Here is a 144,179-nt window from a genome sequence, read left to right as displayed (position 1 = left end):
AAGTCGACAACTCTATATCGAGCTGCAGCATCGACAGCATGTCCTGGGCTCAAAATTTGACAGTGGGCTCAAATCAGACTGCTGGCACTTGAGTGAAACGCAGTGCTGATATGCTATCTCATTTTCGCACACACGAAATGTTAGCTGCGAAAACATGGTTGCCTGCCGATGGGGTGGTCAAACAGATCGAGCAAGGGTATGTAATCATGCTATCTCATTCTTACGTAGGAGTGAAGAGAGCATCCTTCAACTAGTTCGCCGGCAATTAGAATTTCCATTGAAAAAAGCGTTAGCTGTTACTCGGACCGAAACGTCAGAAAAAACGGTTACACAGCAATCATATGCATTTGACGTTCGCTTCTCACCCCTGAGATCGAGCGAGAGTTATTTTTTGCTGGAGCAGCCAGAGCTGCCACAAATACAGATATTTGTGCATACATAAATTTGGGACCCATCAATTATTTCAGTTGCTGTGATTTCTGGCTCTACTAATGTTCCTGAATTTTAAAGTAGTCCATAAACTATTTAAGTTATTTAAACGATTAGATCGAGAAAATTAAATACTCCGGAGAAAAGGGTAGGGTCAAAAATTTATGCATGCACAAATATCTGTATTTATGGCAGCTCTGGGAGCAGCATAGGTTTGATTAGAGTGACTATATACAGAGTGGCGACAATTTCAAAATTGGAATGATAATTATCTGTCAGTGTCATTCCAATCGAGCAGACGACCTATCCAACGCGTATGCAGGAAAGAGAAAGAAAAACCTTGGAAAAACCGCATTGCATACATTTGGGATGACTTGTCGCCACTCTGTATATAGTGTAGGGTAGCCCGCGCTACCCCACGGATTTCTTCAATGATAAAAAGAAAAAGACCTTTGGGTTAAACTTAAGCTAGTCGACCAGACGGGTCGACCGGCAACTTACGACTCATTTATTAAAACCATTTTTCCCCTATCGTGCAGCCCTAACTTCTACTTAACATACAGGAAATGTACATGCAGTGGTCCGCTATTGACAAACAAAAACACTTGCGCTGCCTATATTGCGAAAAGAATAATAATAGACGCGACCGTGGGCGCTTTTGGTAACTTTAAGCAAAACTGACAAACTAGGTCAATGTTATAAGTGAACGACTACCGCGGTTAATATCTTCCGGGACTTAAGTCCGGGCAGGGGTGTTACATCTCCCCCCCCCCCCTTACAGAGCTGCGAGACATCTCAGAAGGAGATTGCGAGCAGCAGCAGGCGCAGGCAAAATAGGGAGCCACCGCGACGACATATGTCTTTGCTATTGATAATTTTTGGCAATATTTACATTCGCTTAGTTATCTTTTTCTTCTTTATTTCTTTAACATTCTGTTCTTTTGTATCTTGCGGCATGTATATTCTTTACGTGAATCCGACATAATGAATTCGTAATGATTACATATTAATTAACTGGCTGTTTGTTACCTTCTTCTATATACTTTTCATTATCTATTCGCATTATCGAATCTTTTTCATTAGCCTTTTGTTACCTTTTTCTATATACTTTTCATTATATACGTATTATCGAACCCTTTTCACTAGGTTTCTGTTGATTATAACCTTTTTCATTAAGTTTTCATTGATTATTTCATTCTTCGAGCATCTGTAATAAATATTTTTCTGTATTAAAATGTTACATATAATGTATTCGTTCTCACGAGCAAAAGTGCTGCCCTTATGGCCATGTAAGCACAAAAATGAGTAATTCCAATTAATTTTCTCTTCTTATAATTTTTCGTTATACACAAATTTGTCACACAATTTCGTTGTTTTTTTTTTCGCACCAAACTCATCGTTTTCATCGTCCGGTCCAGGTCACCTCGTCTGTAGCTTCCATAAGTTTTCTCGAACATCTCAACATCTCACAGACGATTTTGGGGGAATGGTGGGAGTTTTGAGCGTGTCGGACCAGCGCATATTCTTCCATGTCATCTAGGCGTCTCTAGTATCATCGTCTCGTAGTAACTCGGTTGTCGTCCATTCGTTTTCCCGCGGCTTATTGGCTGCGCGTCTATGCTTCCTCGTTCATGATTGTTATTCAGTACAGTACTTCATCACGGCCCCTGGGCTTCCCAGTAAACCATTTGGTTTGTATATCTCGATTGCAACTGAGATATACGAAATCATATCTGAACAAAAAGGTTATATTTCACGCCATATAAGTACATATATGTACCAAAGTGGAGGCGATATACGTGCGAAAATTTTGACAACTATTTGTAATTCTATTTTGCGTAGTTTTTATAACATGCAACTAAATACTCCTGAATATATGATTAAGATATAATCAAATATTGCAATTGTCTATACTGCTTTATAATTCACAGTCATGAATTGTATATGAAGACACGCACGACTGCAAAACAACTTATTGTTCACTTCGAGTTGACATACTCTAATCATTATACAATTCCAATGTGAAATTGACACGAAAACGATTTAATGTGAACTTTCTACTACGATTTTGTGTTATCTGGGTTACCGCACGATTGGCTAGCGGTCTTTGATCCGTCCAGTGGATGATTGGATCATGTTGTAGTTCTAAAACGAATCCGACTGGTCATATGTAGCGCGACCAGTGGGATCGCAATCCTCACTATCTCAAATTGGGATGATTTTGTAGTAATGCGCAGTCGTCTATATTTACTTTCGACGACGTTGCGCTCTCGTCTTAGTTTTCTGATTTGTGGCGCTGTCATTTATGATTGCTGCACCTTTGTTGGTCACTTCTTCAAGCTCTTCACATTGACTATTCGGCGTCGTGCTCTTGGATTAATATACCTTCCGCTAATAGGTAAATAGTTAATTAGGGACGTCCTTCTCAATAAACGTTGTGTTTTGTTGCTAAATTGGCCTCCACTTGCTGTATCCTTGGGTTGTCGTCTACCGGTATCACCAGTCCTTGACGCTCGCTACTCCCCACTCCCGCTACCTCGTCTAGGCTCTTCTAGCATTGAGCCCCGTTGGTGTCTTGCGCGACACATCGCCTATCGTTAGCTCTCGTGGTCGCGGTGATTGTATATATGTATTAACACTTCTTAATTACTAACCGGCAATCTCTCACCCTTTTTTTTCTAAGAATTCTGTGCCCTTCGCGAGTTACTTTACAATTTCTTTTGACGAGTGTAATTTCCAAGTAAAAATATTCAATCAGAAAAAGGATAATTTATGACAACTGCTTTTTCGCTAACGTTCTCTTTATATCAATACCCGTTTTGTTCGTAGTTTTTCCAAATAAGTTTCCTTTTTGATCATCCTCGGTTGAAATTACCTTCTTGATTATAACTGTAATCGCACTTTGCAAAAATAATCTCATTGACTTAAATTTTTCTTCTTGCTTGTTATATTTCATTACATGCTTGTTATATTTGTCATTTCTTTGTTATTATTCTTCCCTACTTTAGCGACTTTCAGTAGTTCGCGGTTTAAATTTTTTTGTCTCTAGTCAAATATATTTCCTTTTAATATGACTTCTGTGGTTATTTCGCGCACGGTTTTTCTTCTTTAATCTATTAGTCGCGTATTTTTCATTTCATATGTGCCGCTCCGATCGTCTGTACTTTTCTTCCCAAAATATTCGTCGCGTATTTTGTTTTCCTTTTCCAACTTCCCCACTTTAGTTATGCAGTATTTGCATCTCTCTTAGTTTCGATGTGTTTCACACATAGATTTTTTTCATGTGTACAGTAAATGAACTTTATATGCCAAACAGTTACCATTCATGTGTTTATAAAATTTACCTTTAAAATTTGCACATACTATTCATATTCATATAATTTTCATGTGTACTTCTGGGCGGATTGTGTTTATATGTGGCACATAATAATCATAAGGATTTTCATATGGAAATCTTCCATTAGTTATGTGCGGATTATTTTGAGTGTAGGTGTGTAAAAAAAACAATTTTTTATAAAATAAGTAAAATGGACTCACCATATGATCCTTCCGTTTACTCCGGCCATCATGCCAGATATCACTGCTCACCAAAATCGCTCTTAGGGGAATTTACACCGTATTGTTTTGATTAGTTTTGATTGTTCTGAATAAAACTTAGGTTAACTAGATTTTTAACAACTTAATCGTACAGAGGATGAAACTTGATCACGTTTGATGACTTCTTTTGGCGACCATAAGTGCATTAAGCTCGTTCACATAATTCACAAAAACACTCAAATCAGTCGAAGAAAAAAAATCAGGCAAGTGCAACGTTCGTTCACTCGCTTCGGGGAAGAGAGCTCTCCTCTACTCGGAGACCACTGATAAAGATATAGTTTTGTTTACATTTCGCACAATTTTGCTCTCCTTCTTTGACGTAAACGAAAGAAAGAGCACGGTAGTATTGCAAGAGAAAAGTGTCAGATTTGATGTATGCAGAGTTGTCAAAAAGATTGTTCGCATATTACGAACACAATTTATAGCGGCCATTATTATAGCGCGTAAAAAGCTGGATACGTTTTACACACGTACTGCTTTTAGCCCCCCGTACACTTTTTCGCGCTTACTGCAAACTCTTTTATTATTCGAATTTCTCAATCCCCCCAATCTCAGCACAACATTAAGAAAAATTTTCACCGCTTTTTAATCGTAGCCGATGGTCGAATTTTGCAGCAAATTGCACTTTACTTGACAAGTTACACTTTCTTCGATTTTTTATTTACTTTTCTTCTTATTACGAACAATGACGTAAATGCAGGCTACTAAACACAAACTGCGGCACAGGCTTCAGCTTAATTAGCTTTGAAAACACAGATTTTCCCTTCTGGTAATAATGATATTCAACTTTGGCGCACAATTCAGGTATTTCTCTGAACGAAAAACTTTTTTTTTTCTTTTAACTTATTCAATACGGTCACTCGCGACCCGAGCGGTTAAACCACGATGTAGGGTAGCCCGCGCTACCCCACGGATTTCTTCAATGATAAAAAGAAAAAGACCTTTGGGTTAAACTTAAGCTAGTCGACCAGACGGGTCGACCGGCAACTTACGACTCATTTATTAAAACCATTTTTCCCCTATCGTGCAGCCCTAACTTCTACTTAACATACAGGAAATGTACATGCAGTGGTCCGCTATTGACAAACAAAAACACTTGCGCTGCCTATATTGCGAAAAGAATAATAATAGACGCGACCGTGGGCGCTTTTGGTAACTTTAAGCAAAACTGACAAACTAGGTCAATGTTATAAGTGAACGACTACCGCGGTTAATATCTTCCGGGACTTAAGTCCGGGCAGGGGTGTTACAATAGTCACTCTAGGTTTGATGTTTGGCTTATTCGCCCTTTTCTAATGTTGGTCGACATATTTTATATCCAGCTTTTTACGAGCCATAATGGCGGACGTGTTCGTAATATTTGAACAGCACTTTTGACATTTCCCTAATAAGGTTTTGCACGGGCGAGCATAACCTCACTTCTTTGACGTCTATCAGTGGTTTGTTTACATGGACTTAGAACATGGGTTAACATGATGAAACTGAATATTGCTTAAAGGCCTTAACGGCGGTCAGAAAAGCACAAAAACTGCCATTCCGAGTAGTTTGGAGGGCGATACTGCTGGATAATAGGCTTTTAAAACATTTAACTTCAATTTATGCATATCGCGTTCGTCTAACAAATAGTAAACAAACCACGAGTGGATGTCAAATGGGTGAATTGCATTCATTCCGGTTCATTCGTGACGTCACCTTGCAAAACCTTATACATCTTCTTTTTTCTTTCTGTACATAGTGATGTCCGATTTTCTCAGTTAATCGATTAACGAGTAATCGAATAGTTTTTTATCAATTGTTATTCGACACGATTAATCGTCTGTGATTAATCGGGTAATCGACGAAACTTCGATTACTCGTTGTGTATACTGCCGCTACTCGCATGACAGTCCCATTAATATAGGAAACTCCATAGAAAATGGGACTGTTATGTGAGTAGCGGCAGTATAGGTGGTGGATAAAGCGTAGTAAAAATCGAACACCGTTGCATTGTAACTCTCTTGCTGTTGATAGATTTGGGATTGCTGACGGCAGATGGTTTCCAGTATTTTTAGATAAAAATTCATTGAAATCCTGGTTTTTATTTGTAAAATTATTTTCAATGAAAATAATTTTTTATCTGTATGTTGGATAACTCATCCAACAAAGCTGGTGCGACCAACTTGGGGGTGTATTATTTGGAACTCTAAATCAACAAAGTCCGTTGTGGGAGAATTTCACTGACCTACTTATGTCTTGTATTACGTGCGCTATTGCTTCATTGGATAGCAACAGCTTATAAGTATCGTTCAAGCTTGAAAATGGTATCCTCGCTTTAGTTATTACTGACCTGTCCTGTAAAAACAAGTTGTATCTGTAAACTGAGAAGCAGTTTAGTATGCGGTAGTTGTCGAAATGAATTTTCAAAAAAGCTTTGGCTCAAATCAAATACAGCAATGATGCGCTTGCTTAAGGATTTGTTAATTGGACGGTTCGTTAGCCGAAAAATCAACTATGGGCTATCTCCAACCAAAAAGCAAAACACATCCACATGTACGCGTACCCGTGTGACTATGAGAATGAAAAATAAGTTATTTCAAATAATAGCATAACCGGAAACCAGCGGGACCAACCAACAGAACTAATATTTTAAAAATGATTCACGATGAAAAATGTAAAAAGAGATATTTGAACCTTTTCGTTCTCATGCGAAATGCCACGCATGCGAATTCGATTAGTCTCTGTTTGCCTTGCCAAAGAGAGTTTTAAGTTTATACGCACTTCACTTAAGGGCCAAACCACCCCATCGGCAGGCAACCATGTTTTCGCTGCCAACATCTCGTGTGTACGAAAATGAGATAGCATGTCAGCACTGCGTTTCACTCAACTGCGAACAGTCTGATTTGGGCCCGCTGTCAAATTTTGAGCCCAGGACATGCTGTCGCTGACGTTCACTGCATCTCGTTATAGAGAAGGGGGGGTTAAACAGAATGCTGCGTCAGCCAATCCGCCTGCGTTATTCTGACAGTTTTGCAATGGGTTTACTGTCAAATTGACACTGACGGGTGCGTTGATGCAGCATTCTGTTTGGTCCTTTACACGGAATCTCTATGCCGAGTTGTCAAGACCGTCAAAAGTTGCTTGAAAACGGTGAAAACACAAACAGAAATATTTCTTTCTCTTTTTTTCTCGCACATAAAAGATATCATGGATAAACCTTTGCACGGTGCCTAACCTCAACTCTGGTTTGACGTTTTTGTGTGTTTTGTTTTGATTCCCTTTGTAACCTAATTTTATTGCTAGTGGGTTTATTACTTGCAATTGGTACCACTTGTTTGAGGAAACCGGCAATACCCGACTTTTCCGAAGCAGGAAAATGATAACAGTTCTGTACAACATACGAAGGTAAGGTGCTGCCACTTGGATAAGTTTAGTCTATGAATGAAGCAAAAGCAAGATAGGAATTTCTTGAAGAGTGCGAGAAACAGAAAGATCTTAAAGCATTCTTCTCTCACACTCACAAGCATGCACAAAAATCTGAAGATCTGACATCGCTGATGGCCAGTTCCATGAGGGTAAAAGAGAACGTGTATAGCTTCGAAGTCGCGACAAGTTTAATTTAAGCTTTCCGTTAAAATAACCATGTGGGCTTCACATCATTTTGAGTTCAGCAAGCATAAACCTCAAAAAGCAGTATTCGTGTCAGTAATCGATGCGACTGTAATCGATTAGTTCGATTATGTGTTAGGCGTTATTCGATTAGAAATTATTCGATTATTCCATGCTGTAATCGATTACTCGATTAATCGAGCGATTACCGGACATCACTAACTGTACATTCCTTTAGTTTTACCGTGAACACGCGGAAAGAAAACGTGCGATGTATCCAGCTTTTTACGCGCTATAATGGCGGACGCTATAAATTGTGTTCGTAATATGTGAACAATCTTTTTGACAACTCTGCATACATCAAAACTGGGCACTCTTCTCCTGTACGGCAGTGTTGCTCTTTCTTTCGTTTACGCAAAAGAAGGAAGGCAATAGTTTTGTTTACATTTCGCACAGTTTTGCTTTCCTTCTTTGACGTAAACGAAAGAAAGAGAACGGTAGTGTTGCAAGAGAAGAGTGCCAGATTTGATGTATGCAGAGTTGTCAAAAAGTTTGTTCGCATATTACGAACACAATTTATAGCGACCACCATTATAGCGCGTAAAAAGCTGGATTGGGGAAATGTCTAAAATGCTGTTCAAATATTACGAGCACGCCCGCCATTATGGCTCGTAAAAAGCTGGATACACTTGCAAGCAATTTTTTTTTGGCTATTTAGAAAATATATCCAGCTTTTTACGCGCTATAATGGTGGTCGCTATAAATTGTGTTCGTAATATGCGAACAAACTTTTTGACAACTCTGCATACATCAAATCTGGCACTCTTCTCTTGCAACACTACCGTTCTCTTTCTTTCGTTTACGTCAAAGAAGGAAAGCAAAACTGTGCGAAATGTAAACAAAACTATTGCCTTCCTTCTTTTGCGTAAACGAAAGAAAGAGCAACACTGCCGTACAGGAGAAGAGTGCCCAGTTTTGATGTATCCAGCTTTTTACGCGCTATCCAGGTTTTTACGCGCTATAATAATAGCCGCTATAAATTGTGTTCGTAATATGCGAACAATCTTTTTGACAACTCTGCATACATCAAATCTGGCTCTTTTCTCTTGCAGCACTTCCGTGCTCTTTCTTTCGTTTACGTCAAAGAAGGAGAGCAAAAATGTGCGAAATGTAAACAAAACTATTGCTCTCCTTTTTTTGCGTAAACGAAAGAAAGAGCAACACTGCCGTACATGAGAAGAGTGCCCAGTTTTGATGGATGCAGAGTTGTCAAAAAGATTGTTCGAATATTACGAACACAATTTATAGCGTCCGCCATTATAGCGCGTAAAAAGCTGGATAATGGCGGACGCTATAAATTGTGTTCGTAATATGCGAACAATCTTTTTGACAACTCTGCATACATCAAAACTAGGCACTCTTCTCCTGTACGACAGTGTTGCTCTTTCTTTCGTTTACGCAAAATAAGGAGAGCAATAGTTTTGTTTACATTTCGCACATTTTTGCTTTCCTTATTTGGCGTAAACGAAAGAAAGAGCACGGTAGTGTTGCAAGAGAAAAGTGCCAGATTTGATGTATGCAGAGTTGTCAAAAAGATTGTTCGCATATTACGAACACAATTTATAGCGTCCACCATTATAGCGCGTAAAAAGCTGGATGCAGAGTTGTCAAAAAGATTGTTCACATATTACGAACACAATTTATAGCGTCCGCCATTATAGCGCGTAAAAAGCTGGATTAGCTGGAGGAAGTTTTGCAAATAATCTTCCATGAGAAGGAAAACCATTATGAAAATCCAGAAAAAATATTAGCGAATTTGTTCATTCCGGATTGGAGCCGGATGAACTTTTTGTGTTCATTTGTTCCTATCTGGCAGATAAAATTCATCCAGTTCCAACCCGGATTGAATAAACAAATTCTCTATATGTTCTACACGCTCAACCTCGGCTACTCAAAATTGAGTAAAAAACTACTCAGTTTCGGAAAAACCGTGGGTACGCAAAAATGAGTAAAGGTGCTGTCACTCAAAAATGAGTAGGCATACATTTTCTCCAAAATGAGTAGTTTTTGCTCAGTTTTATTTACTTGGATAAATGGGTGGAAACTACTCATTTTTGAGTAACCGGGCATTTTGTCAAAACAGAGTAGTTTCTACTCAGTTTAATTAACTAGAATAATGGGTGGAAACTACTCATTTTATTGAAGGAAATGGTTAGAAAATACTCATTTCGAATATGTTATTTCAATTAAAATATCTAATTTAGTATGATGTATTATTATGAATATTTATTTGTAATTAACCTTCGTAATGCATCGGAAAAAGTTTCACATTATTTGAACTTAAGTTTTGAGTTTGCCCTCATTCTACCGTTTTCAATCCGAATTTCGTTTTCTTTATCTCGTTTCAAAGATATGACCCAAAACTGGCACCTAAAGTAAGTTGAGGAATATTTTGTTGACTAATGGCCACTTCAGCGTCGGTTTCGGAACATCCGGTAACTGTTTCGGGTGACATTTTTGACGTAGGACTACGTCTTTGTTTACATATACTGGGTAGCAATTTGTGAAAACGAAAATAGAAGTGTAACGTTTTAATGAATCTTTCAAATGATATTGTCAATTGCAAGGAAAATTGTCCAATCAATCAGTGCGCAATCGCTCATAAAAGTGCTATTTTAGCTTAAATCGTTTCAGTCTCTTAGGCGCACTTATTGCTTGGAAGATAACGAAAAAGTGCGCCGAAGACACCGAAACGATTTAAGCTAAAATAGCACTTTTATGAGCGATATCGCACTTTGGATGGTACAATTTTCCTTGCAATTGACAATAATAACTACTAAACTACTGAATGAAACCGAACCGGGATTTCTGTCTATCTGTCTGTCTGTTCGTATGTTCCTTATATACTCGGAAACTACTAAGCCGTTCGGCGTGAAAATTTGCATTTAGGGGTTCTCGGGGCCAAGAAAGGTTCTTATGATAATTAGAGAACCGTATCTCTCCTAATACGGGGTGCTCTCATACAAATGAAACACAAATTTTTGCATAACTAGAGAACTTATCAAGCAAATGGATCCAACTATGACATGTGCGGGGTTTTGGAGGCAAGAAATTTTTCTATGGTGAATTGAGACCCCTCATCTTTTTAAGAGGGGGCTCCCATACTAATAAAATACAAATTTCCTCTTAACACAGACATAACTCTTATAAGAAAAATCAACAAAAATTATCGTACCTAACATTTAGCCTGAACACTAGCACCATCTATGATCGACATTCCCAAATATCAAATAGCAACATGGGTATCCATCGAAGTAGCAAGTATTTTTTATGGGGAATTCCACTTTCGTCAAAAAGCACCAATTTGACCAAAACGGAGACATTCCCAATTAACCTAAATTTGAAATGACGTTTTAATCGGTACGAAGAATGGAAAACGAGTGTTATGTCTGTTTGTCTGTGCTCTTAACTTGAGGACTAATCAAGCAAATGGAAACAAATTTGTCCTGTGGGGGGTTTAGGAGGCAATACTTTTTGACGTAGGACTACGTCTTTGTTTACTATACTGGTAGCACTGGTAGTCAGATGCTATACATTAGTTGAATAAGCTACTTGTAAACAAAAATGTTTCTCGTGACGTGATTTTGCGGCTGCCGTGCGGGAATGGGATAAGCAATTGCAACAAAATATGTTGGAATGATAGCGTAAACCGAAGATATCAGATGGCTCTGCAACATGTAGGCTGACTGACTTTTCCCTGAGAGGGCCAGGCTAAAATACTCAGCAGGTTGCTATAGGCATTTCCTTGCAGCATGAAGGATTTCGTCACTTCACAACTTAACTTATCAATTTAATAATTTTTGCAACAAGTATGAGTATGAGTTGCTATTAAAAAATGTGATGTGATTTCATTATTTTTTCGTGCATGAAAATCTTACGTAAGAAATGATTAAACTCCCTCCCCCCATCATGCCTGGAAACAAGCAGTTGTTTTACGATTCATTAATAAATTAATAAATTAAATAACTTATGTAGCCTAAAATCATCCCAAACTCGGGAACCGTATATTATACGACTCCAAAATGTTTCTATTGTACATCAGTCTCATTTCATCATTTGTTCCGGGATCGACGCTGAAGTCGCCATTAGTCAACATCAACAAAGTATTCCCCAACTTACTTTAGGCGCCAGTTTTGGGTCATATATTTTAAACGAGGCAAAGAAAACAAAATTCGGATTGAAAATGGATGAATGAGAGCCAGCTCAAAACTTGAGTCGTTTTCACCCCAATGAATAATGCTCATGAACATGAGGACCACCTACCGGTAGTGTCGTATAAACATGGAGAAACGCTGGCAATGGCTATAGATTGGATAAATTCCAAGATTTGTGAGAAGGAGAAGCTACCAGAGGACTGGATGGAAGGAATGGTTTGTTCCATCTACAAAAAGGGCGATCGGTTCGACTGCTGCTGACCCTAGAAATGAGCGCAAATTCCGCCAATGATCAATTCCAAACAATTCCGGGGCAAAATTTGTGGCATTAACCAAGGTCAGGCTGCAATAGGCCAAGGATACAACATCTTATTCTGCTCCCTGAAAATAGAAAGACGTACCAACTACTAAAGATGTGTAAGAATAAAAAAACAAAAGTAGTAAAGTAGTTGCTTAATAAACCAATACATACATAAAGAAATTATGAGAGTGCATTCATTGCAAAGCTTGGTTAATAAATAATGCATATAAATTATTATTGATATTCGTGTGCAATAATTGATGTATTCGAAATTGATGCAAGATTACAGAGGTGGGCACAGCTAATCAGCTAACCGCGAACTAGCTAGCGCATAGTGCGTTCGTCAGGTTTCAAATGGGTTAGTAGTTTTGTTAGCTTGGTATAATAGGTTTTTATAATCTTATGAACGCATAAGGTAAATGGTAAAAGATGGTAAATGGTTGGATAAAGCGCAAAACAGATCCCATAGTTGTGCTTAGCCTCCTATCCCTACGTCCACGTGATACCAGCCGAAATTCGAGCTACCTCAGCGGAGATCCGGTAACCAACCCCGGTAGAAACAGAGGTCGTATACCAACAGGGAAGGAGGCACAGTGTTGTCTCGACACTTTAAGATGGCAACCCCATCACGAGACTTGGTAGCGTAGGGCTTAGTACCGTCTAGTAGTGTCTAAATCTAAAAAACTAAGAGTCAAGAAAATTGTACTCAGAACATTCGGCATAGACAAAGGCGACGAAATAAGGACATGCAATGGAATCTTGGTACTGCAACTGCAACTGGAACTGCAGATCGCTAAATTTCGTTCGGTGGCGACAGAGTGCTACTCGATCAGTTAGAACCCCGAAATTTTAGCATCGTGGCACTGCAGGACTGTCGCAAAGGCGAAAAGGTATGCAGGGTCCGTGGCGGCAACGTGCAATTTTACCAGAGCGTCGCAGCGACCAACGAGCTGGGAACGGGCTTCGTAGTGATGGGCAAAATGGAGGATCATAAACATGTATTGTCCACACGAAGGTAGACCCGACGACGAGAAGGAAGCGCTCTATGCGCACCTCTAGGCAACGTACGAGAGCTGCTCACGGGACATCAAGATCGTCATCGGGGATATGAACGCCCAGGTCGGCAAGGAAGCAATGTTTAGACACAGAGAATAGACATTCAAGCAAAAGATCCCCACTAGGATAAAACTTATGTCAAATTAGTTGAGAAACTATAGAGATTTTGTCGCTAAAGACGCATAAAATTCTACAATAAACTCACAACAACTAGCTTCTGGCGCTATTGTCACGCTTATATACTAGCGCCTGAGGAGCCAAAGGTTATCAGTGTGCAAATCAAAAGAGTCATTTAGTTGGGAAACTATAGTCTCTGTGCTATAGTGGTGGTGACGCTAGCACACGCTATGTCCGAAGGTACTTATTATTTAATTTACATACACTTCAGATTTCTCTTCACAGGATTCACAATCCCCCTTGCAGTGACATGCAGTGAAAAATGAGTATTTTCGAAAATCTGAGAAAAATGGAGAAGCGTCACTGCAAGGGGGATTGATCAATCCGTACAAAACTTTGAGAAAATGAATGTGGGGTCGAAATGAGCAATTATCCCAAATTTGGTTGAAATCGGAGGTGGTGGAATACAACGGATATGATCACTAGAGAGGGGGTGACCCCTAAATGACCTTAAAAATTGAATTTTGCAAAAAACCTGAGATAAAATATTTTAAGACCTTCATTGAATTAATTGTTTTGACTAATACTAACATCCTGTGAAGAGAAATCTGTGGTGCATGCCGGTTAAATAATAAGTACCTTCGGACATAGCGTGTAGCATATTAGGTGTTTTAATTTGAAATTTTGTCCGAGAATTCCCGAAAAATTTGAAAGAGTCTAAAATTACTCGAGTTCGATTAGTTGTTGAGTTACGCAAAAATTTCTGTTTTATTTGTATGAGAGTCCTTATCTCCCTACCACAGGGGTAAGGGGTCTCAAACTATCATAAAAAAATCCTGCCTCCAAAACCCCCCAAATGCCAAATTTGGTTCCATTTGCATGATTAGTTCTTGAGTTTTGAGGAAATTTGTATTTCATTTATATAGGAGCCCCACCCCTCCTCAAGTTGGGAGGGGTCCCAATTCACCATAGGAAAAATTCTTGCCTCCAAAAACCTTCACATGCCAAATTTGGTTCCATTTGCTTGATTAGCTCTCGAGTTATGAGCAAATTTGTATTTCATTTGTATGGAAGCCCCCCCCTCTTAAAGGGGAGAGAGGTCATAATTCCCCTTCTAAAGAGGAGAGGGGTCTCAATTCACCATAGAAAATATTCTTGTCTCCAAAAACACCCACATGTCAAATTTTGTTCCATTTGCTTGATTAGTTCTCGAGTTATGCAGAAATTTGTGTTTCATTTGTCTGGGAGCAGATACCCCTCTTAATGGGGGGAGGGATCTCTAACCATCATAAGAATCTTCCCCGGCCCCAAAAACCCCTATGTGCAAATTTTCACGTCGATCGATTCAGTAGTTTTCGATTCTATAAGGAACATACGGCCAGACAGACAGAAATCTATTTTTATAGGTATAGATTTGTATGGGAGCCCCCCCCCTCTTAGTGGGGTAAGAGATCTCTAACTATCATAAGAACCTTCCCTGGCACCAAAAACCTTTACATGCAAATTTTCACTCCGATCGGTTCAGTAGTTTCCGATTCTATAAGGAACATACGGGCAGACAGAAACCCATTTTTATAGGTATAGACTAGCTGACCCGACAAACTTCGTATTGCCACAAATTAACCTGTGTTGTACATAAATCATGAATCCCGGATGATCTTTGTCACAATCTCGAGTTTTGCAAGCCCCCCAGTGGGCGGGGCTTCCGCCGGCGGGTCACCGGCAACACTCGCGACTGTCTCGTCCTGAATGATCTAGTGTTACTATAGATATCGACTATAGAGTCTCGAATTTCTCGAGTTCGATTAGTTTTTGAGTTTCGCAAAATTTCTGTTTTATTTGTATGAGAGTCCATATCCCCCTACCACAGGGGTAAGAGGTCTCTAACTATCGTAAAATGAATTCAAGACTCCAAAATCTCCCACTTGCCAAATTTGGTTCCATTTGCTTGATTAGTTCTCAAGTTATAAGGAAATTTGAATTTCATTTGTATGGGAGCTCCCCTCTTAAAAGGGGAAGGGGTCGTATTTCACCATAGAAAAAATTTCTGCCATCTAAAACTCCCACATGCAAAAACTCCCACATCTAAAACTCCCAAATTTGGTTCCATTTGATTGATTAGTTCTCGAGATAAGAGGAAATTTGCATTTCATTTGTATGGAAGCCCACCCTCTTAAAGGGGAGATGGGCCATAACTCGCTTTCTAAAGAAGAGAGGGGCCTCAATTCACCATAGAAAAAAATCTTGCGTCCAAAACCACTTACATGTCAAATTTGGTTCCATTTGCTTGATTAGTTCTCGAATTATGAGGAAATTTGAATTTCATTTGTATAGGAGCCCCCCCTCCTAAAGTGAGGAGGGGTCCCAGTTCATCAGAGAAAAAAATTTTGTCTCCAAAAACACCCATGTGTCAAATTTGGTTCCATTTGCTTGATTAGTTCTCGAGTTATGAGGAAATTTGTATTTCGTTTGTATAGGAGCCCCCCCCCCCTCTTAAAGTGGGGAGGGGTCCTTATTTACCATAGAAAATATTCTTGCCCTCGAAAACTTTCACATGCCAAATTTTGTTCCATTTGCTTGATTAGTTCTTCAGTTATGAGGAAATTTGTATTTCATGTGTATAGGATCCCCCCCTCCTAAAACGGGGAGGGGTCCCAATTCATCATAGAACAAATTTTTGTCTCCAAAAACACCCACATGCCAAATTTGGTTCCATTTGCTTAATTACTTCTCGAGTTATGAGGAAAATTGTGTTCCTTTGGTACAGGAGCCCTCCCTCTTAAAGTGGGGAGAGATCCTAATTTACTATAGAAAATATTCTTGCCCTCGAAAACCTTCACATGCCAAATTTGGTTCCATTTGCTTGATTAGTTCTCGAGTTATGAGGAAATTTGTATGGAAGCCCCCCCTTTTAAAGAGGAGAGGAGTTATAATTCCCCTTATAAAGAGGGGAGGGGTCTCAATTTACCATAGAATAAATTCTAGTCACCGAAAACACCCACATGCCAAATTTTGTTCTATTTGCTTGATTAGTTGTCGAGTTATGCAGAAATTTGTGTTTCATTTGTATGGGAGCCCCCCCTCTTAGGGGGGGGAGGGGTTTCTAACTATCACTAAAACCTTTCCTGGCCCCAAAAAACCTCTACATGCATATTTTCATGCCGATTGGCTCAGTAGTTTTCGATTCTATAAGGAACATACGGACAGACAGACAGACAGACAGACAGAAATCCTTCTTTATAGGTATAGATTACCAACAAATGCATATTTTATTTTTATCGTAGAAGCCACTCAAAAACAAAGCGCAGCCTTCAGGGTTTAATTGGCTTTGTAAGCGAATATCGTTTGCCAGACACCCAAATAAGTAAAACTGTTTTTAGTAATCATTATAAAATAGATACGATAATAAGAAAACCGCTTAAATAAACAAGAGATAATTTGACAAAACAGATCTTAAAACATTTAAATCAATCAAAAACTGAATTCCTTTCCATCTGGTTCCTCTCTGACGTCACTGTTCTGGGGCAAATTAAGCAGTGTCGTTTGGCCGACTGGCATATAGCCAACACCTCGCGATATCCTCTGCAGCCTCAATTCTTCGCATTTCTACAAAACCGTCATCGCCAATTTAGCCAAAAAAATTCGCTGCTTCAGCATTCCCCTCCGCCGATACGACAGCGGCTTTCTTCTTCTGTTCGGCCTTCTCGATTATGAAACGATCTTGTCAGCTTCCCGTTAGGCAACTTGTTACATTTATATCGCTTGGGTAAATTCATTGCCGAAAGTCAAATGAGTAACGGAAATGTGAATTGGCCAGGCTGAAGCCGACTTGCGTGTGTCGAGACGCACAATTTATTGGCTACGAGTAGCGCAGGATTAAGTACAATGGAGAGGAATTCTTGATGCGGCAAGAGCCACCGCGGCTCTCGGCTGGTAAAGAAAGAAGAAAGTTCTGGAAGCCTCCGATAAATTAAATATTTTCAAAATAATAACAAAAATAAGCATGAGATGGAAAAAATGATAAAACTGACCATTGGCGGTCGCGATGCGAGTAAATATAATTGATATAAATAGATAGTTGCATTATTTCCAAAAAAATCCTATACTTATTTAACTAAAGTTTATTTAGTGGAAGCTAATTGGAAGCGTTAACCCATTTAAAACCTAGTGAACACACTATTCGTTAGCTAATTCGCGGTTAGCTGATTAGCGGTGCACACCTCTGCAAAATTAAATTAGTAAAACATAAAAAGTCAAATTTAAAACTATACAATTTACGATTCTGCGTTTAGCACGCAGAACATCGTAGTTATGTGAAATAATTAAGTTCAAAACAATCTCACCGGCACTTACAATATGTTCTCTTGTCCGTTTCATCAGCAGCAGCACATCTATGAATTTGCTGCAGTCCAAAGCAGGTCAAGGTCATCTCCAACAGTAATTAAACAGTCAGCTCTAACCGCTCCAACTCGCGATTTGCACCGAACATCCACCAGCAGTATTTAAAAAGTTTGATGACTCGTGCATCTTGCGTTCACTTTTGTTCACAAAAATAAACCAGTAACTATTTTAAAAAACTTAAAGAAAAACAAACGAGAGCGAACAAGCGTTAAATCAACAACAAATTTTCGCGAAAAAATCTGATTGCGGCAACACTCAATTTTGAGTAGTTTTTGCACAGTGACAATATGCAATTCTACTCATTTTTTGACAGCCCCATACAACGATTAAAAAATGAGTAGTTTCAACTCAGTCACTGAGTAGCCCTGGCTAAGCGTGTACGTTCGGTTTGACGTTCTTTTTGACGTAGGACTAGGTCTTACGGCAAGGTTTGGCTAGAAATGATGTCATTCCAAAAAATCTTTCTCGAAAAGTGGTCAGGTTTTAAACGTTAATTGCTTATAGCGAATTTGTTTATCGAATCCGGGTTGGAACTGGATGAATTTTATCTGTTAGATAGGCGCAAATGAACACGAAAAATTCATCCAGTTCCAACTCGGATTGAATAAACAAATTCGCGGTTTGCCGATCAATTTTTAATATTTTTGTATCAATCGATCGGAAAATCTTCTACTCGTTGGCACAAATGAAAAACTCTTAATTCGTAAGTGTACACTATTTAAAAATTGAAAATAATGAAGCATTGTCCAACTAGAAAGCCTTGCATCCTGATTTGTTGGAGAAGAAGTCATGAAAGTTTCAACGGGTTTTTTTGCAAAAATTTGTCAAAACCTCCCCGTCCCAACAAGTTGAAGATTCTTTACGACGTTTAAACATATACCAATTTGATATCTGTGCTTGGGAAGTACGCCAAACTACAAAACCACCTCTCTTCTTCAACCGATTTTGTCGTTTGAACAGTTAACCTAGTCCCATTTGATGTTCTGGAAGTAAACCGTTTTATTAAAGTGTACAACCAGCCCTTTTCTTCAACCGATTTTAACTTTTAGCATTGAATACAATTTGATATCCTAAATATGAAATGTCATAGAAAAGTTGCAAGAATGTAAGCGGTTATCCTTCCCGTTTACCAGATTGCCTCCATTCGAAACTTGTGCCAGAATTTGTTCGAAACTGGTGTCTTGCACGGAAATAGAGCTGAAGGGATATTTGTGCATGTGAGCAATCCGCAGCAATTCTTAAAATGACAAAAATCAGTTATCCGAGAATAGTTTTTGAGCGTATAATTTGCTGCTTAGTGTTAGTTAGTTGTTTGCAATTCTTTACACAATACCGTTGGATTTGTTTTAAGTATGCAGATCGCTGCAAAGTAGTGTCGAAATGAACTTGTCAGATGCAGATGATGTTAGCTAATAGATATTGTAACTAGCTGTCCACATGTTAGTTGTAAGACAATTATACTCATAATTATACTCAAACTCATTAAGTAAGCTAAATTGATCAACTGCACCAGTTTCCAGCCAGTTACTCGTTCGTTCCCGTAGGCACAGCCCACCATACTTTTTTTTAAATATTTTCATACTGTTTTTACTTGCTTATTGGTCTATGACCGCCGGTCTGGATGAACAAAGGGATGAAATCAGAGATCATCATTGCCGACGGTTATCCGCCATGGCTTTCTCCTGTTACCAGAACAAGCTCTTGTCAACAGCCCGGATGTCGCTGGCTGTCTCTTCTTCGTTGTATTTGCGGGTTACAGTCGAGTGCTTTTCTTTAGATCTCGCTTACTCCTCTCTACAAGGTGTGTCCCAGTCCCAGCTTGGTCTGCTCTAATCGCTTCGATTTTGCTCTTTTGATTAGTGCACCTCAATGGTAACACATATTTTTTAAAACAATGTTCAACTAAAGCATATTTAGTTTCATAACAAAAATTCGGGGAAAAGCTTTCAGTTTTGAAGATAGAGTACATGTAATTTGAATTGCCTAAAAATGCAGCCAAAAAAGTGCATAAATAAAAAAATCTGCAATACTCATTTCAGGAAGATTGTAGATTACATTCAGCTTTACAAATGTTTCATACGTGACTTTTAAAAAGAAATGAATAGTCATTAACTTTTTGTCGGAAAAGCAATCCTGTTTTGAAGAGAAAAAAATTATGAACATCAGGTATTTAGAAAAAATATTTAAGTAAAAATTTATAGAAAAAACTTGTTTAGGTTTTTACTAGGAATCGGTGGTACTGATTTTTCCATTGAAATTGTGACTTTTTCAAGCTTATTTTGCAAAAAACCTGTAAATACCTAATGGAGAAAAATATAAATCAGTTTTGGATTCATCATCTCGAAAAACATATAGAATTCATGTAAAATATCTAATGCATCTGAAAAAAAAACGTTTTTTTAAAGACCTGTGTTGTTAAAAGCGGTAATGGTAACAAGCTTTGAAAAATCATTCTTCACTCTATTTTGTAAAATTAAATATTAGGATGTATTTTGCTGTTGCTTTACAATTAATTAATATAATGAAATGCACGGTCAATGTCTTCGGTACTGCTTTTTAAACTTATCAAAATGATAATCGTCGGTCGCCTTCTTGGGAGCTTTCTCGTCATTCGAGTGGTGTCCCCGTTCCTCCGGGTATCGTCGCTTTTGCTGTACCGGTTGGTCTATCTTGAATCGATTGTGCTGCATAAAGTTGACGGCCATGTTGGACGGAACAAAATGCGACGGTAGGTCCTTCTTGCGTTGCTGCTCCTGCAGATACCTCAGCTTGGCATCTTCGGTTGCTTCGATATTTTTGATCTTCGCTTCAATGCCGAGATCAACCTCCGGAATACCGCTGAGCATTTGATTGGAAAGCATTTCCTCCGACCGTTGGGAAGATGTTTGACTGAGATGGGCCGGCAACGATAGGAGTGCTGCTTCTTCCGGACTTAGGTATTTACCAGATGAATCAGGTTCTATTTCTCCATTCGACTCCTTTGCAAGTCCTTTCTTTTTGCTCAACTGATCTTCGATGTATCTGAGGGTGATATAATGAAATGTCAACACAACATGGACATAAAAATGATCACTCTTACTTCATCATTTCTTCATCTTCATCTCGCTTGTTGGTTTCGGCAGAAAACTGGGTTCCTATACCTGTATCGTATGGATCTTCCACCGTCTTAATTTTGCCAGCTTTTAGTGCTTGCATATTAACCATTCCTCCAGATTTAACATTAAATGGGTCTTTCTATAAAATCAACAAAGATAGATGTATTGAGACTTCAAGAAATAACGGCAATAAGCTTACGTTAGTCACTTCTTCCTCTATGGTTATTTTCTTTCCCGCAGCTAGGGTAAGGATATTGACTCCATTTGGTTTACTACGTAATTTTTGCTTCTCTTTAGTTTCTTCCAATTTAGATCTAAAAGTATCCATTACAATATAGTAATTACTAATGCATTTTATAAATTTTATTTTAACTTACAGAATTGCTTCATTTATGTCCGCTTCGTCATCTGATTCCTCTGATGTTTTACGTTGTCGGAGATTTTTCCGCGCTTTTGGTTTGAATTCCACTTTTACCTGAGCTTGCTCTTGATCTGACATTTTCAAATGTATGTTTACTTGATCTAATTTCAAGTGAAATTAGTTTATTTTTATATAATACTTGAATTTGTAACGTAATCGTATAATCAAGAAATCAACACGAACACTTTATGTAAAAACATAACACAGCATAAAACAAACATAGAATCAGTGCTGGCATCAGCTAAAAATCCTCATTGAGCGTCACCTACAAAAGCCTAGCGTAATTTGCTTTACACTGAGACAAATTGTCTGATTTCGAATTTATTTATTAATCTAACATAGCCCGATTCGTAAACAGGATATTCGTTTGACCTGCGTTTGACAACATTTGCTTAACAAACATTATATTTCGATATATAAAATTTTGAAGTAAATATTTCTAAACTGCTAACAAATATGTATAAGTTTTTGGTGATTTGGGTGATTTTAATTAAATTTAGTAACCATTTTCTTTCGGTGGGCCCGCCCAGTTAGCCCCGGGGTACGATGCTGGTCTAATAAGCCAGTCGTCGTAGGTTCGAATCTCAATTAGGCGGTGCCGCTATTGAGTCAATAGCATCTTTACACTAGCCCCGCAATTCTCCTGTACTCTAATAACCGGCTGCGAAGTCTGTCATAAAGAAGGGTCAAGTTCTGCGAATGATGTTTATCCACCTTTTTACGAGCCATAATATTTGACATTTTCTTAATACATCGCACGTTTTGTTTCCGCGGTTTCCGCAATGTTCACGGTGAAACCAAAGTAACTTACGGAAAGAAAACGTGCGATGTATTGCTAAAATGTCATATATTATGGCTCGTAAAAAACTGGATATCCACGGCTTTGCTTTTTCTCTCGGTGTAAGGTGTAGCTCTCTGTCCGTTCGATTTTTAGTGTCTGATTCGATATCTGTCAGTGGTTGTTTTGTTGTTTCTGGAAGCATCGCGAATTTTTATGTTGATGTATATGATTGTGCCTGTGCGTGCTGTCATGACAGCAACTTGAATAGTGTCGTGTGAAGAACGAGGTTTTATAACAAAACGGCATTGAGTTGTTTGGTGCCCAGTAAACTACACTATTTTATCAGGAATTTTCTTTGCCATATAAATAGTAAGTTTTACAAATGCCTGTCGAGGAAGGAAAATTTGATCCTGTGCTGTTTTCACTGGCAGAACAACACCCCGGTGGTGTCCCAGATGTAAGTTTTTATCGATCGGCTATGTCGTGAACTAACCTTACATCGAATATTTTCAAAAATTCAACTTATCATTCTCTGTTTCCGGTGACTCAGCTGCTAGCTACGGTAGCCGGTTTTCTGAATAGAAAAACGGATTTTTTCGTTGGTGGTGAGGAAGGTGAATGGGAGAAGCTTGTGCTGAAAATATTCCGTAAGGAAGCAGACCTAGCAAAGGAAGTTGCACGCAAGAAGCGTGAGGAACGTGAGGCATCTGAACGCAGAAGAGCAGAAGCCCGGAAGAAGAAAGAGGAGGAGGAGAAACTGAAACAACAGGAAGAGAACCCAACGGCGGCCATCACGGAACTTACGGATGCCGAAGCGGAAAAAATGATGAATGATATGAAGCAGGAAAAAGAAGCTAAGCCCGAAGGGTAGGTAGATGGTGTGCTCTTTGTTACAGTATCGTTACTATGGTAATTTTAATGGATTTTGCAGGTTGAAGGACGAAACCGTGTCAGAGTCAGAAAAGTCCGAGGCGAAGGATGATGACGAAGAGCCCGAAGATAAGGGCAAAATCAAACCTAATCCAGGCAATGGCTGTGATTTGGAACATTATAAGTGGACTCAAACATTACAGGAAATTGAACTTAAGGTACCATTTGACGTGAAATTCACAATGAAGGCCAAGGATGTCGTAGTAAACATGCAACGAAAATCGTTGAAAGTTGGTCTGAAGGGACATCCACCCGTTATAGATGGAGAGCTATTTGCTGAGATAAAAGTTGAGGAATCATTGTGGCATTTGGATAAAAATACCGTCGTTGTAACGTTGGATAAAGTTAACCAGATGGGTTGGTGGGAAAAACTTGTCTTATCGGATGCTCCCATAAATACTCGTAAGATAAATCCCGAATCGTCTAAGTTGTCCGATTTGGATGATTCTACACGGGGAATGGTAGAAAAAATGATGTTCGATCAGCGACAAAAGGAACGGGGACTGCCGACTAGCGACGAGCAGAAAAAGCAGGATATGTTGAAAAAGTAAGCTTTTTTTTGTCGATGATGTGCTATCTGGTTAAACGAAACTGTTTTTTAGGTTTATGGAGCAGCATCCGGAAATGGATTTTTCGAAATGCAAGTTTAACTAGGCAACTTGTTTGCACCTACCATAGACATATAGATATATGAAGTTCTCCTCGATTACGCTAATTATTTTAGTTTACGTTCAAGTGCTTCTCCAATAATTTACGAATTGTAAAATTTTGGGTAGCTATCACGACATATAGGTTCGAAAAATATATTACGATTATCCAAATTCGGGCGATATCACTTCAGATCAACGCTACTGGTCACAGTGATGAGTCCATACAGGAAAAAAAATCCAAATTCGTCTTATGACCGTGTAACATTTTACATATAAACATATAAACTTTCGTTTAAGTAAACCATACCGTTTTGCGAGTTTACAAATTATACAATTGGGAAAATTTTCGTCAGAAACCACGATTTTCGAAGACTGTTTACTTCGCTTCGGTTTAAGATCATGCGCCTGTGGAACTTGTACGGTATGATTTTAAGCTCATTTTTCAATATGCATTGGATTGGATTGGAATATTTACAATTCTTTAGCTACTTCGTCGTGGATTTTCCTCAAGTAGATTATTTGCTTCTCGAACGTTCTCAATTTAGTCTTTTTAATCAACCGCCAAACGGTTCAGTTTAATTTCTCATTCTATCCGAATATCCAATCGGTTGTGGACTCAGAAGTATCGTGGCATAGCAACGTATCAAACTGCTTCAATTTTTAACGCAGAACTACGTTTTTATTTTCTATATTGGGATGTATTTTAAAAGTACGAAAAATCAATATGTAGCGAAAAGTGGTTATGTTTTGCACGCTTAAAACTCAACAATTTTTCAATCGATTTTTTCATGATGCAAATAATCTTTCAGAAATTATATCAGAATCTAAGAATTGATCGATATAGCAAATATAACAGAAATTTTTAATATCACTATAATTTAAATACGCGCAAAATTCAATCACTGTCAACGGGATGTAACGGGATGTAAGCATAATTTTGTTTTGCAGGCTCGCGACGGTCGGTTTATATACTTATGAATTCAACTACTTTGACATTGGAAAAAAGTGACAAGGCTTGCCCGTCCATTACGTAAAGATGTATTCGTTTCGATTAAACCTAGACCAAGTTGATGTCCTGAAACTTAACAATTTGTGAAAGTTTAAAATTTTATAATTTGAACATTGAAGCTAAACCAAATAGATGTCCTGAACGTAAGATGAGCTCTTAGAAAAGAGCAACAATCTCTTTCCCTCAACCGACTATATCGATAATTCTAAGAATATACTCGAAACTTAAGTCTTGTATGGAAGGAGGCATTTGATGTGATATAACAATTCTCAGAACGAAGAATCAAAGATTCGCTCAAAGATCTGCGTCAGTTATTTGCTTGCAATTCTTTACATACTTTTAGCTGTATTGCTATTATGTAAAAAAATTTTCAGACATAAGCCCAGAGCTTGGTACCAGAGCTTGGTTCAGACGGGATATCGTCAAATGAATCAAAATTGAGTCAAAGTGATCGAACCATCCCTGCTTTGCGTTGAAGTGAGACAGTTGGTGCGGCATCTAGTGAAGATCGTGAGCCTCTTTTTATTCCTTGCTGGGTACATTTTCCACTGCGTGATCTCGCAGCTGCACCGATAACCCTAAGCATAAGTACTGAATTTGAATGGGCTTCAAATGGTGAGTTGACAACCTGGAAGGAGCGTCAAACACAGCTCTGGTCCTCACAAGTTCCCGCCTCACGCCTCCACGAGTCATATGATACCAAATGCGGCGTAGTCTGGGCAATGCTGTCAATCTGACAATAGCGAAGTGAGGAGGTGCGACGCGAATACTGGCGCGGTAAGCATAGCATGGCGGTAGAGAAAATGCTTCTTCAAACACGAGCGTCTGTTTACCAAGGAGGTGCGGCTCAAACAGCGTCTGTTCTCCATGTTAGGGGCGGCTGATTATTATACTCGTCTTCATGCCAGCAGGGACTCTATACAATGCTGTGCACGATGGTCCTTCGGCGAGACGGGGTTAGGGGCAGGCCCAACAAGCCGCCCTGGAAAACAAAAGTTACCAACAACGAAGAAGAAAATAGGGATCGGAACAATCGGCGTCGACCTACGCGACGAAATAAGGACTACGATTGGAAACTCGGGACATGGAATTGCAAATCGCTCGGCTTCCCGGGTTGCGATAGGATAATATATGATGAACTACATCCCCGAAGTTTCGAAGTCGTAGCACTGCAGGAACTTTGCTGGACAGGACAGAAGGTATGGAGAAGCGGGTATCGAGCGGCTACTTTTTACCAGAGCTGTGACACCATCAACGAGCTGGGAACCGGTTTTATAGTACTGGGAAAGATACGCCAGCGTGTGATTGGTTGGCAGCCGATCAACGCAAGGATGTGCAAGTTGAGGATTAAGGGCCGTTTCTTCAATTACAGTATCATCAATGTGCACTGCCCACACAAAGGGAGACCCGATGACGAGAAGGAGGCGTTCTTCGCGCAGCTGGAACAGATGTATGATGGCTGTCCGCGACGGGATGTGAAAATCGTCATCGGTGACATGAACGCGCAGGTAGGACGGGAAGCTATATATAGACCGGTAATCGGGCCAAAACGCCTGCATGCCGCAACGAACGACAGCGGCCAACGATGCGTAAATTTTGCAGCTTCCCGCGGTATGGTAGTCCGAAGTACCTTCTCGGTCTTCCGGAGGAAAAAGCGCCAACAGGAAGATCGAGATCGCGAGGCGATGGAAGAACTGTACCGTGCTAACACTAAACGGAAGTTCTACGAACAGTTAAACCGTTCGCGCAAAGGCTATGTGCCACAGGCCGATATGTGTCGGGACTCAGGCGGTAATCTTCTCACGAACGAACGTGAGGTGATCGACAGGTGGAAGCAGTGTTATGGCGAGCACCTTAACAGCGATGTAGCTGTACATGAAGGTGACGATATGGCAACAGATCTTGGAGCACGTGCAGAAGACGACAGAATACCAGCTTCCGACCTCCAGGAGGTAGCAGAAGAGATCGGTCGGCTGAAGAACAATAAAGCGGCTGTGGCTGATCAGCTACCTGGCGAGCTGCTGAAATACGGTGGGAACGCACTGGCTAGAGCGCTGCATTGGGTCATTCTCAAGATTTGGGTGGATGAGCTACTACCGGAGGAGTGGACGGCATCGTGTGTCCGATCTACAAAAAGGGCGACAAGTTGGATTGTTGTAATTACCGCGCAATCACACTGTTGAACGCCGCCTACAAGGTACTCTTCCAACTTTTATGTCGTCGATTATCACCATTTGTAAAGGAGTTCGTGGGGCAATATCAAGCGGGATTCATGGGTGCCCGTGCCACCACGGACCAGATTTTCGCGCTTCGGCAAGTCTTGCAGAAATGTCGTGAATACAACGTGCCCACGTATAATTTATTCATCGACTTCAAATCGGCGTACAACACGATCGATCGAGATCAGCTATGGCAGATTATGCACTACTACGATTTCTGAATAAACTAACGCGATTGGTCAAGGCGACGATGGATCGAGTAATGTGTGTTGTTCGAGTATCAGGGGCAGTTTCGAGTCCCTTTGGATCTCGAAGAGGGTTACGGCAAGGTGATGGGCTTTCTTGTTTGCTGCTCAACATCGCTTTGGAGGGTGTGATAAGAAGAGCGGGTATAGACACGAGTGGCACGATATTCACGAAGTCCGTCCAGCTTCTTGATTTCGCTGACGACGTTGACATCATTACACGTACCTTTGAGGATGGCAGAAACGTACATCGGATTGAAAGCTGAAGCCAAACGGATTGGACTTGTCATTAATGCATCGAAAACAAAATACATGAAAGGAAGAGGTTCTAGAGACGTGAATGCTGACCTCCCTCCCCGGATTCATTTAGACGGTGATGAAATCGAGGTGGTAGAAGAGTTCGTGTATCTGGGCTCACTGGTTACCGCAGACAACGACACCAGCACAGGAATACAAAGACGCATTATGGCAGGAAATCGTGCTTACTTTGGACTCCGTAGGACGCTGCGATAGAACAAAATTCGCCACCGCACGAAGTTAACAATCTACAAGACGCTGATTAGACCGGTAGTCCTTTACGGCCATGAGACATGGACTATGCTCGTGGAGGACCAACGCGCCCTTAGTGTTTTTGAACGGAAGGTGTTGCGCACCATCTACGGCGGAGTGCAGATGGAAGACGGAACGTGGAGGAGGCGAATGCACCACGAATTGCATCAGCTGCTTAGGGAACCACCCATCGCTCACACCGCAAAAATTCTTCTTCGACTTCGACTTCGTTCGAATTCTTCGACGACTTCTTCGTACAGCAGAGGAAACCACTGCCTGAAGCTGATTAAGTAAGTAAGTAAGTTCTGTCCGAGAATCGTAAGCCTGTCGGATGTAAGTGGGTTCATAAAAAGAAGGTGTCACTGGAAAGTTTGCCCGGTACAAAGCAAGGTCGCCAAGGGCTTCTCACAGAAATACGGGACCAATTTTGATATAATCTTCGGTTATGTAACCTGTCAAGTCACGTTTCGGGTGCTATTGACCATCGCTGCAGAACCTAATCTGGTGAGGCACATGGACATAAATACGGCGTACTTGTACGGTAGCTTGAATGGAGAAATTTACATAAAGCGGCCTCCAGAGAACGAAACCAGCAGAGTTGCGTATGCAAAAGCGAAGGTATGCTGTCTCGAGCGCAGTTTGTAGTATGAACTGAAGCAAGAACAAAACGATCGACGACGTCTTCAGGCAAGCTGGATTTCATCAACTAGCTGCAGGTGCATGTCTGTACCTTCAGACTAGGAATAGGCAGAGTATGTTCCTTCTTATCTACGTGCTGGATTTACGGCTACGACGATGTGCTGATCATGTGTAGTGTGCGAGGATGAATTTCAAGAGCTCATTAACCTAACAGGGGGTTATGCTTCAAGTTGACTGTGTTGAGCAACATCCTGCTGTTTCTTGGGATTTAACTAACTAAATCCACTAATGAATACCGCTTGAATATACAGGCATACATAATTAAACTTGCTATTTAGTTTGATCTTACGGATGCACAGTGGATCCTCTCCATACAAAAGCTGGACAAAAATAAAAAAGTTGTCCAAAGATGCTGAAAATGCCACCTAAGGGTAATTTTGGGTCGCTGAATTTGATTTTTGCATCTAAAATGCTCTAAAATTATCATATGAACGTCTATGGTTGATTAAAAAAATATTAATACTGTAAATCATATACTTTATTTTTCTGCAAATACCTTTTATGTATTCTTAGTGTTTTGCAACAAACTGAACTACTAAAATTAAAATAAATTGGGCAAGCTCATGTTTCCAATACATAACTGTGTTTCAATTTGAAGTATTATTTCATATTCACGTATGTTTTGAAACAGATCAAAACTGTTTTTTTGGCTATAGTGTTTCTTGCTAATTTTTGAAATTTTGAAGCAATTTGAGAGATATTGATGGATAACAAGAGTAATGACCTAATATGGAAGCGACATATGAATCAGAGAAAGATTTCGTTCGATTTCAGATATTTAAGATGATAAAGAAATAATAAAGAATCAGGCATAGCACAATCATTTTGATTCAATTCACATTCATTTGACCGTACCGTCTCAATCAAGCAGAATCTGAAAAAGCTATGTATGTGGCATTTGTAGAGCTAGTTATTATCTTCAAATTGGCTAAATAAAGCTAGGCTGTATCTTTAGTATTTAAGGTACCATATGGTTGCTACCCCGTTGGTAACCAAATGAGCGTTCACTTAACTACTAACGGGGCAGCGGCATTGTAGCACAGTGAATACAAAAGATACAACCCTGCTTTATTCAGCAAAATTGTAGATAATAACTAGCTCTACACATGCGACATACACAACTTTTTCAAATTTTGCTTAATTGGGACGGTACTGTCAAATGATATGAATTGAGTCAAAGTGATCGTGCCAACCCTGTTCAGAATTCATCAAATTTGTGACCTTGGCGCAGAACGGCGCAAGATGCCGCTATGTTTTTTGAAAACTAGACAAAATTGAAACACGAGCGGTCAATGCACTAGTATGCACTCCTAAGTAGATGGCGTCCTACAGACCGAAACACTGTTTAAAAATCAAATAATAACGTGTATTTCATATTGTAACTTTTATAACAATAATGTTTTGTGAAATCTAAAAATTCCATTGGATTCCCAAGAAAATTTCCTATCAAAACACACCTTTGCATGAACTGGTGTTCAATATTTTAAACTAACTAAAACGAATTGAATATCACAGGGTGTAAAGTTTTCGCATTGCGAATTTCAACAAATTTCACTGACTTTGGTATCTTCAAAAAATTCTACAAGCTTTAGTTTTTACTCGATTTACTTAAAAATTTGGCATATATATATTCAATGATAGTACATTTAAGAAAAAATATGAAAACAATAAAAATCGCAAATCGATTTTGGCATTTTTGTCCGACCCGGCCCCTCTGTGGGATGGCAAGGGGTTCAGCATTCCGATAGATCCTGGATATTAGTAAAAGGAGGAGAATCCGTTGTTGCCGTGCAAAAAAACTTGCCTTCTTAACAGGCAAAGCTTTGGCTTTGTTGGATTTAGGACTTCGACGAGCTATGTTTGGTGGTCTATGATTTATGTGTGAAAAATCACTTTGAAGATTGCAAAACTGACGAAATTTAATATTGCCTTTCAAATATCTGAACAGGATGTCGGGTGCAGTCGATTCTGGTCATTGGCGTTCGATTTGAGAACATTCACCAGTCACCACAATAAAAACGTTGTTTCACGGGGAGTGTGGCATACAGTAGGATCTAGTTTGTTTTTGTAAAATTCTTTCAAGCATTCAAACACAAGCGACGATTCGTTTTGTATTTTATTGTTTCACATTTGGTGACATAATTTAAATAAGTTAACAAATATCACAGAAAAAAATGTGTACAGTAGCGTATGGTTTTGAGGAAGATATGATTTTTGTTTTGCTTAGAAAAGTTACAGATATGTTTGTATTTCAAATGCTAAACAGAATGACTTTGTAGTGGTTGGGCAAGTTCTTCAAATACAATCTATTTTTTTTTTTGGTTTCTCATGTATCATACGATTGAACTTGCAGTCAGCCGACCAGACTTTTCTGGTTTTATTTCATTATTTTAGGCAGCATAAAAGTGAGCGATGATTTTGTACGCATTGCATACCGTTTTTTTTTGTTTTCAAGCTTACTCCTTCCAATGGTAGTTATTGGTTATCACTAGTAAGTAATATTACGTAAAAAAAATTATGCTGATTTCAATATGGCTACAAAGGCGATGTTGATTGTTATTCGATTGGGACAGGGTGGTTCCGTGCTCCGAATCCGATGATGCATACTGTGCATATCGTCCTTCCAGTTTCATCTGGGCATCTCTCTGGCACGCACTGGAATGAGACAAAAAAAATTAGTGGGAATTTAAAAAAAAGTTCTTTTTAATTCATAAGATTTGTTGAGTTTTCATGGAGTTGAATTTCGCAAAAAAGGACTACTTTTTACTGTTGTCTACCGTAACTTTGTTTGCATCGAAGTTAAACAAAAAGTGTCTTTCAATAAGATCAGTATGAGTTACATTTGAATACCGGAGATTCTAAATTCGTTCTTAATTATCTTGTAACCTTGCTCTTCCATTAAAACATTATCAAATCCTTCTGCACAATTCTTATACCATACGTACAAATCGGACTGTCACTTTACTAATTTGTGCATTTTGACTGGTTTTATTACCAGGTCATCACTAAGACATGGTTTGAGCGACAAATAATAAATATTTGCTAAACTTAATTGGGATCTTGATTTTGTTTAAAGATACAACGTAATACAATAAATTCTAGGAGAAGGAAATCGATAAATTTTGCTACTGATTATCTGAATCTGTGAAGAGGCGAATTCTAGACTTCATGAATGCAGAATAAAATGACAACTTTAGTTTAGGAACAAAATGATGTGCACTGTTGTAGAATAATATTTTAAGCCAGTATAGACATCAACGGAAGAACCGAGCTTAAGAATCGATATATTTTATTTTTATTATTAGTTAGCAATATAACCTCGCAACATGAAATCGTAATGCAAATAAAAACCCTGGTTTGATTTATTTCTTGCGTTTTTTTCTGTCTCTCTCTTGAATGGACCGGACAGTGAAGGTCACGGCAAAGTCTGCTGATATGTTTTACTGTATTTTTTTTAGCTATAGCGAATGGTTAATTTTTTTATTTCTGGTTAGGTTGCGCGTGTTACTTTTGATTGCATAATCTCAGCAATAGTTGAACTGGCCGGATTTGACAACTTTCAAAACGAAGTTGTCGAGTTTGAAGAACTCTAGAAGCTATAAACACGTGGGGGTCTCTTCGCGTGATTTGTTCTATAAAAAATTACGTGGGAATGTCGGAAGGGTGATAATGGTTTATAAAATGATTCTTAGGATACCTGATACTTTGAAAGTGAAGGGAAATTAGCGGGTACATGGCAACAGAATCAGTCGAGTATTTATTCGATAACATTTGCTTCGAAATTACCTTGAAGGTCGACTGCTCAAGGTGGCTCAATATATGTAGGGTAGACAGTCGGAGTGAAATAATTGCTGTTTTATGATGGAGTTTTGAAGCGGGATTCTTTTTTTTTTTTTGTTAGCTATAAACTAGAATCACGCTAAAGTCAAACTAGCATGCTATTTAGAACAAAAAAGATTGATATCGGAACGTCGATAGAATAGCTAGTTCCAAAAATATATCAAGGGGATTTGATTTTTATGGAAACCAAGAAAAGATAGATTAGCGTAGTAATTTTGGATTAACAAAGTAGGGATCAAGTTAAGGTATTAAAATATTGGTAATAGTTTAAATGACATTTAAATGAAACAGTTTAAGTAAAAAATTATACTACGCAACATAAATATTGAATGCAAAATTAATTTCGTATACAGACAAGATCGTCAGAGTACATGTACGGCAATTTATCCCTTCGCTTCCTTATTTGCCCAAACGTTCCTACTGAATCAGGAAGTCATTAGCAAAATTGAAATTTAAGGTACCTAATCGACTGGTAGAGTGGTAGCAAGAAGTATTTATAAATCATAACACTTGCCATTACGTCCACATTAGTTTACATTACTGTCGTGGTTATAAATTTTACTAAATGCAAAGATTTCTATTAAATTAATGTTTACAGCTATATTGTGAACTTTTATTGTCGACTTTTAAATTAATTTTTCCATCACTTTTATTCCTCGTAGTACTCTTCAAAATTTACTGAGGAATGCTCTTGATTTTTACACATAATGACACAAATAAAACTCAGAATTACTTCCCGAGTTGTCGGATTCGAAATGAAGCATAAATGGTTTTGTTACCAGTGTTCGTTGCACATTTCAATTCAATTCCATTTCAATCCACGAAATCCTCGGCACTAATTTGTTTACGGTGCAGTAGCCAGTAGGTAACCGAAGTAACACTCATAATTGGATTTGAAGAGATGTCGTTGACCTATAAATTACTGAGCACGAAATTGACTAGATATTTGTACCACTAGGTTAACAATCGCAGGTTGCTAAATGACTGGACTTAAGACGCAATATAACCCTCACTTAAGGGATTTAAGCTTGCCAGTTATCGAATCGCTAGCTACACGTGGTGTTTACTGGAATGTGAGTAACCAACAAGAAAATCGGATAACAAACCTTAGGTAGGACTGTTGGTCCCTTGCTGACAGGAGAAATAGGCTTTCTTCTTCGGAAAAGATTTTTTGGGATCTGGAACAACTGGCAAAGACTTGGCTGACGAAATCGGACTTTAGGCTGGAAAGTCGGAGCTTGGAACTGCCAGTTTCTGAATTTCTTCAGAAGTTGCAGTGCACTTTTTGAGGAGGGAAAGAGGCGCAAGCCCAATATTCCAGTGAGCGACCGGGTGGCGGACGATCTAGTCTCGAATGCGTAGATTGAAAATTGAAGGTCGATTATCTAACATTATCATCATCAAGGTACACAGCCCACAACCCAGATGGAGCACGAATACGACTGCAGTCTAAGATAAGATTCAAGTTCATTATCGGGGACTACATTGCTCAGGTCCGTCGGGAAAAGAAATCCAAACTGGTGGTGATTGGAAGATTCAGCTAATACCAACGCAAACGCCCAAATATTAACCGACTTTGCTACCTCCAGGGACATGAACATAAGCAGTACCTTCTTCCAGTATAACTTTCACCATTGGCACACCTGGAGATCATTCAAACAAATAGAATCACGAATCTACCATGTTTTGATCCATAGTACGTATTTCTCAGCCATTATCGATGTCACATCTACCACGACATTAACATCGATATTCGATACCTACATAACCTTTTCGAAATCTGGTTGGCTAAGGCGGCAACACTGCAGCGCTTAGTTACGCTCACTTACGCTCATTGGACTGTACTGCCTCATAGAAGCAAAATCTGTAAATGTTGTAAAGAAGCACCTGCTTCTTTACTCGCGATATTTGTCAAACGCTCCCGGAGATCGGAGCTTCTTAGCTAACAAGTCAAGCTTTAAATTATACCACAGGGAAGGAGCGGAAGCAAGTCAGAATATACATCCGTTCAGTAAAGACATGCTGGAGTAGCAAAGATCGTAGATGTTCAAAAGTGGTTTCCAATTTCTATTCTCGGCTTATTTTATCGGAAGGTCGCAGGGCAGATTGTAATTGGGATTCTCTCAACTAGATCCAAGTCATCCAAGACGATCTTTTAACCACCATAGAGCAGCAGAGAAAGGAGCTGGTCAGTCCTGCAAGTAACCAGGACTGCTTAAAGCAAGAGAAAGAGAAGTAAAGAAAGTTTCAGACCTATTCCGTCGGAAGGAGAGAAGTTGGGTGCCGACATAATTCCGTGTCCAGAGATTTTACTTCCAACTCAAGCGTATCTGGGAGAGTAGGGGCAAAATATCCATCTAGTGTTAAAAGGAGAATCTTATTAACCATAAGTGTTGTATACTGCACTGCCCATAAATGAAAAATTGGCTAATATGCCACCGTCATGAACTTGAGAAAAATGCAATTTTATTACTTTTGTCTGTAAAAGATGTTTTACGCGGTAATGGCAACCTGTTTAATGTGCATATTACCCCTCATACACGCCCAAGCCACACCGTTGAGTTCAAACAGCGATAGATGTGGCCTAATTCTCACCGCCGCACGTTTTTAACGCAGTAGCCAGTTTTTCATTTATAAACACAACTAGAGTTTACAATTTGGGAGCAAATTTGGCTAACGGCCATACGTTGAGAATTATATCGTATTAGTGAGTCTACAAAATGGCTTTGAACTACCTAAAACAGTTCGGAAGCACAAGTGGAGACGAAGTGGACGACGAAACAAGCAATCCGTGCACCCCGGACAAGTTGCCAACGAAGCGTGTGCTTCAAGCGCTTGAAGCCAGAAGGAAGAAGCAGCTTCTTCATGCCGTTATTAATGGAAGCTGCGAATCCTGCCGTCTGGATTGTAAAAAAAAGATAAAATGTGAAAAAATAAGAAGATTCGATTCAAAAACCTTGCGATTGCTAACCTTACGTCTGAAACCACCACACCACATGATCAGTTTTAATGTGTGATGGAAAAATGCGCAATAAGAACACATCGGTTGCTGCGCATGCGGTTTGAAATCATTATGGATATTAGCCAACTTCTCATTTATTTTGGATATTAGCCAAAATTGTTTCACGTCCTGTGCCTCCAAAAATACATTTTTTTACAATCGGCTTCCGTGGGAACATTGGTTGGAGTGTATGCTATCATGTGATATTATGATCTCAATTTTGGAAAAAAATGGCATATTAGCCAATTTTTCATTTATGGGCAGTGCAGCCATAGACTAACAGACGTAACACTGAAGACTCATTCCATCGCCAATAAAAACGATCATTTCAAATGTTCACTTGAGCCAAGACTCAAACAACAGTCGCTGCGCGAGAACGCCACTCGCTTGCACTGGCGCTGTTGTCAAGCATAGCATTGCTAAATTTATAGCTAGCTGCTTTGCGTAGCGCGAAGACTGCGCCAGGTGATGCTAGTGTTTTTTCCAAGTTTTAGGGGTGTCATTGAAACGATGTTTTGTTAGAAAATTTGTTCGAAGTGTTACGTCTGTTAGTCTGTGCTGCAGCGCTCCAATCAAAACGGTATTCATGATTATTGGACGTTAACCGTATATGAAGGGGGGGGGGGCTCTGTAACCGCAAGGTTACCGAGTCTGCTTTGACATACGAATGGTCATGGGTTCGAATCTTAGTAGAATCAGGCCATTCGATGGCAAAGTGACTTTTTAGCATGGGTTTATTCCCAGGCCCCTCACCACCCTTCCTTCGTGCTGAATTCTATGTTATCCCGATATGGCCTATTGACAGTGCAAAAATGAGACCCTTATAGTTCAATGCACTGGTTAGCTGTTCCAGGGATGACTATAATTGGGGACAGCGCTGTCATGTGGAACGAGGTGGGTAAAGTAGAGGAAAAGCATTGAAGGAAGGGTAGGTACTCTAATTACACACAAGCACGCATAAAATTCAATAAGCATATCGCTCACTCAATAGCGACTATAGCCAAAATAAATGCAGTGCGGGTTATACAGCAAACACCTGGGCGATATCACAATAGATCAAACCATACTGGTCGCAGTGATGAGTCCACACAGGAAAAAAAAAAACCGTATATGAAGCTTCTAGGCGTAATCTTGCAAGCAGAAACTTTATCATAAACGTACGATTCGACGAAATACCCTGAAAAATGCGAGAGTCCGGCAACCAATAACTGGCAGACTGAAAGTTGACCCTATAGATTTTGAGGAATCTCAAAATTCTAAAAACCCAGACAATTTTGCGCTCTCTAGGACTAGTACCGATACGCACCGATTTGGTGGGTTCACCGAACAGGCCAGGAAGCCCCGGACAAGGTTTTGATAACGCAGTCTTCTTTTTCTACGTCCACAGACTTTGCCAAATCCGGTGTTACTGGGCAAAGCGGTACCAAAAAGCTGGCCTGAGTTACCGGCACAGGATCTAGAGTGTCTTCGGACAAGAGGTCTCAGATCTTACTTTCTATAGCACCACCTTAGCTGAGAGAGTCTAAAATTGGCACGGCACTGATGAACTAAGTTTATTAGACCACAGATATATAATTTTCGACACCAAGGTTAATCCACTAAAGAGAGAACAATTCAGGAATCTGAGGAAAATCAAATAGAGTTTCTATAGGGAACATCTGATTGCCTCACATAATTCCTGTCACAATATTCTACGGGATCCAGTTGAGCTAGATATCGCCGCTAGTGACCTGCAATGTAGGATCACGGACGCGCATAACACAAACTGTCCAGTAAACACGCGAACAGTTTGCCGTGATGTACCCTGGGGGAATGTGACGCTTAGCAATCTCCGCCGGAAGGCTAGGCGTCTGTTCAATAGGGCCCAAATCATCTGTAACTGGGAAGACTACAGAGCTTCCTTTACCAAATACAACGCTGTGGTACACAAAGCCCAAAGGGAATCAAGAGTTAAATTTCACGAAAGCATACAAACTTTGTCAGAGGTTACGCGCCTGCAAAAAGCGATTTCCAAGGATCCCAGCAATGATCTAAGGTACCCCGGGGCAAGTGGGAATACGGGGTAAGTGGGAACGGAGCTCACAACTCTCTTCAACCTCATTTTCTCCAACCGAACCTTTCTAGAAATGAAAGATACAACTCAAACGCATGTATTAAAATTATAGATTATTTATAACAGGCATACCAAACATCAAAATTGGACTTGCAATTTGAGCGTTATTTTCAATTTGCGTTGTAAGTTTGACGCACCTTTCTGTAAATGATATTTTGGCCACAGGCTTTACGTAAAAGTACATGTTTTTCTGACAGTAGGTAAACATAATGAGTGTATTAACAAATTACACCCGAAAACTAGTTGTTTAATTTGACAAACGGCATTAAAAAAAGTGGGTCGGAATAAGGTCGGCACTTGAAAGCACCCGGGGCAAGTGGGACCTATTAAAAATAAAGTGTTTCAGCACCAAACATAGGAATTTAGATGAACTATCGAACATTTTCAGTTCAATTACATAATATTTATATCAGTAAAGCTTTAAAATAAAACCAAAAAGCACTAAACCAAGGGGCCCCAAAAAAGAAGCCCATATGCACAGCTTGTGAGGGAACAAACACTTTGGTCACATTTTGGTTACACCTAAACGATGTTAATTGAATTTGGAAAGTCAAATTCGATATAATTAAGCGAATCTGCAACTGGAATTGAAACAATAAAGTGTTGTGGTTATTATAACGTAACTATCACTTATGAGTAGCTCTACCGAATTGGGCATGGTAGAACAAACAGATCATAATCGTATTTTCGAGCTTTTAAACAATGGTTAATCTTAAATTACGTCTCGCAAGAATTGAATACAACGACATATTCAACTACATTTCATTACAATAATGCTTTGCAGCGTAATTGCTCACGATCTGTGGTTTATATAGATTATAAAGTCGCCCGTTGTGATCTGATTTTGTTACGCTATTTTTGAATGAACCCTTCATACAAATATTGTTTTTGATTGCTTCTTGCAATGCTTTAACATTGCTGTATATTAACTTATACAATTTACTATTATTTTATGCTTTTTAATCAAATTTGAAAATAGGTCCCACTTGCCCCGGTAAATGGGGTAAGTGCCCAGCTAGCAATTTCATATGTATAAAAAAGATAAAAATCAGCATTACGTACAGATATACATGCTAAATAAATCGTATTTCATACGCAAAATTGGCATATCCGTACTATTTTGGAGGCGTTATACGTGATTACGAATAATTTTGAGCGTTACGACTATATAAGTATTTATATACGATAATATCCGATTAAGCGCGAGTCGCTCCGTACTACTCTATGATTTTGTGCTGAAAATCGTATGTATGTCAGTCATTATCATTATATATGACAGAAAATCAACTTGATTCCACTTCATTCAGCTTTAGTTACGATTTCGAGTTTGTTAGGAGATATTTACGATAGTTTTCGTACATTGATATACGAATTGGGGCTAGCTGGGTGGGACCTATCGCCATAATTTTGAAAATTCTTCTCCAGATTCATTTCATGTAAATTCATAGGCTTTTTTCGTAATTAATCCTTCGAAGTGATACCACTGAAGAGTTTCTGTGCTGAAAGAATTTTGACATAATCATAGGTATGGAAAACACAGTGGAATAAACCCAAACTATACATTTTTTAGGTCCCACTTGCCCCGGTGCACCTTATGGCAATTTAAAATAGAAGATGGGAGTCTCACTGTTACCTCCAGGGAAACTCTGGAAATTTTAATGAACACGCTCTTCCCTGGCTCGACAGTGACCATTGGACAAGACATTGGCGGGCAGCAGCGGAATGGGTCGTTACACAATGTGCCAAATGACTCGATTTTGATTACACACCGATTGTTTACGGAGGCTCCGATCAAATGGGCACTTAGCTCTTTTGAAAAAACGGACTGTGTTCTAATGTCCGAGTTCATCAACCTCTTTCAAGTCAGTTTCACTTTGGGACATATCCCGGAGAATTGGCGGAAGGTAAAGGTCGTGTTTATACCTAAGGCTGGTAAAAAAGACAAAACCATGCCTAAGGCTTTCAGACCGATAAGTATGTCTTCAAAGCTTCTTAAGCTGATGGAGAAAATCATGGATCACTATATCCGCAATGAGTTTTTAAAAAACTTTCCGTTGCCTGGGAATCAATCTGCATACCAACACGGTAAATCTACGTAAATCGCACTGCACTGCTTAGTGACGTCAATTGAGAAATCGCTCAAATATCAAGAGACGGCACTTTGTGCTTTTCTTGATATTGGAGGCGCTTTCGATAACACGTCTTTCGCGTCAATTAATGCGGCTCTCTGTGAAAAGAGAATCGACCACACTACAATGAGCTGGGTTCAAGCAATGCTTTCGAGCAGACAGATCACAGCATCATTGGTAGATACGTCGGTCACGAATTCGATGATTAAAGGATGTCCAGAAGGAGGAGTTCTCTCCCCCTTGCTTTGATCACTGGTGGCCGACGCACTCCTTCACAATCTATCACTGCTTAGTTATGAGACCATTGCTCACGCCCATGACGTTGTACTCATTGTCAGTGAAAAGTTTGATGCAGTTCTGTCAAGTCCCCAGCTAGCACCAACTCGTATATCAATGTACAAAAATTATCGTAAATATCGTAACTAAAGCTGGATAAAGTGGGACCATGTTGATTTTCTATCGTATATAATGATAAAAACTGACATACATACGATTTTCAGCACAAAATCGTATAGTAGTACGGAGCGACTCGCGTTTTATCGGATATTATCGTATATCAATACTTATATAGTCGTAACGCCTAAAATTATTCGTAATCACGTATTTCGCCTCCAAAATAGTACAGATCTGCCAATTTTGCGCATCAAATACGATTTATTAGCATGTAGGGGAACAAGGGGTAAGAAGGCCCGGCGGGGTAAGAGGGACCACATCGATTTCGTCAAGAAATCCTTAAATTTTCTACAAATGCCTCAGTATGTTTTGTTTACTAGCCTATCTAAACACTTTCGAGACAACCTGCGGCACTCGGCCGTATCCGACGTCAAAACTAGAATCAAAACAAACTTTTCGTTCGCAGTGTCTTCATGCGATATAATTTCAGCAGCAACAAATTTAAGGGTTTTCAGCAAAAAATAGCTATGTATTTTGTCGTTTCTCTTACCACTGACTTTAATTGGGCAATTCTTGTTCTGTGTGTGGCGGAAAAGGTATATAAAATAGTACACATTGAGAGATAAAAGCAAAATAATGTAAATTGTTAACTAGGGGTAAGACGGACCATTTTTCACGGGGTAAAAGGGCCATACGTCATAGTGCTCATAATTGCCTAAAGTTCTTCTGTTTAGTATCTTAATAGATTTTAAAAATATTAAATGAAAAAATCAACTTTTTGCTGTTGAATTTGACTAACTTTTTTATTATTCTGACAGATACGCATTTCGTTTACGACTTGCAGGCTTCATCAGTGTCTTTTTCGAAATAGAGTACACCTGTAATAAAAATTATCCCTGAATCTGAGATCATCCTGTCTAACACAGAGCTTCCCACTTCAAAAGAAGCCAACAAGTGCCATTCGAATAACAAAATCAATGTAAATTTGGATCTAACGGAATCAAAATTCGATGATCACTTAACGGCTCATTTAATATGTTGCCTTCTTTACCTTCACCTGAAGTGAAGCGTATTCAAAGAGTAAAAGTCCTGCTGACAAATCAACAAAATAACGCCAAGAAAAGAGTAAATTAAAACCAGTAGAGTAAAATAACGTCTACTCTTATTTTCAAAATTGAACTAGTAGCAAAATTCCTTCTTTTGGCAGGTCTCTAAATTAAACTATACCTTCTTCTAGCATGTACCTAAAAACCCCTTAAGAACTTGTTCTTATTTAGTTAATAATATTGAAATTGTGTTTACAACTCAAAGAAATCTTCAAATCTGCCACAATCCGCCTTACTCCGCCATGGTCCGTCTTACCCCTTTGGTGGTCCTTCTTACCCCGCCTGGTTGTGAACGAGTAATTTTCAGACGTTTCGAAAATTGATGGAAAATCACGGAAAAATAGACTAATTAATTCTTTATATAATTTTTAATGGTAGATAAATGAATGCTTTTCCATGTGTGGAACAAGAAAAGGTGAATTTTCGTACACATTTTATGCTAGCAATTTATTCGCTTAGGCGGGCCGTCTTACCCCGTCTTCCCCTATATCTGTACGTAATGCTGATTTTTATCTTTTTTATACATATGGAAATGCTAGCTGGGTCGCTTGCAAGGAACTCTAACACCACCATATTATGGTGCTTACAATGGGGGCTTAATTTAAACGGCACCAAAACAGTCGTTATACCATTCACTAGGCGAAGGAAATGTGTTACTCCCCCTATACTGATTGGTGTCAGGCTGAGCTTCACTCATGAAGTCAAACACCACGGAATACCCAGGTAAGTAATAAGCATTAACATAAGCAGTAAATTAGCTGCTCATTAGCATATCTGGCATTTTACACTGCACGTTGTTGCTTTTTAACTTTTTGACAGCCTATTCGCATTAATTTGGGATCCGAAATTCTGTTCAAATTCTTCTTGTCGGTAATCAGCTGCAAATAAGCATTCGCCTCGATTCTAACATTCGACGCGTGCTATAGCATACGTTGTATTCTTTTCGAAACGAAATTTCTGATCGAATCCGGGTCCGATCGGTATGTAGAATAGAGACGATTGTCAGCACTATAAGAGGATTAGCAGTAAAGTAGCTGTATATTTTGCCCAAGTAGTTTTTGAGTAGCATTTAAGGCGACTTGAATACTTATTGAATTGCATTTGAATTGCATTGGTAATGCTTATTGTTTACCTGGGTATTTTTCGATAAAAAAAACTAAACTGGGCTGAATGTGGTGACAGCCCAAGCCAAAATAAACAAAGTTCAGCGCCTGGCCTGTCTTTCAGTTACCAGTGCCATGCGTACAGCACCTACTGCAGTCTGCAGCTATGGAGGCAATACTATGCTTACTGTTTTACATCTTCATGGGAAGAAGGAAGCAGAACTCAGCGCACTACGGTTGCAAAGGAGTAAAACTGTACTCGAAGGGGACCAAATCGGTCATCTTCGCATACTGCGGGAATTCAATCTGACACTCTTGGTAACTTCAGTCTCTGATCGGATGGAAGATAGGCCCAAAGTGGACGTTTCGTATGAGGTGATTGAAACAGATCGCTCAATGTGGAATAATGGAGGGCCCGAACTTCCATCTGAAATCATCTGCTTTTTTATCGAGTCTACGAACTCGGCAGCAGGGAAACTATCTCATTAGGAAAGCGGCCCACCATTTTTCAAGCAGAAATATATGCAATAAACATCTGCGCAAGAATCTGCTTGAAACGAAAGTACAAGCTTGCGAAAATTGGTGTCTTTACTGACAGCCAAGCAGCACTACTGGCACGTAAGTCCGTCTATCACATTAGATCAACCACAGACTAACAGACGTAACACTGAAGTCTCATTCCATCGCCAATAAAAACGCTCATTTCAAATTTTAACTTAGGCCAAGACTCAAACAACAGTCACTGCGCGAGAACGCTGCTCGCCTGCGCTGGCGCTGTTATCAAATAATATACAAGTAAATTTATAGCATTGCTAAATTTACAGCAACCTGCTCTGCGTAGCGCGAAGACTACACCAGGGAATGCTAGTGTTTTTTCCAAGTTTTAGGGGTCTCATTGCAACGATGTTTTGTTAGAACATTTGTTCGAAGTGTTACGTCTGTTAGTCTGTGGATCTACTATACTGGTCGCAGTGATGAGTCCACACAGGAAAAAAGTAAGCTAAATGTGTGTCAAAATGAGTTGTGGAATGCAGCGCAGTATTCATGGCGCTCTTTCGCCAAAACAAAGTTTTATTACCTTGGGACACTGCCCCACTCTTTATCATTTAAAGAGTATCGGCAAGGTATCATCCGACACCTGGCACTTTTGTAACTCTGAACGTGAAAGTGAAAGTTCAGCGCATCTGGTTTGCAATTGCGGGGATCTTGCATTATCAAGACACAACTTCTTCGGAAATTTCCTTCTTACTCCCTATCGAGAATGGAGTCCTAAAACGGTCATTGGTTTTATTAACCATTAGTACCGAAATGGGGCACAGGATTACAACTATCTAGCCCAACTCCAGCAATGGGTATGAACAGTCCGTAAACTGTGTACAGCAATCGCGGCCTGCCACAAAAGACTATCGCAGCGGCCTTTTAACCCAAAGCTCTTCAGGCATACAAAAAAGTGCATTCGGGTATTGATACCAGATAGAGCTTGGCCTTTAATGGGGGGATTCTGGGTCTCCCAAACATTTCAAAGAACTAGGTAAACAAAATAATGGAGAAAATTAAGTTTTTCACCATAAACCTCAATTACGCAAAGCCATCGAGTAGCATGCTTCATGTTAAACTTCTGGGAGTAATTCTCCCAGAAAAACTAACCTGGGACGCACACTTCGCACCACGAACCCGGTAGATTTGATTTTTTGGAGGTTTTTGGGTCTGAAACCCCGAAACAAATTAACCAAATTTGGCACAGTTCTTCTTTCGGTTTCCCCTTAAGGTACATTGTTTATATGCTGCGAATTTCGTAGTTGTGATTTTTTTTCGACCAAGACGGCGCTGGGAGCAAGATGAGACACGTGTAAAAAAATTTGGTACACTCGTATGGAAAATTCGGAGCCGTCACATCGAGCTTTGGGAAAAAAGCTTAAAATCTATAATTCAACCAAACCAGGGTCAGTTTGCAGTAAGATGGAGGAAAAGGTCAGGGGTAATTTCGCCCGAAATCCCAATACTTCAACAAGTTATGTTGTCAAGAAGGTTGGCGTTTTACAAAGCTACGTCCAACAAGTTAAGGTTCAAAACTTCTCAAACTACGATGAACGCCAGCAAACTGACAAGATAGACTGCTGTGTGATGGATTATGGAACATACGTCAAAGTTGACTTCTAACAAATCTCAGGACAGGAGTCTTACACTGGAAATGATAAGTTCAAAATGGATGATCCTTTCCAAACAAGTAAATGACGAAATTTGCATCAAAATGTTGGCATATTTGGCAGGCCATTTGCACCTGTGGCAAACGAAGTGAAATTATTGTCACAAAAGATATCATCAATAGCAAAATTTACAACACTGAGTGCCTTCAAAAACATATTTTGCCATTTTGGGAGCAACACAATAACTACCCACTATTTTGGCCGGATTCAGCTTCATGTCACTATTCTCAAAGCGTGTTGGAATGGTATGAAGTAAATTCGGTGCCTTTTGTTCCCAAGGACATGAACTCCATCCTGAAACCTTCATTGAAACCTATTGGGCCATTTTGAAGCGGGAACTCAGAAAGACCATGGAGAAAATAAAAAAAATCTAAGGACATGCTAAAGACCGGGTATGGCTGCACAAACTCTTATGAACCAAGAAACTTATTTTACCAAGAAACTCTAATAATAATTTATCATATTTGAACTTAAACAGAAGAAATTGACTCAATTCTTTAGGAAAATTATTCAGAATTGTTTGAGTTCACGGTAAATATCAGGGGAGGCCATTTTTTGTATGCCAGAAGGCAGTGTTGGGCACCGCTAATTCGCTAATTCGCTAAGCGACTAATCGAGAAACGCTAGTTATACTTTATAATTTATACTCAGACTAGCCGAATTGTTGCTGGGCCATGATTGCAAATAAAGTGCCGCTGTTTATTTGAAAATTTACAAACTGTAAAGCATTTTATCCATTATAGTAGGTTTTGATCTTAGGTAAATTAAGAAAATGTAAATTACAAATAATTTGTACAGCGATAGATTACAATGGAAGTTGTTGCGATATGTTCAAAAATAAACAGTAACTGTTAATTTGCAGTTTGCGATTAGTGATTAGCGAAATTTCCACGACTATCGAGCAAATTGCATCGGTTAGCGAATTAGCGGTGCCCAACACTGCCAGAAGGGCATTGGGTTAAAAGGCCACTGCGACAGTCTTAGTGATCGTCTTTTGTGGCAGCAGGGGAGGCCACATTTGAGCAGATTTTTGCGATAAAATATTTGTAATTTCGTATTAAATCTCGTATTTCGTATTAATTTCGTATTAAGTGGTGTTGCTAGATAGAGTCATTAGGATTGTTAACTCCGTAATGGTCCTAGCCCCGTAACTGTCCTGTACTCTAATAGCCGGCTGTCGAATTACCTTAGAAAATATTTATCTATTTATAAGATATTTTAATTTAAACATATCAAAACATTATCAAGATTTAAATTTTACCACTACATCCTTTTTTCAAATGAAAGTGCAATTCGAAATGACGTAGTAATAGGTTGAAAAAACATATTTAGTCACAGCTCACAGAGCATAATCATGCACCTAAATACTTAACTGAATCGAAGTCAGGCTGATATTACCGCAATTTCATTGCAGTCACTCGGATGTATCCGTAGCACTACACTATAGTTTAGTAAAAGCATTACGCGAATTGTTTATCCTGATTATAAACAATCAGTTAAGTCGATTTTCAACGGCTACACAATTTTCGATGGAAAAAGATAAAACCCAATAAATAGTTCAGTTCTTATTACCAACACTGTTAGTTATCAAAATCAACACTCATAACTGAAAGTATTTCCAAAATTAGCAAATAAACACTCACTTTCTAGGAAGAAGACTGCCGCACAGATCCCGACCATGAACACGATACTCATTGTCACGATCAGCACCGTGATCTGGTGCCCGCGGGAACAAATGCCACCCTTCGGGAGGCGCTGCGGGCCGCCCACACCGTTGATCATTGTGAAATGCGTAGAACTGGCCACTGACACCGAATCCGGATCTTTGGTTTTCTTTGAACGATACTGCTGGTCCTGTTGCTGCCGCAGATCGGAAGTGATTTCCTCGATGGCAATGATGGCCGAGCTGGTTGGCGGATTGCCACTGTCGTCGTCCTTCTGATAGTTAATTTCGGATTGGTCCGTCGATTCCGTGCTGTCCTCCGGCGGTACGCCGTACGGCGTCTGTTTCGCTATGACACTGTTACCCGTACCGTACTTGTCACCAACGGCTTCCATAATGGCAGCGGTCGGGACGATACCGGTCGTCGAAGATAGATACTGTTCCATGGCTTTGCTGGTACCGTAGCTGGACCCGTGCTTTTTGTTGATCTTGGCGAAGTTCTCCAGATTCGCTACCGTCAGCAGTAGCGAGCCGGATGAGGCACTCTGAAAGAGTCACAAGTGTGTGGCTGTACAGTCGGTTACGTTTGGAGTTTAATTGAGTGGTTTTGATACGATATGTGTGCTACACGCTTGAGGGACTTTCACGAAAATCGCACCAGCACGGGGTGGTTCAAGTTAGATGTTTTTATTTAGTTGCCATTTGATTTTACTTTTTAATATTATTATTTTTAAAATGTTTCTCAGAAAGATTAAATTTTTATTTAGATTGAAAAATTGTTTAGTGAGAAATGGCCATTAGAAGACAACTTTTCTACTTGAACAACCCCAACTGGCCCCGTTCTCCTGACGCTATACTCACATGTGAACTGTGACTGCTGTCCGTCGATCCTTGCGATGACCTTGAGCCACGCTTTGGCGTTTTCGCGCTGCTGACTTTCTGTCGACCCTCGGTCGGAGGGGCTCGGTTTGAAGATGACTCGTGAACGTTTAAACTTCTGCTACCGTTGTAGCCAAGATTCAGTCTACCGGCACCAGCGACAAATTGGATGCCACTAGCCAACTGTTGCCGACTTGGACGTCGGTTTCCGTCTTTGTCGCCGTAACCACCACCGCCTCCGCCACGCCCTCTGGCGACCGCTGCCGACGAACTGTACTCATCGAACCGTGTCTTCAGGTCGTCCATTTTCGAGACGCTCAGCTGTGCGATATGGTGCACACTATGACGACGCCGATCGGGAAAACGATCGACAGGATCAATCCCATAATGTGATGTTTCGAACGCGAACCCACCCATCCGCTTTGGCACATACTGATGAATGGGCTCGTGGAGTACGAAACTGCGGTTGACGTAGGCGCTTCGTTCCATCCCGCGATTGCGACCGCTCCGGGAGTCATAGTTGGAGGTACTAAGTCTTCGGTTTTTGTGGAGATTGTATTGGTTCGTTCTGCTTAACGGGTAATGTGAAATACGCTGTACATTGGCACTGTCGAAATAGTTGTAGGCTGGAATGTGCTGGAGACTGGAATGCGGGGAACTTGAACTGCTGTTACTTCCACCGGACAGAGATTCCGCCGCCCCGTGCGAGGGCGCTCCCCATTCGTTCGTCATCTGTAATCCGAGAAAACATCCATTAATCAATTTTGGTTTCAATTTTGTTTGTAAATCTAGAAAAGAGTTAAAATAATTTTGCTTAGCAGTTTAAGAAAGTGTATCATTTTTATAAAGGTTTCTTAGCAGACAAATTATTTACAGCCATTTTTTATTTTTATTTTTTCTAAGCTCAAACATCAATGCTTTTAGAGTAATTTAAAATTTTAAGCCAGATTTTGAATTTTGATTTTCCGGTTTAAATTAGACTCCGATAATGTCAGATAAGGGGGCATAGTACTTTTTCAATTTAAAAAAATCGGAATTTTTTTTATTGATTACTAGCTGACCCGACAAACTTCGTATTGCCACAAATTAACCTGTGTTGTACATAAATCATGAATCTCGGATGATCTTTGTCACTTCTCGAGTTTTGCAAGCCCCCCATTGAGCGGCGCTTCCGACGGCGGGTCACCGGCAACACTCGCGACCGACTCGTCCTGAACGATCTAGTGTTACTATAGATAGTTTTTGTGGTCTTGTTATTGATTAATGTTTTATGGAAGAGTCTCGAATTTCTCGAGTTGGATTAGTTTTTGAGTTTCGCAAAAATTTCTGTTTTATTTGTATGAGAGTCCATATCCCCCTACCACAGGGGTGAGAGGTCTCTAACTATCATAAAATAAATTCAAGACTCAAAAATCTCCTACATGCTAAATTTGGTTCCATTTGCTTGATTAGTACTCAAATTATAAGGAAATTTGTATTTCATTTGTATGGGAGCCCACCCTCTTAAAAGGGAAAGGGGTCGTAATACACCACAGAAAAAAAATTCTGCCATCTAAAACTCTCACATGCCAAATTTGGTTCCATTTGCTTGATTAGTTCTAAAGTTATGAGCAAATTTGTATTTCGTTTGAATGGGAGCCCCCCCCCCTCCTAAAAAGGTAAGAAGTCCTAATTCATAATGGGAAAAATGGTTGCCTCCAAAAACACCCACATGCCAAATATGGTTCCATTTGCTTGATTAATTCTCGAATTATGAGGAAATTTGTATTTCATTTGTGTAGAAGCCCCCCCTCTTGAAGTGTGGAAGGATCCTAATTCACCGTAGAAAATATTTTTGCCTCCAAAAACCTCCACATGCCGAATTTGGTTCTATTTGCTTGATTAGTTCTCGAGTTATGGGGAAATTTGTATTTCATTTGTATTGGAGCCCCCCCTCCTAATGTGGGAAGAGGTCCTAATTCATCACAGAAAAAATTCTTGCCTCCAAAAACACCTACACGCCAAATTTGGTTCCATTTGCTGGATTAGTTCTCGAGTTATGAGGAAATTTGTATTTCGTTTGTATAGGACCCCCCCTCCTAAAGTGGGGAGGGGTCCCAATTCATCATTGAAAAAAAAATTGTCTCCAAAAACACACACATGCCAAATTTGGTTCAATTCGCTTGATTAGTTCTCGAGTTATGAGGAAATTTGTATTTCATTTGTACAGGAGCCCCTCCTCTTAAAGTGGGGAGGGGTCCTAATTCACCATAGAAAATTTTCTTGCTCTCGAAAACCTTCACATGCCAAATTTGGTTGCATTTGCTTGATTAGTTCTCGAGTTATGAGGAAATTTGTATGGAAGTCCCCCCTCTTAAAGGGGAGAGGAGTTATAATTCCTCTTATAAAGAGGGGAGGGGTCTCAATTCACCATAGAATAAATTCTTGTCACCAAAAAAAACACCCACATGCCAAATGTTGTTCTATTTGCTTGATTAGTTCTCGAGTTAGGAGGAAATTTGTATTTCATTTGTACAGGAGCCCCCCCTCTTAGAGTGGGGAGGGGTCCTAATTCACCGTAGAAAATTTTCTTGCCCTCGAAAACCTTCACATGCCAAAGTTGGTTCCATTTGCTTGATTAGTTCTCGAGTTATGAGGAAATTTGTATGGAAGCCCCCCTCTTAAAGGGGAGAGGAGTTACAATTCCCCTTATAAAGAGGGAGGGGTCTCAATTTACCATAGAATAAATTCTTGTCACCGAAAACACCCACATGCCAAATTTGGTTCTATTTGCTTGATTAGTTCTCGAGTTATGAGGAAATTTGTATTTCATTTGTATAGGAGCCCCCCCTCCTAAAGTGGGGAGAGGTTCTTATTCATCATAGAAAACATTCTTGCCTCCAAAAACACCTACATGCCAAATTTGTTTCCATTTGCTGGATTAGCTCTCGAGTTATAAGGAAATTTGTATTTCGTTTGTATAGGAGCCCCCCCCCCCTCTTAAAGTGGGGAGGGGTCCCAATTCATCATAGAAAAATATTTTGTCTTCAAAAACACACACATGCCAAATTTGGTTTCATTTTCTTGATTAGTTCTCGAGTTATGAGGAAAGTTGTATGGAAACCCCCCCTCTTAAAGAGGAGAGGAGTTATAATTCCCCTTATAAAGAGGGGAGGGGTCTCAAATTACCCTAGAATAAATTCTTGTCACCGAAAACACCCACATGCCAAATTTGGTTCTATTTGCTTGATTAGTTCTCGAGTTATGCAGAAATTTGTGTTTCATTTGTATGGGAGCCCCCCCTCTTAGTGGGGGGAGGGGTCTCTAACCATCACTAAAACCTTTCCTGGCCCCAAAAACCTCTACATGCAAATTTTCACGCCGATTGGTTCAGTAGTTTTTGATTCTATAAGGAACACAGGACAGACAGACAGAAATCCTTTTTTATAGGTATAGATTTCGAAAGATTAACATTTGGACCATATGTGTTTCAAGTCATTTCGATGAACTCTAAAAATTGACAAAGTTACAGCTATTTGTACCGCGCATGTCTGGAGCGATTACACAGCGAATAAAAACGTCAATGTCGTTTTTCTCGAAACCAGGTTTTGAAAGTCGGTACCATAAATATCTCAAGAACGGCTGAAGCAATTCTCATGATTCTTTTTTTGTTTCAAAGCTAACAAAATTATCTAGTGTTTGACCCATCTTTTTTTCGATATTACAATTTTTGTATTTTTAAGAAATGTTTAAGGTCAATTTTTTCGGCTAAAAACCTTACTTTTATGTTTGAATGTCCGCCATTTTGTTATGCGTTCGAATTTTAAAAAAAGGATGGGTCAAACACGAGATAATTTAATATTCTTTCATGTCGTTTTGGAATTTTTCAATTCGGATAAACCCCCCAGCGCCAATCCATGGTACCGCAAATCATGTTTTTTCCGAATGATTATGTTCAAGAAGCCGTAGAGGAGAGGGGAAGAGGTTCACATATGCAAACAAAACTGCAAATATTAGTATAAAGTGCAATGTTTAGCAAGCAATAAACCCGAATCGATTCGCTTTTCGCGTTATCGAGAAAAAAATATTTGAAATAAGGCAAAAAATATGGTGGAAAAAGTACTATGCCCCCATAAAGCTAGAACTTTGCATAGGCGATTTTTTCCACAAGTTAACAAAGAATTTTTTTAGACCCATCAAGGTTATTTTTTTATGCAATTGTTGTTCTTCCAACGATTCTTTGTTCGTTATTTGAGTTTAAATAATTCTGTCATTTTGCTAGGGTACAAAAACTATATTCAAAATAGTTTTTTCCCTGTTTCCTTACAGCCCACATAGCATCCACGACTAAAAGTGTCTCATGCTTATGAATGCTGTGCATTCGGATTCGACATTCTTTTCAGAGCAGCATTGGTTGCCACTGCTGCTGCTGCTGCAATGGTCCGGTGGCGGAAAAAACTTCCGCATAACTAACATACCGCGCATGGCAACGGATAGTAGAGGGTACCTGCACAGAGAGGTACAGACCGTTCTGCCGAGGTCTGGCCGGTTGTGCCAACAAGTTTATCCGGTAGCTCAACTTGCGGTTGCTGGTAGCAAGAACTTCGAACGAAAAGGAGTGGCATCATTGTAGAATAAGAAAAACGAAAACGCTGGTAATTGAACAATCTGTCCATTTTTTTTTTTGCGAACAACTACCTCTGCCCAAGCCGGTGGGAAAATGAACCTTGTACATCAATTATACCTCGGTGGAGGTTGTTGCTGATGGGTACACCTCTTCGACCATGAACGGGGGGCATGTGGGAGAGCGCAATGCTCAAGAATCGAACGACCGATAGCAGGATTTCCAAATCCGATTCAAACTATCACGAATGGCACCGAAATTACGTAACAGCGTGATCAAGCTTGAATCAAGGTATGAAATAGAATTTTTTGTTTGTTTCGGAGTTATTAAAGCGAGGCACCGGGGGCTTGTTCAGACCAAACCCAGTCTGGTCGATGCACACTCGAAGAATGGACATGAAATTAACGAAAGGATTATTTCACATCAAATTGGCTAACAGAACAGTTTCTCGCTCATTATTTTTTATTTGTCTGGCAGGATAAAAGTGCTGACAGCTTCTTATTTTATCTCGTGCGGATCGACAATATAATTATACACGGACAAAAATGTCGTTCCATATTATGGACTTAACTTTTTTTCTATAGGTAGAATACGTTTTTCCACTATTAAATTTTACCAGTAATTAACGAAAACATAATAAAAATTAACTTTTACAATTTGTCGGCAAGTCAATCAAAGCGTAAAATTGCTGCACAATGCAAACGTTTTGTTTTGCTTTTTTTCTCGCAGTGATTGTGCTTGAAGAGTCGGAAAAAGAACGTAATTAGTGTGGCGCTCATAGCCGCGATTAGGTGACTGGCATCATTTTTACTGATCTAAAAATGAATGTCAAGGGTACGGTTTTTGAGTTTTTGTCGCTCTTAGCGCTTAGATATTTGGTAATCGTTGGCTCGCTGCACGCCTTCAGTGGTCGGTAATCATTGGAATTATCGTAAACCGGTGAAACCATTTATTTTCATTTAATTATTGAATTAGAAGCAATAGGTTATAATCAGAGGAGTGCCGTCAGAACAGAGTCATCGAAAAATCTTTTTTCAGTATCATGTAAAAGATTTTCCCTTTCGTCGGCAGAATAGGCAAAACACATTCACAATTATCATTAAATAAAAAAAGACACATTAACTCTATTCTAACAAAATAATAGAAATGTTCGCATTAAAATTTATTGAATTTGTAATCTTTTTATTGCTGATAAAATTGTATCGGAACCCACAATAAGCCTGCTTGAAATTTGCACGAAGTTAAAAATGTTTTTTTAAATCGATTCTACTATCAAGTATTTATTCAATACTTGTATATCTTATTCTAGCACCAAAGAGACATGTTGGTCCGTTGTGATCAGAACCCTCGTTTTGTGACCGTAAAGGACCATCGGTGCAACCGGTGTTTCGTAGATGGATAACTTTATGGTGTCTTTGATTATTGAAATTTTTTGCTAGGTTGGCTACAAATTGTTAAAAAAATTCAATTACTTTTTCAATATCTCGAAACAGTGGTTCCCCCGTTCGTCAAGGTGCCAGACTCCCATATGGCAGCCAATTTGACGTCATTTGAAAGCCATATCTTTCTTCTGTTTCAAGTAGTCGTCTCTATTCAAGTCGATCTTGGGCCACACGTCGCCATTTTTCTAGGTGATTCAGATGGATCGTCTGGACCCTTCTGTTCCTGGAGTCGAAGGGGTTGTTAAAAAGAATCGTTTTCGTCGCAATGTCGTCCGGCATCCAGATGGACGATGAAAATCTCTCCAAGCAGTGCTTATAGCTGGTGATTCACACGCTTTCGCCACTCTCCGCTTTCAGTTTGTACTCCACCAGATATTGTCCGTAGTACCACTAACGAACTGACATGACACATAGAAGAAAATCCTTTTAAAACCATCGTCCTACACATTTTGCTTGCACACTAGCACCCTCTGTTATGCATGTCGTGGTGTAGCTTGCATTTGCAGGGTTTTTACATTTGTATGGCTTTATACTGACAAATCGAAGCAACAACCGCGCGCCGCGGTGTGGTCATGTTGCGAAACATGCTTTTTAGAAAAATGAGTGGTTTTGATTGGACGATGGAATTAGCGTGAGTGTCTCGTCTGTTTGTCTGTGATAGTACCTCGAACACGGCAAGGGCACGTATGTCCTGCGTAAGCAGCGTCCCGGCTTCAAGTCCATAAAGAACTACCGGTCTAATAAGAGTTTTGTAAATTGTTAACTTCGTCCGGCGGCGTATGCTTCTTGATGTTAGCGTTTTGCGAATGGCAAAGTAGGCCCGTTTTCCCACTCGAATGCGCCGCTGGATCATCTTACTAGTGTTGTTGTCCGCAGTCCCTGGCAATCCCAAATACATGAATTCATTAATCTAGTTCGTCACCGTCAACGGTTATCGTCCGTGGGAGGCACGCGTTTGTTTCCTTTGAGGCTCTACCTTTCATGCATTTGGTCTCCGACGCATTTAGTTTCAGCTCAACCCTCCTACAACCCGCTTTCAATCTGGTGCAGATTGCCTCCACCGTAGCAAAGTTCCTGGCTATGATTTCGAAGTCATTTGCAGAGCTCTCGCTTCGATGCCCGCTTGATGGATCTCCCCCCTCTAGAGCGATGTTGAACAGTATGCAGGGTAAGCCGTTATCTTGTCTCAACCCTCGCCGCGTCACAAAGAGACTCGAAAGTTGTCTCCGAGATGCGCACGAAACACATCACTTGTACACACATAATGCAGCTCTGATCAGTCGCGTCAGTTTATTCGGAAAACCGTGTTCGTGCAATATCTGCCATAGCTGGTCTCGATCGACTGCATCGTATACTGCTTTCAAATCATTGAAAGATGTGATGCGTGGGCACGCTGTACTCCCGATATTTCTGTAAGATCTTTGGTCTGTAGTTGGACCGTCCAGCCGTAGTCCAGCCGATCACTCTTTTAGAGATGGGACAAACCACTTCCATCCAAAAAGTAAAACCTTTGGTTATAAACGTCTTTTAAGACTTGACCCTTCTTTATCGACAGATTTCGCAGCAAGTTATTAGAGTACAGGACAATTACGGGACTAGTGCAATGATCCTACTGACTCTAGCAGCACCGCCCAACCGAGATTCGTATATACGATGACTGGCTTGTTAGACACGCATCGTACCCCGAAGTTAACTGCTTCCATCTATTCCTCCGGTAACTTCTTCTCCTCCCAAATCTTGGAACTGGGTTATTTCCAGTAGTGTAGTGTAGAACCGTTACCAACGTTTCTTGGCTATGTTTATAAAGCTCTGCGGGTAGACGGTCCTTATCAGCGGCTTTGTTGGTCTTCAACACCCGATTTCTCGTTTGACATCTTGGAGGTCAGCTACTGGGACATTACTATCTTCCATGGGTACTCCTGAGTTGACTTTCGTTCCGGTTCCATCTGCAACTTGACCATTCTGCTGTCCACCTGTTGACTCCCTCGCGCTCGTTTTCGATTAGATTCCCTCCCTCGTCCCTACACATGTTCGATTTCGGCGTGTAGTCCTTACGAGTTTGGTTCACCTTCTCGCAAAACTTGCGCGTGAAAAACTTAGCTCGGAATAGTTGTTCTAATTCTTCACGTCCTCTTTTTGGCGTATTTTACTCCACAGGATTGTGGTTAACTAGTTATTTTTGCTCGTCGGTATCTGTCCAAGTTCTCCCTAGCGGCAATGCTCAGATAATTTTTCCAAGCCATTTTTTGCTTTTCACCGCTTGTTGGCAACCCCCTTCAAACCAATCATTTTCGGGTTCTTCACTTAGTACCTCTCCGATGGTCGAGAGTATACTGGCCCAACCGCTTTCGAAGTTTGAAGCACGTAATTACTCGAAGGAAGGCAGTGCCTTATCCAGCATTCGAGCTTAGTTCTCGGCAGATTTCGGGTTATCTAGATGCCTGATGTTCAGCCGAGGAGGACGGCTTTGACGTGTCTGGTGTTACGGTTGACAGTTTTGAGTGGACATATACTGCTATTAGGTGATGATCCGAGCTAATATCTCCACCCCGTACAGTGGGACGGCTTCAAAAATAGGCGGACATCAGCTTTTGCGGCGAAACTATTAAGTTTTCCGCATTAGTGTCTTCGCAAAAGTTTCTTGGTTTTTAATGTATTTTTTTGTTAGATAAAACAAAATTACATTAAGGGGGTGGGTCAATAAATAGAGAAATTAACTTTTTTATTTTAAGTCCAAAATAAACAGTGTCTAAGCAAAAGTGGTAGAGGACATTATTTAAAGAGTATTTGGTGAAGGAAAAAAGTTTCTATCCCTTAAGGGAAAAAAGATATTGAGCTACACAATAACAAACCCCCTTAATATCAGTTTTCCTATTTTTTCTTGCTTATTTCCGTTTCTACGTAGTTTTGATGTTCCGCAAAGTTTAAGATATAGTAAAAATACATCTTTTTGCTGAAGAGAGTGTAGCTCCAACCTTAGGGGATTTTGAGCTATTACAGTTTTCATATAATTTTCTAGTCAATTTTTAGGTGATTTATTTCAAAAAGGCGCAAGTATGCGCAGCCAACCTCAGCGACCTTAAGTGTTGTGATGTAGTGACTTTCATTTCATGTATATGTCACGGTGGAACACGGTGGAACATTTGAGCAAACTGCGACTAAAAATATCGCGTTTTACGCCTGGACAATTACATAAAATAACATAATAGCCCAATACAAATGGCTTCCGAAACAAGCTGTCGTTACTCAGTAATAGAGTTGCTAACATCTAAGACTTTTGGGATCTCTGGATGACGTTTCTGGAAAGATGGCAAGCTCGAAACTATGACCAAGAGATACCTTCATGACAGATCAGAAAGCGAAATTTATACAGTAGTAGTACTTAACCTGGAAAGCCATTTCTATGGTATTTAGAAGGACGACGCGCGGCGGCTAGTTTTAAAGCTTGCTGTAAGAAAGAAGTACTTACAGCCATTCGGTGTGCTAAACGAGAGTAATTAATGAATTCTAAATAATGGAGTTTTTATTATGGTCATTGTAATAACAACAATCTGAATTGATCTACCCCGCATCCTGAACTGAGCCCCTTTTGTTTTCTGCCCAAAAAGCTACTTAGCTGGCCCTCAACAATAACCATTAAATTTAAAATGCCTGAGAGGTCCGATAATTTTTGCACGTTTTAGTATCAATTACTCTATTCCAAATGCTACCGTACCAAACTCGTACACAGAGAAGGTTGTTTTGAGCAAGTTTGCCAAAGATTGAATGCCGCACCATAATGATCAGGAATCCGGATCAACCTTAGCCGGTATAATAAAACCTCTCGAAGAGTTAATGATCATCCAGAGTTAACTGAGCTGCTTGTTATTCTAGTTGAACACTGCTTTTTATATGGCTCCTAATTTTACTATCCATTAGGGTCTTTTATCTAAAATTTACCGACATCTCCATCATAGTTTTTCAACAACTAATAATTACAAGCCACACCATGATCATATACCAAGCAGGGCGCTAATGGACGTTTTGTACATTTTCAAGTCATTTGGCATTGATTTTTTTTCAAAAATTCTTTTTTACTTTTCTTTCTTTTTTAAAGGAGGAACCCTTTATTGATCTTTCAAGTTCCACAAAACTTAAACTTTGATAACTTTGCGGCACTAGCAAATCACCCCTCTATAGATAATTAAAATGGATTCTAACGGCGTTTTTTTTAAATTCCTCAAACTTACAGCAGTTTACAGTTTGCAACACTGTTTCTCAACCAGAAGCACTTTCTCATCGGTATTGTGCTATTACGTCGTTGTCGCCTGAGCGAGACGGCGTTCACTAATCGAGAAATAACAACAAAACAAACCGACATGATGACACCAAAACCGCGGTTGCGGCTGGTCGATTGTTCAGCGGAAAAACATCAACGACCTTCCTTATTCTCGGCGAAGGAAAAAAACCGGCTGTCCGCAAAAGTAGTGTGTATGAAACTACACCAACACAATCTACTCACTATGATGCAGATATACCTATAGAAGCGATCTCTTGCGTTCCTACCGATGTTTACCGATGCAAGTTATTTTGACGGTTTCACTGTTGTCGTCATCGACGCTTATGATGAAGTGGTTTTATTCATTCTCAGCCTAAAGATGTTTGGATGTCTTCTATTGTCTTATATTAAAACCAAACAGCGGACTAATTTTCAAAATAACATCTCTCTGTAAATACTAATGAGGTCTTTCACACAATAAACGAATTTTGAAGGTCATTAAGAAATTAGGTTCGTTGCTTGAGCAGCGCTGAAGTCTTCTGATTCACTAACATCCCCCCGTTAGTAAGAGCACTGTCTCGCGCTCGTGAAGTTTCCTGTCAAGGTGAAGGAAGCCGCCTAACTGTCGCCAAGATTAAAGGCTCTATGAATACGACAGGTTTCTGTACTGTGAACGTCTCTTACTGGTTGCTTTTCTGCACACTATGATTTATGTTTCTCGGAAAAAGTGTGATAGTCACAGGTTTATTTTCACAGCACTGAAACCTGAAAGAACCGAACCGATGTTGGATTTATCATCGGAAAAATACTGCACTTTCAAGATCACAGACACAAAGCCGGGATGATTGACCTCAAATGATGTTACCTTGTGTACGCCTATCACAAATAACGTGCGTTCGTATCAGCTTTCGAGAAAACAGAACACTACCGGAGACTATCTTCATTCTAATTCACCAACCAGTTCAACCACTACTGGATGGCCTGACTAAGTGGACACCATCTTTTATCGATCTTTTCGCCAATTTTGTTCCTCTTGTTCTTATCATGACAGCGGGCGAGAGAATTTTGTTTGTTTACTTGACCATTCCGCGGAAACTCCAACCGATGGATGGCATTTACTGTGATTCATCTTTCCACAAACATAACGATGATAATTTTGCGCTTTTATTGTAGGGAACACATTCCATACTTTTTATAGCCGTCACAATCAATCCAGAAATAGCAATGATTGAAACGCTTCTTCAAAAGCGATGTCTGAAGTCATGCTTGGGTTTTAATTGGTTTGCGCATAAATCTTTCAATAATAAGGATAATGCAGTAGTTCCTGCTTTGGCTCGACTAGTTTGATGGGACTGGTTCGAGCCAACCATTTACTAACCTAACATTGCATCAAACATTTAATACATCAGTTGGCTAGACGTTGTTTCGAGCACAGTAAACGGCAGTAATTAGTTTTAGTTTCAAAACGCTTACTACATGGCATCATTTCTTGACCAATCTCGTATACTTAACGGGTAAATTATTTACTTGCATCAAAAATGCGAACCTCTTGGCAACATGTATGTCAATCGTTACGTAATGCCGTGTGCCCAAAAAAAGTAGGTAAATTCCACTTACATGTCGCTTATTGCGAAGAGTGTGGTTAATAAGCGAGGGAGTGTGCCGATGGCAGATATTCGCGGCCTTATTAACGACAGAAAAGTATCAAAACGCATATGTTGGTACTACTTTCACACAAAAAAAGGTGGGAACATAAAATGGGATCCGCTCAAGGGTGTGACTTTTATACAGCAAAGGTCGACTGAAATTCAATCGTTCCAGCGATATATTTTTTTTGCTTTTTGACTACGTCTTACTGCAGAGTTCTGAGACTTAGATTTGGGTCTAAATCTAAATCAGAACTTTCGAAGAAAATTTTTTCGATACATTTTTCGTTCGATCAAGCAAAGTGCTCAAGCACGGATTATTATTAGATAAACCTACAATACGCGAAACAAGGAAACTGCGAAAAGGTTGTTTGCGCAGCAGCTGAGTTAGTTTTAGATACCAATTGTGCCTCATCCTCCGTCTACTGTAGTCAATCACCGAACGAGAAGTTTGATAAAACTGCTTTTCTAACTGGAAACACTGGAAACCTCAGAAAGTTCGTCCTCCGGGTAAACCTTTGAGGCACGTTGAGACGAACTCGTCTGAGAAATTCGAAGCAATCAATATTGTTATCCGAAAGGTCAAATACAAAAAGCCGTTGTAGTAGTATCCTCCTACTTGTTGGCGAGGGCACGCGAAGAAGCGCGCATCTGTTTTCGTAAGGAGGTAAACGGATTGGATCACGTCAGGGCAGCAATCGTAGGGGGTATCGAATATCGAAGTTACGTCGGATTCGGTCGATGCGGTTGGTTTGCAGAGCCTGGTCGGGATATATTCTAACATTAACTACCACGGCTCACTTCGTTTGACTGAATCGAACGTAGCCTTAAAGTCGACAAACAGTTGATGCGTCTGCGAGGTGTTTTCCCAGATCTTGACTAGTAACCAGGCTTCCGTCCTGCTCTGAAAAAAATCTCAATTCTCGGCGTTTTACTGGCAAAGTGCAGAAAACAAATCGATTTGCTCTCTAGCTGTCCGATGCTACCTTCTCCGACAAGCGACGATTGTTTTGCTTCCTCAGTGCTTTGCTGCTTTGCTCTGCCACCGAGTGACTGTCAGTTTTGGTTCATCTTTCTTTTTCTGCCGAAGCACTACCGAATACATGCTCCAAAGGTCACAGAGCAAATCGTTTCAGTCCATATAATTGCGTGTCCGATATTCTCTTTGGGATACAGAGCAAATAGTCTTTTGTCTCCAGTGTGCGGGGAGAAGATTAACTCTGCCTGTAGTTGTGCTCCTTATGAGCAAGATGAGTAGTTGTCAGAGAAAACAGGAAGCATGCATTATTCGGAGGTAGCAAACGGTTGAACAGAAAATAAAAGCTCTTGATCGTTGTGAGAAGCAGATTGCTCTGTCTCTGCAGTGATGGTAAAAACTCAAAATCTCAAAACTCATCAAAAATCAAAATCAACTGTGAATCATGTCAGCTTGATCCTATGCAGAAAAAAATCACACTTGAGTTTTTCTGTTTTCATAGCAAGAAGCACAAAACTCACACATATTTATTCCCACTTGATCACATTCTGCTTTGCTTCAACTGCTACCCGGAGCTATGCATACATACAAATTCCTTGTTGAACAGCATAGACATTCTCTCGTGCCATACGTAGCTGTGAGTGAGCGTGAGGGAATAAGTCTCTAAACAAATCGCAAAGTTAAATTAAAACGCACATTTAAATTGCATGTTTATCTAATTCTTATTAGGCTTGTTACTTTCTAGTTAAGAAAATGTCGATTCCCGCGAAAGAAAAATGTAAATTCCGCCAATATGTTTACCATCTTAATTCATGAATGTGTGTTGCATTGTTCGCTGTTGATGTTTTCTCTGACGGTAGATTCTCTTTTGCTCTCTAGTTCGATGTATGAAACGCCAGCTGTGAAAGAATTAAGCAAAATGCTCTCAGTTGAATTTGGTTCACATCGCATAGCAACAGAGACAACGCGTATAATAGCGAGAAAAATTCATGTGTGAGTTTCGCGCTTGTGATCAAGGTTGAAATTTCATGTGTTTGAAATCTCATTGAGTTTTTTGCTGCTATGAATTTTACAACACTGTGTCTCTGTATGCTTAAGATGAGCAAGCCTGACTAGTAACTGACGCAAGGCAAACATTTGATTCGTCGTGGAGCGGCCATCACGAAAACTAGTTTGGTGCCTTACTTGGTATAGCAACTCGTTCCCCGCTTTTAGAACTTCAATCGGGACACGGTCCTTCTCAGCTGCTTTGCCATTTTTTAACTCACTTAAAGCCTAGATGCTACATTCCGTTGTCGAAACTTGACCTTCTGTTTTTATACGACAGATTTCGCAGCCAGCGGTTAGTGTACAGGACAATTGCAGGGCCAGTTACTACGATCCTATTGACTCAAACAGGCTGTCCCAGCCGAGATTTGAACATACGACGACTGTCTTATTAGGCCAGCGTCGTACTTCGAGGCCAACTGGGAGGCAACTCACTTATTGTCTTGATAACCATCTCTAGTGTTTGTGGCTCCACCGCTTGATAATTGGTCACGATGCGTACCCTACTTCCATTCTCCGTGTTTACCACTCCATTCAGTCACCCTTATTCTGCGAGTCACGCGACTCAATACGACAGTTGTCACTCGCCGGGACTCTCCGCGGCGAGTCGAATGGTGTGATGTCACCTAGGTGACACTGGTGACACGGTTGTCACAACCCTGGTAACAATTTAGGTTTTATCACACTCTTATGATGACATTTAAGACCAAAATTGGCCTTGAAAACCGTCATAAGAGTACAATTCCATCACTACAATTGTCACCTAGCGAGTCATCTAGGTGACAATTGTCACTTCATTCGTGGTGATTCCAAAAAAGTCACGTCACTCACCTCGCAGAATAAGGGTGAGTGTCTGGAAGTGCTCCTTCCACCTGGTTGTTACTGCCGCTTTGTCAGTAATAGGGCTTTAACAGATTCTTCTCTCTATTGCAGCCATCACTACCACGCATTCAGATTCACATCGCCCATTTAGTGGTGAAATACGAACACTTTGCATAACACAACCAACAGTTCGCTCAGTCATACCTCCGATTGTATTGCAGAACGATTGCGTTCTGATCTTTTTTATATTTTCGTTTCGATCAAGTTTTATTTATTGTTTGGAGCAGTGAATGACCGCAAAACAGTTAATTCATTGGCAGTCACCACACTAACGTAAGACAACCGCACTATCGTAAGATTCAATACGCTCAAATCTCGTTTTATGTCCACTATTGGTGGGACATAACAAAAATCGGTCGTAAAAAAAGACGTTGATTCAAATTTCAGACGTAAAAAGAGGGCGTTAATTCAAATTTTGGACGTAAAAAAGTGGACGTTAATTCAAATTTTGAACGTAAAAAAGACGTTACTTCGAATTTTCTAAAAGCACCTAACGATTTTTGAGCACGTTGTTAATACGAATTTCGGACGTAAAAAATTGGACGTACAATGAAATTACGTAAAATTAAAGGACGTAAAAAGAGATTCTAGTGTACTTCAAAAAAAACCACTAAATGTGTACCGAAGAAGTCGGTTGGACGCCGTCCGACACAAACGAACGTTTTGCTTGCGTCGGTCCGATGCCGGGCGACATTCATGAATCAACATGAGCAAGCTTACTTGCTTGAAATCCACATCGATTAGGAGTAGAGGTCGCTGTTAGTATTGGTCAAAACAATTAATTTAAAGAAGATCTTAAAATATTCTATCTTGGGTTTTTTTACGAAATTCAATTTTCAAGGCTATTTAGGGGTCATCCCCTCTCAAGTGATCATATCCGTTGTAATCGACCACCTCCGATTTCAACCAAATTCGGTATGATTGCTCATTCCGACCCTACATTCAATTTCCCAAAGTTTTGTATGGTTTGATCAATGCCCCTAGCAGTGACGCATCTCCATTTTTCTCAAATTTTCGAAAAAACTCATTTTTCACTGCATGTCACTGCAAGGGGGATTGATCAATCCGTACAAAACTTTGGGACATTGAATGTAGGGTCGGAATGAGCAATTATACCAAATTTGGTTGAAATCGGAGGTGATCGATTACAACGGATATGATCATTTGAAGGGGGATGGCCCCTATATAACCTTGAAAATTGAATTTCGTAAAAAACCCAAGATCAAATATTTTAAGACCTTCTTTAAATTAATTGTTTTGACCAATACTAACAGCGACCTCTACTCCTAGTCGATGTGGATTTCAAGCAAGTAAGCTTGCTCATGTTGATTCATGAAAAAATCAATGAATGCAAAAATAATGAAGTTTGCAAAACGCGTAACTTTTTAATTTTATATTTGCCACTTTGCAGGCAGTAGTAAACGTTATCATGTGACGATTAGAAGCCAGAAGTCTGATAGAGAAATTAGAAGTGAGAAACCTGAATTCAAAAGTCAGCAATTGAAAGTTAAAACTCCGAATTCGGAAGTATACAACCAGAAGTTAGAAGTCACAACACAGAAACCAGAGGAAAAAAGTCGGAAACCAGCAGAATTCGTACGTTAGAACCCAAAATCCAAAAGATAGAAATCAGAAGTTAGGAACTAGTAGCGAGAAGTCAAAAATCATCAATTAAAAAAATCAATTAAAAATCGAAAGTCAGACGGCAATATCCAGAAGTCAGTAAACAGAAAACAGAAGTCAGAAGTCAAAGTCCAGAAACCAGAAACTAGAGGCAAAAAATTAGAAACCAGTATCCTGATGTACAATTTAGAAGCCTGAAATAAGAAGCTAGAAGTCGAAAATCAGTCAGAAATCGTATAACAATAAGCCAGGCGTTAGAGCCAAGAAGTCAGATGTCAAAAGTTGAAAGTTAGAAGTTGCCAGAAGTCAAAAGCATAAAATTAAAAACCAGAAACTAAAAATCAGAAGTTAAGAGCCAAAAGTCTGGAGTCAGAGTTCAAAATTTTGGGATCAAAAGTAAGAGATCGTAATTCAGAATTTAACATCCAGAAATTAGAAGTCAAAAAGAATATCAGCAGCCAGAAGACAACAAAACATAAAATATTTAAAACATAAAAGTTGAAAGTCGCAAGTCAAAAACTAAAATTTTTAAAAATAAAAATAAAGTTAAAATTCACATAACTCGCACATAATTCATAGATGCCAATGCTTACTGCATGATTATAGTTTGAATTGCTAACCAACAGTTACTTGTTGAAACAAGCTTTGCATTTTAACATAGTTTTATCAAAACGGAACCGAAACAACATCGGTATTTTACAACACTTTACAACCGCATAGCATTCTGCATCGTGTCAGAGTGCACCAACATCGGCGTCAAAAGACACCGAGCAATGCCCTCTCGTTTGCACAAAGCAGTCCCCGATCACGGCCGCGCTTCTGGCATGCAGCCGCGCGCCGTACAAAAGCACAACAACCTATTGCCATTCAATGTCAAGTGCAAAATATGTATTTTATGATTACGGCTAAGCACCTCATTTGCTACGGCTACGGCTCGTTCCCAATCTAGGCACCTATCAATCGCATCTGCTCACCCAGAAATGACCACCTACATATTTGCTTGACCACGATGGCATAGCAGCGGTCACAGAGGAGCATTCCGCCGGGGTGACAACATTAGCTAGTACCGACTCTAACTTGGCACATTCGCTCGCTATATGTAAATTTGTAGCGCACCTGATGGAACATGATATGCATACCAAAGCCGACATTTATGTGGTTCCAATAAAACCGGGCAAGAAACTCTCGAGGAGCAATGCATCCATCGTATGCATGCCGATGCAGAACGTGCAAAAAAAAAAAAATAAATCTAAAAAAAGTTGATCATCTTAATGGAGAGAAACCCTCTTTCGGTCGGCGCTGTTGGGCGCATCTTCGCCAACTGGCACTGATCGTTTCAAGTCGATCTGATGCAATCAAGGGTCTAGTAACCGATGATGATGGAATCTGTACAATTATATGCACCTGCCGGTAAAAAATGTGGTGATGCGGTAGTTGTGCGTATACATATAGGTACTGTGCCGGTTACTAGCGGATCGGTTAGCTACCTGTTTACTATGCACACGTAAAAGGTTGCTTTATGAACTTGAATTTTCAGCGCGCCGCTCTGGACGAATGAAGCAACAGCATAGGTGTAGAGGTGTTCCGCTTGGCAAGATAATTACCGGGTAATTTAACTCGTTGGCTACCGGCGGCGGTGAAAGGGAAGAGGTTAGACATTAGAATTAGGCTTTTATATTTTTATACCGTCTAATTATGGACTGCAGATTAGTTCCGTTTGGAGACTGGTTTCTAGTGACAATTTGTTTACACTGTTTATGTTTATTGTGTAATGTTGAGGATATGATCTCAACTTTGAATGGCAAATGCAACTGTTATGAAATATAAGCGGAGTGTAATGTCAAGCCAATATTTTCCGTTCGATTTTGAATGCTACGCTCGGATGGCGTACGTGACTTGCTAACTAATCGCGACTACGTGCTGAAAAAAGTAACAACAAAACGAGCGAACGAAACACATCCTTATGGTTTTTCACATTTGAATAAAACAAAAACTCAACTCATCATTTCAATTCGATTCAAAGTCAATATGGTTCGAGTTCGGACCGGCGTCCTTGGCCACCAACGCAACGCAACGTAACCGATGCCATGATGACGATGTCGTACGTTCTTATACGGTGACGAACTCCGGTTGATATGCATGTCCGTCCGTAAGCCATTGAACGGCATTGGAAAATTGGATGCATACCTTAGCAATGACGATATGTGCTTACTGCTTCCGTTTAATATAGCAACCATCAAGTAATGAATAAGTATAAAGCGCTTGCAAGTGCTGATATGCATTGAACTTTGAACATGATGCGAAAATTCTCACCCCTGCAGATTCCAATGATCACAACGCGTCTCAGTGCATTGATTTTTAATGGAAACCATGGCTGAACAACCATCATCCGGCCACTGATCCTTTCAACCAAACAATAAAGAAATTAAGAAATAAGTGATTCAAACATAGTCATACGAACACCGGACGCTCTGCCAGATAGAACGAATTCCGTTCTGAAATCATTAAGGGGACACAAACGATTAAATTTTTCGATAAATTAATAATTTTTTATTTCGGATTTTGATTCTGCAGTCTTTTCCGCTTATTTTGGTACTAATTTTGAAATGTTCCGACCACGGAAACCGGCCGAAAAGCGATCATACACACAAGCATTCCAGTGCGGTGTGAAACAACCTCGGCGGAATAAAACGCCGCGGCTCCTAAAAAACACGATTTTCAAACTTTATGTACCTTTTTCTCAGAAACTACACAACGTATTGGAACAAACTTTTTTTTTGTTTTGTTGGTAGGAGCTTGGCAAAGACTCTTATAACTTTTGAGCTTTGTAAACGAAATACAACTTGAAAAAAACGAAAAAGAAGAAGAAAAGATGGCCAAAAAATAAAATGTTGTCTTCTTTTTTTTCTGGTTGTGTTTCGTTTACAAAGCTCAAAAGTTATAAAAGTCTTCATCAAACTACTATCAACAAAGCAAAAAAAAGTTTAGTCCAATACGTTGTGTAGTTTCTGAGAAAAAAGTACATGAAGTTTGAAAATCGTGGTTTTTCAGGAGCGGCGTTTTATTCCGTCGAGGTTGTTCCACGCCGCACTGGAATGCTTATGTGTATGATCGCTTTTCAGCCGCTTCCCGTGGTCGGATTATTTCAAAATTCGTACATATCAAAATAAGCGGAAAAGACTGCAGAATCAAAATCTGAAATAAAAAAATAATGAATTTCTTATTCTTATTCTTATTCTTATTAATACCATCACAGCCACAATTAAGGATTCCTGGAAATAATTTTAATTATTTCTATTTATAGAAATATTTCAAATTATTTTCTTGTCTGTATTAACATTTGCATAATATCAGTGATATATTGCAAATGTTTAATCGGCCAGGCCAACTGTGAAGCATTGCCGCAAAGACGATTTACGAAATGAATCTTGTGCGAATAAGTTATTCGTACATAGATGCATTTCAAAATCAACAGGGGAAGAAGAAACGGGGACGTCTCGTACCAACCGTTTCTGATTAAAACTTTGTTTCGTTGGGAGTATCTTTGCTAATAAAGGTTAAGTGATACTCCGGACCCTCGGGGATGAACTTATGGTTTTTAGACCAAAAGCAAGGCTACAATAAGCCAAGGTTATAGCGCCTTATTTCGCTCTCTGAAAATCGATTAAACTAGCCAACTAGCAAAAGTATTAACATAAATTATTTTATAAGGCCAAATTTTCAAAAATAACCAAATAAAAAATAAACAAGAGGAAATGATTTACTTCCCAGTTTGTGCTGTGATTCGAACCGCCAGATGGATACTTCTGGATGGCACTGATCCCAATTCCTCTTGGGCTCAATATTAAATATTTTGCTGCTGCTTCGAATTACCCCGTAGCAGCCGCACCATCAGTCTGCAATGAGGTCTTGTTGCCTTTCTACTGCCACCGTTGGATGAACTCGGCACCTGCCGCTTGAGCAAGACTTTCAAATTTAACCTATTCGACAGCGACGGCTTCTTCAAATTTTTCGATTTGTTAAGAGTTGACTCCAATTCTAGATCGTTGCATCCTGCCAAACACCGGCTATGACCGCCGGAGATATTTAACTTTTACAGTTCTATCCACAGCTACAAAAGTCAAAGCACATCGGACTCTCATCCTCCTACTTCCGGTCCTTCTCACTTGCTCCAAGATTCAATCGGCAAGTAACAACCGAAACTGACGAAATGGTAGGAAATCTTAGCTTACAAGTATCGACAGAATCCACATTACACTATTTTTCACTTCAAATGGTCCAGCCACGCAAAATTTGAAACTGAATTACACATCGACAGCCAATTAGCAGAAAGTTTTCCGCATTTCAAAAGGAAAAATGCACTGCACTTTTACTTTTTTCCGATGGGCTGATTTCACACGGTTTCTGACGTTAATTAAATTTTATGTTAAAATCGAAGTTCAATATTTCAATTTAAAAAAAGAAAAATTCGCGAAGTAAAAATTTTCACGTCCGTCCGCGCTCGCGGGCTACTACGATCCGACCTGAAATAAAAAAATAATGAATTTTTAAAAAAACTTATTCGTTTATGTCCCCTTAAAACTGTAAAAGTTTGTGAAGGTACGGAAAAAGGGAAGTAGTTTCCACTAATAATTTTTGATTATTGGCGTGTGTTGGTATCTGTTCCCCGACTTCTGACTGCAATCTTTTGGCTTCTATTAGATTGCTGACATTTGAATTCTGCGTTGTGACTGCTGGCTTCGGTATTTTAACTTCTGACTTCTGATTTCTAATTTCTATCTTTGAAATTTGATTTTTGGTTTTTGGCTTCCAATTTTTGGGTTTTAACTTCTCGCTTTTGACTTTTGATTTCAAATTGGCATCGAAATTGAGACTTCTGAAATCTGAATTTGAGCTTCCGAACTTTTAGCATATGATTCCTGACTTTTGACTTCTGATATCCGACCTCTGACTTGTGATTTCTGATATTTTTTTGAAACGATGGTTCTACAATTGATGAAAGGACGGTAGGGGAAAGAAATGAAAATTTTTTAGTGATGGAGGGGGGAAGAGCGGAAAGGCGAGGAGGGGATATTGGTACCTACGCTTAACAAGTAGTCGTTTTGACTCCTACCTTTTGTCCAATGCTGGAAGGTGCATGAGTCGAACCTTCCAGTATTGGACAAAAGGTAGGAGTCAAAACGACTAGGGTAACCAACGTATTTTGGACCCCATCAGCAGGTGTACATAATTTGGACACTTACAGCAAAATCAAATGGAAGTGTCCAAATTATGAATAGCTGCTGAAGGGAAATAAATATGTTGGATATGTTGGCAAAATATGTTGGATACCCTACTTGTTAAGCGTAGCTACTAATATCCCCTTCTCACCTTTCCGCTCTTCTCCCCTCCTTCTCCAAAAAATTTTCATTTCCTTCCCTACCGTCCCCTCATCAATTGGAACCATCGTTTCAAAAAAATATCAATATATGTATGACCGCATTTCAAGGTCAAGACCAAGGTTAGTCAAGAAAGGTTTTCTGATGTTCAAATTTGTTTTTCACCCCCGCTGGGTTACCCTTGACGATCACCGAAATTTTCAAAGCGAAAACTGTTGAAAGTATAAACAACGTCGATTTTTGCTAACCAATCGTTCCGCGCACTTCTGTTCTACAAACTGTGAAAACTAGATCACCTATTTGAACTCATCTTGGTCAAGACTAAAAACATGAGATTAGTCTATTGTGATTTCTGCCTACTGGTTTTTGGTTTCTACCCCATGCCTTCTCACTTTTGGCGCCTGTTGAATGTGACGGATTGTTTATTTATGGCTACTGGCTTCAGATTTTTGTCTTCACACTTTTGGCTTTTGACTTCGGATTTTTGACCTCTAAATGTTGGTTTTTGATTTATGACTACTGTCTTCTGACTTTTGATTTTTAGTTTCTGTTATTATAGATGTTTAACTTCTAATTTCTAGCTGCTGACGTCTGACTACTGGCTTTTGACTTCTGATTCCTGGAGTCAGATTGCTGATTTCTAACTTTAAGGCATTTCACTGCTGTGTTTTGGCTTTTGATTACTAACTGCTGACGTCTGACTTTTGATTTCTTATTTCTTGACTTTGAAGATAAATTTCTGGTTTCTGGCTTGCAACCGGTAACTTTTAATGACTGACTTTCTTTGATTTAAGATTTCTGGATTCTGATTTCTTCCTTCTTTGGATGACCTCTGACTTCTAATTTCTGATTACTGGCGTCTGGCTTTTGCCATCTGATTCCCTACTAGCACAGTTGTTATAAACTAGTTGTGGTAATAAACATTTTCAGTCGTAAATAGGTTGCAGCAACCAGTAATAACAAAAGTGTGCTACTTGGGCTATAATTGTTTATGATTTCTGATTCTTAAATTCCACCTCGTGGTGTGGAATATTTTCAAAACTTTTGCGTTTATTTAACTCTTCTAACTTCATATCAGTGTTTTTTTTGAAAAACTCATTAATATACCTGTCATATTAAAATCATTAAAATCGGTTCAGTGGATCAAAAGTTATGGATTTTGGTACTCAAATTAAGAAAAGGGCACACTAAGCACCAATTAAAAAATGTGGATCTGAAACTTTCAGAAAAAGAATGAGCACACAAAATATGAGCAAAATAGGAGTACTTTCAAGGGGACATAAACGACTAAAAATTTAAAATGCGCCGAAATAATTGATTTCAGTTAAGTTAAGTATATTCAGAGAATTTTCTCAGCGTTAAAAGCTCTGTCATATAATATGAACTATTCTTTGTTTAACCCCCCTAAAAGTCAGATAAAAAATTTGTTTATTGAACAGTAAGAGATACAGCAGTATAATGTTCTACAAATTTTTTGAGAAGATTATTATAAAGAAATTTGCCAAAGAAAGTATCCTTCTAGCTGTTGTAGTTTTAGAGACAAGGATCAATTTTTGTGGAGACTTTACGAAAATCAATTTTTTGACTACAGCTCTTTCTACGGTATTCATACACATTTGACATGTTCAGTAAAGATTTTCAAACAGTCAAATTACATACTTTTCTAGAATGTAGTAATTTGCTATCGTCAATATTTGAGGAGAAAATTAAAGTTTTCTTTTAAAAATCATACAATTTTCAATAGCAATAACTCCTAAACATGCAAATACAGGCAAGCCATTTATTACCCATGTGACAGTACAAGAAAAATACTACAAAATGCAAAACAAACTAGCCTGACCCTGGCTATCCCTCTATGAAAACACTCGCATTGAAAATTGTTACTCAGTTGAATTTGATATGGCGTGTTACTCCGATCAACTAAGTATGCAAAATAATCAATGGAAATGTGTATGTAATCAAAGAAGCATGGATTATTTGTAGAGATTCAAAAAAAGATTTTCAAAATTCGTTATAGCATGTAATTTAATTACTGCAGTTCGAGGTGTACAAATTCCGTTTTATAGTTTTAATGTTTTCAGAACGAAATTCGTTGTATCAGGCAGAGCGTCCGGTGTTCGTACGACTATGTTTGAATCACTAATTTCTTAATTTCTTTATTGTTTGGTTGAAAGGATCAGTGACCGGATGATGGTTTCCATTAAAAATCAATGCACTGAGATGCGTTGTGATCATTGGAATCTGCTGGGGTTAGAATTTTCGCATCATATTCAATGCATATCAGCACTTGCTGCAGTGTAACTGTGATAGTGAGGATGAAGAAAATTTGTCAAGCTACTACCAACAAAACAAAAAGAAGTTTGTTTCAATATTTTGAGTAGTTTCTGAGAAAAAGGTATATAAAGTTTGAAAATCCTGGGTTTTCAGGAGCGGCGTTTTATTCCGTTGAGGTTGTTCCACGCCGCACTGGTAAGCTTATGTGTATGATCGTTTTTCGGCTACTTCCCGTGATCGGATCATTACAAAATTAGTATCAAAATAAGCGGAAAAGACTGCTGAAACAAAATCTGAAATGAAAAAATTATGCAATTTTGAAAAGTTTTAGTCGTTTACGTCCACTCAAATTGTCTGTCTTTTTTTACGCAGAATTGCTGTTTTACATTTATCTTCATCTCTCTTCATCCTTATCTCTTCACGTTTTACTGTATATATTTATTAAGTTAAAACATTTAAGGCAGTTCAGTAATTAAACGTTAGCAGACGCTAAATTTTGGTTTTTACTCCGACTTTGGTATTTCATCAGGGCTTCTATGATATTCCAGTTGATTTAATTTTAAACTTTATACTCTTTTACTGTTTTACAGTTTTGTTTTACTGCTTTACTGTTTCACTCTTTTACTGTTCAATTGGCAATTGCAAGTTATTTTTAAAGTTTTTGTCACCCTCACCTCCTTTTGGCTTTAAAATTCAGGGGAAAAAGATGATCGAACAGGATAGATTTTCGCGTGGAAAATAATAGCGCATACGTATGGTTTTCGCGAATTAAGTTTAAGTACAGACGCTTAAAACGCTTGATTTTTGTTTGAAAATTGTTTCTCATTGTTTTTTTGCCCCTTCCCCTTCCTTACTTTTTTTTACTTTTTAATTTGTTTACTTTTTACTTTTTACTTTTTACTTTTTACTTTTTACTTTTTACTTTTTACTTTTTACTTTTTACTTTTTACTTTTTACTTTTTACTTTTTACTTTTTACTTTTTACTTTTTACTTTTTACTTTTTACTTTTTACTTTTTACTTTTTACTTTTTACTTTTTACTTTTACTTTAACGGCGGAATGTAGCACTTAAGCTTTGCTTTCCTTTACTGTTGACGTGAAATCAAAGTTTGTTTCACAAGAAACACACAAATATGTTGTAAAATAATTGTCCTAATATTTTTTATCTTTTGTTCTCGAATATTTTGGCAGCAATTTTAAACAGTACCGGAGCAGAAAGTTGCCTTCGCTCACATGAATTTGGTCCCGTTAAAACAACTTGATGAAGGCAGTCGTAGCGTCAACGATGAACGTGCTAAACACAGTTCAAATTGACACCCAACTCACGTTCTGCGCGGTACCCTTCGCTCTCCGCGAAAACTGTACCATGCGCCTAGCAGTTGTTGTTGTTCGTTCCAACCACCCTCTTCCCGACCCCAAATATAACGCCCCGTGTGGCATTGAAATCTCTCCTCTTTAGTTACATTGCATCATTTATTGGCAAAAGTCGTAGGCCCGCCCGCCGCCGCCGCCGCCGCTGCTGCTGCTGATGTTGTTGTTGTTTCTACTGTGACCGGTCCGGGGCCAATAAACTGCCACGCTCTCCATAAACGGACAGCAGCGTCGTGTGACAGTGAGAAATATGTGTCAATGCACCCCGCGTGACAAACCGTGTGACCTCCACCGCCATCAGATCTGCGACCAACACCCGCAGCTCGAAACGCAGAGACAGTAAAAGTGATACAGTTTTTTATGTTTCGATTTGCAATTTACATAACCGACTGGTTTGACTCCATCTCCGGTGTGAGTGCGTGCGTGCGTTCGAGTTGTCTATTTGAGTTGTAACTGATTTCAGCCGGTCATGCGGTCAACCGGCGCGCGCTGTCTTCAACTGGATCCAATGGGTGTCGTTTCGGGTGTGTAAATGTTAAGAGGACAGCTGATTCCCAAGGCAAATTAAGCAACATTCCATGACAAATGACGAAAAAATGCGTGGTTTTCGAATCGACCTTTTCCAATTTTGTTGAAAGTTTACAAAAGTGTCACCAATTATGTGGTTTCACTATCGGATCAGATCGGAATACAGTCTACTAAATTCATTTTATAAGACTTATATCAAACATTTAATACACTGTGAAATAAAATCGTTTCAATTAAAATCGTTCACCAAAACAAAATTTTTCTGCATTTTAATTTTTTCCATATAGTCCTTGGTGCTGAAAGCCAATTTTTTCAAAACTAGTTTTAGTATTTAAACATTAATTTTTTTCACATTTCTACATTTTTGAAATGTTGATTTGTTCGACTGACATACAATCAATAAAACCAATTGGCGAGCTATCGTAATGTTGGTCAATTCGAAGAAATTAAATTAAGATAAGAATGTTAATATAACATTCGACAGATTAGAAGCAACACTATTGGTTGCGTACGAATTGTGATTGCGAGATAGTCGGAATTTCCCGCAAGTGGTCAAGCATTGATGAAATACTTCCACTTCTCTCTCTTTTGTATCTCTCTCTCTGATACAGAAATTTCCTACGCAAAGTTTAGCACGCACCAACGACTCTGCGTTCGTTGACTGTTGGCTTGCTGGCTGGCTCTTCGTGGAGCGCACCCACCTTTCGTTTCGTTCGTGGGGAAGCGAGAGCGAGATGACATTGAAAGATGGTTTACAGTGAGGCGCAAATTAGCGGACCAAAGGCCTCGGGACGGGAATCTGCGATGCAATGCCGTTGCAGCTGAGCACAGTTTTTTTGCGAAATGTTTTTGTTTGCGGACACGCCTTACGTAAACGGTTGCGTGCAATATTCTCTTGTTAGGTATTAGGAAATATATCAAGTATTTTATATACTTTTTCTTGTACGCATCAGGCGTTGCTTTTAGTGTAAATTATAGACATATTTATCGTCAATTACAATCAATATTCTGCAACAAAGTAGTGTTTTCATCATTAGGATTTGATTGAGATTGCAGAGGATTGTCCCCTGTTGTGAAACGGCTACGGCTGTGAAATACCCATCGTTTTTGACGTGTTTATTAAACTAGCACTACCAAATTACTACCAACGCCTCGTTTTATCTACCTTTTGAGCAAACAACAATTAAAATACAGCTTTTAGAATGTTTGGTAGGAAACGTGTTTGAAAAACATGCCGGAAAAAGTTTTTTAGAATGTTTTGGGATTGATTTTTTTGTGTACCAAATAGAACAGAAAAAAGTAGTAAAATGTATATAACGTTAGTTTTGGATCTCTATTTCATCACACAGACAAATTGTAAGTGAAATAGTTTACTCAAAAAATATATAAATTTTTACAAACTAATCGTTCGCTCCGGTTGTGAAACAGTGAAGTTCTTCGATTATAAAAAATTTCGAAAAACGATTATTAAATACTTTGATGATCACAAACATCCAAGCAAAATCCGCAAATTTGAGATCTCTAACTTCCGGTTTTTACATGCATTGATTACAATTTAGATTTAGAAGATTAAATTAAGAAACTGATAAATTACTTTGCATTTAAAGTGTTTTACCTTTGTTATACTATATAACAAAGGTTTAGAAATTGGTCGAAAAACGCGAAATAGAACCAAGGCCCGGAGGGCCAAGTGTCATATACCAATCGATAGGGTTCGACGAATTGAGCAATGTCTGTAAGTGTGTGTGTGTGTGTGTATGTATGTGTGTGCAGCTCATTTTCTATCGCCTGTTTCTCGGAGATGGCTGAACCGATTCATCTGCTATTACTTTTGTTTGAAAGGTATTTATGCCTAGTATATCACCATTCAGTTGTTTCGTGGTACGACGTTTCGTTTAAAAGTTATAGGCAAAAATGTGAAAACTACGTGACACGGTTTTTCCGGAACTACACAACCAATTTTAATAATCTTAGTACCAAATGAAAGCTCTTGCTATCGCCAAACTTTCTACCAAGTTTCACCGAAAACAAATATGCAGTTTAAAAGTTACGCTTAAAAAACCAGTTTTGACAAGGTCCAAATGATCGCCTGTTTCTCAGAGATGGCCAAACCGATTTATGCGCTATTAGTTTCATTTGAAAGGTAATATAGCCGGATAGATCACTATTGAATTGTTTTTTTATTGGACGTTTAGTTTGAAAGTTATGAGCAACCGTATACACCACACCAAAATTAGCTATAATTTATAATGATTTTAACCAAGTTAATTTGCCTAATTTCAATTATTTTAATGTCAAACGAGAGGTTTTGACACTACGAATATATATGCAAAACTTCACAAGAATTGGTTTTTCCGGTCAAAAGATATTAACCCTCGAACACTCGCGCTAACTTTTGTAACACAGTTACTCGCGCGCACAATAGCCCAAAACCAAAGAAAACGTGCGCGCTAGATTTTTGACTAGGAAAACTTGGTTTTAAGTTTATCAAACCTTTGGAAGAGTGTTTTGAAATTAAATGCTCTATCGTCTGGTAGCATTTAAATTTTGGCTAATCCCCCTAAAAAAATAAAAAAATAAAATAAAATAAAATAAAAAAAAAATAAAAAAAATATTTTTCTTCAGTTTCAATATAACACATTGATGTGTTCTGCAAAGTCTTAGAGCATATTATTACAAGAAATTTTGCTGAAGACAGTAACCTTCTATCTCTTTAGCGAAGATAGAGAATTTTATTTATTTTAAAGATTTGAAGAGATTTATTTTAAATGCACATGTAAAATCAGTTTTTCTATTTTAGCTCTTTTCGTAATTGTTGTATGACTCTTTCATGTATTACAAAGTTGTACAAATAGTAAAAATACACAATTTTACTGAATGTAGTATACCTCTATGTCTGCTTGTTTAGGATCTGTTGAACTTTGATTATAAAAAACACCCTAATTTTGACTCCGAATTATTCGACTACTAACAGACGGCTACATTTTAAACATTTTACATTTGCTGATAGTTTTGCTCCATACAGACACCATTTTTCAATATGAAGAAACGAGATAAAATGCCAGTTGGGGCCAATTGCGGTACACCTCATATGCTGCTTGCATCGTTTCTGTGATTTTCGGTCGGTTTATGCTGATCTGTATTCCTAACAATTTAAAGTATTAATGCATCGAATATTTCTGACATTTTGCTCATAACAAGTTTATTGAAGAATATATGTTAGTTAAACAATGATTTGTAGCTATATAACAATATGGCATTCAAAAACCTACACATGTTGTACAAAATACAGCAGCGTGAGTAACCGAAGGTTAATAAAAATTGATGAAATTTATTCAAGAAAACTTTATTGATATGAACCAAATAGAATGGCATTACAGGAAATTATGCATAGTTCAAAAACCTATAAACTGGACCTTTACTACGCAATGTATATGTTAAAGAATAATATTTCTTCTTACAACTTAATTTTCCTTGCACTTACCCACATTAATAACAACTTACTCAGCAATTTCATGTGAAAAGGAACTATCAAAATTTATAAGTGCTGCCAATAGATGAATTATTTTCCGAAGACGTGTCGATTTCTATCGCAAATAGCAAGTAAGACCGTATAACAAAGGTTCCTTTCACCATTAGGTGGATTAAATCAGGTTTTTCGTTAAGAAATGAATGTAATATTTTATATTCATTTTATATTTTTTTATTTCCTTCTTCATTTTTATTTTCTTTTATGGATTTTTCGGAATGTTTCACAACCATGGACACTTTTTTTTGGTCAAAAAATTCTATATCTCCCAATTTTGTTATAACATTTTTGTTTCAAGAAAAAAATATATGCTGTCTTTAGCAAAAACATATATAAGTCTTCAATCTTAAAAAGATTCGGAATTAAATAATCCGTTCAAAAGCTATGACTAAAAAACAAAACCTGTTTCATAACCGGGGACACTCCTCTGGCAATTAAGATTTGTTGACCAGAGCCAGAGCCAGAGCCAGAGCCAGAGCCAGAGCCAGTGCCAGAGCCAGAGCCAGAGCCAGAAGTGGAAAGACAGAGTCAGAGCCAGAGCCAGAACGTGGTAAACCTCCGAAGAGTCCGAACCAATTTGCGGAATAATTGAATGTATCTCAAGAGGCTCCGTACGGTTGAAGGATAGATCCAGAAGATCGGAAAATGGGTTCCACGTGAGCTAAACCCATTTGTTTACGTTTGCGGCATTCGCCCCTTTGTGGGTTCTATCTTCATTTCTACAACGGCTTTTGATTGGCGATTGTGGCATTTGTAGCATATCAGAGGATTTGCGTATAATGTGTGTTGTTTACATATTATTTGGATAGTTGTCGGTAGCGTGTAACTGGCACAGAGAGAAAGTGTGGGAGTCAGTTCACAGCTTTCCGCGTAAATGGGGTTAACTAGTAACTAGTCGTGCAGAAGATGAACCACAGGTTATCACATTGGCGATCCATTGCCAAATTGAACCTTTGGGATGACTTTAGAGGTAAAACATAAGGTAAGAAAAATGGAATGTATTTTGTGGTGCAATATATTGGTTATTCGGGCAAAATTCCGAATGCAAGTGGTGAAGTTAAAAGGCCTTTAAATTAGTTAAATAAGTTTGACTGTAGATTAGGCTTAGGGATTAGAAAGTTCATTTGAAATTAAATTTGATGGTGGATATTAAATTTTATTAGAAATTGGACTTGAAATCACAGCTTAAATTTGACTTGAAGTTGAAATTAAATTCGATTTGAAATTTAGTCTAAAACTTGACATGCAATTCGACATTAAAAGCCAAAGCTTTGGGCTTAAACGTCTTTCTAAGACATGACTTTTCTTTGTCGACAGACTTCGCAGCAGGCTGTTAAAGTACTGGACATTTACGGGGCTAGTGCAATGGACCTACTACCACTATCTAGCAAGCACCGGCTTATTGAGAATCGAACGTACGACGACTGGCTTGTTAGAGTAGTATTGTACCACGAGCTCGAAACTAATTGGGAGGTTAGCAATAAATTAGACTTGAATTTGTACGTGGATACGGAACTAGACACGAATTTATACTTGAAATTAGGATTGACATATTTTGTGTTCTTTACTTTTCTAGATGTTTTACCTCTTTTCTGTCCTTTTTGTCTTTTCTAGTCCCGTTTATTTACATTTTGTTCGGCTTTTCTACCTTTCTGTACCGTTTTCTTCTTTTTTCGTATTTTTCTCTCGTTTTTCGAATTTTCTGCCTCATGCTTTCTGTTTTATTGTTCTGCTTTTCATCGTTTCTTGACCTGTTTTATCTTTTTTTCGGCAAGTGAGTGAAAAACAAAGAGAAAAATTGTTTTTCACTCACTTTTTGTAATTTTCTTTCGTGTATTCCGTCTTTTCATTATCCTTGTTCCATTTTATCGTTCCCAGTTAACGTCTTTTTCTAATTCTTTTTCTATTCTTCTATTTCTTGTTCTTCGTCTTCGTCTGTACCGTTTTCCTCTTTTAGCTGTCCTATTTTTCATCTTTTTTCAATTTTTTTCACAGGTTTTCCTTTTCGATCTCCCATTTGTCGTTTTTTTCTCTACATCTTTATCTTTTTCTCTACATCTTTATCTTTTTCTCTACATCTTTATCTTTTTCTCTACATCTTTATCTTTTTTATTGATCCGTTTTTCTTTTTCTGCCCATTTTCCCATTCCATTCCCAGTTCCCATTCCAATTTTTTCTCAGCTTTCCTCCATATATATCCCGTTTGTCCTTTTTTCCCGTTTTCCTCGGTTTCCTCCATCAATTCTCTCTCACTTTTCTTCTTTTCCATTTTGGTTTTTCTTGTTTTCTATTCCGTTTTCCTTTTTTTGTCGTTTTCTATTGTTTTATCTCTCGTTTTTCTTTTTTTCTTCTCACTGCTTCTTCTTTCTCTTCTTTTCCTGAAACGAAAGACAAAAACACGGAGAGAAAAACGGGTCCTTTTCCTATTTTTTTTCTTTTCTGTTTCGTTTTTCATCCTTTTCTCCTTCCTTCAGGTCAGTTTTGCCTCTTTTCTAGCCTTGTATCATGTTTTCTGTTCCATTAAACTTGTTTTCTATTTTATTGTTTTCGGTTGGTTTTTTTGTTGTTGTTTGATTATACCCAAGCAACAAAGTGAGTTTTATTGTACTCTTATGGTGGTATTCAAGACCAATTATGGTCTTAAATACAGGTATACCTCCATAGTACGTACCCTCGTTAGTACGTACCCTCAATAATACGTACCCTCCATAATACGTACATTTTGCCTCGATAGTACGTACATTTTCCAACAATGATTTTTTTTTAGTTTCTATATAAAGCAGAAACACTTTTATGAATATTTATGAGTCAATACAAGCAATACGTATTCAATAATTATAAATTTTTGAATAATATCAGTTATTTCTATTATGTAAAAAACCATTATTTTAAAATTAAAAATAGTTCTTAAATAGTAAATTAATCAAATATGCGTTCTAAATAACAGTTATTTAAGCATTCCGGGCAGACTCATGGTCGCTACTAGATTTTGCAGATTTTTGCTCAGAGAATTCACTTTTTCTGCGATTCGCATTCTTCCCAACTGCGACGGGAGAATATATGTTGTCGTCATTATACAAGAATTATTTTACTTTCTTCGGAGAAAAAATTACGTTACACTAGTAATTAAACTATCCACATTAATTTGGTTGTAAAATTGAACACAAATGCATTTTTTTTTTCTCAGAATTTCGAAGATTGGACAATTATGGTTTTATTTACAAGTGTTTGCTAAATAAAAGCATGTCTGTCTCACAGGTATTTTTTTAAATTTTTAACAGTACATGGCGGAAGATAGTTCCTATGCTAATGTATGCACAACCGGAACGCTCCAATAATATTTCAGGACTTTAAGATCGTGATTAAAGAAGCCAAGAAAGACGTCGCGGTCTGGTTTCGAAATACACAATTTATAAATCCCAATATCTCGAACGCTTTCGAAAGACTATATTCAAAAAAGGGCAACGTCACTGCTAAATACAAACTTGATGAAGTTTGAATTTCGAACTTCAAGTATGCTCTGCTGTCGAAAAAACAACACGAGCTATTTTTTGAAAACTTTTCAAATGAAAAAAAATCACCTTGTGGAATCGAATCGTAGAGAAAAGTCGCTCTATCAAATACTCTTCTCTCTGTCATCGCCGAAGAAAATTGTGCCTGTGTGAAATCTTTGCCGTTTAAGAAAACATCGTGGTAGAACTTTGATATAAATTTAGAAATAAATATTACTGTCATATTATCTTTTTGTTAAGTTATTATCACACTCAATAGAGGTGAAAATTAAAAGAATATTGTTACCTAAATTGGCAAAAAGAAAATGTTTATAATGGACAATATTATTATGGGATAGCTATGCTTTTATTTTGCATATGGAACTGTTCATGTTTGATATTTTTTGGAAAATTTTTCGAACAAAGTCCGTCTAAATTACAGCTTGTAAGGTAAATTAGGATATAAATAAGCTACTTCCGTATTTTTCTCAAAATCGATCAATATTCACATGGGATAGGTATGCTTTCCTACGCAGATAAGCAGCCTTATAGGAACTTCTCCAATTTACGCAGCCTACAGCTGAAGCTTCGATTATTGTAGTTAACTATTTTCTGTTCATAGCACTCACTCAGCTTATTGTCCAGCATATAGACTGGAAGCTCACTCGATTGATATTAGTGGATTTGGAATGAAATATCCCGAATGACGGCTATTGAGCTCCTCTTGTCATGTTTCCTCATTCTAGCATATAATTACAACTATGTACCAAACCTTTACCTAGATTTATTCGATTAAAATATGTAAATTTGAGAGAGAATTTTGAAAAAATAGGTATTTTTGGATTCCTTTTGCTTTACTTTTCAACTATTTTTTAACATTTGTAGTTTTTTTTTCCAAAATAATTTTACTAAGATCATTATTTATTTTATAATATCTGATCTGATCTACCTAATTTGGAAGTTTTAGACAATATTTAGTATAATAAAAATAATACTTTACCTTAAAAATTGTGATTCGATAGTACGTACGTTTCGATAGTACGTACGCTAAATGATGTGCGGGTGTACGTACTATCGAGGTATACCTGTACCATCATAAGAGTATAACAAAACCCAAATTGTTACTTGGGTAGTCACTTTAACCAGCTTGGGTCATTCGTGACTTCTGCGGGGTTGGGATTTGAACCCGGGTCCTCGGCGTGAGAGGCGTGAATGCTAACCACTACGCCGGGACTGACCCCTGGGGGTTTTTTGTTGTTTCGTTCTTCCTCTAATTATGACCTGCTTTTTCTCCTTTTATATCACATTGTGTTTTTCATTTTATCTCACTCTCCTCCATTTTAATTTTTTCTCACAATTTTCCTATTTTGTTGTTTACGTTTCTCAGTTTGCTTACTCCAGTATTCTTTTCTTTTATTTTCCCTTTTTTTCAATTTCATTTTTTGCTCTGTTTTTCTTCACTTCTGTCGTCATTTTCTTTCTTAATTTCGTCGTTTTCTATATAGTTTTTCCTTTTTTTTTCATTATCCCTCTTTTTCTGCCTTTTTTGCTTCGGTTTTTCCTTCTTCTTTTTCCATTTTTTTCTCTTTTTAGGTCCCGTTTTCCGCCGTGTTACAATTTTTCTTTATTTCATGCCAGTTCCACAGTATCATGCTTTTTTTCCCGTGTTTTTTTTTTCCTTTTTCTATCCCGTTTGTCTAGTTTTTGAAAGAAAACAAACTCTCAGTAATGGTAAATCATTGACTAGCCGAAGCGACAGTCGGCAACGAGCTGCCTGTTTCTATCGCACTGACTGAATACATAACAGTCTAACTTCCATGCGGCAAAAACAAAGAATAGTTAGATAAAAACAAAACAATATCATCGCTAAAGAGTGTGTGGTGCGTGTGTGAAATGGTAGAATTGGGAGAATGAAACGATACCAGGTAAGAGACTTCCTAATAGAAGAGTGCGGCAGTATTTTAAATGTTCAAATACTTGGCCGGTAACCGCGAGATTGTGGGTTTGTGTCCCACTTGCCATTGCACAACACAATATATTTTTAGCCTATGTATCAAAAATTTTCCAGTTCATCCAATCAATCATCATTCGCATCTTCCTCCCTTTCCAAAAAACAGTAATCTATACCTAAAAAAATGGATTTCTGTCTGTCTGTCCGTCTGTCCCTATGTTCCTTGTAGAATCGAAAACTACTGAACCGATCGGCGTGAAAATTGGCAAATAGGGGTTTTGGAACTAGGGAAGGTTCTCTCGATGGCAAAAGACTCCTCCCCCCACTAAGAAGGGGGGGCTCCCATACAAATCTATGCCTATAAAAATGGATTTCTGTCTGTCTGCCCGAATGTTCCTTATAGAATCGAAAACTACTGAACCGATCGGCATGAAAATTGGCAAATAGGGGTTTTTGGGCCAGGAAAGGTTCTTATGATGGTTAGAGACCCCTCCCCCCACTAAGAGGGGAGGCTTTCATACAAATGAAATACAAATTTCTGCATAACTCGAAGACTTATCAAGCAAATGGAACAAAATTTTACATGCGGGTGTTTTTGGAGACAAGAATTTTTTCTATGGTGAATTGAAAGCTCTCCCTACTTTAGGAGGGGGGGGGGGGCTCCTATACAAATGAAAAACAAATTTCCTCATAACTCGAGAAGTAATCAAGCAAATGGAACCAAATTTGGCATGTTGGGGGTTTTGGAGGCAAGAATTTTTTAAATGATGGTTTGAGACCCCTCACCCCTGTGGTAGGGGGATAAGGACTCTCATACAAATAAAGCAGAAATTTTTGCGTAACTCAAAAATTAATCGAACTCGAGAAATTTTAGACTCTTTCATAAAACATTAATCAATAACAAGATCACCAATAACTATCAATAGTAACATTAGATAATTCAGCGCGAGACGGCCACAGGCCGCGAGTGTTGCCGGCGACCTGCCGTCGGAAGCTCCGGTCACTGCGGAGGGTACCCCCCGTTGAGATCACCTCTATCTAGGTTTATTTATTTTCCTAGATTTACTGACCTCTATTACTTTTCTTCTGTTGGGTCATCCCTGCGAAATGGTACTTTCTACGAAAAGATTTTCCGTGAAATGATACATCCCGCGTAAGGTTTTTCGCGAAATAGTATTCTGCGAAACTCTATATTCCGCGTTATGGTCAACCGAGAATTGGTGTTCCGCAAAATGGTATTCGGCGAAATGGTTTATAATGATGGCGGATATTTAAATGCTATCCGCTTTATTTTATCAGGCTAAGCGATGGGGGGAGTTGTTTTCTACTTTATTCTGAGGAAAATTTGTATATTAAAACACCCATGAACTCCCCAGAAACTTGCAAAACTCGAGATTGTAACAAAGGTTATCCGAGATTCACGATTTATGTACAGCACAGGTTAATTTGTGGCAATACGAAGTTTGTCGGGTCAGCTAGTATTTCAATATAGGTAATTCCATGTCGCAAAATGTTATTTTTCGACTTTTCTTTGGAGTATTCCACCGTCACTTTACTTTAGATTGGACTTCAAATCTTTATATTCATTATAGTTTTGGTAGACTTGAAACAGGATAAGAAATCGAGCGGACTTGAAGTGGAACTGAAAGCATTGAAAATTGGACATGAAATCGCAATGTTGGACATGAAATTATACTCAAATCGAAGTTGAACTTGAACTTGAAGTGGGAGTTGAAGTTGGGTTTGAAATTGGATATAAATTATATTCAAATTGCACGTGATATTGTATTTGGAATTAAACTAGACTTAAAATTAGACTTGCAATCAATTGGGCATAATGTCCCATAGAATTTTTTTTTCAATTTTGTTTGTGCAACCTATTTCTGACTAAAATTGGTGATAAATGGGTTACAGTAACTCAATAAGATAGCTTGTGCTACTTGGGTGTCATTGAGTCAAAGTGATCGAGCCATTGTTGCTGGATAGTTGGAATAAATAAATGAAAATCAAAATTTAAATCATGAAAGTCGGCCAAGTACATATTACTATGAAATCAACAATTTCAACTATTTAGTTGCCACAAAAAGTGCCGAAATTGGAGAAATTCTTCAACCGCAAACAATGTTAAACATGTTAGTAAATTCAATCTGTGCCGTATTCGACGACGAGAACACGAAAACTAGGACAGGGCCACCCAAAATCGTTTCTTTGTCTAACAAATTACAAGATGTTAATCAGTTTGTAATCACTTTTAATACACTGTGTTTCCAATTTGATTGATAGCATCTATAAACACCGCTTTAAACTAAGCTAAACCAACACACCGGCCACCGGAAGGGTCTGGCAAGTTGGACAGAATGAAAACAGAAAAAAACAACTCTGACAGCACCCGCACATTTTGCGGTAGAAGGGCGTACGTAACTTAAAACGTCACCAAACCTAGCCCCCATAACCAAACCGTCTCACTCGAGTCGCTTTGCTGACACCTTCAACACAACGCTTCAACGAGGGCTACCGTGGCTGCTTCTGGAGAGCTACTATTTTATTATTATTTCCATCTTAACATTGAATAATTATTACTATTATTACGGCTGAAGGCCTCACTGACTGTTCTACACAACCGCGCTGACTGTGGTGGCATGGCAGCTTGAACGCGGACACCTAGAGATGTCTGGCTGGTTTCCACAAGTGCCTGAGAGGGTGCGATCGTGTTCTATTTGGTATAGTGGCTGGCTGGCTGACTGACTGGTGTTTACTCGCTAAACCGGTAAACAAGCAGCAAAAATGACGGTTTTTCAGTGGCTTGGTAGTAATTCATACCCGCCCTTTAGCTTCATCGATCACCAGAATCAGCGAATGATCGGTGGCCATAAGTGCGGCATGCGGAGCTCGTGCAACGTCTCACGTGCGCTGCTGTTGCATCTGCTGAATCATTAAATATTGTATTATTTCCATTACCGGTATGGGCTTTGCTGGTGGAAAAAATGTTTGCCAGAAACTAAAGAAACAATCGATGACGGCACGGATAGGAATCTGCGATTGACAGACAGATTGGTGAATTTTTTCAGCGGCAGCACAGTCCATCAGGTACCTGTACCTGTTTGCTACCATGTTTGTTCGTGGAATGTGAGGTCATTAAATCGGTTCACACCTTGATTAAATTGATAATTATGCGAAACAACTATTCGGTTGTAATAGATATGGCGCAAAGCGTAAAGCCATTGTACCCAATACTATTGAATTCCATAAATGAAATTTGGCGAAAAATACATACGCAGCACACTGACCTTTGAGAAAATTTCAGACAACATCATCTGGCATTTCTGGCGTCAAAAAATATAAAAGGTTGAAGATTCAGAACGGGTCTGACGAATGCATAAATATTTGCTCAACCAGTTATACCGAAGCTTGGCTGAATAGTAGTTTTTGTCATTCTAATTGCGCTACTATTTGAACATCTCGGTTTGCGGTTGACCACTTGAAGCTTCTGAAAATATTGATCGTCAAATATTAGCTACAAACCGTACAGTTAATCGCACTTATTGACTTATGGGGATTTTCGAACTCGAACGAACGAACCAACGAAAATCATCGACGAGTTTCGCCGCATCATGTTCCATATAATAAAATCCAATGGAAACGTAATCTCGACGAAGCCTTCCGTGAACGCCTTATTGCTAATCACGTTTCCTCAATCTACCGGCTCACCTCCGTTGCTGGAGGTTCGTGATATATGGCGTGCACACCTTACACCGCTCAGCCCAACATGGTATGCAAACGTGTGAGCCGCGGGTACATAACTTTCGTATCATACCGACCACCGTCATCCATCGGCGACCGGCGAAACGTCATCAATGTCATGGTTGATGATCGTCAACTTCCAGCAAATGCGCTCTCAGCTGCCAACATTGCTCGACTATCGGTTGTCGTCTTTGATGGACTGTCTTACTGACTGATAAATGCACATGGTTTTCATGTTTATAGTGCTGCGATCAATGGCAGTCGCTAATATAGGTACCTACAACTAGCTTGTGGCAGACTGCACGACCGAGCGACATTGGCATTGGCCTTCCTGGCGCTATTTGTGCTTTATTAGTTGGCTCTCCGCAGTCGCCAGTAGTGCTAGCTGCCTTCGTCACACAAGGGTAGATTTGCATATCTCACTAACGATTGTGCTAGACTGTGTGCTAGTGTGCTAGGAGGAAGAATGTGATGCTTGGAAATCATATCAATTCCGAATGCAATAAATCTTTAACTTGGAAGTTGACGAGAATCTGATTTTAAATCGTGAAACGATGATGGCTTGAGCTTGAGCCATGCAATTGCCAGATGGCGAAATTTTATTCTATTAATTTGGAATGGGATAGGGTCTAATATTTGATTTCACCTTACCAGGATGGGAAACAGTAAAAATCGACCGGTGGAAAAGACCAAACGATTTTATTATTTCTTTGATCGTGTTTTTTCTGGCTTAACGATATCTTCATTTCACGCTGATTGGCTATTATTGAACAAAGGCCATTTCACGATGAATGGTCATTTAGAACCAGTGCAATCAACAATTATTGTTCCGAATTTAAAGGTTGCTTTTGAATACAGTATTTGGCTGAAAGCCCATTCCTTAGGGACGAGACCGGTATAGATGTTAAATTTGGATGATTCGATAGCATAGTCAAGATCAGTTTGAAGGTCACTTTGATTTGTCATCATCAGTTACAAATGGTGCAAATCTTTATGATTGTTGATGAAGCTGTTTTGTTGCTAAGAAAATTAAGTGAACTGGGAAAAAATGACACGCAGACTGTGAAAATAATCAACAAATTGGACATGCGAAAAGAATATTGAACAACAGACTTCCCCATCAGAGAATAAATTGGCCGGTGGTGTAATTGGGAACTCAGTTGACCGAAGACTGTCTATGATGGCAGCCCCATCACGAGATTCGGTAGCATAGTCTTAGAAAGGCTACCTACCTAAAGTAAATTACTACGAACAAGCGAGCAAATAAAACTTAGAACATTCGGCATGGGCACATGAATAAGGTTTTGCATGCTGACGTTACGAATGAATGCGGTTCATCCGTTTGACAACCATTCGCGGTTTGTTTACTATCTGTTAGGCGAATTTTGGAAACGCGATATTCATAAATTCGAGTTAAACGTCTCAAAATCGGCTTGTCTAGCAATGTTCTCCTCTAAACTACTTGGAATGGCAGTTTTTGTGCTTTTCTGACATGCCGCAGACGCCTTTAACAATATTCACTTTTATCATTTTAACCCGCATTCTAAGTTGACATAAACAAACCACTGATAGACGTCAAAAAAGCGAGATTATGTTCGCCTGTGCAAAACTTTATGGAATGGATCGCTGAGTTTCATGGGTGGTGATAGGATGCTGCTCTATCATTTAGATAGAACATTTAGTTTGGCATCATGGCAGGAGACTGATCGCAAAGCTCCAAAGTTGTGGAAGATCCCTGTCGGCAAGACCAGAGCAATGGAACGTCCAATAAGCTGATAACGAGCTTTGTAGTGTTGGGCGAAACCAAGATCGGGTAATACATTTGAAAACGATTTGGGTCCCAGTCAATCGAGATGGTTCCAGAATGGTTCTGGAGTTCCACAAGGTAGCATCTTAGGACCGTTGCTGTTTTCGCTGTTCGTAAACGACGTAACTCAACTGTTACCTCCTGGAACAAGGCTGTGCTACGCTGATGTTATAAAAATTTATCTGCCAATTGAAACCACATCAGATTGTTTGCGGCTCCAGAAATTGATCAATTTGTTTGCCGATTGGTGCAACTGTAATCGTATGCTAATCAGTATTCAAAAATTTACTGTAATCAGTTTTACTCATAAAAAACAGCCCCTAGTATTTGCTCACTGTATTACGGGTCGTCACTACAACGGAGTAACTCAGTAACAGATCTAGGCGTTGTACTGGATTGCCAAATGTCATTTAGACAACACTATACATTTATTATCAATAAAACGTATCGTCAGCTTGGCACTATATTCCGAATTGGTAGAGAATTCCACTCTACGTACTCTTTACTGCTCCTTAGTGCGTTCCGTTCTCGAAACTAGCTGTGTCTGACTAGGTCTGGGATCCTCATTATAAATATTGGATACTTCGAGTTGAACGGACACAAAAATTCTTCATCCGTAAGATTTGCAGTATGCTACCCTGGAGTAACCCCGATACTCTGCCGCCTTATGAGGAACTTTGTCAACTAGTAGGAATTGCGCCTCTTGAGCAGCGCCGAAAGGACATCATCGTCAAGACTGCTCATAAGATTCTGTTGGGTACTCTGGACTGCCCTGTTTTATCGCGGCTTCAGTTACACTGCCATCGTCGACCGCTACGGAATCAACAGCTTCTGCGTGTCGATTCGCACCGCACAAATTATGGACTTTATGAACCAATTCGTCGAATGGCTTTGGAGTATAATCGTCGCGGAAACAACATGTTTTTTTAGTTACTTATGTACATTTGTAAAATGTTTGTATTGTATTTAGTAGTTTTTTATTGATTTGTTCCTATTGATTTATGTTTGTACAACTGTTTCAAAAGATATTGGGTTTTTGTGCCGTTTTGAGTAAGAATATGAGACTTACTCAAGGTGGCTTTTCCCAATCTAATCACAATTCATTAAGACTCACTGTCGGATGAAGTAAATAAATAAATAAATAAAAAATTAACAAGAGGAAGTGTCTGCTAAGGATAATAGGCGAATCGTCAATATACACTACCAATACAAAGGTAGACCCGACAATGAAGGAAGTGAACATCAACATCAACATCAACATCGTCATCATCGTTATTTGGACACCCAAGTTGGTAGGGAAGTGATATACAGACAGGTAAATGAGTCCCCTACCCCCGCAACGATAGGAGCGATAACGGTCAGAGGTGCATCAATTTCATCCCTTTCTGAGGTATAGTAATCAGAAGCACTTTTTTCTCTGTGGAGCTAAAAGTTTCGACCCTTGAAAACGAATTAGGCAAGATACGCTTCCAGTCCGCTGTGGTTCAAAGGTTTATCAAAATCTGCGAATCACAGGGCTTGCGGAAAATGTAGGTTTCGAATTCGGTTATAATGGACTCCCATTATAGCTTGGTATAATCCGCGGATTGCTCAGTTGAAGTATATTGGAACGTTATACAAATTTAATAAGCGTTGCTTTGGTAAAGAAAAAAAAAGAAACACTTGGTCGTCGACAGAGATAACAGAAATATCTGAAGATCTACGGATATGTATGGTTTTAAATACGGATCCGTAGACAAAATTTACGAAGTTCAGTATGATCTTTACAGAATTTTCTCAATCTTCTATAAAATTCTACGGAGTTTTACATATTTTTTTGGTCTACGGATTAACACGACGAAAAATCTGGCATCTCTGTGGAGAAGAGATCCTATGTGCCGTCAGAATGTAAAATACGAGTTAGTATTAATAGTATGACAGCGTTACCGTAAATCTTCGCTTTGCCATTCTGTTCGTTTTTTTTCTCTCTCAGAAGAATTCTATTCGAAATTTTCAAACAAGCTCTTAAAGAATAAAATGATGCTTTTCGGGATACTATTCACTGCATGTAAATCCGTAGATACGAGTGCTTGATCCGTAGGACCGTAGAAAATTCTTAAATTCGTAATAGAACTATGGAAAAATCCGTATATTTGGCATCATTGCTTCTCCGTTATATGCACTTTTGTTGATATTAATCACTTTCAGGCTTTCGGTCTTTGACCGTAGTATATTCACATTAATTGTAATTGATCTGCACTGATATTGAGGGATTGATACTGATGGAAGAAAGGTATTTTATGAGGCTTCTAGCGGTTTTGATCAAATGTAGAGGATTTTACCCTTCTTTTCTAGGGATGCAAAAAATATATTGATCAATAAGTCTGTGACCCGCTGGGATAAAACCGATCTTTGTTCGCCACAAGAAAACTAACTTTATGTGGATTCCGACGACAGGGTATTTGATTGCGGCAAAATTAGTCATTCTACCCTAATTTTCTGAGTTAACGTTGCGAAATTAAGGTAGCATGATTTTTATTTGACCGAAATAATAAGAAACAAACAGGGGCTGTGAACAAACGCCAAACTATTTGAATGCATATAAAAATAACTTTCTGTTGGTGAAAAAAGACTTAATTTATCCCAGCGGAATCCAGAGATATTCACTTTTTTGATAATCATTGATAAAACTAGGGTAAAATGCCGTTTATTTGACCAAAATAACATGAAACAACCATGTGCCGTAAACAAATACCATGTCGTCGGATTTCACTTGAAGATAGTTTATTGATGGCGAAAAAAGTTCACTTTTACATCTTTCCATGTCGAGAAAAAAAGGATAAAATGCCCTATTTTTGACATAAACTGCTGAGAAACAGAGAGAAACCACGACTGTAGTAGAACAACCTTGACTTCTTTGCAGTTAACATGCACACCATTGTCACCGCAACAAATAAGCAGTTGGTTGATATTTGCTTCAATGCGACGTGGTCGACAGGAGTGGCAATCACAGGCAATTTAATTTAATTTAATATCGTTGGCAATAGAAAGCTTCGATGATGAAAGCAGCTCCAATAAGTGTCGTTGATATAGATGATAAAGATGAAAGGGCCAAACACACTGCCTTGGGGTAGCCCATACGGTATGCAGAATATTCTGGAGTGCAGGGAGTTCATTTTAAGGAAGGCTCTGCAGTCAGACAGTTATGAGCCTAGTCATTCAGTGTCACATAGTGCATTAGATTCGATGTTGTAGAAATGTAGAGCGATGCTTCATGAAACCGTGCTGACTGTTCGAGATGATCGGTACTACTGCTGTGTACAAAGATCTATGGATCAGTTTTTCAAATACTTTACTAAGCCAGGAAAGGATGGATATACCCCGACAGTTGGCGTCCGAATTATGACAGCCCTAAATGTGAATTGGACTATGAATGCCATTTTCCATGTATCTGGGGATATCCTTTCCTGGAGCGAGCGGTTAAAAACGGCGGCAATCGGTTACGCAAGCGAAATTTTCCCATCCCGTTTCCATTTTGTACCATCTTTCTTCTTTTATATCCCGTTTTCTTCATTTCCTCTGCTTTCTTGTTCTCTTTTGGTTTCTTTTGTTTTCTATTCTGTTTTCCTTTTCTATTCTGTTTTCCTTTTCTTGTCTTGTTTTCTCTGTTTTTTATTATGTCCCCATTCTCTTCCTTTCCTGTCCCGTTTTTTCGCATTTTTCAGTTCTGATTTTTCTCTTGATTTTCGTCTTTTATCTTGCATTTTCAGGCCCGTGTTTTCTTTTTTTCAGTCTCGCTTTTTGTTTTCTGTCCCGTTAGCTCCCATTCCATTTTTTTGTTTTAGTATGTTCCTTTCTTCCTCTTTTCCTGTTTCCTGCGCTTAGTGCTTTTCTTCATTTGTCACGTTTTTTTCTTCGTTTAATTCCGTTTGTCTTGTGTTATTTTTTTCTCTTCATTTTCCTCTTTTTATCGTTTCTCAATTTCCCCAATCTCAAATTTTTCCCTTTCTTTTCCTCCTTTTAATTCCGGTTTCTATCCAGTTTTGTTGCGTTTTTCCTTCTTTTCGGTACAGTTTGTCCTCATTTTCTTTCTCGTTTATCTCGTGTTGATCACCGTTTTTTTTTTCTTTTTTACTTTTATTTTTCTCTTTTTTTTCGTTCAGTCTTCTTTTTTTGTTTCGTTTTGCATTTTTTCTCTCGTTTTCTTCGCTCGCACTTTTTACTTGTTTTACTCTTCTAATTCTCTCTTGCGTTTTTCGTCTTTTTTGTCCCATTTGTCTAGTTTTTGTCATGTTTCCCCACGTCCTTATTTTCGTTTTTTCGCCAGGAGCAGCATAACTACAGCTACATCAATCGGTAGTCCATCTGCGAATATACTAGGGAAATTTACTGTCATTTTCATAACAAACTGTTTGCTACCAGGGATGATCCGATCAGTTTGTAGCGTTGTAGCTCCGTAATCTTTTATAAGATACAGCAAAACTTTATTCAGTAAAATTGTAGATAATAGCTAATTCTACAAATGACCCATATATAACTTTTTCTCGGTTGAGATGGTACTATCAAATGAATCAAAATTGAGTCAAAGTGATCGGACCATCTTTGGCCCGTATAGCAGCGTACTGTTTGGTTCATGAGATATGAATTCCTCAAATTTGGTAAATATTCAGGAGTTTTTTGACCATATTCAGGAACAATTAACAATATTATCATGAAACTTTGATCAATGAAAGATTAGGAATTGATGAACAAGAAAAAAATATTTATAAAAGTCCAATGTGTCTGAACAGGTATAATTGTACAAAACTTAAGCAAAATTACAATTTTAAATTTCGATATATTTTTTGGAATTTCTGTTATTTCATATCAAAACAGCTTTTTTAAATTGTTTTTTTACCAGTAAAACCGATTGTTATGAATTTCAGCTTATATATTCATAGCGTTTTGATCTATCGTTTAATACTATAATTGTTTGTTGTTGTTGTTGAAACAGGTAGCATAAATTTATTTATTTATTTACTATTTGATGGGCCTTTCAACCGTTGGTTGGTTCGCCCCAAAGTAGGTACCCAGTAAACCATTTGGTTTGTATATCTCGATTGCAACTGAGATATACGAAATCATATCTGAACAAAAAGGTTATATTTCACGCCATATAAGTACATATATGTACCAAACTGGAGGCGATATACGTGCGAAAATTTTGACAACTATTTGTAATTCTATTTTGCGTAGTTTTTATAACACGCAACTAAATACTCCTGAATATATGATTAAGATATAATCAAATATTGCAATTGTCTATACTGCTTTATAATTCACAGTCATGAATTGTATATGAAGACACGCACGACTGCAAAACAACTTATTGTTCACTTCGAGTTGACATACTCTAATCATTATACAATTCCAATGTGAAATTGACACGAAAACGATTTAATGTGAACTTTCTACTACGATTTTGTGTTATCTGGGTAGCATAAATTGCATCGGGTAAAATTAAATTATTGTAACTTTTCATGTGGTTTTACGAGCTTGCTCATAACATTCTCATTAAATGCCTAATCTACAAACAAATTAATGATATCGTATGAGGCTATGTTTCCTTTCGAACAAGACTAATAGTGCATAAGTCGGTTAGACTATCTCTTAGAAACGTTCGACCCACTAACACCTAGTAAAAACATATTTTAAGCATAATTTTTGAACTGCTCGTTGATTTTCAACAAAGCTCTTTCTAAAACTTTGCTGTAGCAAAACCTTTCATTTCATACTAAAATTTTGATGGACGGATTTAAAAACTGGACGACGAGTTTAAACAATAAAGTCAATGACGTAATTTCAATAAAATGCTTGTAGTGAAATTAAAGTGCACGAATCGGAGGGACTGTTTGAGGCACATCAGTACGAGAACTTTTGGATTATTCGTTATAATCCATCCATGAAATGCTGAAAACTAAAATGTCTTTCCTTATCCTTACTACGACGGAATTTAGCACTACGCCCTATCAACGAAGGTAAAACAGAATAAAAGTTTTAGATGCAACGCAATATGCGCAAAATCAATTACCTTTTTAATTGTTCAATGTAAATTTCTTTTTGGGGACATACCTGTGAAAGAAAAAAAAAGATTTTGTAAAATTTGAGTAACGAAAAATTTTGGTTTACACTTGTATAATGTTTTTTTTTTGTACTTTTATGATTCAATAGATTAGATCTGACGTTGGAACTGAAGCTTTTGCTTTCGGAAACCGCATAAATCCGTGAAGTTTTCCACAACTACCCGGTACCCACAGACAAGCTGTCTGCATTTTTCTATGCACGTAATGGGGTAGCGGAATATATTTGCTTTTTCATTTACGAGTGCAACGATGATGATAATAGCGCGGATGATGATGATGATAATGATAAGTAATGGTGCCGATAAAGCATGCACGTCTACTGGTACAAACCTGTCTCAAGTAAGAGGGAAAGTAATGTAGGTGTGTCTATTTTGACTCTTAATTCAGCGGTATACGGAAAGAGGCATAATCATGTGCGGTTTTTCACGCCGCGCCTGTAAATACAAGTAATCTGCATAGTGTAGAGCAACACCTGGCAAGCCTTCCACAGTAATGATTACTAGGATTAGGCGCTGATACCATACTTTCCGCAAATAAAAACAAACCCGTGGTTAGTCGTGCGACCGACTGCTGGCGGTAGCTGCTGAGCTGACGACGACTCGGATTGCATAATGGTGCCAAGGTCATGGAACATGATCTTCGGGTTGTTGTATTGGTAGTCACCGACCGGCCGACCGACTGACAGCCAGATGCGGGCTGCCGTTTGGTTTGGCTGCTTTTCAATTTTGATGTACGGCCTGTGTGCGGAAAACGTTCACGGACCGTACAGCTGGAGACTGTTAAGATGCAGTATAAAACTTATAAACATCTATATCGTGTGACCAACCATTTCAACCGTCGGCAAACCTTTGTGGGTAGCTAGAAATTTAAAGCCATTGACAATCTTGAGCATTATATTCGGCGGTATTTCATTTTACATCGTAAAATAGCTAATAAATGAGACACTTTGATTGAGTCCCTAATCAGGAGGAGCAATCGACCCCTCTGATGCATACGCTAATGGTACAACAATCTCTCGATTATAATCAAAGACAAACACAATTATTCTAATCGACCCCAAATCCTACCAACGAACGCAACGATGGCACAGTAAGCATGTGCAGAAATTTATATCTAAATTGAATATTCAAAACGATTCATCTACAACTAATCAACCCATAAAACGAGCGACTTGTCTGTCAGTCGGTGTTAGCTAGCATACATTAGCAGCAACCAGTCATCTTGCATTTCTCGGCTTTGGATAAGTGGCATGACCATAAATGAGAAAATAGCATAATCATAATTATTCATCCTCTATACCGACAGTAGGCCATTGGCACTCGGGAGCTGTATTGGTGCTGTTGATGTGGTTTGTGTTTTGATTTTGATTAGCGCCATGCTTATGGCGCATCTTGTTTGGAGTATCCAATCTATCCATCTAGTGAATCAACACCGGTTGAGAGCCAGTTTTACAATGTGGGCCTGCTTTTGGCGAATCTAGAGAGGATTTTTATTGGTTCACTAAAACGAGAGGAAATTGCGACACCGGCTAGGAACGCGCTAAGATTGGGATCAAGTTCCGTTAGCCGAAAGTTACAATTTGTCCCCGTTAGTGGTTTTGATTTATGGCCCGGTCCCCGGCGTTGAGGACCAAGATAAGAATCTATGTAGGTTTCGGAGAATGGAAGTCCATCGAACGCGTGTGGCTTGCCAAGCTTGCAGCCAGCAGCGGCAGCACGTCTCGTTTATGTTGCCGTTCAGAGGAGACAGATTGTAGATTAAGCTTTTGGTCGCATTATTATCAGCGGTTCAAAATCTGGAGGTAGCACTTTACCACGCACACATGTCAACAGAGCGGAGCTAACGATGCCGGTAATTCCTAAATCTGCGGACAGAAATTGTGGAGCAATATTTTCGTTTGTGTACTGTTTGCCGAGCTACCAAGAGGTAGTGCGGGTTTCGATGTAAACTTACGAAACTGTCACATGCTAGGCAGCTCAGCAGTAACAGTGCCTAACTACAATGGAGAATAATGGCTGTTGACGAAAGCAAGACTGGCAGGCATAATGTACGTGTTTACAAGCAAACAAAAATTGCAAATAAAAACCCAAAGAAACAATTATATTTGCGCTACTTTATTTGGAACTGGTATTGCTTTTGAACTAAGTTTGCTTCTCGTGAAGGTTAGCCGTCGGTAAATTAGGAAAAATGACAAAAAATAATGAAAAATGTAAATTAACCGTGTCGGTTTCTTTTGGGAAATGCTTATTGTTTAAATCCCGTATGCAACTCGGCCAACATTACCAGCATTGCTCATTGCAGATAAGTTCTTTCTGTTCAACTCAAGGTTTTGAACGTTTGAACAGCAGCATGTGAAAAATGGTCTATCTCCAGTATGTAAACAAACCGAATGAGAGTTCGTTTTCCTATGCTAGCCCAGCTAATAATAACTCTCATTCGCGCGAGCTTTATCGTTGATCTCTTCGCGGCTTTCTAGGAAGGTCATGTGTCGTCGGTAGACTTGTCATTCTGACAAACAATCGAAAGGCATCTTTTATTATAGAGAAAGTTACCACTGCGCACTTGCTAAGTCACACATAAAACTCAATGGCAGTCCTTTGCTGCAATTTTGCTGGTTTATGATTGGCCCGAAACTTGGGGACTCACAAAATCGCGATGCCTTAGCGACGACAGACAGTCAAAACACAACACACACAAACAAGACAGCCAAAGCACGATCTCGGAAACTGTACATTGCGATGCTGACCAAGTTTGATTCCGTGGTGAGGGATGAAGAAACCTAAGTCAAGGCAGACTTCAAACAACTCGCTGGGCAGTAGTTTTAAACGGTAGCCGGAAGAGAAAATGTGGCAGACATTTTCAATCATATGAAAACGTTGCGTGCATTGTAACCAGAACCGTCAATTAAGATATTTATGTGAACGAGTATCTGGAAAAGCTTTCTATGATGCTGTATGTTACCTAGTGTTTTGGCCGGATTTCGCGTCCTGCCGTTAACGAACACAGGTCATGGAGTGCTGCGTTACTGGCAACGTGCAGGTAATGCCACAGGACAAAAATCCTCTCAATATGCGAGAGCCTTATCGAAAAATATTATGTCATCGTAAAACGGTACCAGAAGACCCACGAAACTTTTAGAAGCAAAAAGCAGTTAAAGGAAAACTGGTGTTTTGCGGCGAACACAGAGGACGAAGTGACTTTACGGCACTTCCTAAGTAACAATTGTAAGTTTTATTACGTTCCTCTAGTGGTTTTCATGACCATAATCATAAAACCGCTAATAAAACCATGAGATCCACCAGACAGTTCTGATGATTGCTATAAAACTGTCTTCCGACTAAGTCACCTATTCCTCAGAAGGGTTTTATAACCTCTTCAAGAATCAGGTTATAAGTTCAAGTAGGCTTATCACGCTCTGCTGAAAGCAGCAATAAAACCGATTACGCTTTTCGCTGCTTGACAGCCACCGCCATAATTTAATGAAGCTTTTCGCTTCAAAGATATAACTATAAAGCATACAACTTGCACTGGTAAAAAGCTAAGTCAGTCAACCGGATTTGTTAACTTGAAAATACATCTGTGAGCAGAAAAGTTAAAGTTCTACTGTCAGATCATCTTGTTCGATTTAGTTTTTAGCGACCATAATAAAATATCCTATAGAATAAATAATACATGTTCCGCAGTCTCCGTACTTGTTCAGCATATGCGCATTAAATTTTATCGTGCATGTTGGTACAATAGGTGGATAAAGCCAAGGCGCCAATAAAATTTTGCAATTTCTGACAACTAGTTGTGGTAACAAAATAAATACAATCAGTTAGTCAACCGCAATTTCAAGCAAAATCATTTTAGTTGCTTCCTGAGACATGCAAATCGATTGAGAATAACTTTTTTTCTGCAACAGACTTTGCTTAGATGTATTTTTGTTTGCGAACTAAAACAAAGGTAAAAAATACTAAGATATAGTTAGCAATATGGTCTCTCATTAAAAATTGTGCGCCACATTGTATTGCTACTTCCCGCGTATGGTAAGTTTATAAAAGCTGTGGCGAAACCAACTTGTTTTATCGTGGTAAAGTAACCACAATAAATTTGCTTTATTAGCAGCTTTATTGTGGTTTTATAGCTAGCTACAAGTGGTTTTTCATCTTGGTATTGCACATTACCATGATAAAACCAGAGGTAATGATAGGTTAACACCGCAACATAACCATTACCAAATTCAAATAAAACCAAGAGACTTTGGAATTGTTACTTGGGTTAGCGGCAGGAGTTAAATTAATGATTCGATAATTCTGATTCGATCAACCGAAAGCTTAGCTGAATATTTTTCCTGTATGTTATACTAATTAAACTTCAAAATTATTTTGCTAATTTCAATAAATGATCCCTAGTAGCACAGATGTTACAAACTAGTTGTGGCAACCGATATGTGATTAATTTAAGTCATAAATGAGTTACTGCAACTAAAAGTGTCAAATGTGTGCTGCTTGGGACCAGGGCTTGAAAAGGGATTGCAAGTTGAATGTGACTGCCGTGAATGCGAACTTTCCGCATTCAAACTCCGCTTTTTGAACGATCATTTGACTGTTTTTTGAATCCAGTCAATCTCCCGCTTGCGCTGCTGCCGTCTTACAATTCATGCGGCATCTCAGCACAGGGGCGGACTGGGAGCCAAAGGGCCCACCGGGCCTTTGAGATTAGGGGCCCCGTGCAACTTGACTCGACTCAGTCACTGTCGAGTGTCGAGTATCAGGAGAACGGGCAGCATAACGGCTCGATGCTCGAAACAAAACAAACTCAGTCGTTATTAGGACCGAGTTACCAACTTTTAGCGTGTTCGGCATATTAGCGGTTCACGGTACTTTAGTTTGGACGCATTTTTCTTCAACCCAATCTTCGCTACTTTGAGTTTTAGTTTTTTCAGCCACCACCACAGATGTTGTTCTATCGACAATATCCATTTCATTGGCAAAGCAGACGAACTAACTAGATTTGCTGAAGATTGTGCCTGTGTGTGCTCTTTTAATAACATCCTGTAACGGCATGTTGAACAGCCCGCACCATCACGTTGATAAAGTCCACTGCGCGGTTAGAATGGCCATGATTTTACGGTCGATGGAATCATGCGCAACTTTGAAATCAATGAAATAATTGTGCGTAGAATTCTGTATTCATGAAATTTTTGGAGGATCTGCCGCAGCGTGAATATTTGATTCTTTATTGACCGTGCTTCAGCGAACCCGGAAGAGAACTTTTCACATTCTGATAAGTGCCACTGTGTATCTTTGCCAGCAATGCAACGTTTTCCTCATCTATCACCCATTTATATTTCTGCAGATTTTATGTTATAGGATTAATGACATGCAAAATTGCAAGTATCAAATAAGCTGATTTTATAAATGATGGGATGTAAACAGTTCAATATATATGAGTAGCTTACTGCGTCTTCAAATCAGAACAAAACAGTCCATAGTGCAGGCGATTCCCGTGCCGAGTTGTAGCTATCCCTGGGATTAAACTCTTGGATTTTCCTATAAGAATTCTGCTTCTATTCTATGCGAATCCTCTGCAGAATTTCTTCACACGATTCCAATGTGAGGAATGCCCGAGACTCTGCGCGAATCTTTTTGGTTCGTCCTGGTAGAGCTGCGGAAAAAAACGTCATAACGAAGAGCACGTGCTCGCCAGTCCAGAGGAGAGGTTCGCCAGCAACGACACACGAAGTTTCTACAAAACGGTCAGGTGCAAGAATGTTGCCATGCCTGTGATGTACAATGATAGTGCTGGCAACCTGCTTACTGACAAAACGACGGTAGCAGCCAGGTGGAAGAGTATTTCCAGACGCTGTTGAATAGAGAAGTAAACACGAAGATCAGCAGGTACAGGATAAGAATTTTGAGCGACGGCCAAACTGTGGAGCCATCAACACAGGAGGAGGTCAAAAGAGCAATCAGTGAGCTGAAAAACGGTAAGGTTGCTGTAAAGGATGCTATCCTGGCTGAACTTCTAAAAGCGAGGAGCGAGCAGCTGTACGAAACAATTCGCACCCCCTTATTGTCACGAACAGAATATGGGAGGAAAACAAATCTCGGAGGTGTGGTTGATTGGCCTCATTTCCCATAATTTAAAAAACGGACATCGACTTGAGAGTAAAAACTATCGAGACATTACGTTGCTCAATTTTGCCTATAAGGTGCTCTCCCTATCGTGTGTGGCTGAGTCCGTTAGCTGAGTTCTTCATCGGTGAGTATCAAGCTGGTTTTCATGAGGGTCGCTTCACGATAGATCAGATATTTACCCTGCGTCTAGTAACTGACGAGTTCCGGGAGTACAACTTGCAGATTCATCATGTTTTTATGGATTTCAAGGCGGCATACGATTCAGTAAAACGAAATGAGCTGTGACAGTTAACGCTAGGACATGATTTTCCCACAGAACTAGTTACGTTGATTCGTGTGACGCTGGATGAGTAAAAATTATGAGTCAGAATAGCAAATGAGACCTCACGTGCTTTTTGATTTTGCGGATGACGTCGATATCACCGAAATCAAAAGAAGAGCAGCGAAAGAAGCCTTTAGATCATTTATTGAGAAATTGGGACTTACCCTTAACACCGCCAGAACGAAGTACATGGCGCGGAAATCCAAATGCTGTTGGTGTCGAAGAGGAACTGAATATATTTTGGTATGCTCGTGATATGTGACAACGATGTGAGTCGCAAAATAAAACGACTAATTGCAGCTGCGAATTGGCCTTTACGCAGGCATTACATTTTGTAGCTGAAGTCCCGTAGCTTGCAAGTTCACATAAACTGACGCTCTAGAGAACACTAATCCTTTCGGTGGCCCTTTACGGACATGAATCATGGACGCTAAAAGAAGCTGATCGACGAATGCTTCGGGTTTTAGCGTAATATTGCAAAATCCAAAATGGCGTGTAGCGCAGACGCATGAACCACGAGCTGTATTAAGAATGTAAATATGCTGTTATAATGAAGATAGTACAGTGTGACAGTCTGCGCTGGGCTGGTCACGTGTCTAGAATGCCCGACGAAAGAGTAACCAAAATTATTTTAAGCATAGAATCAAGAAGAGGCCGTAGACTTCAGAGTAGACATCACACTGATAAATGTGCGCTATCGAGGATGATGCACGTTCAGCTGGTGTTCGAGGGGTTTGAAGAAAGGTAGCCCAGGATTGAGTACTGAAGGACCATAATTCATTCGGCGCAGGATCGATAACGGACCGTCGCACAGTGGGGCGACTCCATACAAATGCTGGCCAAGCAAAAAAATCTCTTTAAATCAAGGATAATATGTGGTTCTTAAGTAATTTTGGGGTGCTGAGCCCGAATTTCAGGTTTATTTTGCATTAGAACGTATATTTTTTGTGTTAGGGAGAATTTTCAACTATTTTTCAAGTATTTTTTAAGTATAATGACGCATAAGAAATGAGGGTCATTTGGAAAACTATTGCAGATGGATTTTTATAGGATAAAACATTATATAAAACAATACAAAGCAAGTATGAGCTTTTATAATCAACACAAAATCCATATAAGTTAATATTAATCAAAAATCAAAACTTTTCCCCTTATTAGTTTTCTTAATCTTCTTTATCTCCATCTTCTTCTTTTTCTTCTTCTTCTTCTTCTTCTTCTTCTTCTTCTTCTCCTTCTGCAGAATCACTCGTTTCACATTTCATCCTCATATAGCATTCTCAGAAAGATTTTTCTAATCACATTTTTCCGTTTCGAAGAAGCTATAAGCTTTATCCGGAGAAATAAGAAGACGAATAATTCTATCACGATTTGTATTTTCACACTCATTTTTGCATGTAAAATATTGTCTTGTATTTTTACGACTATTTTTAGCATAAGGCAATAACCTTATTTTCATGAGGGTCAATACCTATGTAGTGGCTAGCATTCATGCCTCTCACACCGAGGACCGTGGTTCAATTCCCAACCCCGCGGAAGTCACGAATGACCCGAGTTGTTAAAGTGACTATATAATTAAACAAAAAAAAACTTATTTTCGTGCTTCTTCTATCATTCGTCCTATCAGCAATATAGTGGTCTAGATTCATTTATGACCGCGAATTCAAATTCTTTGCATTGCAGTGGACGTATTATATGAGGACTATACCCTGACATAAAGGTTTTTGGTATACAAACAATAAGTTTCGAATTTTTCTGAAATAATGTGTTCAATAACTTGCTAAAGAAAATTTCTCAACCTTTTAATTAAATTCATATCTATACCCGTGATTTCAGAACTTATACCAGGATTGGCATAAGATCTTCAAGCTGTATTTCCGTCGTTACTATCGCTGTATCCCCCAGATTTTCTCCAACCTCTAAAATCTAGTCAATATGCAATATGGACCATACATTCGATGCAGCTTATCCAACCATGTAAAGGAGATATCCCATAATTAAGATATCCTACGTTTACTTTGAGTGTTTGTATTTTGTCTATATTATTGAATTCTGATATAGTAGCCTTACAAGCGTAACATCTGTGCTCTGCGCTACTCTGCGCTAAATGAGACTATATCCATTTGAAAGCTCATATTTTACGCTAACTTTTACTGGTAGTGTCAATAGTGGCGAACCTTGGCTTCAAATCTTTTAAGCGTGTTTTACGCGAAAATATGGCACTTTTTTAATGAAAATTAAAATTGTGGCATACTATGATAAAATTACTGCATACTCAATTAATGGGCTTTATTCAGCACTATTTTTCGAAGAACTTTTCCTTAGACACCGTTGAAATCCGAGCTACCGTTAGACCTCTAGCTTGTTTTGAAATATTGGGTTATTTTTCAAAAAAACACTAAAACATGCTGAGATAGCATACTTTAAAAATTCATAGAAAATTCAAATTTTGTTATATTGATCTAAAATTTTGGATTTGAACACTTCAATAGTATAGAATCACAGGAAAAATACAAGGGAGAGTCGAAATGAACTTTCATTTTTTGGCTGCTGGCCAGCGATTCCCCACTGTGCGTCGCCACTGAAGTAAACTAAGTATGGAGCTTAAACCGACAGTTCGATATTTATAAGTAATCAAATAACTGTGGATGAAATACTAATTCTACTTTTAATTACTCAGAATTGAAGCTGGTAATATTTTCTGAGCTTGGACCCCAACAGCTCAACTTAAATGGTTTCATGAATCACGGGGCCCCAGCAATTAAACATTCGTGAGTCGTAGAAAAAGTTCAATTGAAAGAGAAATTTTGGTTTAAAGTTCGGGGCCCCAATAGTCAATTTAAAGCTGAATTTTCAATCTTCAAATCGGTTGATTTCATGAATCATGGGGCCCCAGCAATCGAATATTCGTGAGTCATAGAAAAAGTTTAACTGAAAGAGAAATTTTGGTTTAAAGTTCGGGGCCCCAATAGTCCCATTTGAAGCTGAATTTTCAATCTTCAAATCGGTTGATTTCATGAATCATGGGACCTCAGCAATCGAATATTCGTGAATCATAGAAAAAGTTTAATTGAAAGAAAAATTTTGGTTTAAAGTTTGGGGCCCCAATAATTCCATTTGAAGCTGAATTTTCAATCATCAAATCGGTTGATTTCATGAATCATGGGGCCCCAGCAATCGAGCATTCGTGAGTCATAGAAAAAGTTTAATTGAAAGAAAAATTTTGGTTTAAAGTTCGGGGCCCCAATAATTCCATTTGAAGCTGAATTTTCAATCATCAAATCGGTTGATTTCATGAATCGTGGGGCCCCAGCAATCGAATATTCGTGAGTCATAGAAAAAGTTTAATTGAAAGAAAAATTTTGGTTTAAAGTTCGGGGCCCCAATAATTCCATTTGAAGCTGAATTTCAAATCATCAAATCGGTTGATTTCATGAATCATGGGGCCCCAGCAATCGAGCATTCGTGAGTCATAGAAAAAGTTTAATTGAAAGAAAAATTTTGGTTTAAAGTTCGGGGCCCCAATAATTCCATTTGAAGCTGAATTTTCAATCATCAAATCGGTTGATTTCATGAATCGTGGGGCCCCAGCAATCGAATATTCGTGAGTCATAGAAAAAGTTTAATTGAAAGAAAAATTTTGGTTTAAAGTTTGGGGCCCCAATAATTCCATTTGAAGCTGAATTTCAAATCATCAAATCGGTTGATTTCATAAATCATGGGGCCTCAGCAATTGAACATTCGTGAGTCGTAGAAAAAGTTTAACTGAAATAAAAATTTTGGAAAATCTCATTTTGTGTAACGACGAAATTTTTACTGGGGCCCACCGGGCATTTGCCCGGTTGCCCGGTGGGCCAGTCCGCCCCTGTCTCAGCAAAAGCAAACAGTCGATCTCCCGTTTTGCTTTGCGCTTTGAGAATATAAACTGCAAAGTGACTGGAAGCATACGGTGACGTATTTTTTCGTTTCTCTTTTTGTCTCCAAATCGGCTGCTCACAGTAATAGTTTGTCACCCGGACGTCGGTCCGACGCAAGCAAAATATTCGTTTGTATTGGACGGAGTCCGACCGACTTGTTCCATGCACATGTAGTGGTTGTTTTTTTGTGGTATTGAATCATACGATTGTGCGGTTGCTTTTCGTTAACGTGGTGATTGCCAGTCATTTGACTGTTTTGCAGTCATTCGCTGCTCCAAACGGTAAAGGCAACTTGATCGAAACAAAAATGTCAAAAAATTTTAGAGCGTGTTCATTCTGCTGCGTGCGATCGGCGTTTGACTGAGCAAACTGCCAGTTGTGTTATGCATAGCGTTCGTATTCCACCTCTAAACGAACGGTGTGAACTTGAATGCGCGTTGGTGTGACTGCGGTAGAAAAAAAGGATCGGTCGAAGCCCTGCTTGGGACGAAACATGATGAAACCTGCAAGTCGTCTGGATGTATCTGTCAGAATTAAAGTAAGGCCATTGCAAATCATATTTAAAGTTTTTGTCACCCCCCCCCCCCTGGAAATTGGCTGGAAAATCGGGGGGCAAAAAAATAATTTGTAGGATATGAGTCAAATTTTTTTTATAAAATCAATTGTCTGTGGGCTCTGCAGTCTGAAAAACTCGAAAAATGAGTCTCCGAGTTGAATTAACGCTTCTAGCACGAAACAGAAATGGAAATTCGAACAATGGAAAAAAAACTTTAGAAAATATTTGTAATGGCCTAATACAATTAAATAGAAAACTTGTAACTTTTCTTTCGTTAATTTTTATATTCTATTAAGATGATCAACAAAGAAACCTATGTTAATAGAAAATTTAATCAATTTGGACGTATTTTTATTTGACCAAATTTATTAATTTCTTTTCAAACATTAACAAAAATGCTGGCGTTGATCTTTTTCCAAGGAGACGGCACTACATGCCACACTAAGGCCATTATAATAGACTTATTACTTGGAATTTTTTAAAATAGACCTTCGAAAAATTCAATTATTGGCTACGAAGAACTTGTAATCATGCGTTTAATCTAAAACATACGTCAACAAATCAGCTTCGATTAAAGACCTCCTATACAATATTCGATACCAGTCAGAATTGCCAGACTTTGCTGAAGAAAAGTTCAGAGATTTACCATCGGTATTTTTGTCACCGAAGGAAAGTTTATAAGTTCGTTTCAAAATTAAGAAAGAAGTCAAATTTTAAATCCAACTTTAGTTTAAATGAAAAATTTGAATGTTTGCTAGTTTTAGGCTGTTGTTAGTTTTGCTGAAAAGTTAGTAAGTGTTACTTGGTTCGCTTATATCAAGGTATGTACATGAGTGCCGAGTTTGGTGGAGAATAGTCGAGGCGTACTGTAGTTATGGTGGAACCTACAAACAAAAATACATATAGATATACACTCATACCTTCTCATTATATAGTTTAATCTATCCATTTAAATACATAGTTTGATTTATAATGTTAATTTGATAGAGCTATCTCTCATGAAAGTTAAAAAATTCTCGAAAACTAAGAAAAAACTTGGGCACTAGTAGTTTAATCTTTCACTTTCGATCTTATGATTTTTTTCATTTTCGTTTTGCTGTCGTCTCTTTGTGGTTCTGTTGTTGTTTTAATAGCCTCTTTTACAAAATCCTTTTTCGTTTTTTTAACATCTGGCTTTCCTGCATCTTTTTTACATCGTCTTTTTTCTCTTTTCAGCGATGTGCTGTCATCTTATATCGTCTTTGGCGGTGTTTTCGGTAGCTCTCGATGACGATTTTGTCCTCATGTTTAATCTTTTTTTGGCATTTCCTGCCACTGTTTTGCCGCCTTTTTATCGCATTTTATGAATCGATTTATAGTCTTTTCGTCTTTTTTATAGTTTTTTATGTCGCCTCATCAGCATTTTTCGTGTCATCATTTTTTCGTCATCTTTCCATCATCTTATCGCTGTCTTTTCGTCACTTGTTGGTTGTCTTTTCAACCGCTTATTGTTCTCTTTTCGACGCTTTTTCGCAATCTTTTTGTCATCTCTTTGGTGTCTTTTATTCGGTTTTGTCGTATTTTTACTATCTCTCCGTCGTTTTTTGTCACTTTTTCATGCTCTCTTTGTCATATTTTTTTGTTTTTTTGTCGTTTGTTTTAAGCATGTTTTTCGTTTTTTTCGACGGCTTTTTTGTTGTTTTAATAGTCTTTTTTGAAGCTTTTGTTTTGCTTTTGTCGACTTTCTATCGTATATTCGTTATCTTTTCGGAGTTTTCTTTCATGTTAGTCGTTTTTTAATGCTTTTTAAACGACTTTGTTTGTCGCATTTTTTCGACAGCTTTTTTGTTGTTTTAATCGTCTTTTTGTAGCTTTCGTTGTGATTGTGTCTACTTTCTATCGTATATTTGTCACCTTTTCGGTTTGGTTTTTTTGACGTAGGACTACGTCTTTGTTTACTATACTGGGACTGGGTAGCACTTTGGGAAAACGAAAATAGAAGCGTAACGTTTGAATGAAAGATTTCAAATGCTAATAACTACTAAAATACTGAACGAAACTGAACAATTTATACGTCGTTGGATAGATAAAATGACCAGCAACTTTATAGGGGGGTACGAGAGCAATTTTAAGGAGAGCGTAAGAGGGGGGGGGGGGCTCCTTTACAAATGAAACACAAATTTCCTCAAAACTCGAGAACTAATCAAGCAAATGGAACCAAACTGGGCATGTGAGGGTTTCAGAAGGCAGAATTTTTTTCTACGGTGTACTGAGACCTCTTCCCCTTTTAAGAGGGGAAACTCTCATACAAATGAAATCCAAATTTCCTCAAAACTCTAGAACTAATCAAGCAAATGGAACCAAATTTGGAATGCAGGGGTTTCAGAAGGCAAGATTTTTTTCTATGGTAAATTGAGACCCCTTCCCTCTTTAGGAGAGGAGGATCCCATACAAATAATATACAAATTTCCTCATAACTCGAATACTAATCAAGCAAATGGAACCAAATTTGACATGTGGAGGTTTTTGGAGGCATGAATTCTTTCTACGGTATAATGAGACCCATCCGTCTTTTAACAGGAGGGGGGGGGGGGAGAATTTTTTATATGGTGAATTAGAATCTTTGCTTTCTTTAAGAAGGGGAGATCCCATACAAATGAAATCCAATTTCTTCATAACTCGAGAAGTAAACAAGAGCAAATGGAACCAAATTTGGTATATGGAGGTTTTTGGAGGCCTGAATTTATTTATTTTATGATGGTTTGAGACCCCTCACCCCTGTGGTAGGAGGATAAGGACTCTCATACAAATGAAACAGAAATTGGTCATTCATTACCATTTCAACATTTCTGATGCACACAAGTGATTCTTAAAAGAAATCTCTATGTCTCAAAGGTTGCAGGCGTTGTACTTATGAATTCCCGTCTACGTATTTTCAAAGCCACCATTGCATTAAATGAAGAATTAATTCTGAATATTTCGCTCTTCTCTTTTAAACATTCACTTAAACAATGGCACACACAGATTCTTATAAACATACATATGCCAGAAATGCAGTTTACAGTTTGTCGGTTGTGCAGTTTATCGGTATTTAAAACTACATATTTTAACTCATATTATACTGGATATGAAGCAGTGATTATTGAACTACAAAGAAAACATAGTTCTTAACATAATCAATATACAGAACGTTTAATAATTAGCACATTGAAGTGTACACATATTAAAACATGGTGGAAAAAGCGGTATCTCTGCGATGGTGTCCCATTACGAAATGTAACTTGTTATATCTACCTAAATAACAATCTAAATCAAAAAGTAAATACTACGTTAAAAAGTACATTTAACAGACATAATTTAAAACTTGTTTAATAACTTAGTCACAAATGTATTTTTGCTAGCGGGAGCAAAACGTCAATGAAAGTCGGGTCCTCGTCGTAACGGGACACGCTGGAATATGTTATTAGTCTTTGATCTTTGATCTGATATAGTCCTACGTCACCCTTTCGTACAACCCTTAGGGCTGTACACTTTGTAGTTTTTATGTTTGGCGTTTTTTGGCCTGGAAATTAAATAAAAAGAAAACTTATCCAATTTAATTCTATTAATAAGACACTGAGGAAGCCTGCAAGTCGTAGGCGAAATACGTATCTGTCATGAATAAAATGTAGGGTAATGTCGTTATCGTCGGGCCACTGTTATGGTCGGGCCACCACGATTTTTTCAGTTTTATTAACTCGTGATACCTTTGAACAAGCATTGTAAAACTTCTTACTGTGACAGCTAACTTTTCACAATATTGTGAGTTTCAATCGTGTATTCAAACACGCGTACTGAACTCACTGATTGAAACAATACAAAAAAAGTTTTGCAGGTGCAGTTAACTTTTCTTCAAGAAATGATTCATGAAATGCAATTATCGGGATAAATATTGAAAATTTATTAAGTGTGTTGTGCTCTATTCGAAAAATCCCGTCCAGTTAGGTATTTGGGTAGGGTAAGGGGGTAAATGCTACAAAAGCGCTTATTGTAAAGGTCGGGCCACTTGTGTAGCCATGGTTGGGCCACCATAATTTTAAGCACAGAAGCGCAATTTTCGTAAGAGAACGTCAGTCGCGGGAAATGTGATGAAATAAAGCCTAATTAGTACAATAAAAACCTAGATTGTTGTTGATTTTTCATTGCAGTAGTACACATCGAAAAACGCGATTGTAGTAATATTGATTTTACAAGATCACCAAAAATTTCGCAATGTTATTAAAAATAGGATGTTTATACTTATATGGGCCGTTGCTCACGAAATTCATTCTTTTGATATCTCTACATAGAGTTTCAATACATATTTCTTGGATTAAGAGCGGTGGCCCAACCTGTACAACGTGGCCCGAGTATGACAACATTTTTTGTCTTCACGTAAATGCCTATAACTTTATTATTTTTTAGGCAATCAGTTCAAAATTTTCCAGAAGTATAGCTTATTCTTAGACCTTTCCAACGATCTATTTAGATTTTTAAAAATCTTTTTAAAACGAAAGTTATAGGCGAATGTCAAAAAGGCGGCCCAACCACGACGACATTCCCCTACATAGTAGATTAGATTGGATAAGTTTTCTTTTTTTTTTAATTTCCAGGTTTCGTATTCCACTAAGACACTCCAAAAACTTCAGCCGTTTTCTTAATGCTTTTGAAATGACATTGTTTGTCGCGTTTTTATTTTATTTGTTGCTGTTTTGGTGCCATCGTTTGGTCGTCTTTTTACCGTAATGTTGAAGTTATTTCTGTCGTATAATTGACGTGTTTTCGTCAATTTTTTATTGTATTTATGCCACCTTTTCATCACTTTTTTGTCATCTATTTATCACTTAGTCGCTTCCTATGCTTATGCTTATTTTGTCATAGCATTTTCGGCGTAAATTGTCGTAACAGTAGCATTAACGTAAATGTTTCCTTTTTAAAGCAGTACTCATTAGAATAAACCCTCTTTACCATTTTGTTTTTTTATTTGTCTAAGTAGAACTCTAGTAGAAACTTTCATCTCGGCTCATGAAGAAAAAAGTGAAGCTTTTCGGGGGTTCAGCGGCTGGTGGGTTACCGACAAACACTCGTGGCCTGCTACCGGCTTGCCCTAAATCATCTATGAAAGCGACCATATGGTCATAATAGGATGTTTGTGGGATTATGCCACATAGTCTTTATGCCAAACGGTCGTTATACCAAATGGCATTATGCCAAATAGTTGTGCACTATGGCCAAAAGGTTTAGGTGTATACATTATTTTAGCACTAAACCAATGTATTTGAAGCCGTTAAAATTTAAACTTTCGTCCGTTGGAAATCAACGATTAGACAAGAAAATTTAACCATATTTCTGTCGAAAAAGACCAAAACCGAAAGCCGAAACGTCAGGCAGTATAAAAAAGCCGATTTCGATAAATAACCTGCTGTACAGCCGAAAATCCTCAATATTATTCTTAATAATACCTCTATACACAAGTCAAAATCGAAGCACTCGTCGGCTTTTGATTGGTTCAAGTATTCCGTAATTTGTCCTGGATTTGCCTACATTGATAAATGTATGAGTACGGAGGGCATATCTGCGGGTGTTCACCTCTAGAAGACCTAGACGTTCAGGGCAATCAATATAGGATGTCAGTAGGTCGCTGATGAAACCCGCTCTAGCGACATCTCAACTATTTAATGCTGTGTGTATCACGGTGGATTAACTCTTGCGGCGATCAGCATAATGCATAATGAGGGTTATTTCGGCTGTTCCATAGCAGGTGACGTTGTGCATAATGTACGGACTTATGTTGGGCAGCTTCGATTTTGATAAATACGGCGCCCATACAATCAGATGAAGATTTCAGCGACACGGTATGGCGGCGCTTATAATAAATTCACCTGCAGTGGCGGTGATAACACGTTCAGAAGATAACTGCGATTTAATCGCAAAATTAATATTTAGGTTTTTTGGTTTTTGGCTCGACAACAGTTTTATGGCATATTTTTGATAAAGAAATAATTGATTTGGTAAATTTTCAAATGTGGTTATTTTTTGAATTCACCTTATAAATTGAGATAAGGCTTTCGAATCAAAATATGATATTTGAACTTTGAATAACAGTGAGGAATCAAGAATAAAACATCCATCAATAATTAATTGTGGAGCGTCAGTGATCGCATGGGTTCAAAACGAATAACCGAGCATTTGGAAATATATAAAACCATACGATCTTTCACCAATCTGAAGTGATTTTTGAAGAATAAGATCATCACTTGGCTTATTGATACTTCAGATTGAGAGTGTAAGATTTTTTTTAACAATTTCAGTAACGGGTGGCAACTAAAATTTTGGAATTTTTTTCTCAAGCTGTCAAAAAAAGACAGAGATACATGAAGAAGATCTAATTTACCGAAATTAAAGATACATTATCCATTGTTGAAAAAAAAATTAGTGTACATTTGAAAACGGTCCGTAATCGGCTGTTCGGCGAAGCTTTCGTTTGACGTCGAAACAGAAGCGTTGTACGGCCTTCATGTCAACTTTACAAATGCATCTCTTGATTCTACCAATCAACTGTTTGCAATTCGTGGTTCTCCAGTTATTTTTGTACACCAAGGAACTCAAAATCTCGAAGAAATCTTCGATTGGGTGCACTGAGACAAATATTTCGGGTCGTGGTTCTTGGGTAAAAATGGGATCGAATGGGACGGTTGTGTTTTTTTGGCGTAATGCTCTATCCGGCCAAAACACGTATTGTCCATCTGCATGATATTTTTATAGAAACGGGATCAAAATTTTGTTCAAACATTCGTCTGGTGTATATTAATTGATAGCCAAACCAGAGGCCTTGTTATTGAAGAAACGAGAAAGAGAACGATGTCCTTCTGCGTCCATAATTTTGGCTGGTCCTTCACTACTTTGCTTACGAATAATTGTTGGGCTTCTTAGGACATGGTAAACAGTCGGAGCTGCAACATATTTGCTTTTTAAATGTTGTACCGTATACTTTTTGCCAAGATTTCTGTTGCAGTTCGTAGAAGTGTACAACGCGCTCCCGAAATGCTTCTTGTTTCGATGCCATTTTTAGCAAAACTGGGCAACCAGAAACAAAACAAAAAATATTAATAGAAAGAGGAGAGAGAGCTAATACATACATACTCTCATTTCACTCTGAGCTCGTTTGTTGTTGAGCATAAGGGCCGCAAAAAATTCCAAAATTTTAGTTGCCACCTAGTTGTTTGCATCATTTATCTGTGCCAGGAAAACAAACGGTTCGAGATGACTGCTTTGTGGAATTCCGGAACTAACTGGAAACGGAGACAAAGACATGATTTTCTACATATTTTGACGGAAAGGAAGGAAGTGTCTGATGTGAAGAATGATTGAATGGATGAACTGGAAAATTTCGATATAGACCAAAAATACATTGGGTTGTGACATGGCAGGTGGGGCTCGGACCCACGCTCTTTTGGTTGGTACCCGAATGTTTTACTAACCAAGCTGCTGCCGTCCTGTTGAATTTAGCCAATGCCACAAGCTTAGTAGTGGATAATCGCTTTGAGAGGAAGCCATACTGATGTGGTGAGATATATGGTGGTCATTTCTGTGTCAGAAATTCATGAAAAATTAGTTCTAAAAGGTTCGGAAAGGCATTTTTCTTGCATTTCTTTTTTTTATATCGGAAAAATGACAGAATCTTTCCAGCAGGTAGGAAAAATTCCCGTGGCCAAAGTAGAAGCAAATATTGATGCTAATGGATAACGGCTGGAATGGCATGATAGCTTTTAAGAGAAGATGATCACTGCCTACAAATATGATGATTTTGAGCAAAACAGGCTTGAAGTTCCGAACTGACAAAAGTATGATCAACTTGGTCTAAGATGTTTTACTACAAGAAAATAAAAAAAACAGAATAATTAAACTTTAGAAAGTCGTTAGACCATACTTTTATTTAATTTCTGAGAATTAAAATAACAAAACTGACATTTAATTACCAGACGTCTGTAAAAACCAGCAACTCATCCGAACACATTAACGCTCCACCGAACCTGTCGAAATCCTTCAGATCTGTTAAAAAGTCTTCTTGCGGGGTTCTGTTGCAACCACCGCAAAGGTAATAACCGTTGCCTCACGGCGCACGGAGCGGAGGGCACGACAGATCACACCAGGTTAGTGCCGAACGTATTCCACCGCGGACGCTTAGATCGATTGATTGTGCCGCGATGATGCCTACCCATCTGCGATCTTCGCGACATAATGGCAGTGCACTGCCCTCAATCCAAACCAACACGGTAGACCCTGCCAGGTATAAGAAGTATACCAACAACGCCGACAGCGGCAAGCGCGAGACAAAGCATCAGCACAGGCGGCTGCTGAGCTGAGCTAAGCTGAGCTGATGCATCCCTTAAGGGCTCTCACCATTGACGTGCCGGCGCGCGCAGCAGCGTTGTCCATTGTATGCTAATCTATAGTACCGGAATTATAGTCCATGAAAATTAATGCAAAGGTTTCACTGTCGTGCAATCGGGAGGCTGTCATCCGGACCCCAGTCAACCAAGTGCTTGTTGTTTTTTTTGCCGAGCCGCACTAAATCCAATTCCAAATCGGCTTGCCTGCAGAAACACCTGACCTTGGATGTCTGTCCGGATGACGCGTTTTTGATAGAGTGTTGAGTCTGCACGATCAGTTATTTTATTTTAAGTAAGTCATGCTCCCATACGGATTATTTGGCGTCAAGAAGGCCTCTAAGTACGCACGATATATTTTATTACAATGTTCTTTTGAACTAGTTCATGATACTACTATAACTGTAAGTGATTCATGTTTGACAGAACATCCGGCTTCCTCATTGTCACCGCTGAAAAGGTGTAATATGTGACACATTATTGTTGTAAACGGTTGAAGCACTATATAAAACCTCACATAGTCGAAGATTGATCGCATGCTTCAAGTTGTTCGTCGTGTACCGACCAAAGAAAACCGGTACTTATAATGTGACTAACAAACATCGACCTGGCCTGGCAGAACTCGATTGCCCTTAGGCTAAATCGTGCTTGCTCAGTGTACCCGCGCAACACACGGCACAGGGCAATAAAGGATCTAAGTTCAATAATTGAATGAATTCCTTTCCGAATTCTACCCGATAGGTCAATAATCTGTTTCTGTAGTTCGAAAACTTTCAGCACACGAGAATTTGCATTCCGGATTTGTGAACAGGAAGGCGGAACAAATCGCGGTGCCGCGCGTGGGCTCTGCAATGCGGATGACGGGCACAGGCACAGGGGGCTTATCGCGAGCTAACGGGCACAGTAGTTCCTCGAAGCGTGTGCTTAAATCCGTCACTTGGCTGAATGGTAGTAAAGAATTTCCTTGAAGTTAATCACCTTCGTCTGGTAGTATGTACCCTCCACTCACTGCCCTTCCCGGCAACTTGTAGTAGCAAATAAAACGCTATTCCGCGATTTTACGGCCGAACTGAACCAGAAGGTTATTTTTAGAACGTTTTTTGTTTGTGCTAGCTCACTGTCCGATTTGCTGTACACATTAGAGACTGTCACAAGCAGGCAGGCAGGCAGGATGCAATCTGCTGAAGCTCCGGCATACCTGCTTTACGGTGGATGGTAGTGGTACTAGCAAAAGTGCTAAATAGAATAACCGGATTTAGACCGTTTCATGGTGATTTAACGCTTACTGCTAGTTGTTCGCGATGATTCATGATAGTTGCTATCTGGTCGTTCAATTTTTTTATTCGAAAGAACAGTTAGGAATGATGATTTGGGATATTAGAATGCAATTTCAGGTCGCTGCGATAAAGAATTTAATTTTTTTTTGTTTTATTTTCAAGGCTAGCCTTCAATGTTTGTTTCACTCTTTAAGAAAAACTTCTACCCAAGGCTAAATGAAGAACTTTGTTGTGAGATGTAGATGCACCATGAATGATGCACTATTTTTCAACGCCGATCGATTTTTTTTTACAGCACAAGCTACTAATGGAGAATAGATTCCGTATAGAGGTGGGGTTCCATCAGATCCCAGCTAGCATTTTCATATGTATAAAAAAGCTAAAAATCAGCATTTCCAACAGATATACATGCTAATAAATCGTATTTGATGCACAAAATTGGCATATACGTACTTTTTTGGAGGCGATATTCGTGATTACGAATAATTTTGAGCATTACGACTATATAAGAATTTATATACGATAATATCCGATTAAGCGCGAGTCGATTCGTACTACTATACGATTTTGTGGTGAAAATCGTATGTATGTCAGTTATTATCATTATATATGATAGAAAATCAACATGGTCCCACTTTATCCAGCTTTAGTTACGATTTCGAATTTGTTAGGAGATATTTACGATAATTTTCGTACATTGATATACGAGTTGATGCTAGCTGGAATTTGTTATTTCGTAGGTGATGACAGGATGCAACAATTTATACCTCGCAATTTCGACATCATCACTCTGCAGGAAATATGTTGCGAAGAAATGAAGGATCGGAAGATCCGTGAAGGAAAGACTCAATTTTACCAGAGCGGATGTACTACACCTGCCCAGTTAGCTTCGGGGTTCAATGCTGGCCTAGCAAACCAGTCGACGTATGTTGTGCTGGGAGGTGCTGCTATACAGTCAGTAGGATCGTCGCACTAGCCCCGTAATTGTCCTGTACTCTAATAACCGGCTGCGAAGTCAGTCGATAAAGAAGGGTCAAGTTCTCAACAGGACGTTTAGACCTCTGGCTTTTTTTTGGATGTACTACTAAGGGGCCATCCATATACCACGTGGACAGCTTAGAGGGGGGTGGGGGTATGAAAATGTCCACGCTTGTCCACGGAAGGGGGGGAGGGGGTGTGGAAAATGTCCACGTGGACAAGTTTTTTTTTCATACAAAAAACAGAAATTAGAAACAGCAATATTGAATGAATTCTACATATTAGCATTAACCATTGATTAGTGATTGTTTTTGGGCTCAAATAAAGTTTTGCCTTCTAAGGCATATGTTGACCTATCGCATGAACCGAGCATTACGAGAGCACATATCTGACATAAATCTTGTTGAAAAGATTAAGCCTGCGCTAGTACTCATAGATGTTGATTGCCTAGCCTGACATTTGATGTAATGCAATAAAAAAGACAGTATTATTTCTTTACAACCCTTTACAACAAAGGGTTTGTGTTGTGTTGAAGTAGACGGCCAAGCTGAGGTGCTCCGGTTAGACAAAGATACTCTGGACAGAGAAGAATCATCAAGCGTGCGAAAGTCGGGTTGAAACGGACATTCTTGCAGTCGATAATAATAGTAGACAAGATCAAAAGAATTAAGGTAAAACGGTACTGAATCCCACCATGGCCGGAAATGTAATGGCGTCCATGTAAGGATATGGGTGCCATCGATGCGGCCATGTTTGGATTCAGTACCGTTTCACCTTAAGGTCGTAACACTTTGCATACGGATTTTAATACAATGCATGGAATACATGGGAAGACTTCAATTTCCGCAACGACTAAAGATCGGTATGCATTGTGTCGGGGCCTCCAGATTGGAGTTTTCTTTCACGTAAGCTTTTTCAATAAATACTGCATAAATAAATTTGAAAACTAAATTTAACACAATGCATTTCTGTTTTGTTAAATTTGGCATAAAAAAAGTCCACGTGGACAAACAGGAAGGGAGGTGGGGGTTGAGCCAATGTCCACACTTGTCCACGGAGGCGGGCGGGGGGGTTAAAAATAGGTATTTTTCGGCCCACGTGGTATCTGGATGGCCCCTAACGAACTGGCAACAGATTTTGTAGCGTTGGGCAGAATGTAACATCGCGTGATCGTTTGGAAAGCGGAAGGCGGAAGACGATGGAAGTACAGAGGAAGTTGCCCAAGTCGGGATAAAACTCAGAGTTGCGCCATTGAAATTTCTTTCTATACCGCATTCCAAACTACAGGCTGCTGTTCTAGGAGTCCAACTGACGAACTATATCCTAGAATACCTGTCGGTCAAGATTCAAAAGCGTTATTTTTGGACATATGCCAGAGATGTCTTGCTTCGACTGCGCCTTCACGTTCATTTCATGCGGAGAGGAGCTTACAATTCTATATACTCTTCGAGAATCTCATGGAAAGCAAATCCCTAAGAGTAGCCGTCTGTTCTGCCTCTGCCCGTTTATGGATGAAAGGGGACTCCTTAGGATCCGTGTATAAACCGACGCATGCTTGCCAGTACATCAGCAGCAGCTCCGCTAATCCCGTTATTCTTCCTCGGGAGCACAGCATCACCAGATTCATCGTACTGGACTAAATGAGCTGAAACAACGCTAGTACGTCTCTAGAATGAATGGGGTCTACAAGTCGGTCCGGAATAGCTGCCAGACCCAGGGATAGAAAATCAGTGATCAAATCTGTGAGTTATCGTAACACGCACAGATCGCGATCCGTACAGTAGATGACAAACAGTGAATCTTTAGCATTGCTCACAAGATTTTGTTCTCTAAACAGTTTAAGAAGTCGATCACAGCAGACCGTTTAACCACATGGGGGTGGTTAAACAGAAGGTTGCCGTAAGCCTTTGCGCGATTCGAAAGAACTCGAGAGTGTCCCTGAAACGGGCACGTAGCCCATCACTCACTCCAGAGTAGCTTCTTTGAAACCGTACTCGTGCATCATCTGCCATAGCTGTTCGTGTTCAACTGTATCGTATGCTGCTCTGAAATCCACGAAAATATGATACGTGGGCTCGTTGTACTCTCAAAATTTCTGGAGGATTTGTCGAAGAGTAAAAATTTAATCCTTAGTAGCACGGGCCCCCATAAAGCCTGCCTGATATTGCCTCCGGTAGTTTCTCCTCCTCCCAAATCCTAGAAATTATCCAATGAAGTGCCGTTGCTAGCGGTTCTTGATCATTTTTGCATAGCTCTGCCGGGAGCCGGTCCTCTTTGGCGGCTCTATTATTCTTCAGCTGCCGAATTTACCGCCGGATCTAGATCCCCTTCCTCGTGTCTATACATGTCAGGTTTAGGTGTGTAGCTCTTACGAGTTTGATTCACCTTCTCGACGGCATTCCCCGTCAAAGCAATCATTTCCAGCCTCTGTAAGCATCGCGGCCGTTGACGGCCGAGCGTATCTTCTTCTGCTTCATCCAGCAGCCGCGCGTGTAGTTTTCGGCAACTGGCGGGTTGTTAAACCGCCGAATGTTTAACCGAGGAGGGCGACTTTGCGCGAGGTATAAACCGTCGATAGTGTTGAGCGCACGTGTACTGCTACTGGGTAATGGTTCGAGTCGATATCCCCATCCCGTAGAGAGCTTACGTTGCGTTGGTGATGTTCGAGAAAATCCGGCCATCGATGAGAATATGGTCGATTTGGTTCGAAGTTCGTTGGTCAGGTTATCTCCAGGATATCTTTGTGGGGAAAGAAAGGGCTTCCCAGCAAGCACCAAATCGTACATCAATAACCGAAAATTATCGTAAATTACTCTCAACAAAGTCGGTGTCGTAACTAAAGCTTAATAAAATCCGCCCAAGTTGATTTTCAGTCGTATATAATGATGATAGCTGACATACATACGTTATTCAGCACAGAATCGTATAGCAGTACGGTGCGGGAATCGATGACATGCGTATGTTTATTCCTCATCACGTATATCGCCTCCAAAATAGCACGGGTATGCCAATTTCGCGCATCAAATACGATTTAAAAGCATGTATATATGTACGTAATGCTGATTTTTAACTTTTATATACACATAAAAATGCTAGCTGGGTTCTGATCACTAAGCTGCAAAGTTGATGCATCGCTGGCCGTTATCGTTCGTGTCGATGTGCAAGCTATGGGGCTCGATCACTGGTCTATACATTGCTTCCCTGCCAATTTGGGCGTTCATATCCCCAATGACGATCTTCATTTCCCGTGGTGAGTAGCTGTCGAACGTTGCCTCTAGCTGCGCATAGAAGGCTTCCTTCTCGTCGTTGGGTCTACATTCGTATGGACAATGGACTTTATGATGGTGTAGTTGAAGGAACAGTTTTATCCTCAACACGCACATCCTCTCGTTGATCGCTTTCCAGTCCATCACGAGAACCCGTATTTTGCCCAATACTACGAAGTCCGTTCCAGCTCGTTGGTCGCTCCACCACTCTGGAAAAATTGGGCTTTGCCGCCACGGATCCTTTACACCTTCTTACCTGCTTACCTTCTTTCGTCGCTTTTGTCCATGCCGAATGTTCCAAGTAGAATTTTCTTAACTCTGTTTAGTTTTTGTTTAGTGAGTTAAGATAGGTAGCCATACTAGGGCTCGCGCTACCGCTTCCATGCTTCCATGGACCTGTTTCGACGACAACCCTGCCCGGCTGAAACAGAACTGGTGCCTTTCGCAGAACATCGCGAACCGGCTTTGGAGGCAATAGTTACACGATTACCTTCCTTCGCTAACACACAGAACAAAATGGTACCAAGAAGTGAAGCCAATCAAGATCAACGACACCGTGGTCATCGTCAATAGCAGGTACTCTCGAAACCAAAGGACGAGTGATCGCTACTAAGGTAGCAACGGACGAACAAGGTGGAGGGCTACAGTACAAGCTCGCGGTACTCGACGTAGGCGTCATGGAGAGGTAATGCAGCTCAGAAGGATCTTCAATACATTAAAGGGGGATTGTTAGTTACGCATCGTCGACCAGCGTCCCTAGGCTGACTGTGGCCGCACCCAGCGACTGACGAAAAGATCGTTCAGTGAAATGTCCACTTCCACTGTCATTAAAACCATGATAATGCGGAAGAACAAAAAAAAGCGCTAGCACGTGAAAGTTCGTTAAAATTTTTGCTTAATACTAAATTTCTTGGCCTTATTAGCCTAATTTTTAATACTAAATCCTTGTACTTTTTCTTCAATAAAGTCTTCACAAGCGTACGTACGTTATTAACAATTTATCGCCGACATATTGATCTGTATGTAACTTCTTAGTATGTGGGTAGAAATTGATGCAATTTTGACTGAAACTAGCTAAGCATTCCAATGTTTACGTTAGCAGATTTTCATCTTTTCTCAGCATCTTTTAAACGGCTATCGAGATGACATCGGAGCAAGAGTTGATCTCCAGTCCCATAAATGACTCGGCAATCTGCTGGAAATGTGTCTCGCATGATGATATCATTCAAGGGGACCCAGACGTCCTAGCAGCATTTAGGCAGCGGTAGAAAACCGAAGATAATTGACCTGGTGAAGTCCAGGAAGGTGTTGATCTGGTTCTTCTGGTTTGTCCATAAACCAAGAAATGGGCAGCCCCTCGTGTCTTCAAGATCCGGAAGGCTTCGAACCGGAATTAAAAACAAAATACGGTGGTCAAAGCCCGCATCAAGGAGCAGTATCGTACTGCTGAAACCGAGGTGCGTCGTGATGAGCGTTTTACGTTGCTATGTTACAGTTGATCATTTCTGAAGAGGCAAAGCAGAAAAAGATCGACAAATTTGCCCAAAAGTTCCTGATTTTGCAGGTCATTTGTAGAAGTGGCGAAGTGAGCCAACAGTACGTCACGACGAATACGTTCAACGGGCGTATCTACTAGGACGCGTGCCTTCAGAAGCGTTTACTGGCCTTCCTGTCGTCTTACGAGGACGGATCTTGCATCTTGCCTCTACGCGCGGCCGGTGTTAGAGACTGGTACAGAGATAAAAATGTGGGTTTTGTTGTCAAACCCACCGAACTTGCCGTAACTTCGCCCGATTAAGAAGTTTTGAGCCATCATAGAGCCTCGTACTACACCTAAGGTGTTGGAGGATGAGCTGGCTTTGAAAAAACAGTGAGTAAAACAGTTAAAAGTAGTCGGTACTTTTTACAATTCACTGTGTTAAACCCTTTAGCATCACAAATGAGTTCAATATCTCACCCACTATTGTGACACTAGATTTTTAACCATCAAGTGTAGCATATATTAGCCTGATTTGTTTTATTGGAAAACCATGCTCAAGCATAAGCCGCCACAGCCTATTTCGTTTAACAGAATCGTATGCCGCCTTGAAATTTATGAGCAAATGGTGAGTTCTGAGTTTGTAAATTGAGTTCCCGAAATTCATCGGGAAACTGTTGCAAGGTAAACATTTAGTCCGTCTTGGAGCGACCCAAAACTGTTAGTGGTGTCAAGAGCAAGGTACGAACACTCGGTTACGGAAAGCAATAAAGTAATGAAGTAGTAACATACCCATAATGTTGTAGTTTATTCCCTGAATGTTTGAAGAAAATCTGACTTAAAATGCATTTTTGGTGACCCACTTTTGGTGTCTCATTTTTTCGAGTACAGTCTTTCAATTGTCAAATAATTTTGAAAGGTTGTCATTCATGAATGAAGAAATATGCCGAAAAGCCCATTAATCTAGAAAACAAATACAATCATTTAATGCACAATAAAATTCGTTATGAAATGAAACCTTCAATTGAACGTTCCTGACAGGCGTGCTAATTTATCTCCATTCAAGTAATCAACTGATATATTGACCAGGTCACCTTGACTGAACTACGAAACATGCATCTATATTATTTTGTCGTAATTATGTCGACTAGTTTCAAGTGTTTTATGAATGACGACTACTATTACAGAAAAAAACTTGCTGAAACCTAATTTCTCTTTACGAAATGTAAGCAAGCAACTGACTTGCGCACAGAAGCTGCCAAATCGATCACCAGGAACAAATGGTTATTGAAGTGTTTAGTGCAGCTCCATTACCAACGGCTCTGCCGCCGATGGCTGCAGGCTGCACCTGATGGCTGGTGGCTCTTAATATGTTGTGATATTTATTGTTTTTTTTAATCCCTCCAGCTGTGGTGATCAACTGGTTGGTCCACGGCCCACAGGCGGCGGCGCAACTTTTCGGCGCAAGCAGGTGGGCTGGCTGGCTGGTTGGCTGGCGTGTACGTGTCATTCTGGGGTCGGCTACGGATGGGATGGGGGTATGCATGGGTTAGGCTGATCACTCAATCTCTGTGACAGCTTAATTAATCGTCCGAGATGTGCCTACACGTAGGTACGTACGTACGAGTCACAGCAGCACGGTATTGCACGTATTCAGCAATGTTCTCCGCGCAGGAGGTTTTGCGCAAGCAGCGCACGATGCGATGCGACGCGATGGTTAAATGGCGCGCGGAGGATCGTCGTCGTCGCCGCATGCAACTCTTTCTCGCAACTCGGGGTTTGCTTTTTCTGTGGTGTGCCAGGGATAATGAGGTCGCCCGGGTATGGTGCATCACCGTTTGAACGAGGTTGTAAAAATTGACAGTTTAGAGCTAAAGTGTTGAAAATTCGGTTGGTTGTAGGTCGTTCGAAATAAGTTGATAAATGATCAATACTGTGACAACTACGGCTTCTTTTCTGTTTCAATATATTATATCAATTAGCCAAACAGGCTATTGTAAACTAAAATAGCACTTAGTTTTTACTGCATTCTTGTTACGGTTTTTATAACCGTTTGTTGTCATTCAAAAGGATCAAAGTGCCTAATAAAATTCTAATTATGTGACAACATATGAAACATATTTTATGATTATATCGAATGCAAAGAAAACGCGTTATTTCTTTCGGAGTGTAAAATTTTCAACAGACATTAAACGTGCATTTAAACTTTATTATAGTAGTACTGTAATAGTCTTGCAGGTTCGAGTAGCTCTGATGACTGGTTTGTTAGTTTAACTTCGTACTTCGAGCTCAACTTAAGTTGTAGAACATGGTATTAATTACTTTAATACTAAAGTGCCATTGAGTACCAGTTCTAGCCTGTAACATATTATCCTATCAAATTTATGTGTCAAAAACATTTGATTATGCTAAATTATATCTCAGCTTGGTAAGTATATTATAACAAATCTATCATGCAGTATATTTTTGATATTATTGCTTGAATACATTTTGTTTGTCTAAGTTTAAGTTAAACAAAACAAAGTCGAATGATTCAGTGTTTTGTAAAACTTTGTAGCACTAAATAATGTCTGTCAATCAAACAATCGATTTTAAATCATTGCTAAGATTACTCAAGACCAGGAAAACATTATCGGCGTTTTATGTGCTTTTAAACCAAAGGGTCTTTCACCACTTGCATGAAAATTTTATTAGCGCAGTATTAAGCAGGTTTACGGCACAACAAATGATCGATAACAATGAAAACTTACTACTTGTTTAGTTTAGTTTGGAGATAAACGCAAACGACAACAAAATAGTTACTGTGGTCCACTTTATAATTGGATATCAATCGCCAGGTAGAACACTTTCCAGTTTCTAGTATCCACGTTCTTCGAATCATGTTTGGCTGAAAGGTTATTCAATTTTCATTCACTCGTAAATTTTAAAACTGTAAATAAGTCAGTGTCCTAGTAAACAACTAGTAGCACACCCAAGAAGGTGGTTTGGTCGATTCATCGAAACACACCTTGGTGTAACACAACCCACCGCGGACCATTCAGTTCGGTGCCCGAACAGTTTGACAGCTGAAAAAACATATCAAAATCATGATTTTTATGCTCCTACTACTGTGTTCAGCAATTGGAGCAGTTTTTCCTCCACCCGCAAGGTAAAGCAATTCTGCCGCCCTGCTTGGAACCACATTTCGACATCATTTTCGTCGTATCGAGTCGAGAGTATCGATCGAACAGATAAAAGCTCCCCTTATAAGCGAATATAAGTATGCGCACAACACACGCGTCAGCATAATTGGAAATGCCTCGCCTAGAAAGTTTTATTCGTTTCTGGAGCAAAACAAAAAAATGTGACAGCAGTTAATCTGAAAAGCTGGTGAATGTACGTCTGTGAATGGTTTTTATAACAGATTACGAAATTTGGTTTTGGGAATGTAGTTGTCCTGCAGTGTGGTCCTACTTTGTATTCTATTGTTTTGGTAATTCTGTTTTCGTAACTTTGTGAGCGATTTTTTTCATTATACGTATACTAGCTGACCCGACAAACTTCCTATTGCCACAAATTAAACTGTGTTGTTCATAAATCGTGAATCTCGGATGACCTTTGTCACAATCTCGAGTTTTGCAAGTTTCTGAGGAGTTCATGAGTAGTTTAATATACAAATTTTCCTCACAGTAAAGTAGAAAATAACGCCCCCCATTGCTTAGCCTGATAAAATGAAGCGGATGGCATTAAAACATTCGCCATGATTATATAACATTTCGCCGCATACCGTTTTGCGGAACACCACTTCTCGGTTGACCATAACGCGGGATATAGAGTTTCGCGGAATACCATTTCGCGAAAAACCTTACGCGGGATGTACCATTTCACGGAAAATGTTTCTTGGAAAGTACCATTTCGCAGGGGTTTTTCTCTCCTTACGCGCTGTCGCCCGTTCGGACCCAACTGAAAGAAAGTAATAGAGGTCAGTAGACCTAGGAAAATAAATGAACGTAATTGATAGTTTTTGGTGATCTTGTATTTGACTAATGTTTTATGGAAGAGTCTAAAATTTCTCGAGTTCGATTAGTTTTTGAGTTACGCAAAATTTCTGTTTTATTTGTATGAGAGTCCTTATCCCCCTACCATAGGGGTGAGGCGACTAAAACCATCATAAAAAAATTCCTGCCTCCAAAACCCCCCACATGCCAAATTTGGTTCCATTTGGTTGATTAGTTCTCTAGTTATTAGGAAATTTGTACATATTTCATTTGTATGGGAGCGTCTCCTTTTAGAGGGGCTCATAATTTAGCTCCTGAAGAGGGGAGAGGTCTCAATGCACCATAGAAAAAGAATTTGCCTCCCAAAACACCCACATGCTAAGTTTAGTTCCATTGCGCATTGCCCGATACGCATAATTTTACTTTAACAGGATGTTCAAGTAGGATTTTTTTCATCTTAAACTTATGGCAGTGTCCAACTGTCCAGTTCGCTGGTTAGATGCTGGTCTAATAAGCCAGTCATCGTATGTTCGAATCTTGGTTGGGTTGTGCTGCTATTTTCCTGTATTCTAATAGCCGGCTGCAAAGTCTGCCGATAAAGAAGTGTCATGCCTAGAGATGCCAATACCGAGGGGGTATTTCGAAAACCGGTTTTTCGGTATTGATAAATTCAATACCGGTAAAACCGGTGAAAAACCGGTAAAAGCCAATACTTGAAAAATAAATTAAAAAAATTGTTAAATTTATAGAAAATGTTTCCATTAATCAATGGTACTCAATTTTTTGAAACAGCTAAGTGACTAGCTCTCTTAAAAAGAAATAAGTACGGAAAGAGTGTTTATCGTGTCAACTCTGAAACGAGACAGACTTTACTGGGAAACTGCATACGATTTGAGTAATACCAAAATATATGGTCTTGTAGTCCAAATAGACAGCTTATTTTTTTACTAATTTTTTTAAAGCCCTGTTCATGCTGAAACATTTGTGATACGTGGTGCCAGGTAGGGTAAGGAACGAGTTAAGCAGTGTCACCTATTTTAATCAGTTGAACATAAATGAGCCGAAAATGCACTCTTTTATTCATATTTTCAAAATCTTTTGATAGGATCATCTTCACAAATCACTTAACCATACATTTGATTCACACAAACACAATTTATTGGGTTTCCGACAAGAAATATGATGAATTAAAAATTGTTGTCCAAAAACATACATTTTTCAGCTGGAGAAGGCAATCGCCACCTCGCTACTAACGAATCCATCACATTTTTCAGCATTACAGCATTACTGATTACAACCACTCTAAAAGTCAAGCACACCATTGTCACATACCATATTATTCACTCTCTTTTTTTCTATTATCTAAGGCGTTGTCACTAGCCGAAAGTTTTATTATTTTCTAACAAAACTGAAAACAAATTCTGAATTGACGGAACCTGTTCACCACTAGCAGCAGCTGCAGCACAACTGATGAACTATCGTGTTGCCAAGACACTGTTTCGGTTCTGGAAATAAGAATTTTAAGTTTGAAATTAACTGAAACCTCCTATGGTGAAAACGTGGTCCAATACTTTCAAGAGAAATGTATGTTCATAATTAATTTTTCTTTATTAAAAACAACACAAAAGACAGCTTTTTCAATAATTTTCGAAGATTTTCTCAGTGATTTAATAAAGCCTATATGTTCCCAGTTTTCAAAAAGGGAGATCGAACAAAAGTCGATAACTACAGGGAAATATCAGCCTTATGTGCTGTATCGAAGCTGTTCGAGTTAGTAATCATCGAGCCAATCTTCTCCCATTGCCAACAAACGTTAGCCAACGAGCAACACGGTTTCCTCCCAAAGCGATCCTGCACTACGAATTTGCTTTGTTTCACTAATTACGTGACTGATAGCTTCACTGAACATTCGCAAACTGACGCAATATATACTGATCTCTCCGCTGCCTTCGACAAAGTCAACCATCGTATTGCCGTCGCCAAGCTGGACCGCCTCGGATTCTGTGGGAGCTTGCTGAACTGGTTTACATCCTATCTGACAGGACGAACTATCCGTGTGAGGATCGGTCAGGAGATCTCGGATCCATTCTCCGCCTCGTCTGGGATTGCACAAGGCAGCCATCTGGGTCCGCTGGTCTTCTTGCTTTATTTTAATGATGTACATAACTTGCTCGACTGCCCGCGACTGGCGTTTGCAGACGACCTGAAGTTATTCTCGAAAATCAACTGTATCGGCGATGCCCATCTCCTCCAGAAACAACTGGACATTTTCGCGCATTGGTGTGCACTAAACCGGATGCTACTCAACCCATCAAAATGCTCAGTAGTGGCGTTTACCAGGAAACTGCAGCCGCTGAACTTTGATTACAACCTTGATTCAACCCCGATCCCACGGGTCGATCACGTGAAAGACCTAGGCGTAATACTGGACTACCATCTCACCTATAAACAGCACATGTCATTCATTGTGTCTAGAGCCTCTAGAATGCTCGGTCTAATTATTCGCATGACAAGAGAATTCCGAAACATACAATGCCTTACCGCCTTATACTGCTCATTAGCGCGATCTCCTCTCGAATATTGCTCGTCAGTGTGGAATCCACACTACAACAACGCTGTTTTACGGATCGAAAATATCCAACGTAGATTCGTTCGCTATGCTCTACGCATTCTACCTTGGAGACAACCTATGCAGGTCACTCCTTATGAGGAACGTTGTCAACTTCTTCGACTCGACACACTCCAGCTTCGCCGCGATACCTCTCGTGCAATGACTGTCGCAGACGTTTTAACAGCCCGTATCGACTGCCCAGACATCCTCCAGTTGATAAACATAAACGCCCCCTCCAGAACTTTAAGAATGGTTCCAACACTACGACTACCGCTCCGACGAACTAACTATGGTGCTAACAGTGCAATTATAGGCTTGCAAAAAGTTTTCAACAGAGTGTCAGCCGTTTTCGACTATCATTTGTCCCGTAACGTGCAACGCACAAAAATTATTTTAATATTAAGACGACTCTTTTATCATTAGGGCAACTGTGTCTGTTGATATATACATGTAAATAAATAAATAAATAAAGCAACGATGTGTTTCAATGTTATTTGCTTGGACAACACTGTTCTGAGTCGGATCGTTTGTACTGCTATATGTTTACCTCTTTTGTTCTCCCACCATCCTTATGAACAGCGAGTGAGACGTCAAACTCGCAATTTCCCATAAGAACACCAGAGAATAAAAGAGACGACGAATACCGTTTGCCGACCGGTGCGGTGAGTGTATACCCCGATAAACAATTTAGACAGATGGCATTTTACGCATCTATGCCGATACGCTATGCGGATTACGCATCAGATGCCGATTAGTAGGTCGCGGATGGGAACGCGAACTTACTGAATAGGGAGAAAAGTTCGAGGGATTTTTTAAGGGGACGTAAAAAAATTCAGATTTCAGGATTGCTTAAAAAAGCACCTTGCGGGTGAAAATGGGTTCGGTCTGTTCAAAATTAGTTCCGCCGCTCCAACTTTTAAAACGAAAAATCAAAAGTTTAGCTCAACAATACCCAGGTAACCAATAAGCATTTCCAATGCAATTTAAAAGCAAGCCAATAAGCATTTAAGTTGCCTTAAATGCTACTTAAATGCTATTTTGGCAAAATATGCGGCTACTTTATTGCTAGCCCTCTTATAGTGCTGACAATGCTTATTTGCAGCTAATTACCAACAAGAAGAATTTAAATAGAATTGTGGATGCCAATTTACAACAGTTATGCAGTCAAAAAGCTGATAAACAACAACCTGCAGTATAAAACGCCAGGGATGCTAATAAACGACTGATTTACTGCTTATTTTAATGCTTATAGGTTACCTGGGTAGTGTCTTCCAATGGTAACAGCTTGAAGAACTAAAGATAGCAAGAAGATTGGTATGCTGATATCCCCCACTTAGTCAACCCATCGCTTGTAATAAGGTAAAACAATCAGTGACCCGCTTAGACTGCTTAAAACTAGTTCTTTACCCTTGAAATATTTCGAATTATTTGCGAATTTTTTCGAATTATTTTGAGTGACATTAAGACGGAGGATAATTAATTGATCAGGAACTGAACATAGTCGGAATGGCAGCAAGCCAACAGTTCGCAATATGAATGGTTCTTACAAATCAGTCTACGCTCGCAGCGATGCAATCTTTGATGGTGGTTTCAGAAAACAGTCATCCTGTCTAACCGTTGAGGATGGCCAACAACGGGCCCATAAACGAACTCTTCTTCCGTGATATGCTATGACATTTTTTAAAGCACTCCGTAATTTTTCACTGAAATTTTTCTGAAGAGCTGCAATGTGTTTCGCAATTTTTTACTGTTGCGCAATGTTCTTAATTTTATTTTTGTTAAAGTCACTTTCATAGATATTTAGATAAATATTTTCCGTTCGTTAAAATTACATAATTGAGCTGTTATTTTCAGAACCTCGAAGCATTGAATTGAATTCGCCCTATACGTTAACAATCTGAACGGTAATCTGAGCTTCTTGAGTTATTTTTTTCATTAAATTTACCATGTAAAAAATACCGAAAATACCGGTTTTTGATCGCGTAAAAACCGGTATTTCGGTATTGAAAAATAGCACGGTAATACCGGTAAAACCGGTTTCGATAAAACCGGTAAAGCATCCCTAGCAAGCCATAAAGATGTTTATACCCAAGGCTTTGCTGTTCGTGGCAGTATAGTTTGCAATGAATTTCTTGACGACGACGAGAAATAATAGACTCCTAATAACAGATTATGTAAGAATCACATAAATTTCCAATGTAAAGACAAACATTATCTAAGCTTTATTGTTTTAATAAATAAGATGGGAACGCTCGATTTTTCATCCATTTATCATTTAAAACATGAAGATCAAGTGTTTTCAAGCTACAAAATTTTATGCAAATCGGTAAAGTGATACAAATTTTCGAAACTTTTTTGATTTGTAAAGTTTAGCTAAAAATTATTATGTTAGAATATTGATTTCCCTGAAGTAAAGATGCAAAATACAAAAAATATGTTCAAATGTGGATAAATTTACGTTACATTTCAACTATTGGTATAAATCTGACGTATGAACAAACTAATGTTTACCATCAAAGGAGGGAAAATTGTTTGAAAGTTCAACTCATCTCAACCCAGCTAATGCTACATATCTTTCAATCTCGGCAAAACAATGGCGCTAAAATGACAACTGAATAAAGACATTTTATTAAGATATCCTTCGCGGATCAATCCCAGTCAGTCAGTGCATCGCTGCGTCGCGTCGTCGTGATCAATTGACAAGTTGGGATGCAATTTTATCCCGAATCCGGTTTTGTTTGTTTTTACAGTCTAGTACTGCCTCTGGCGACAAGGTTTCTCCAAGACGAGAATATACAAGAATGTGGTTCATGAAGTTGGTAGCTTGCGGAGAAGCCGGCTAGAATGTGGCGAGTCGGGGCCCATACGAGATGCAAATTGTGTTGATGCATCATTGCTGAACCAAGCAGATTGACAATCATGATGATCACGCGCTCTCGTGCATCTGAAAAACTATCCCATGGCAAACATGGGCTAAGTGAGTCGAGGTTTCGCGCTGAAGGATTTACTGAAGATAGCTCGGGTCGGGGGTATATTCTAAAAAGTAGAGCTCATGCAGCGATGGACAGCGTACCGACCGGTAACAATACCCAGGAGGAGAAGGTCACCACCGGTTTCAAGGAAGCTCCATGTGGCCGAACCGCGGAGGATGCGATTTTATACGCAATTCAAAACGAATCATCTCCCGGTCTTCTTTGCCGTGCTGTACACGGCGCACCATCTATTGTAGGCTGAAATGGAGAAGCTTATGTCGAAGGCACCCAGTGCAGTGCCTTTGTAGGGGTCCGCTGGGTAAACGGCGTGAATGGATCGCAGACCGCGGGGAGTTTAAAGACGACTATAATATAAAACCGTTTTAAGTTTCCTTTATTTCATTCAACGTTTGTTTATTAGTGAGTATTTTACCTCATTCCAAGAATCAATTGAGAAAAGTTAGAAGAAGCTAATTCAGTTCGATGTACTTACGTATATCTGACATCTAGCGGTTTTATCCCTTAGGAAACAAACAACCAGGTAGCCACACAAAGGAAGCGATACGACAATCTCCGGTTCAAAAGTGATTGGCGAAGGGCGCGGGATTGCAATTTATTAGCTGCAATTCGTGACCGATGTGATAGATTGGCTGTTGGGTAATTCTTTTGTTTTTTTGACGTGTTAATTATTGGCTGCCGTTGCTGTTCGGTAGCACGTGCTGCAAATAGTTGCTATCATGTTAAGGTACCCACATATACGACTTGCATTAGCTACGCGTCTAGAGGAAAATTAAATCCTAGGTCCGACCTCGTCAAAACTGTCGAAATTTGACTCTTTCGGAAATACTCTTTTGATTAACTGAATCTATTTTTTCGATATTGCTGTGATGTTTAGCATTGAAGATGAGTGAGAAACGTATGTATGGAACTAATACTGATATTATGTTGATGGTATGTATCTGTGAGGCGGTGCGAAAAAAATAAACAGTAAAAACTAGCATTCATTAGCTGAGCTGCATGCGGCTTCTTGTTGGCAGCCAATCGACGCTTCAGGGTACTCATGTATGTTTTTCTCTGGTGCCACGGCATTTAGTATGAAAAAAAAACATTATTTGCATACCGGCTTTTGGCTGAAGTTCGCGTATAAGCATATACAGCTATACATCCGCTAATGTGTGTGATGCTCCATGAATCTCTCATCGGTGCACATTCAAACTGCTACAGAAGAAGATCGTGCGGTCTACTGAAGTCTTTGTTTTTCTTTTTCCCACTTGAAGTACTATTGGAGGTGTGGGAGTAGTAGTAATTGTAGTAACAGTAGTAGGCAAAGGTTGTTGAGATTGTTATCTATATTGGAGAAGACTAGACCGATGCGCTACTCGTCAAACCCTGCCAATGAAGATCCAATCTATTAAATGATGGATAACTTGAGCGGCTAATAGGAGCGCTGCAAGCACCGTTTGGTGCCGGTCATGGGGATGATATTGATGGAGGTGGATCCTTACGTGCGTCGTTTCAGTTTGTTTCACTAATTTGTAGGTCAACGGTTGTTGTTGTTGCCGCCGCCATGTGGAGGTTCGATTATGTAAAATTCGTCACTGCTCGTTAATGCTGGACACTGGAGATTCTTTGACTTTAGACTGCTGAACGAGAATTGCTAGGGGAGCGGCCACAATATGACCATGTCATGGTTAGGCTACATTTTGGCAATCTTAATACAACTTTATAAGTCTATAAAGTCTATAAATAAAAAATAGTTCAGCAGCGAAAGCTATTAACTATTTTATGCCCAAAAAATGTCAATTGATCGCATATCATTTTATCGTGTATTTTATCATAATTCTTGTATTGGGTTTCTAATAGGCGAATATTACCCTTTTGCACTCAAAATTATGGTAGCCTAATCATCATTATCACTAAGGACCCGATCTGAATGATAACCACTTTTGCAGCATTTATTTTTATCTTACACTAGCTGAACCGACAAACTTCGTATTGTCACAAATTAACCTGTGTTGTACATAAATCATGAATCTCGGATGATCTTTGTCACAATCTCGAGTTTTGCAAGTTTCTGAGGAGTTCAACCTGAGATGGTTCATTTTGGCAGTTGCGTAACTATGAAAGCATCCCAGGTAACCAAAAAGCATCACCAATGCTGTTCAAATGCAGGCAAATAAGGATTTAAGTCGCCTTAAATGCTACTTAAATGCTATTTTGGCAAATTATACAGCTACTTTACTGATAACCTTCTTATAGTGCTGACAATGGTAATTTACAGCTAATTATCGACACGAAGAATTTGAACACAAATTTGGATGCCAATTTACAACACCTATGCAGTCAACAAGCTAATATACAATAACGTGCAGTATAAAATGCCAGATATGCTGATTTGCTGCTTATGTTAATGCTTATTAGTTACCAGGAATGGGTAGTTTAATATATAAATTTGCAATTTTTCCTCACATTAAAGTAGAAAACAACTCCCCTCCCGAGCAAAGTTTTAGAGCAAATTGAAAACAAAATTTGATATCTTGATGTAACGGATTTTGAATACTCGGTGTGATTTCATTTTGGTCGACTTAGCGGTTAAAATTTTCAAAATTGATTGCAAAATTTCCACGCCGTGAAATTAAATTGAATACTACTTTTGTTATCAATAATATCAAACGGAATACTAATCTTGCTGTTACACAATATTAATAGAAAAGCAGAATTAGTTGTCATTTTACTATCATATCATCATCATTTTGCTATCATCATATAATTTGAACCAAACATTTTACTAGAAAAAAATTATGTGAAAATAGATTAATTTATATATTGAAGGTTTATTTACATCATAAATAGAATCTGTCAACAAATTTTCTTTCAATAAAAACGAAAACAAAATGATAGCAAAGTCTGATACATCATAAGTGCCATTTTGAGTTGGTAACAAAACATGTTTTCTAGTTGATATCAACAGCAGAATATGTAATAATTTTGATATACTTTTGTTGTCAATCCTTGCTCGGGCTGTCCCCTCATTGCATAGCCAGAAAGCGGACAGTAATATTCGCCATGATTGTACAACATTTCGCCGAATATCATTTTGCGAAAAACCTTAAGCGGAATGTACCATTTCACGGAAAACTTTTTCGTGGAAAGTACCATTTCGCGATCCTCTCCTTACTCGCTGTCGCTCGTTCCAGGAAACCCAGGTAGACCTAGGAAAACAAATAAACCTAGACAGTAGTGATTTCTGCGGAGACGTGGGCGGCGCTTCCGACGGCGGGTCGCCGGCAACACTCCCGGCCGTCTCGTCCTGAATGATCTAGTGTTACTATAGGTAGTTTTTGTGGTCTTGTTATTGACTAATGTTTTATGGAAGAGTCTCGAATTTCTCGACTTCGATTAGTTTTTGAGTTTCGCAAAAAATTCTGTTTTATTTGTATGAGAGTCCATATTCCCCTACCATAGGGATGAGAGGTCTCTAACTATCATAAAATAAATTCAAGACTCCAAAATCTCCCACATGCCAAATTTGGTTCCATTTGCTTCATTAGTTCTAGAGTTATGAGGAAATTTGTATTTCGTTTGTATGGAAGCCCCCCCTCCTCCTAAAAAGGTAAGGGGTCATAATTCATCATAACAAAATGGTTGCCTCCAAAAACACCCACATGCCCAATATGGTTCCATTTGCTTGATTAGTTCTCGAAATATGAGGAAATTTGTATTTCATTTGTATGGGAGCCCCCCCCTTCTAAAAAGGTAAGGGGTCCTAATTCATCATAGTAAAAATTCATACCTCCAGAAACACTCACATGCCAAATATGGTTCCATTTGATTAATTAGTTTTCGAGTTATGCAGAAATTTGTGTTTCATTTGTATGGCAGCCCCCCCCCCTCCCTTTTAGTGAGGGGAGGGGTCTCTAATCATCATAAGAACCTTCACCGACCCCAAAAATCCCTAGTTGCAAATTTTCACGCCGATCAGTTCAGTAGTTTTCGATTCTATAAGGAACATATTGGCAGACAGACAGAAATACATTTTTATAGGCATAAATTTGTATGGGAGCCCCCGCTCTTAGTGAGGGGAGGGATCTCTAACCATCAAAAGAACCTTCCCTGGCACCAAAAACCCCTACATGCAAATTTTCACTCCGATCGATTCAGTAGTTTTCGATTCTATAAGGAACATAGGGCAGACAGAAATCCATTTTTATAGGCATAGATTTGTATGGGAGCCCCCCCCCCTCTTAATTGGGGGAGGGGCTTTTGCCTTCGAGAGAACCTTCCGTAGCTCCAAAAACCCCTGCATGCAAATTTTCACTCCGATCGATTCAGTAGTTTTCGATTCTATAAGGAACATAGGGCAGACAGAAATCCATTTTTATAGGCATAGATTTGTATGGGAGCCCCCCCTCCCCTCTTAATTGCGGGAGGGGCTTTTGCCTTCGAGAGAACCTTCCGTAGCTCCAAAAACCCCTGCATGCAAATTTTCACGCCGATCGGTTCAGTAGTTTTCGATTCTAAAAGGAACATTGGGACAGACAGACAGACAGACAGACAGAAATCCTTTTTTATAGGTATAGTTAACTCTATCGATGATGCTAACTCCTGACGAACTCGTGTCAGTGTCAACTCGGGCAACTCGGGAGCTGACAAAACTGATAGATTATCTTAAAAGTAGAGTGGCGCGAGTAATCAAAAAGTAGGAAAGGAAGCTCTCAAAACTGTTCGCAAAGTGTAAACCAAGCGTTGGAGTGGAACCATTGAACGTCAACTGCAGCTGAAGGTTATCCGGTACGTCAAAGCTGATCTCAATCTCAACATCACAGATCTAAAAATCTGAATACCGATCGCTATTCTACGCGTCTTTGAAATCCGTCTTTGGAAAGGCTACAAGTGTTACCGAACAAGTAGAGAATCCAAGTGAAGCCTCGAACAAACAACAAACAGTGACCAGAATCCAGTCTCGCAAGCTGTACGATCGGGTGTTGACGAATCGCGATGGATGTGTCTTGCTAGACGATAAAACTTATGAGAAAACCGCTTTCCACCAAATCTCGGGGGTTAAATTTTACAGGTTCCTACTCGCGGAAAGCGTGATCGTCATGATTTGGTAAGGGATCTGGCCCTTTGAACACCGTTGTTATTGTGATGGAATAATTATTGATCAAATCTTATATACTCAGAGAAGTAACATCCTTCGCTGTAGTATAACCTAAGCCTATGTCTATGTATAAACTAAGCTTATGTCTAGTGGTAATTGTGTACGTGTCAGTGGCTATAGCATGTTGAAGTGCATTATACCGGTTCATAAACCGGAAAGTGGGTCTGTACTGTGAATAGTTCTTAGAACGAAACGCTGGCTCGAAGGTTCTAAGTAGTCGAAGTGGGACTAGGCTATTGTTGAAAATGGTCATCGGATAATCAAAAGTTGACTGAGTGTTTGTCCTGAGACATACTCTCAGTGAAAAATACGATATTAGCTATTTTATGGCTCGAGCGAACCGTGTCGATGTCCACCAAAGAACAAAGGTCGTGGTACAAAACCTTACAAATCTCTTCAGGATTCTCTCGATGCGCTGAATATGCGTTACATAGCGCGGACGGTAGCGACATCCAGTTTACTTCTGCCGACACCTTTGTAGATCGACTGTATTACATGCGGATCAAGCGCAAAAAGTTTCAGGCTTTCGTTAACCACATTGTCAATATGTCTAACGAAGGAAATTGAGCTATCGAATATTACCCCTAGGTTAGGTACATATTCTGCGCGTGGTACAATACCATCCTAGTGAATGCAGTCGAAGAGTGAATGTCATCATTGAACACTTGTTCGGTTTAACTTTTAAGCCTCAATTTCCACAGAACCTTCCCAAAAGTTCTAAACCGTGTAGCGATTTCAGGAACGTAATACTAAAAACATTAATCTGCAATCTGTGACCACTGCGGTGAACTCGCAAAGGTTCGTGACCACCGATTTCTTCTTTAGGAATCCGTGTTGCACATTAGAAAACGTCGTAAAGCTGTCTTTAAATCAGCGACTCGAAAGAGCTTCGGAATACCCGATTGAATAGCGACTTCTTGGTAGTTTTCTACATCACCTTTAGACACTTTTTTTTTGTATCGGAATGATATGCAAAATCTTCCAGATTACCGGAAAGTGGCCGGTAGCCAGTGACGCGTTAAACAAGCTTTTGAGAGGAGTCACAAATTGGAACTTGCAACATTATTGGTATTGCGCTTGTAGATACTTAACGGGTCACTTGAGTGTATTCATTAGTAGTAGTGCATCAGCCCTTGACATGCAGAAAGCTCTGAAGTTCGTTCCTGCAAACGTGTGCGATATAAACATAACTAGTTTCACGCAAAATCAAGTTGAAGTTGCCATGAAGCAGTTGAAATCTCGCCGATATTGCCAATTACCGCGGGATTACGTCGCTTTGCGCTGGATCAAAATTATTTGAGATCTTTGAGATTTGAGATCGGTGGCTCGTTGCACAGAAGTTTTGTGCAATACATATCAACTGATCAGCATAGCTTTTTTCCTAGTCGCTCGATTAGCACAAATCTGGTGGAGTTCAGCTCATTTTGTCTACAACATATGGAAGGTGGAGCACAAGTCGACATGGTGTATACTGACATCAAAGCTGTGTTCGATCGTGTTGACCACACCACACTGTCAACCAAAATAAAGCATCTCGGTGCTGCTGCTGCTTTTGTCCGGTGGTTGAAATCCTTTTTTGAAAACTGCTGTCTTTCTGTGAAAGTGGGGAGCACTGAGTCTTGTGACTTCTGGAGTATCTCAGGCGTGCCATGATACTTCCTCCAGGATGCAAAATCGTGTATGCTGATGACCTCAAAATCTACATTGCAGTTCGCTCAGTTGCTGATTGTATCGAATTATAAAAGCTGATCGATATGTTTTATGGCTGGTGTGTATGCAACCGGCTCAGCATTAGCTTTGCCAAGCGCTCCGTAATCAGTTACAGCCGAAAGAAGGCTCCAATCCAATACAGTAATTCCATAAACGGTCAGAATGTTGAAGGCGTAACAGTCGTCAAGGATCTTGGTGTTCTACTGGATACCGAACTCACATTTCAACCCCATTACAGCAGCATTATTTCCAAAGCAAACAAGTATCTTGAATTCATAATGAGAATTGCGAAAGAGTTTAGTGATCCTGAAAGCTTTGTATTACGCACTTGTACGTTCATCACTGGAGATGGCAGCTGTTGTTTGGAGCCCTTACACTTGCCCTTGGACTGTATGGATCGAATCTATACAAAAATGGTTCAACAGGTACGCGCTTCTGCCCTGGAAAGATCCAGTCGAACTATCTTGCAAAGATTAATATGAACGCGCCTCAACTGAGAATTCTTCGCTCAACTGATTGCCTCAAAATTCCGTTTCATTGGACATTATGTGGTCAAAATGAACATGATACTGCTATGTGTGCAGTTTTTAACTCAATATTCTGCTTGTTTGATTGTAATATTTGCTGTACAACGTTCAAATGTCGTTTACGTAATAGTAGATCATTTTAATGTGTTAGTTAGCAGTTTTTATTATTTTATTTCATATAAACCTTGTTGTTAGAAGCAAAGTAGAAATAAATTAATAAATTATACAATTCCAAAGTAAAATTGACATGCATACGACATAATGTGAAGTTTCTATTACGATCTTGTGTTATCTGGGAGGCAGGGCAGTAAGGAGAGCATATCGACTCAGTTGGATATGTGTATTCTCATCTAGTGTCGAATGTCCCAGCGTTGCTGTTAGGTGATTACAACTCCTCTGAAACTCCACTGAGCGAAACTAAACTAACAGCACTGAAATACTCCCCGATCCCGAAAACACTTTTATAGATATTTTTGTAATTATCGTTTGAGTAGTTTTAGAGTCTATAAAGCACAAACCGACAGACAGTGAGTCGAGATCTTTTATAAGACCAGTGCGATTGGATCGTTATAAAGTTGGTATTAAAATAAGTGTAAAAGTGTCTTCAGAACCCAAATCTGCACTCTTTCAAAATGATGGAAAGCTAAAAGGAAAGGAATCTACTGAAACTTTACTTTTCATCAGCTGTATAGCTTAAATGGTAAATTGGATTGGTTTGGCAGTATAAAACCAATTTTTTTAATTCGACGATGAAATTAAAAAATAACTACACTGCAGTTAGGTAACGAACCTGTGGTAATTCATGTTGTTGACAACTGCTCAAGTATGCAAACAAAAAAAAACTAAAAGTGAAGTCAATAACCAGGAAAGGTCCAAGTCTGAGATGGTCTTTCATAATCTGTGTAGCAAAGTTGTCCACAAAATAAATTATGCACAACTGCGAAAGACTTAAACTACCAGTCTAAGCAACTGCTTTGCCACTTTTCCCTTGTTAGAACTTTAAATAACATTATCATAATAATTCTTGATTAATAATACCACATCCTACCCTACTCAACTGGCATCAACATTTACCATGTGACTGCAAAGGCATGAAGATCGGATGAAGAAATACGCCGGCTGTTGTGCTGCTACCTTCTGAATCATCCATGCAATTGGTGATTATCTATCTTGCTGTGTTGGATCTGGGAGGTAGGTACATTAAGGCATTAAGGCAAAATTTATGCTTCCCGTGTTTTATATTTAGATGACTTTCAGCCACCCGCTGGCTGGAGGGGTCACAGCCGAGTGGACACACTCGGTTTGCAAACCGGGCAATTATTTGTCGTGGACAAGTAGCAGAAGTTATGGCAAAAAAAAGAAACATGTCAATCAATCACGTTCTGGCTGATGTGGGTATATTACGCTATCAAAAATCGATGATTACGTGTCGATCGCGTAATGATCAGCAATTAAAACATTCATCTCGATTTTGTTTAAAAATTCCACTCTGCAGAGTTTAGTTTAAAATTATACATTTACTATTACATTAGTTAGCTTTGCTGTACTCTGCAGGTTTCTAGCTGATTTCGCTTATTCATATAAAAGAAAGGTTTAATGCTTTATAATGCAATAAAAATTGTTACTAATGAGATAGTTGGCGGCCGGTTTCACGTTTCAAACAGTGAAACGAAAGATTTTTTGTTTCACCTTGGGTGAAAATAAAATGGTACAAATAAAGAAAAAAAAACTTTTACTTCTCCATCTGCAAACGATAGTAAAGTTATCGGTGGTTTATGATTTCGATTCACTGCGTTTCTTGTCCACCGTAGAGGTTTACAAGACGAAGTTAAAACAGTAACGCATGGCGAAACATGGCGCAACTTGGTTGAGTCTTCCAAATTAATGTAGGGTCATAAAATTATTTTATCTGATCGATGAATCAGTCACCAACCGCCGCGTCGTCTCGTGAACGGCAAATTGTAAACTTCCCACTCGAAATTGTACGTACATTATAGTCGTATAAGCCGTACCGAAGGGGCGTTGACGCGTGACGACACGTACAACTAACAGCAGGTTAACTTGTCTCTGGAAATGCGTCAAGTTCCAAGTAGGTAGGTACCGGAGAAAAAACAAACATCCACAAACCAAGATTGGATACCTTTTAGCTATAAAAGTTCATCGCTGTCATGCCATAAATCATTGACGTGCTCCATCTCTTGTTTTGGATCTCATCTGAATGACCTTTCTATTTAGCATTTTATTTAGGTCAAAATTGAAAAGTTGGGAAGTGGAACTATAATAAGCAAACCAATTTAAAAGACAATCACGGTTTGTGTGGTGTAAAAAGGGTTTGCAATAATTACATCATATAGTTATTATATCGTACCTGCATAACTGTAGCTGTGCTAAAACTCATACCGCCTTATAAGTTTCCCCGTCCACTCGAGCGCTTATCAATGGACAAATCGATTCTTTCTCAGTTGCTCGCCGTTGTTGGCTGCTGGGGCGTTTCCTTCTTCGTTTTGACCTCTTGCTGCCTCGTCAACACCTGTTTCGCAAGTATCAATACCGTTTGGCAAATGGGTGTCAACCTACTGTTTTTGTTTTCAGAGGCGTGCTGCTGCCTTGTCCTGACTAACGTATTGTTTGCTTCACTTATTCTCGCAACATGTAATTTCCCAAACAACCCCCCACGGTGGGCTGCTTTAATTTACGAGTATTATAGTTTTATTCCCTATCCAACACTTGAGTTATGAACTTCAACTCGGCAAAGCTATCACGAATGATTATTTAACAAAAGTTCACCGGCGAGGACATTGGACATTGATGTTAGATGCGTGGCTGATGGCTTTTGACGAATGGCGGGTGGCTTACATCACTGTTTGCTCAGAAACACTAGTCTACTGAGGCTGTTGCTGGAGTTTTCGTGACCAAATTCTTTCGAATAATTTACCAAATATGTTTGTAATAATTATGCTCGTGTTGAAATGCTCTTCCAATAGGTGAGATTTTTAGGGGGCCGGCAGCTATTCAAATGCAGCGCAAACTGACAACACCAGAAAGTTACTCAACCGAAAACGTTCGAAGCTTAGCATATTACTATGCTTGCGCTTTCCTACATTCCACCATCGCACCGGTTCGGTTTCGTACACCCGCAAAACTGTCTCTGCATAAACGTTGCACTTCCACCAGAAATAGGGCGTCTACGGCCAAACTGCACTTTACCTGATGCACACCACACGGTGTGGTTCGGCATTCGTTGCACTTTGCTTTGCGCTGCTATACCATCGGAACTCGAAATGCCACGATTTTTTCGCAATGCACTTTTTGAGAGTTTCGAGCTTCTTGTGCTGCCGCAAAAGCCCACTTAAATTCCTGACAGAATAAAATCACTCATAAATTACACCGCGGTGACGGCGTTGCGGTGCTGCGGCGGCGCTCCCAAGGAGACGATTTTCTCCTGATGCGTTCGTCTCCTTGCGGGCGGACAACTCACTTTGTGCAACGGAAAGTGATGTTACACAGATCTTTTCAGTAGCGGTGAGCAGCGAAATTACTCGCGAGACACACGGGCACACTCCGTAAAGGCTGTGCATAAACTGACGGCCAGATCTCCGATGCCGGTTGAATTATACATCAGGATCCATATACTTATTCTGCCAGCTACCAAAGAGCCGACTCAGAGTAGATCGTCTAAAGGTAAAGCAGCGCGACTTACAATTTGACTGGATGCTTTTACTTAGCCACACCGCTAGCAGCTCTCAGTAAAACTGCGAGTATCCATGAGATGCTGCAGCATACCGGCATTCACTGAGAGCGGATTGACGCTGTTGCTGTTGGTGACGGCATAACGCTGCCAGATGAGCGAAACATATGATGTCGTAGCTAACCACAACAGCGCAACGTCAGGTTTCGCACGAGATAGGTCCAGCTGTTGTACACAGCTGGACTGGAACACGGCTGCGGCTGCATACACCCTCAGACAGGGAAGCGATGCCGGCTCAGACCAGTTTATGACGTGGTGGAGGTTGGTTGATCGAGACGTACCACGTACTTACGAGCGTGGGATTGTTTGTAAAGAGAACGCCACGAGCAAGATCGAAGCTTGATTTAAGCCAGCGCTTTCGGCAAAACCCCCCTTTCGGGACTGGGATTTTTACTGTTTGACTGGGCATGGACAGCTTACCATGTTAGTTCAGTTAAATGAAAGGCGTAAGTCGCAGATGCACAAATTATTTTACGGATTGTTTTAGACCATTGTTTACATTGGGTTCTTGGAACTTGGAATTTTTGGTGAGGGCGAGCATCGAAAAAGTACTCGAAAATGTAGTGAAGGCGCATGGTGTTTGTTTCTACTTGCCGAAAATATCAGCTTCCTAGCAGATAAAAACACCATGCGCCTGAATTGTGTAATCGAAATTTTACTTTAGAAAATCTCAAAAATATTATGCATCCTCAAATTTTTGATATGTTGTATAGATAAAACTCAGCTTTCTAGAAAATTATATATATAATATTGTCAAAAATAATTTTATACCACAGAATAACCGCTCTACCGGACGGTGCGGCTATATAGAGTCAGTAGGATCCCTGCACTTGTCCCATATTTATCCTGTACTCTAACAGCCGGCTGTGAAGTCTGTCAATATTGAAGGATCCTCTCTTTAAAACGTTTGTGCCTAAGGCTTTGCGATAGTATTAATTTTTATAGAATGACTTATAAAATTTATTTTTCATTCATCGAAATTTCGTTGGACCTTGTGAATATTTATTCAACAAAAAATCCAGTAAATTCTGGAAACAGTAAAACTGATGCCTCAATTTCGACGGATCTGTATTCCGACGGATCTTAATTTCAATCGACTTATGCCGAACGAGTTTACCTCACACTGCATTAAAAATATGGAAGACGACGCTCAAGAAAATTTGACCGATTTAATCATTCCATTCTGCTGGCGAAAGATTACTCCACTGGGTGCTTCGTTTAGCCTCGTTGAATGACTTAAATCATAGCAGACAAACCGTTCACGCACTGAGATGATAGGAAATAGTGAATCGTTTAGCTTCGTCAGCTCATCAGGGGTACCTCAAGGGAGCAATCTCGGACCACTGCTATTCTCTCTATTTTTAATCGATGTCAATTTTGTCATCCCGCAAGGATGTAGGCTACTCTATACGGATGACTTCAAGTTGTTTCTTGTGATACGAAACATAGCAGACTATATTGAACTGCAAAGATATCCCGATTTGTTTGAATGGTGCCCCTATAATCAACCGATCCTCAGTAGAAGTAAAAGCTACGTAATCTTCTTCACCCGCAGAAAAACATCCATTCTATGGGATTACACTATTTCTGGTCATTCGTTTGCAAGAGTGTCAAATTTTAAGGATCTAGGGGTACTGTTGGACTTTTGCATGCCCTTCAGAGATCACTACTTATCGATTATGGTACAGGTAAATAGAAACCGCGACAATTAGACAACTCGCGAATTGTCGCGAACTATGTGAGCCTACTGGATGAAGTTCTACCTTCCTCTGTGGAGCTAGGTGCTTCGATCCTCGAAGACGGATGGAGCAGGATTTGTTCGGCCGTTAATGAAGTTGCAATCATGGTATTAGGCAAAAAAATCGAATGCACAAAATGTACTGGTTGGACGGGGAATGCCAGAAAAAACCTGATTTAATCCACCTAGTGGTGAAAGGAACCTTTGTTATACGGTCTTACTTGCTATTTGAGATAGAAATCGACACGTTTGGCTTACATGAAATTTTTAGAAATTGAATAAGTTTACAAAATTTGAACCAAATAGAAGCACTTATAAATTTTGATAGTTCCTTTTCTCATGAAATTGCTGAGTAAGTTGTTACTAATGAGGTTAAGTGCAAGTAAAAGTAAGTTGTAAGATAAAATATTATTCTTTAACATATACATTGCGTAGTAAAGGTCTAGTTTATAGGCTTTTGAACTATGCATAATTTCCTGTAATGCCATTCTATTTGATTCACAACAATAAAGTTTTCTTGAATAAATTTCATCAATTTTTATTAACCTTCGGTTACTCACGCTGTTGTATTTTGTACAACATGTGTAGGTTTTTGAATGTCATATTGTTATAAAGTTACAAATCGTACATTACGTATATACTAACGTATATTCTTCAGTAAACTTGTTATGAACAAAATGTCAGAATTATTCAATGCATTAATACTTTAAATTGTTAGGAAAATAGATTAGCATAAACCGACATCACAGAAACGAAGCAAGTAGCATGTGAGGTGTACCGCAATTCCGCAATTGACCCCAACTGGAATTTTCTCTCGTTTCTTCATATGGAAAAATGGTGTCTGTATGCAGCAAAACTACCAGCAAATGTAAAATGTTTAAGATGTATCCGTCTGTTGGTAGTCGAGTAATTCGGGGTCAAAATCAGGTTATTTTTTACCATTAAAGTTCTACAGTTCCTAAACAAGCAAACATAGAGGTATACTAATTTCTGCAAAGTTGTGTATTTTCATCATTTGTACAACTTTGTAATACATGAAAAAGTCATACAACAATTACAAGAAGAGTTAGAATAGAAAAACTGATTTTACAAATTCATATACAATAAATAAGATTTTTCTGTCTTCACTCAAGAGATAGAAGGTTACTGTCTTCAGCAAAATTTCTTGTAAATATGCTCTAAAAGTTTGCAGAAGTAATCAATGTGTTGTATTGAAATTGAAGGAAAATAATTTTTTTATTTCACTTTTAGGGGGATTAATCAAAATTCAAATTCTACCAGACGATAGAGCTTTCAATTTTAAGAAACTCTTCCAAAGGTTCGATAAACTTAAAACCAAGTTTTCTAGTCAAAACTCTAGTGCGCACGTGTTCTTTGGTTTCGGGCTATTTGTGCGCGCAAGTAACCGTGTTACAAAAGTTGGCGCGAGTATTCGAGGGTTAATATCTTTTGACCGGTAAAACCAATTCTTATGTAATTTTGCATATATATTCGTAGTGTGAAAACCTCTCGTTTGATATTAAAATAATTGAAATTAGGTAAATTATCTTGGTTAAAATCATTATAAATTATTGTTAATTTTGGTGTGGTGTATTCGATTGCTCATAAGTTTCAAAGTAAACGGTCTATCAAAAAACCATTCAATAGTGATCTATTTGGCTATATTACCTGCCAAATGAAACTAATAGCACGTAAATCGGTTTCGCCATCTCTGAGAAACAGGCGTTCATTTGTACCTAGTCAAAACAGGTTTTTCAAGGCTAACTTTTAAACTGCTTGCCCGTTTTCAATAAAACTTAGCAAAATGTTTAGTAATAGCAAGAGCTTTCGTTTGGTACTAAGATCGTTAAAATTGGTTGCGTGGTTCCGGAGAAAACCGTATCACGTAGTTTTCACATTTTTGCTCATAACTTTGAAACGAAAAGTCAGACCACGAAACCATTTAATAGTGATATACTAGGCAATAATACCTTTCAAACAAAAGTAATAGCGGTCGAATCGGTTCAGCCATCTCCGAGTAACAGGCGATAGAAAATTCGGAGCGAACACACATACA

General features: G+C 39.1%; 3 protein-coding genes across 4 annotated transcripts; 1 reads left to right on the top strand and 2 right to left on the bottom strand.

Moving 5' to 3' along the window:
• The first annotated feature begins 18,119 nt into the window (after positions 1–18,119).
• On the top strand, positions 18,120–24,093 carry LOC128734003 (nuclear migration protein nudC). 2 transcript variants are annotated; one of them, XM_053827953.1, is made up of 5 exons: positions 18,120–18,175; positions 22,368–22,454; positions 22,548–22,864; positions 22,929–23,474; positions 23,530–24,093. In XM_053827953.1, the coding sequence occupies exons 2-5, from the start codon at positions 22,380–22,382 to the stop codon at positions 23,579–23,581; spliced, it is 990 nt and encodes a 329-aa protein (XP_053683928.1). In that variant the 5' UTR covers positions 18,120–18,175; positions 22,368–22,379; the 3' UTR covers positions 23,582–24,093. The 2 variants fall into 2 exon arrangements, with proteins under 2 accessions (XP_053683928.1, XP_053683927.1); XM_053827952.1 differs by lacking the exon at positions 18,120–18,175 and adding an exon at positions 22,240–22,283 and having other exon boundaries at positions 22,344–22,454.
• On the bottom strand, positions 20,203–21,359 carry LOC128734004 (splicing factor C9orf78). Its single transcript, XM_053827954.1, has 4 exons — positions 21,173–21,359; positions 20,995–21,109; positions 20,780–20,934; positions 20,203–20,721 (listed from the first exon to the last, which is right to left on the bottom strand). Exons 1-4 carry the CDS (start codon positions 21,292–21,294, stop codon positions 20,235–20,237), a joined length of 879 nt encoding a protein of 292 aa, XP_053683929.1. The 5' UTR covers positions 21,295–21,359; the 3' UTR covers positions 20,203–20,234.
• Positions 24,094–30,467: 6,374 nt separating the features above from the next.
• On the bottom strand, positions 30,468–140,195 carry LOC128733624 (uncharacterized). The gene is made up of 4 exons (XM_053827346.1): positions 139,006–140,195; positions 46,715–47,464; positions 45,834–46,398; positions 30,468–30,953 (listed from the first exon to the last, which is right to left on the bottom strand). The coding sequence occupies exons 1-4, from the start codon at positions 139,033–139,035 to the stop codon at positions 30,928–30,930; spliced, it is 1,371 nt and encodes a 456-aa protein (XP_053683321.1). The 5' UTR covers positions 139,036–140,195; the 3' UTR covers positions 30,468–30,927.
• Between the last annotated feature and the right edge of the window lie 3,984 nt (positions 140,196–144,179).

Source organism: Sabethes cyaneus, chromosome 2, assembly GCF_943734655.1.
Source record: "Sabethes cyaneus chromosome 2, idSabCyanKW18_F2, whole genome shotgun sequence".
Lineage (NCBI taxonomy): Eukaryota > Metazoa > Arthropoda > Insecta > Diptera > Culicidae > Sabethes > Sabethes cyaneus.
The sequence above is the reverse complement of the archived record's forward strand: the minus strand, read 5'-3'. Positions and strand labels throughout refer to the sequence as shown.

Coding starts and splice junctions, on each gene's coding strand:
- LOC128734004 (XM_053827954.1), bottom strand. CDS start 21,294: ATGTCAGATCAAGAGCAAGCTCAGGTAAAAGTGGAATTCAAACCAAAA. Junction 21,110..21,172: donor GACATAAATGAAGCAATTCT/GTAAGTTAAAAT, acceptor GGATACTTTTAG/ATCTAAATTGGAAGAAACTA. Junction 20,935..20,994: donor TAGAGGAAGAAGTGACTAAC/GTAAGCTTATTG, acceptor TTGATTTTATAG/AAAGACCCATTTAATGTTAA.
- LOC128733624 (XM_053827346.1), bottom strand. CDS start 139,035: ATGAGTTTTAGCACAGCTACAGTTATGCAG. Junction 47,465..139,005: donor GCACAGCTACAGTTATGCAG/GTACGATATAAT, acceptor CTCGGATTACAG/ATGACGAACGAATGGGGAGC. Junction 46,399..46,714: donor ACAGCAGTCACAGTTCACAT/GTGAGTATAGCG, acceptor TGACTCTTTCAG/AGTGCCTCATCCGGCTCGCT.
- LOC128734003 (XM_053827953.1), top strand. CDS start 22,380: ATGCCTGTCGAGGAAGGAAAATTTGATCCTGTGCTGTTTTCACTGGCA. Junction 22,865..22,928: donor AAAGAAGCTAAGCCCGAAGG/GTAGGTAGATGG, acceptor TGGATTTTGCAG/GTTGAAGGACGAAACCGTGT. Junction 23,475..23,529: donor AAGCAGGATATGTTGAAAAA/GTAAGCTTTTTT, acceptor ACTGTTTTTTAG/GTTTATGGAGCAGCATCCGG.